The sequence below is a fragment of the Amia ocellicauda genome, chromosome 2, assembly GCF_036373705.1.
Source record: "Amia ocellicauda isolate fAmiCal2 chromosome 2, fAmiCal2.hap1, whole genome shotgun sequence".
NCBI classification, from domain to species: domain Eukaryota; kingdom Metazoa; phylum Chordata; class Actinopteri; order Amiiformes; family Amiidae; genus Amia; species Amia ocellicauda.
This window is the reverse complement of record NC_089851.1, coordinates 60,534,828-60,679,006: the sequence shown is the minus strand read 5'-3', so window position 1 is coordinate 60,679,006 and position 144,179 is coordinate 60,534,828. Positions and strand designations below refer to the sequence as shown.

General features: G+C 43.1%; 1 long non-coding RNA gene, 14 other non-coding genes and 1 pseudogene across 17 annotated transcripts; 13 read left to right on the top strand and 3 right to left on the bottom strand.

Annotated features, from left to right (window-relative positions):
* Positions 1-22,900: 22,900 nt before the first annotated feature.
* LOC136713274 (ADP-ribosylation factor-like protein 13B pseudogene) lies at positions 22,901-49,686 on the bottom strand (annotated as a pseudogene).
* A 29,849-nt stretch (positions 49,687-79,535) lies between these two features.
* On the bottom strand, positions 79,536-82,705 carry LOC136711593 (uncharacterized). Of its 3 annotated transcripts, XR_010804757.1 has the most exons (4): positions 82,139-82,705; positions 81,646-81,708; positions 80,307-80,401; positions 79,536-79,866 (listed from the first exon to the last, which is right to left on the bottom strand). It is a non-coding gene; the product is annotated as an uncharacterized LOC136711593 (long non-coding RNA). The 3 variants fall into 3 exon arrangements; XR_010804758.1 differs by lacking the exon at positions 81,646-81,708 and having other exon boundaries at positions 82,139-82,701; XR_010804756.1 differs by lacking the exon at positions 82,139-82,705 and having other exon boundaries at positions 81,646-81,864.
* A 5,464-nt stretch (positions 82,706-88,169) lies between these two features.
* Positions 88,170-88,252, top strand: trnal-cag (transfer RNA leucine (anticodon CAG)). Its single transcript has one exon. It is a non-coding gene; the product is annotated as a tRNA-Leu (tRNA).
* A 122-nt stretch (positions 88,253-88,374) lies between these two features.
* Positions 88,375-88,448, top strand: trnat-agu (transfer RNA threonine (anticodon AGU)). Its single transcript has one exon. It is a non-coding gene; the product is annotated as a tRNA-Thr (tRNA).
* Positions 88,449-88,863: 415 nt separating this feature from the next.
* On the top strand, positions 88,864-88,937 carry trnat-ugu (transfer RNA threonine (anticodon UGU)). Its single transcript has one exon. It is a non-coding gene; the product is annotated as a tRNA-Thr (tRNA).
* A 164-nt stretch (positions 88,938-89,101) lies between these two features.
* Positions 89,102-89,175, bottom strand: trnan-guu (transfer RNA asparagine (anticodon GUU)). The gene has a single exon. It is a non-coding gene; the product is annotated as a tRNA-Asn (tRNA).
* A 20,717-nt stretch (positions 89,176-109,892) lies between these two features.
* trnat-agu (transfer RNA threonine (anticodon AGU)) lies at positions 109,893-109,966 on the top strand. Its single transcript has one exon. It is a non-coding gene; the product is annotated as a tRNA-Thr (tRNA).
* Positions 109,967-110,376: 410 nt separating this feature from the next.
* trnat-ugu (transfer RNA threonine (anticodon UGU)) lies at positions 110,377-110,450 on the top strand. The gene has a single exon. It is a non-coding gene; the product is annotated as a tRNA-Thr (tRNA).
* Positions 110,451-112,096: 1,646 nt separating this feature from the next.
* trnat-agu (transfer RNA threonine (anticodon AGU)) lies at positions 112,097-112,170 on the top strand. Its single transcript has one exon. It is a non-coding gene; the product is annotated as a tRNA-Thr (tRNA).
* Positions 112,171-112,630: 460 nt separating this feature from the next.
* trnat-ugu (transfer RNA threonine (anticodon UGU)) lies at positions 112,631-112,704 on the top strand. Its single transcript has one exon. It is a non-coding gene; the product is annotated as a tRNA-Thr (tRNA).
* Positions 112,705-114,351: 1,647 nt separating this feature from the next.
* Positions 114,352-114,425, top strand: trnat-agu (transfer RNA threonine (anticodon AGU)). The gene has a single exon. It is a non-coding gene; the product is annotated as a tRNA-Thr (tRNA).
* A 460-nt stretch (positions 114,426-114,885) lies between these two features.
* On the top strand, positions 114,886-114,959 carry trnat-ugu (transfer RNA threonine (anticodon UGU)). Its single transcript has one exon. It is a non-coding gene; the product is annotated as a tRNA-Thr (tRNA).
* A 3,020-nt stretch (positions 114,960-117,979) lies between these two features.
* On the top strand, positions 117,980-118,053 carry trnat-cgu (transfer RNA threonine (anticodon CGU)). Its single transcript has one exon. It is a non-coding gene; the product is annotated as a tRNA-Thr (tRNA).
* Positions 118,054-118,778: 725 nt separating this feature from the next.
* Positions 118,779-118,852, top strand: trnat-cgu (transfer RNA threonine (anticodon CGU)). Its single transcript has one exon. It is a non-coding gene; the product is annotated as a tRNA-Thr (tRNA).
* A 1,511-nt stretch (positions 118,853-120,363) lies between these two features.
* Positions 120,364-120,437, top strand: trnat-cgu (transfer RNA threonine (anticodon CGU)). Its single transcript has one exon. It is a non-coding gene; the product is annotated as a tRNA-Thr (tRNA).
* A 1,226-nt stretch (positions 120,438-121,663) lies between these two features.
* On the top strand, positions 121,664-121,737 carry trnat-cgu (transfer RNA threonine (anticodon CGU)). The gene has a single exon. It is a non-coding gene; the product is annotated as a tRNA-Thr (tRNA).
* The last annotated feature ends 22,442 nt before the right edge of the window (positions 121,738-144,179 follow it).

Here is a 144,179-nt window from a genome sequence, read left to right as displayed (position 1 = left end):
GGGCTGGACCTGCACAGGGGGAGAGAGGGGAACACCGAGTGACCTGCATAGCCACCGCAGGGGGAGTGGGGGTTGCTAGAGGAAGAGCCGTGGAGTGTGTGTGTGAATGTCTGCAGGACCATCTTCAGAGCTGCCTTTCACACACTGCTGTTTACAACTCGCCCTCGATGCTGTCAGAGTCCTGCTGGTTGGATGGGTTTAGCTCCACCGATCACTTCCTCTCCGCTTCAGTGAGGCGAGACGGACAGCTCCATCAATGTTGCAAATGTATGACTATACATACAGTTGATATTTTAAAATGCTTTTATGTTAAGCCTTTATTAAGAAATAAACCAAATTTACCTATGCTGACAGGTTCCTCTGACAGGTTACCAGGGTACAACATCTCTTCTTGGCTCTAGTAAAAACTGCACTTTAAATTCAATGCAGAGTTTCAAATGGACCAGATGCACGGAGGTCCCTGTATACTTCTGCATACTTTCATGGGTATGTTACTTGAAACAACCTTGTAGAGGCAGAGGACCCCTAATGCAATTTAAGACACACATTTGTGGCATAGGGGACAACAATTTGGGTGAGAAGCAGTCGTTTCACAAATAGTTCCCCCGGTTAACACTATTTTACTTTAGAAGGGGACCCCTTTCTGCTATCAATTGGACCTAAAATGGTTCTGGGGACTTTATTTTAAAAAGCAACCCTTGGAAAGCTAACAACTTAATCTAAGACACAAACTCCCACAGACAGTGCCCCAGTATAACACTACTGTAGGTTGAAAGGGGACCCTTAATTCTATCAATTGAACCAGAAAATATTTTGGGCCCATTCTCTTAAATGAGAGAAAGCCAGCCTCGGAACGCTCACAATGCACTTCAAAATATGACATTGTGGGATGGAGGTCACCAGTTTGGGTGTCTATTCCCAGTTCCAGAAATAGTATTAAATAGTATTAAAGTTCATTATTAATATTATTTACACTATGTAATACAATATTTTCCATTAAAACACATGTTTCTGAAAGCCCAGAATAAGTATTTTTGTTTTGGACATCTTTGTAAATGTTTCCACTGTCCCAGCGTTCCAGGTTTTACCCAGTCCCCCGATTGTACTTCAGGAAACCCTGTCCTAGCTGTGAAAATGTATTAAGGTAATTGATGTACAACATATAATAATGTAGACAATGCAAATTAAATACATATTAAGTGGTCATCATCATCATCATCATGCTTGCTGTGCTTCCAGTTTTCGATGAAATTTTATTTTTATAAGCCAGACAAATCAATTGGTTCTCTTTTTTCATATATATATACTTTTTGTTTTAAATCAAAATAATCTCAAACTCTTTTTCATTTAGGTGCTAGTTGCAATTTGTCTGTTGCTTGTGCTGCTGCAGGCGGTGAGGATTCTGCAAACCTGAGGAAATCTGCACAACACGAACATGTGACGAACGCTGTGACTCTCCTTCAGGCTGTTCCTCCATGCTGTATTATGCAAAGCTGGTCAGGGGCATGACCTACATATCTCTTTCTTTGTTTACATTTGAAATATCAAAAGGTCAATTCAAATCTCACCAGATATAAAATACAATCCCACATTTGTAGGAAAAGTTCCCTAGTTTTTTTTTTTTTTTTTACAGAAACATACCATAAACTATCATTGTAATTTAATATAATTTACATTAGGGCTGTCCAAGACTGGTGGCTTTTACAGAACATACAAATCAATGTGTTTGTGTGAAGGGGTAAATTTCATACCACTACACCACCTAGTGTTTTAATTGAGCACTAGCACTCAAACCTCCAATACTTATACAAAGATGAATCACAGGTTCTTTTACCTGTGGTCCACAGCATAAGTTTACAACACGGAGACTGACATGGGGGCACAATTATTTTATTTAAAGAGTTCCTATTGGCTAAAAACTCTAAAACAAATTTTAAAACAAATATTAAGAACTTATTTAAGAAAAGTTAAGAACATAGGAACATATGAAGAAGAACATAAGAAAGTTTACAAATGAGAGGAGGCCATTTGACCCATCGTGCTCATTTGATTTCGTTTGAGTGAGCCAAGGATCCTATCCAGTCTATTTATCAATGTTCCCAAACTTTCAGCTTCTACCACATCACTGGGGAGTTTGTTCCAGATTGTGACAACTCTTTGTGAAGATGTGATTTTGATGACTTGGATCAAGTCCCCACATAGTCTCCTCTGTTCCAGGGTGAAAAGGTTCAGGTCCCTCAGTCTCTCAGTAGGACATTCCCTTCAGACCTGGAATAAGTCTGGTTGCTTTCCTCTGAACTGCCTCTAGAGCAGCGATATCTATCTTGAAGTGTGGATCCCAGAACTGTCCACAGTATCCAGATCCAGCTCTAACTAGTGCGTTGTACAGTCTGAAAATTACTGCCCTTGTACACTTTTGACAATATACCCTAACATTCTGTTTGCCTTTTTTATTGCTTCCCCACATTGTTTGGATGGAGAAAGTGAAGAGTCCACATAGACTCCTAGGTCTTTCTCATGCGTTACTTCATCTAGTTCTATTCCTCCCATAGTGTAATTATAGTGGAACTTTTTGTTACCTGCATGTATTACCTTGCACTTTTCCACATTGAATTTCATTTGCCAGGTGTCAGCCCACAACTGAATATTATCTAAGTCTCTTTGAATAGCCTGTGCTGCCGAGATTGTATCTGCTGAGCCACCTATTTTAGTATCATCTGCAAATTTGACAAGTTTGCTAACTATCCCAGAGTCCAGATCATTAATATAGATTAGAAAAAGCACAGACCCTAGTACTGATCCTTGTGGAACTCCACTAACAACCTCACTCCAGTTAGAAGCAACTCCTCTAATCGACACCCTCCGTTTCCTATACATCAACCAGCTCATAATCCATCTATTTACATTACCCTGAATGCCTACAGCTTCCAATTTGAGGTGGTCTTTGGTGTGGAAACTTATCAAAAGCTTTCAGAAAATTGAAGTATATCATATATGCTTTCACATGATCTACAGCTGCAGTTGCGTGTTCAAAAAATTTGAATAAATTAGTAAGACACGATCTGCCTCCATAGAATATGGTTTTTACAAAAATGTATAAGTGATGCAGGTGAGACTGATTGATCTGTAATTTCCTGGCTCAAAAAGCCAAGGCAATTAAAAAAAAGTTAAAATCCACAACCTTGTCAGAAAGAAACTTAGTCTCTGCAGCAAAACATAAAAGCTTGTCCAATCCACTGCTAGAGCGATGTCTGTAGAGTTGACTGGTATCCAGGTATAGATGCAGTCTTTAAAACTAGTAGTCCAAAAGTGCATCCAGTGTTCATGGAGAGCTTAAAAAGTTCTTAAAAGAGAACAAAGTTCAAATCCAGTTTATAATAAATACAGCAGCAGCCGGGAGATATAAAAAACACACACAAAAGATACAAATTAAAGTACACAAATGTGCGTTCTTGCAGGGATAAAGTCCCTTTATATGTCTTATTTTCAGTTTCTCTTTCTTTCTTTCATTCATTCTTCCTTTCTCTCATCTCTTCCCCTCTCATTTCTCTGTTTTTCCCTTTCCTGCTCTCTGCTACTCACTCTTTCAGTTCTGATCCCCGTCCTCTCGTTTCAGTTATACAAGCCTTATTTTTTTGTCAGTAATTACAATCTATCATTAAAGACATGAGAATGCTTGGAATGGAATGCGGTGTGTAGCGTTATGTTGGGTGTATTTGGATAAGAGCATTTGGGCTCTGAGCTGAAGCACTGATCTAAAGAAGACCTCTCCCCCCCAAAGTTATCAGATTTCCTTAGCTCATCAGCTTGGAACTGGTTTGCATCAAAGTGACAGTTTTGGGCAGGATGGCACCGAGAATGGGCCGAATGGTTTAGAGTCCTGCTGTGAAATGTCTGGAGAAAGGGGCCTGTAGGTGATAAAAACTCTTTGAAGTGGATGAGAGTCGAAATCCCGACATAGAGCTACGAACCCAGGCCAACCGGCATTTCCAAAAGATGGCATGGATTGACATCAGTCATAAATCAAGCCCCCCTCCAATAGGACACTGGGGGGCTGAAACCGAAATCCAATCTCAAGAACTCAGGGACCAATCACCTATTGATCTGACAGACTATAAGGAACAGCAGACAGTCTCTCTCTCTCTCTCTCTCTCTCTCTCTCTCCTGCACCAGTAACTCGCTGCCACAGTTCAACCTGTAGCTCTGTTGCCAGAACCGGAACCAGAAACCAACCAAGTCTTTGCCGGCAACAGAAGAGTTAAACTGGGAGAAGGAGATTGAGCCGTACGAAGAATTCTTTTAAAGGACTTTATTAAATAAAGAACTTTACAGACTGCGCTGCCCGCCTGTGCCCACCTGATCAGTGGAGTTTTACAGCTGGACAATTGACTAAGTCGACTGTATACGAAAGTGTCAGTCGTTTAAATAGCTATTTGAGTCTTAAGAAACTTGATCCTTGGAACGAACAGGGCCCTGCTTTCCTCAAAGACTTTGTCTTCAAATAAGTACGGTGAGAGACCCTGCTTGCCAAGAAGATTTTGTACACAACCTTGGAGCCTTCAAACCAGTGGAAAATCTGTTTGGAAACTACTCTACTTTCGCGACACCCCAACTTCCAGGTGCATCGACTGAGTGGAAGTTCTTGGACAAAGCCGAACCGGACTGCCTTTGTTCCAAACCACACGGACCTCGTGCCATGTGCTGTTATCTGAGCCCGAAGACAGAGAGGCCTCTGTGCGACGAAGTTCAGATAAGTTTAACAGTTTGGAGTTCATGATTCATGACATTTGAGAAATCAATTAGAAATGTTAATCTGTGATTCATAACTCTAGAATGTGTAATATCATTTAGTTTTCTTAAATATAAATGTGTGTTGCATTAAACTGTTTTGTTGATAATTTTAGAAATAAAATCTGCCAACGCCGAGAAATATCTTCTCATTTCTATTTAACTGTTTAGTCTGAAATTGACACAAGTTAATAGACATTAGATTATTGGTGGCCCTGCCTATCCTTAATCATTGAATAATAATCAGTTAAGGGAAATTGTGGTAACAAGCAATGATAGGATCTTTCTCGGCACCTAAACGTAAATGAGACTGATATATATATAACGAGAAGTTACCTGACATAAATACTAACCTGCGTAGTTATTTAATGTCTGACTAATAATACTAATGAGAGACTCCCCTTCGTCTTACTAACCGGTATTGTAGTCAATGTGTTTATAACCTTTTTTTTGTTTAACGATTTGTGTTATCATATGCGATCCCATGGTCTTTGATTTGGTCACGGAAGTGATTTGTCTTTGATTTATTGATCTAGAGTTGAATTTTAATTAGTTTTTCCCTTTTGTATAATTAGTGTAGTGCTACATTTAGTCTTTGTTTTGAATACATTTGACAATTTATATATTTGGAATTGGTGTCTGCGTCCAATTATTACAGAAATTGAGTTCTACAAGATTCCAGGATTCGTGATAAGGTGATACTATAAATTCACTTCTTTAATTGAATTTTATAAGTGTACCTTACGCTACAGGTGCTCAATGCTCATTAGCTAGATAATCAGTTGTAAAAAAAAAACCAATACATTTGAGCAAAACCCAAAAATCATAAGTGTATAAATCACAAAATCAAGTGTCAAAAATAAATAAATCAAACAAGCAAGTGTATGTATTTAAATGTATATATGTATATTAACAAATATGTGTAATAAATATAAACCCAATAAAAAAGGCAAATTAAGTATCAATGTCCCATGGGTGGCAGCCAAATAAATTGTCATATCCAACAATATCACTTTTACTCACGAAACCTCAAACGGGGTATTCCTCTATTCTCTCGAGTTGAGCGCCTCAAACCATCCTCTTGATCAAGTTCGGGAACTAGGGCTAGCTGTGGGGCTAGAGCGGGTTCAGGGGCTGGTTCTAGGGCAAGAGTGGGGTTAGGTGCTGGCTGTGGGGCCAGTACGGGTCTCCACACAAGGGATCGCCAAATCTCAGTTTCAGCAACTCTCTCTGGAGGGGCTTCCACCTGTACAGATTGAGGGAGAGAAAACCTACATACTTTCAGGTTATTTCGGTGTATGGTCCGAATAGGACCATCTTTCCCTTTTGGCCTGATCTTGTAAACAGGGTGATTGGGCAAAGGGGCAGTAGGGGGGCAACTTTGTTGCTTCTCTGAAAGTTATGGACAAGGTCTCGTGCACCTGGTAATAAGGGGGCCTCTTTACTCTGATGGTCATACAGTCACTTTCCTTTTTCTTGACTGTCTAGAAGCCTTCTCAACTTATTCGTAGGCCCAAGCTAATCTCTTATAGTGAGTATGTACCCAATTCTGCACTCCCCAACCACCAGCACCATTCTGCGAAGCAGGAACGGTCGCCATCATCATGTCTACTGGGAGGCGTGAACGTCTACCAAACTTGACAAAAAATGGAGCATAACCAGTACTACTATGGCCAACATTATTGTAGGCATGTACTACTTCTGATAAGTGTTCCTCCCACTTATGCTGCTTTTCTTCCTCCAAAGTGTTTTATAAAGCGTTCACACATCCCATTCCCTTGGGGGTGATAGCCAGTAGTACAGCTTTAAGTACAGCCGTAGAGCCCACACAGATTCTTTACCAAGGCAGACTCAAACCCAGCGCCAGTCAATATCCTCTCTGGACAAAGGGCAGGATGAGAGTATGCCACAAAACTCTGGCTGTGGTGAGCGCTGTCTGATCTCGTGTGGGAACAGCACATGTGAATCTAGAAAATAAATCAGGCATCACTAGCACACAAGGCTTAGAATCATTCGGGCAAGCTTAGAAAAAATAATCTAGTGCCACCACTTCCATAGTGGAAGAGCATCTAATGGTCTTACAAAGGCTACAGCGAGGGCACTCTCGAGTATTGCGTACCTCGGCACAGTGGTCCAAGTAGTGGTCTGGACCTCGGCACAGTGGTCCGCGGAGTGGTCCAGATCACGTAGCGCAAACTGGGATGTTTTTTTCTTTTCTTTTCTTTTCTTTGGACATATCGTCTAAAACCCGTTTACTGTAAAATACGTGGTCGACATATGTGGAAACTACAAACATAATAATACAAATCATAAACATATAATATTATAGTTATCAACCCTACTGTATAATAATAATAATAATAATAATAATAATAATAATAATAATAATAATAATAATAATGTTTACTGTTATTATCCCGTGCAATAACGGGGAAGGCATTAAGTATGTTAACCACTAAGTAGCCGATATAGTTATGCCTTTTAAAAACAAAAACACAAATCAGAAACAAAATGAGAAAGTGGTCACATGCGCACAGTGTCCGGTCCGGAGCGCCGAGAGCTCTAGTGCTGCAGCCCCGACACTGTCACTGCGCTGCCATTGCTTTAGTTTTCTAAACTCCTAAAAACTATCCAGACTACAGTGATAATAATCACACACGTTCATATTGTCCTGTCATCACACCGGTACACATGCTTTCTGTTCTTAGACTTCCGCACAATACACGAGTGGGATTATGTCTGTTAACCACAGAGTACAGCTGTGCTGCTTGAAAATTGATATGTTATGCCTTCGTCTGCGTACAATTTCCGAGGTCCGCACTGCACTGCACTGCTCTGCTCTGCGGCCTGGTCCGGACCACTGCACCTCGGACCACAAAATGCTACAACCCCTACTGCGATTGTGCAGTTTTTGCTTGAACATCTTTTTTGTATTTAATGTATGTAATTTAATTGATGTTTCAGTTAATTTTACGGCTGACACATTCTCTCCAAAGTTTCGTCTGCTCCTTACAAAGCAGGCTTTTTCGACTAAAAACAAATGTTGTTTGCTTCTCGGTGTAGGATACAAAACTTCGGGAATAATCTGGAGTACTGGAAGGAGATTTATAATAATAGTCTGTGTTAAACTCATGTCTGCACAGCGAAATACAAGACACGTCCGTTTCCCAGCGGGAATTTTCGTACTTTTGTGTGAGAAGAACTCTTCCGCAATCTTTAATCCTGTGTTCCTTAATACCATATCAAGCCATTCTGTACATTTACAGCGGCTCCCTGATGATGCATTTCATTTATAAGAATAAAGAGTCAATACTCAAATACTCTGTACAACGCTGTACTATTCTATGCAGTGATATGTGGACTTTATATCAGATACAGAAATTACAAAAATCGATCATATATTTATTTGTACATAACAACAAGGATTACGTTGCATAATACAGCATCAGAATTTATAGAAATGTGGCCAATGTAAAACATCCTTTATTAAATTAACGATAGTGATACATTTAAATCGAGAAAATAATTTAGATTCACTTTATTAATCAAAAGGAAGGCAGGGTGGGGTGCGTTATTTTCAGCCATTATTATGGCTACTGACAGGCATGTGGAAAGTATGGGTAGATTCTGTAATGTATTCATATTAAAGATCACATTGTATGCGTACATTAATATTTGCATTGACTAAACCTTAACAAATATCACTCTTTTACACCTCATATACACATCACATATAATTTTAATTTGAAGCTGTTTGAATTGAACCGTTGAGAATTCTGCCTGCTGAACACATCGTTTAAATACACGTCTGGGCTATTATTGGTGCCTGTATTTTCTATGCATTGCGAGCAGCGGCGTTTCCTTTGAACCCGCACAGTTTGAGTCTGGGTCTTGAGTGCCGTCACGGCGATCACATTGACAGACAGGCCGCCCTCGACCGCCTTGAAAAACATGTGTAAGTTTTCGATCGGTCACATATGTGTTAAGGCGGCTTTGGGCCACATGTGTCCTGTGCATGTGGAGGTCATGTGATCATGTGAAGAAACGCGAGCAGTCCAACGGACATTTAAGTTGCAGGCATTGCCATTGCAGCACTGTGACGTCACCTGGCTCCCGAGTTCTATGCCAACCTTCTTATGCCAGGCTCATTATTGAGCACACCTGGAAGACACTACACATTCGTTCAATCTCTCAGCTGCGAGGTTTGACACTGTGGTAAGGACTATACCCATTGAGAGAGAGAGATACAGAGAAGATGCAACTGAAGTCGTTTTTGAGTAGGAGCTTGCGGAAAGCCTACGTGTTTCCTACAGTGATGGCGCTGATGAGCTTGTATTGGTGCAAGTCTCAGAAGAAAAATGCCAACCGTGGCACGGGGGATGGTGCCGGAGTGGAGCCGAATGACTCCGGACCTCCAGACAAGCTCATTGTCCCGCAGCCGAATGACCCTGAATGTCCAGAGGAGGGCAATGTCCCGCAGACACCTCCAAGGTACTTTTGAAGTGTTTTAACTCCATTCTGACACTTTCTAATATCACAAGAATGTCAGGATATTATATATTAATATCTTAATATATATGTTAATATTAATATCTTGTATGTTAAAATGAATTAGCACTTCAATCTCTTCAGCTTTACTTAAAATAGTGAATGGAGTGCAGCACACCTCATGGGTTTGGCAAGAGCTCCTCGAGGAAAGACATTCTAATAGTCCAAATACATTCCAGATGTTCCTGTGATTTTAAAGCAAATTCTGAATGTCAAAACACAAGGTCAGGAGTAACAACATAGAAACCCTTGGGATTATTCAAGTGAATTGTCATGTACTTGAGCAAAGGTTGAATTTAACATTCTTGATTAACTGATTTTGTGCCTCGCTCTCTCTCCTGCAGGGCGCAGCGTCACTTTCCTGAAGGCCTCAATGACTTTGAACGTGTGGCTGTCCTTGGCCGAGGTGGGTTTGGAAAGGTATATCCCAGTTATATGAGTCGCTTCTCCACAATCGAGTAGTCGGTATATGGTTCTGGTGGGGGGGCAGCTCCAATCGATCAGTCATTCAGCCGAGGATGTGGTGATGAGATATTTGCTCAATACCACTTTTCCTAAAACAGATTTGTGAATACTTGAAATGACTTCCGTTTTTTTAAACTTGAACACAAACATTGTCTGCAACTTATTTAGATGTAGCAATAGTGAGGACATATGACTAAATGCTCATGATGTGAAAGAAGACCCTGGGGTTGAGAGTGGAGTTGGCTCATTTTGAATCTGTCTTGCTTTGACAGGTGCTGCTTGCCGAGGATAAGAACAGCAAGGAAAAGGTCGCCATCAAGGCCTTGAAAAAAGGAGAAATCATAGACCGTGGTGGGATTGACAGGTATGTTTTAGTTTCTGTTCTAGTCAGGCTTCTAGGTTTGAAGGCAGAGCAAAGACACATAAACCTACTCAAGCTGTCTCTAAACGTACATTCACACGCTGTCTGCCTCTTGTCTCACCTCAGTGTCATTTGTGAAAAGAGGATCCTGGAGGCGGTGAACAGCCAGCCCTTTCTGGTGAACGGCTTTGGCTATTTCCAGACCAAAGACCACATCTGTTTTGTCATGGAGTTCGCTGCAGGGGGGGAGCTCACAATGGACAGCGATGGAGTTGCCTTTCCGGAGTCCCGGGCCGTGTGAGTGAAATACTGAGTTGCATGACGGGAGCTTAAAAACCTTAAACAGGACACATATTTTAACTGTGCTTTTTAATTCTTGGTCTCTATTCTTGAACAGATTTTCTGCAGCCTGCGTGGTGCTCGGCTTGGAGTACCTTCAAAGTCGAAGCATTGCACACAGGTATCACTCGACAGCCGTTCTTACAACATACAAAGAAGGACAAATCTACAGTCTCACCGAGATCAAACCCCACCTCAACTATTCACCCGTTTCATGTCATTTCTTAGATTGTTTCATTTCAAGTGCGTGAAGCCCTGTCCTAAAATCAGTGTAGACATACTATATTCTCTGTATTCTGCAGTCCAAGTGATTCTTCTTTATTTTTATTTCAGGGATTTAAAGCTGCAGAACCTTCTGCTAGATAGAGAAGGCTTCGTGAAAATCGCAGACTTTGGTCTGTGTAAAGAAGGTACATTTAAAAAAAATAGAATTGATTTCTTTATGTATAATTTGCATTTTGACTACAATGCGTTTTTTCCCCAACTGTCCTTAATTGCTCTTGCTAGGCATGGGTGCAAATGATCGGACCACAACGTTTTGCGGGACTCCAGCATTCATGGCTCCTGAAATCCTGACCAAGACTCCATACACCAGGGCCGTGGATTGGTGGGCATTGGGGGTGCTGCTCTTCCAGATGCTGGTTGGCCAGGTGGGTGTTCTCAACACAACTTCTACAATATTTGTGTCTGTGTGGCTTTTGCATTCCTGGGCTCCTGGTGAATAATTCAGAGGTTCGGTCCGGAGTGACCCTTTAATGCTCTCTCCTCTCTTTCTCATTGTTGCCATAGCATCCTTTCTCCGGAGAAAGCCTGGAGAGGCTGTACCACAGCATCATCCACGACAGGATGCCAGTCCCCCGCTTCCTGTCAATAGAGGCCATCTGCATCGTGACAGAGGTTTGTTTGCCGGGTTGTTTTAAAAAGTTTGTCCCTTGCTATCCTGCCGGCCAACCCAAATGAAATAATGTCACTGTGATTTAAATGTTACGGAACTGGAGAAAGACCCTGTGACAGTGTGGCAGAGCAGTGAGGGTCACAGGAACAACACATCTCTAGCATCCTGTTTCAACTTTAAGTCCATTGATGGAGAATAACGTGCGTCTCCCTCTTGTTCCGAGTCACCTGCAGCTTCTGGAGAAAGACCCGGAGTACCGCCTGGGCAGCGGTGCACAAGGCGTGGTGGAGGTGAAGGAGAAGTCTTTCTTCAGGTTACGTGGGGCACACAACCGTTTCAAGGCCGCTCTTTCCCATGGAGGCGGGACCACCTCATGTTGACCGTCCTTCTTCTCTCCTCTCTCGTTTCAGGGCGTGGATTGGCCTGGGCTGCTAGAGAAGAATGTGAGGCCTCCCTTCATTCCCGCCATCGAAGAGCATGAGGAGCTCCATACCGCAGCAGCCACAGCCCTCACCCTGCCTCGCCAGCCCAGGGTCCTCAGCCCGGAGGAGCAGGACCTCTTCAAACACTTTGATTTCATCACGGACGGGTGTTAGGGTTGGCCGTCATGGACGTTTGGAAAAGAGATCCTGCAGAGCTGTATTTTAACGAGCAGAAAACAGAAAGCCCCACAGCTCTTCAAGCACTAAATTAAAAAAACTTTATTTAACTTTATATATCTTTAAGATTTAATTTTGAGCCTTACAATGCTCCATACATTATGCCCTGATGAAGGCTTCCTATCCAAATCATTGGTGGATTTCTTTTTCTCTTTGCCCAATAAAATGTTTTGCTTTAATTTAGTGTGATTGTGATTGTGTAGCAGGGCTTTTGTGCTGGTGAGGAGGGACAATTCGTTTTGAGAATATTTCACAGAGTCTGTTTTGACCTGTGACAGCTACTTTAAAGTCTCATAAGTGCTGCATTATTAATGTACAAAAAACATATGCAATAGAGTTCTGTAACCCCCCCCCCCCACACACACACACACACCTTTGTCTCAATGTATACATTTATTTTAAAATAATTCCAATACTTCAGTCATATAGATCAGGGGTTCCCAGCCCTGCTTCTGGGGGAGCTCTCAATTACTTAATTGAACCCTTAATTCAACTAATAATTTCCTTTTAAATAATTTAAACATTAGGGCTTTTCAGTTTACAATTGTATAAGGAACTTATTTTCCTAAGGAACCAGCTTTTTATCTGTTACACAATTTAGAAAGTCAATTAGTTCAATTAAGGGTTCAATTAACCAGCAGGGTTGGAGCTCCTGCAGGACCGGGGCTGGGAACCCCTGATATAGATGACACCTAATCAGGACAGTTGGCTGCGTTAGTAGGCCACTTAAAACCACTTCACATTTCATGCGTATGTGCTGGTTTAGTGGTTTAGTGCTTCCACACAGGAAGGAAGATTGACAAGCATCAAAAAAGTCTGTTTCTCAAATAAAATGGAATGATCACGTGGCAAAATGAATTAAATATGTAATAGTAATAATGAATTAAGGAATTAATAATAAACCTCATTCATTTTGGACCTTTAGTTTGTGTTATGCCCGATTTGTATTTTTGCTCTTTTGATTCACTCCCCCGGATAAGGGTGTCTGTTAAGAAGTAAATAATTACAATAATAATAATAAGAAGAAGAACGATGCATTTTATTCAATCTCATCTCTCTCATGTTTTATGAAGAATACTAGTATTGACCCTGCCTTGCCCTCAGGAAATAGACACAGAAACAGGGAGTCTGTGGTGAAATCAGTGCAGGTTGATTTATAGTGCCAAACAAATGAGAGAAAACCCAAAACAGAAGCCCAGCTCCTCTCTGAGCCGATCCACACTGTGAAAACAGGTCTCTGCCTTCATGATCAGTGGGACGTTTCTGCCGCACAACCGGACCTCTGCGCGGACGACCACACGTCTGTTTGAGCGCTGGATGAGCCAGTCGGTCACGGAGGAGATCAGCAGAGGTGTGAGGGCTGTGGGTCGGTTGAAGTCAGAAGGGAGACTTTCCACAAGCGGAAGGAGACAAACATCGCTAGTGATGAAATGTGATCCATTTATTCCAGTTTCATGAGATACTTCAAATATATGAGCTCTGCGTATATTGGATATAGGTGTCTGCTAATAAAATGTGAAAAAGGTCTGCAATAATAAACTGCGTGATTCACCATTTAAAAATAACACTTTTATAATTCAATCGTTTGATCACAATCAACACACATCGATATGACCAGTGATTCACGCCTGATGATGGCAGGATTTGAGATGTAATTCAACCTGAATCACAAACAAAAGGTATTAATAACAATTTAAAATAAAACAAAACAATAATAATGACATTACAAAGTGACAAGGGGAACTCATGCAATCCTTCAAACAACAGCTTTGGAATGACAAGGAAAACAGCCGTCAAACAAGGCAGACAGGGGAACCAATCACCTGTCCGTGTCTAGAGCTCGGAGGTGGGACTACAATGCTGCCCCGAGGGTTTAGTTGAGGGCAATAATTAAAGAAGAACCCCCTGCCCACTCTCATGTGCACGGCGTGGATGTGGCATTTTTTGTAGACCCACACCAGATCAAACATAAAACAATCTATAAGCTTTCAAACCCAATTGCAGCACTTCTGGAACCAACATATGTACCACACAGTGGGGTATCTTTGTCCAAATCTGCCCCAGAGGGATTACACAGCAGATTGACTCTCATGCTACTGGGATCTCCCCCCAGTTGCACTGCAAGGCCCATTACAGGACGATAAGAGAAGCAGAGTTTACGGACCTCAATGCAGAACCATATTTGAAGTCCTTAGCACCTGTAGCTCAGGGGTCGGGAACCTCGTTACCTAGAAGAGTCAAACAAACCAAACACAGTATAACTATTAACTGCAGCAAGATCTTTCAAATCAAAACTTAGGTGGAAGGGGCTTCCACTCTTGTTCTGCTGACTTACAGCCCAGTGGTTCTGACCCTGAGCTGATATTTCTATTAGAAGAGCGATTTAATGCACAACCGTTTATGTGGAAGTGCTTTCTGTTAAAAACACAGGGATGACCAGGTCACTGAGAGGTCACACAGAATCACTACAACGCTGCAGTAAGAGACAGAGACGCTGGGTGTGAAGGAGACACAACCAAATGAAGATAAACTGAAGAGCTCCACTTGTTTCAAAGACTGCGTTGATCAGTCGAGACCCAGGTTTAAGTCTTGTAAGATGAGTGAGAAACTCATTACATTTTGTAAACACGTTTCTCCAAATCCCACAATGCGTAGTTGCCACCCAAGGCCGACGCCGACTCCCAGAGTCTGGAGGAAATTATCCGACTCCTCTGCCTTCCCAGTGACTCAGCCACCCAGACCAGCTGGGCTCACAGAGAGTAGAGTGGTAATGTGATCATACGCACACACACTGCAAAGTGCTACAGATTACACAGCAAGTACCGTTGGGCTGAATTACTGGACAAGCCGCCCTGGTTTGTCACCTCCAGCGCTCTGTGGAACCGGGTGGAGCTCAAGACCAGTAACGTGGAAACAACACAATCTCTCCTGCAAGCTTTTAACTCTCAGTCAGATCAAACACGACTCGACCAGGAGGCTGTTTCTGACCAGAGCACTGCGTAAACACAGACGCTGCCTCTGACTTCTGGGCAGGACTCATTGTTTCATTGCATTAAAGCCCATCAAATACTCCCAGAACGGGGCATTTTACAAAAGCAGTGGTCCTAACATAGGGAGCTAACATACTGTCTTCCTAATTAAGGAGGGAATTAAACTTCCTTGAATTAACGGTGATATTTAAACACTGGGTGGATAAATGTGCCTTTGGCTGAATCGTGCTTTCCGGCGTCTCGTTTACTTCCAGGACAGTCAGTCTGTGTGTTTGTGTTGCTGTGAAGTTCAGATGCTCTGGCCTCTCAGGCCTCCGACACTGTCCCCCCACTCTCTCCATGCACTTCATAGTTATGCAGCTGATCCCACACCTGTTCTACAGATATTGTACAAATCTAAAAACCGCTGTCAATGTTCAATATTTGCATTAAAACGTTTTTCCGCTGCTCTTTTTCTCTGTACTGCTCAACACGACCTGTCTGCACTATCAGTGTTTACCTTTACTTCTGAATATCAGCCAGATGTGCAACATAATCATCATCATTATTTAATTGGGCCCCCCCTTCACCCTCTCGTTATTACTGTCAGGGCACAAGGGGTTAACAGCTGTGCAGAAAGTCGTTCACTTACAGGTGGAGGAGTCAGCGAAGAAAACACGCAGATTCACCTATCTAACAACATCATCCACACACTCTCTCACCAGGAATATAAAAATCTAGTCACTCTGACGTTAAGTGATCAGTGCTGTAATTCCACAGCAGTCCGCAGATCACCATGTCTTTGCGGTGAACAGTTTGTCCTCGAGCCCAGCAGAAACCACCAGCAGCACGGGCTCCGGCAGGTCCACACAGCCGCTGTTACCGGACATGGGACAGGGACGGAGATGGGCTACGGGCACGAGGCACACACCATGCGACTGCCTGCTCTCACCTTCCCCAGCGGAGTCCTCAGGGAGAGAGGGGGCAACACGCTCTCCGTAGGGGCCCGAGCCAAAGACAGAGCCCCGGCCCCATCTACAGCCCCAGCCAGAGTCATAGCCACAGACACACTCAGCCCTACCTGAGGCCGGGCGGCTGCAACAGAGACACTGGGAAGCTGTCCTCAATTATTCATGGGAAACTGATCACTGGGCATCCCTTTCGACTCACACAGCAGGGATCCTCATTAGAGCCGCTTCCAATTCAGCAGGAGACACAGGGAAGGAAGGGAGCCATTTTTTTGCAGAATGAGGATGAGGTGGAGGTGTGTTTGCCCATGGGTTCAAATCCCGGGTGGGGCAGTGCTGTTGTACCCTTGAGCAAGATACTTAACTTAGATTGCTCCAGTAAAATGCCCAGCTGTATAAATGGGTACAAATGTAAGTTGCCCTGGATAAGAGTGTCAGCTAAATGATAATAATAATAATAATTTATGTAGTTTAATATCTCAATATACTCTGAAATTGCAGCAGAGAATGATAAGTTGGGAATCTTTGTAGGATCCTGATCAAAAACGTCACTATCGAATTTGCCATTGGCCCCTGCGTGCGTCACTCAGAACAGGTCCCTTCCCACTTCCTGTTCTATTGAGCGTGACGTCTGTCGCAGGTTCATCCTTGCAACCCTTGGGCAGTGCTTCCTTTTTCAGAAAACCGGGGTTGCATTTGCAACCGTTTGTTATCTTTAACGTCAGAAGCACTGCCCAAGGGGGAGGGGTTACTGTCAAACAAAACCGTTGCAAGGGAGGAGGCAGTGAGCTGATAAGGGAGCCTGCCCCGAGGTGAACCGCTAGGGGACCTTGACAACACAACTCCAGACAGTAATCCCAGGGGCCGCGCAAGGCCACACCTAGGCTGCCCAAGAGCAAGGACGGCAGTCACGCTCTTACCGGGAACTGTATGCAATCAGCAGAGCTCAACTCTTACACCCTCTGCTTAGAATAGCAAGGCCGGCTGCTCTACTAGTGCAGCTAGGAGCAAGTGTGGTATGCTGAATAATTCTCCTTACATTGGATAATTCTCAATATAATTATAACAGTTTCTTATTCCTTGATAGATTTTATTCCTTTATATTTTTCTCCCCATGATATGTTGCATGATTATTAGCACTGTCACAGTTTTCGTATTTCTGTGTTTTCATGTGTGATTGGTTATACGTGCATGTGCACGTCGTTGTGTACATTTGTAGAGGGAGTTCTCGCCATACGCTTAATTCATGATAAAGCATCGGTGAAGAAGCATCACTTTAACGTGTATTCATTTAATATCATCCTTAACAGGTATAAAATGTACAAAATGCACACCATCATTGTTCTAATCGCTTTATAAGAAAGACTGTTTTCTATATTGATTGTTTTACGAGATGTGTATGAGTGTTATGTCTGTAACCTCTGTTTAATGTTAACGATCAGTGCTGAACACATGGTTAGCAGATGTGCCACAATTAGCGTGCATGCTGGTGAATGAGATGACTGAATTACAGACGGTATATATGTAGTGTCATTGTATATGTTTCATGTTTTCCTTCATTCATTAATTCTGTGTTGTGAGTTTATTTCGTGCTGATTCACTGATAGTGTGAGTATGTATATGGCGTAGGCTATGTAGTCTAGTGAACTTATTTACATACATGGCATGAATGAAATTGTGAAAGTGTTAACATTAACAGCATGTAATTCAAAGTTGTGTTGAGACTATGCACATGTGTTAATGTACATAATTTGTATTCATTTATGTTGAGATTAGCAACATCATCCCCTTATTAGTGATCCAGAGGAGCAGAAGTGTGAGACATTCAGGGCAAGTAGTGGGAAAGACTGAGTGAGCAGTGCCTGTGCTGGAGGTTCAGTTTGTTACCAGCGGCAGCAAGGTCAAGTCAGTAAGGTAAACGCCACTCTCAACGGTGTGTCTACATGGCAGCTAAAAATGGATGAGCTTAAACCGCTTCAGGATGAAATTGGTGAGAAATTATGCACACTATTATGCAAAAAGCTGGCAGAACTCAGTGTCTTTCTTCACCTAACACGAGAGGATGAGACACATGTGACTCATTTGTCTCTGTTGAGCCACCTTAGTAACCATCTTCTGAGAAATGAGCTAGATGAGTTAGAAGATGGCGGCATGGCTGAACTCTTAATGATTAATGATAAACTGAGTCAGCTCATGGGAATCACAATTAATACATCTGAACCAGGGACAGAAAGAGAGTAAAATAAACCTGGAGATGTTAACACAGTCCAGAGAACGATGTCAGAGAGTAAAAGAAATGCAGCTGAACTGTTTTCTGCCATGCACATTAGTCCAGCCGCACCACAGCATGCAGGAAACGGACAGACATATGTAGACCATGGCCCAGTTTATTCTCCACCCATATTAAAGAGACCAGTTACCTCAGCATGCTAGAAAGAATTTCTGGTCTAATAGGAGACTGAGGACAAAAGGATCGGCTCTCATTCTCCAGTCTGGCATGGCAGATAGAAAGTGGACTCCATAAGGGCTATCTAAAACAGGAATTAATAGATTCTGTCATCAGAGCTATCACACCAGTGCTTCAGCTGCGGAGCTATCTTGAGGGAAAGGCAGGGCTGACACTCCCAATGCTGAGATGGATACTTTGCTCTCATTATCAGGAGAAAAATGCTACTGAACTATATAAGCAGCTCACCACAGAAGCTCAGCGCCCTAGAGAAACTCCACAAAGCTTCCTACGAGCCCTTAATCTTAGACAGAAAATTCAGGAGGATGACTCAGGGTTAAAATATGATCATGCTCTGGTCCACAAAATGTTCTTGCACACAGTTTTGACCGGATTGCAAAACGACCACATCCAAAGTGACCTTTAACCATACCTGTCAGATCCCACCGTGTTGCTGGAAAAACTCGTGGCTTGTTCCAATGAATCTGAAACACAGAACAAACGAAAATATGATAAGAGTGGTAGTGTTCATGCTGTGCAGCTAAACAAGCCTGCCCCTGAACAACAATTCCAGGCCAAACAGTCTCGATTTAAAATTTAAAAAGTTCGATTTAATGTCACAACTGAAAAGCCTGAGTGATGATATCATGCAGATTAAAAAGACAATCCAACAACCCTTATCTGTTCCTCAGCAGTGTTTCGCAGTCTATAACAAAGAACCAGCAGCAGCAGTGTCCCCACAGCATCAGATCTCATCTCTGGGTTCCCGACAGACATCAAGATGGACCCAAGCCCAAGAGCATCAGACCTGGAAACCAGATACAGCTACATATCAACAGCAGGCAGGTCCGTACATGTCTCCACACCAGTTCTCACAAAGCCAACAACAGGTGAAGGACCAGAAAATACCTCTTCCACCAGCAAACCTAGTTCAGTTGTCAACTGTTCCACAAGAACATTCTACTCACCATGGACGGCCGTTTGTATATCCTTCCCCTCAGCAGCATCCCATGTCCATCAATTATGCAACTCAGCCTTCAAGTTTTGCAGCACCACAGTATTATCCCCAGCAGTATATGGTGCCACCACAACAGCACCTTTATCAGTTTCGCCAACCCCGTCCTTGGCGAGCCAGACAATGTTTCCATTGCCAGCAGCGTAAAGCAGAGGAACCTTGCACCCATTGTTACCACTGTGGTAGCAGTGAACACTTCTCAGCTGGCTGTAGGAGTAAAGGCCCCAGGCCTCAGCCAGGAGCTGCGTTAAACCGGAGCGGGTTGCCCCCAAGGGACAGGGCGTGACCCGACCAGTAGAGAAGGCCTAAAAACATGATAGCATGAGCAATCAGAAACAGCTTGAGTTCCAGTCACTTAATAGTATTTTAACTGCCACTTGTCAAGTTAACCAGCATTCTGCCATCACGTCTTTAGTGGGTAAACAATGCAAAAGACAGAAGCATTATGGGACACAGGCTCCCAAGTATGCAGTATTGATGAGCAGTGGAAAGCCAAATACGCACCTGAGGTGACACTGAGAAACATTTCAGAGGCAACAGAAGCACCAGACAGTGTGCGTCTGTTGGCAGCCAATGGAACAAACATGCCATACACAGGATGGTTGGAGATGACCTTCAAGCTGGCATCCCCTGTAACCAATGAGAAAGAGTTAATCATTCCTGTGCTCATTAACAGAAACAATTTCTGCCTATCTTGAGAAACGATTAAGTCATAAACAAATTCTCAGCAGACATCTGTAGGCTATTTCAGCACTGTGTAATCTTTCATTACTGACAGGAGTTTCTAACAAATCGACCTTGTTGACCCTTTACTTGTCCTGCTAAATCTAATCTGCTCAGTCTGTATACAAAACTATTTCTAATGCTAGTATTAATATAAAACATTATATAATTATCACAAAACACTTTCTTCAACATCCTATACAGAGTCTTCAAGTCCCTAAACCGTTATACCAGGAAATTAAGGACTATTTACATGACCTGATTGCTCAAGGATGGGTGGCCAAGTCTCATTCCCCTTACTTTTCCCCAATTGTCTGAGTCTGTAAAAAGGATGGCAGTCTCAGGCTGTGCATAGGGGCCTGAACAGCAAAACAATCCCCGATCGCCAGCCAATACCCAGGGTGCAGGATATTCTCAATGGCCTGGGGGGCAATGTGTGGCTCTCTCTGCTGGACCAGAGAAAGGCATACCACCAAGGCTTCATGTCCCCAGACTGCATTCACAACACCGTGGGGCCTCTACGAATGGATTCGTATCCCTTTCAGCCTTATGAATGCTTGTGCCGCGTTCCATCGGTTTATGGAGGAATGCCTAGAAGGATTGAGGGATAAAATTTGCATACCCTATTTAAATGACATCCTGGTCTTCACGGAGTCCTTAAACGAACAGGTGGATGCAGTAAGGCGAGTGCTGCAAAGATTGCAATCCCATGGAGTCAAGTTAAAACCAAGAAAATGTGAGCTCTTTAAGAGGGAGGTGCGCTATCTGGGCAGAATTGTCTCAGCTGAAGGCAGTCGTGTTGATCCCGTGGACACAGCCGCTGTAACGGCGCTTAAGGAACAGACACCAAGCACGGTGGGAGAGCTACACAAGATTCTGGGCCTGCTCAGCTATTATCGGCAATATATCAAAGACTTCTCCCGTATTACCAGTCCCCTCTACGATCTGCTAAAATGTAACACTGGCGGTGATGAGCCACAGAGAAAAGAAAACCACAAAGTAAGAAACAACAAACGGAATCAAGTGGTGCCATCAAGTAAATCAATTGAGTGGACAGAACACCATCAGCAGATACTTGAGAAGTTGATTAACTGCTTGGTTCAGCCTCCAATCTTAGGATTTCCAGACTTCTCCCAACCGTTCATCCTCCATACAGATGCATCCAACCAAGGGTTGGGAGCCATTCTATACCAGAATCAGAATGGCAAGCTGAGAGTAATTACCTATGGTTCCCGAACTTTGACAAAGGCAGAGAAAAATTACCACCTGCACAGTGGGAAGTTGGAATTTTTAGCTTTGAAATGGGCTGTAACTGAAAAATTCAGAGACTATCTCTATTACGCACCAACCTTTACAGTGTTCAGCGACAATAACCCATTGACCTATGTTCTGACCTCTGCAAAGTTGAACACCACCTGGTGTACACGGGTGTCAGAGCTCGCAGACTTCCACTTTACCATCCGCTACTGTCCAGGTAAAGAAAACATAGATGCAGACTCACTCTCCAGGATGCCAGCGGATCTGGAAATGACAATGAGAGAATGTACTGAGGAGTTCTCATCTGACTGTGTGGGAGCTGTAGTGCAAGCATTGGAGATCCAGAATAATCCAGATGTGTCCCTGGCTGTAGCCTGTCCGAGTGTATCAGCATGTGTGGAGGAAAATGAGGGACTCCTCAAACCCCTGTCAAAAGAAGAAATTAGACAAGCACAAAAGAATGACAAGGGCATTAGAGTAATCGTTGAGCACTTACAAACAGGATCTAGGCCCCCTCAGCAGTGGCGCTCTGTCAACTCTCTATCCAAAGTTCTTCTGAGAGAATGAGATCAGCTGAAACTGGATGAACATGGCATTCTGTTACACCACACATCTCAAAGGACACAGCTGCTATTACCAACTCAATTCAAAAGAACTGTTCTAAGGGAACTGCATAATGAGATGGGTCATGAGGGCCTCGACCGCACCACGAGCCTCCTTAGGGATCGGTTCTTCTGGCCCTACATGCAGAAAGACATTGAAAACTATGCCCTGAGAACCTGCTCCTGCATCAAACAAAAAAAAACATGCCGTGACACAAGAGCGCCCTTTAAAAGCATCAAAACGACCCACCCATTCAAATTAGTGTACATTGACTTTCTTCATCTGGACAAATGCAAGGGGGACTACGAGTACATTTTGGTAATCGTTGACCACTTCACCCGGTTTGCACAGGCCTATGCCACAACCTCAAAATCAGCAAAAACAGTGGCTGACCGGTTATTCAATGATTTCGCCCTCAAGTTTGGGTTTCCATCCAGAATTCACCACGACCAAGGGGGAGACTTGAAAAGTACAGTGGCGTCAAGGACCACCCCCTACCACCCCCAAGGGAATGGGCAGGTGGAAAGATTTAACCGGACATTACTGCAGATGCTGAAAACCCTGACTGAAAGACAAAAATCTGATTGGAAGAATGCACTCAACAAATTAATATTTGCATACAACTGTACTAGATGTGACGTGACTGGCTTTTCACCTTTCCATCTGCTGTTCAGCCGCTCACCAAAGCTGCCCATCGATGCTCTCTTTGGGCTAAACTCAGAAAACAACTCTCAGAGTTATAGTGAGTACATGGAACGATGGACGAAAGGGATGCAAGAAGCTTGTGAGATAGCGAGAGAACAGGCAACCAAGTCTGCTGAATGGAACAAAAGGAATTACGACCAAAAAGTGAGGTGCACTGACCTATTCCTGGGAAGCAGGGTCCTCGTGAAAAATCTGACTCCAAGAGGTGGGCCCGGGAAACTGCAGAATTACTGGGAGGATGAAGTTCACGTTGTCACACGCCAGGTGGCAGATGATGGACCAATCTACGAAGTAAAACCTGAGCAGAGTAAAGAGTTTTACATCGCAATCTTCTCCATCCATGTGACCATTTACCTCTTAACACCACATCAACTCAAAGTACCAAACCAAAGCAAGAACATCAACCAAGAAACAGCAGAACTCGGCCCAACAGGGGGAGAGAATGTGAGCCAGAGTGTGATAGTGCAAGCGAAGAGGATGAGCACTACTTTCAAGTGGAGCCTTATCAGAGAAGATCACTAGAAAGCAGTGATCTCCTAGGAAAAAGGGATATGTTACCACCACAGTTAGTACCTTGTGGGCCTCGATGTAGCTCGACAGTGTCGGAACCAAGGCCACAGTCACCTTCAGCCGAGTCAGAGATGGATCTTCTAGAACCTGCCCATACAACGGCCATAAGACAAGAACTTCATGAAAATGAACCAACTACTGACCCAATGGAACGATACTTGCCTGTTAATGAAACAACTGAAGCACTTGGGTCCAGGAACAGGACCTCAGAGGAGGAAAACGGGTACCAGTTCATCAGGAGGAAGCGACGGCCACCAAATAAGTTTACATATGACAATCTTGGGACCCCATCATGGTACAATGTGCAGATGGTGGGTGATAACCACTACCCACACTTTGCATCTAAAGTTGTACAAGGAAAATGTTGATGACAGTGCTGTAATATCAGATGTTGTAGACAACAACTGCTGGGTAAAGTTCAAAGACTTGAAATACTGTAAAGTGAGTATTACTGTTACTGACTAAGCAATTTGATGTTGGGACGACATCTTATTTTGAGGGGGAGAGTGTGGTATGCTGAATAATTCTCCTTACACTGGATAATTCTCATTATAATTATAAGTTTCTTATTGCTTGATAGATTTTATTCCTTTATATTTTTCTCTCCGTGATATGTTGCATGATTATTAGCACTGTCACAGTTTTATTATGTATTTCTGTGTTTTAATGTGTTTCTGCTTAAGCCGGCTTGGCTTCTTCCCATAGTGCATCCTGGTGCCATGTGTTCTCCAGGTAAGCGACGCACACGCACCTGGCCATCCACATGATGTAAAAAAAAACGTGATTCATCAGACTAGGCCACCTTCTTCCATTGCTCCGTGGTCCAGTTCTGATGCTCACGTGCCCATTGTAGGTGCTTTTTGGCAGTGAACAGGGGTCAGCATGGGCACCCTGACTGGTCTGCGGCTATGTGGCTATGTTTGAGCTACAGTAGCTCGTCTCTTGGATTGGAGCACACGAGCCAGCCTTCACTCCCCATGTGCATCAATGAGCCATGGCCGCCCATGACCCTGTCGCCGGTTCACCGTTTTTCCTTCCTTGGACCACTTTTGTTAGGTACTGACCATTGCAGACTGGGATCACCCCACAAGGGCTGCATTTTTGGAGATGCTCTGACCCAGTTGTCTAGCCATCACAATTTGGCCCTTGTCAAAGTCGCTCAGATCATTACACTTGCCCATTTTTCCTACTTCTAACACATCAACTTTGAGGACAAAATGTTCACTTGCTGCGTAATATATCCCACCCACTGACAGGTGCCATGATAACAAGATTATCAGTTTTATTAATTCACCTGTCAGTGGTCATAGTGTTATGGCTGATCGGTGTATACTGCAGTGATGTTAGAAGCTTGCACTGCTGGTCTGAAGAAAGATGGTGAGCTGAGGTGGAATGCAATCATTTTCTGGTGTCTCGTTGCTAGGGTCTTTAATATGTTCTTAACATTTTGAGAATTTCAAGAACAACTTTTTTGAAAAATGTATGTTTTCCTTCAAAGCGCATTGTCCTAGTAGTAGTGAGGGTAGTGTTCAATATAGTGGTGCTTTGGACGTAATCTAAAGTCAGGAAAGACTTATTTCAGCAGTTGTTTGTGATCAGAGATTTTGCATTCCAAGTACTGGATAGTTTCATCCGTGAACCTAGGCGATGATGCAAGTTCAACTATCTCTTTTAGATCCATTAGAATTTCCCAAGATTTATCAACTTCTGGAACTTCTCCTCCAATAATTAACGGAAGTAGTCTTAGCAAGGAACAATTCTCATGACCATTTCCTCCTATTGTTCCTTTGGATGCAAACATCTTGGAAATCAGTTGTGGGTGGTTATCTTTGTCTGAATGTTTGTATGGGAATGAAGCAATTCCCTTGTTACAAGACTGTAATGAAAACTATTTACTGGATATCATGTATTTTAAGCAAAGTGCAACTTCAATAGGCAGCTTCTAACATTGGTTGTCACATGGTTTCTGGGCACATGACACTCACATTTAAGCTGTAGGCCTAACAATTACAAAGGTTTAATGTTACAGTACTGTTTAATTTGTAATTTTATTCACATAAAGGGATAGAGTTACTTTTGAAAAAGTGAAAGTTACATTCAATTGCAAAACATTTGTAACCTTGTGTCGTTGGACACCCAATGATCCTCAGTCTGCTGGGGGTTGCTTATTGTATGTCGTACTGGTTCTTATTACTGCACTTTGTACTTTGTGAAATGTTTGTGTAAACTGTAGGTCACTCTGGATGATGGTGTCTGCTGATACATTAATAAATATTAGAGAAAATCGGGGGCGGGCGAGATTGTTTGCCCACATGTTGACTGTCGACTCCACTGTAAGCACTTCTAATTAGTTTGCCATCACATATAAACTGGCTATTCCTTTCCCCCGATTCTAGAACTCCACCGGTTATGGAAATAGCTAAAGGGGCGTTGGCAGTGACGCACACGCAGAACATCTGGAATGACATCATGTTCATTGGAAATCAGCAGTTTCTCGGGACTTTGTCAGGGAACCAATCAGGAAGAGTGCATGCATTGACTTGATCTTTTCAAATGACCAAGATAGAGTCAGAGGGACACTAGTTAGAGAACCAATGGCAAACTGTGATCACAATATGGTTAGCTTTGAGGCATTCTTTCAAAAATCAAGGACCAAGTCTAAAACAATGGTCTACAATATTAGAAAAGCAAATCTTGAAGGCATGAGGCAGCACTTAGAACAGTTAGACTGGAGCACACTGGATACAGATTCAGTTGAAAATTGATGGGTATATTTTAAGATTATACTACTTGAGGCTCAGGAGAAATGTGTACCAAAACATAGCAAATTGAGGACCAACAAACATTGCCCAAAATGGTTTAATAGAAGAATGCAAAAAATATCAAGAGAATGAAAATGTTGTATAGCGCATACAAAAGGGATGGAGACAAAACAAAATACATAGAATATGTTGAGCTGCAAAGAGACCTTAAGAAAGAGATCAGGAAAGCAAAGAGGGAAATAGAAAGAAACATAGCTCTTTTAGGAGCTAAAACTAATGCAAAGAGCTTTTTTCAATATTACAACAGCAAGAGGACAATAAAGGAGGAAGTGAAACAGATAAAGGGCACAAATGGAAGTATCATGGAAAACGAACAAGATGTGTCAAAAGTTCTAAATGAGTATTTCACAGAGGTTTTCACAAAAGAAAAAATTGATAACATGCCACAGGTTAACAATCAGTCCAGTGAAACCTGGATAAATGAGGAGGAGGTACTAAAGGGACTAGCAGAATTAAAAACAAACAAATCACCTGGGCCAGATGGGATATTTCCAATGGTACTTAAAGAAATTAGGGAAATAATTTATAGGCCGCTAACTCAAATATTCCAAATGACACTTAGAACAGGGGATGTGCCAACTGACTGGAAGACAGCAAATCTCATACCAATCCACAAGAAAGGGGACAAAACTGAGCCAAGAAATTACAGACCAATCAGTCTCACCTGCATCACCTGTAAAATGTTGGAAAAAAATATTAGACAGAAAAAAGAGGAGCATCTTGATGAAAACCATATTATTGGAGATAGTCAACATGGGTTTAGACGAGGCAGATCATGTCTTACTAATTTATTAGAATTATTTGAACATGCAACTGCAGCTGTAGATCATGTGAAAGCATATGATATGATATACTTAGATTTTCAGGAAGCTTTAATAAGGTTCCACACCAAAGACTGATCCTCAAATTGGAAGCTGTAGGCATTCAGGGTAATGTAAGTAGATGGATTATGAACTGGTTGATGTATAGGAAACAGAGGGTGTCGATTAGAGGAGTTGCTTCTAACTGGAGTTAGGTTGTTAGTGGAGTTCCACAGGGATCAGTACTAGGGCCTTTGCTTTTTTAATCTATATTAATGATCTGGACTCTGGGATAGTTAGCAAACTTGTCAAATTTGCAGATGATGCTAAAATAGGTGGCTCAGCAGATATAATCTCGGCAGCACAGGCTATTCAAAGGGATTTAGATAATATTCAGTTGTGGGCTGACACCTGGCAGATGAAATTCAATGTGGACAAATACACTATGGGAGGAATAGAACTAGATGAAGTATCGCATGAGAAAGACCTAGGAGTCTATGTGGACTCCTCACTTTCTCCATCCAAACAATGTGGGGAAGCAATAAAAAAGGCAAACAGAGTGTTAGGGTATATTGTCAAAAGTGTAGAATAGAGAACAAGGGCAGTAATGTTCAGACTGTGCAATGCACTAGTTAGAGCTCATCTGGATACTGTGGACAGTTCTGGGGTCCACACTTCAAGAAAGATATCGCTGCTCTAGAGGCAGTTCAGAGGAGAGCAACCAGACTTATTCCAGGTCTGAAGGGAATGTCCTACTGAGAGACTGAGGAACTGAACCTTTTCACCCTGGAACAGATGAGACTATATGGGGACTTGATTCAAGTCTTCAAAATCATGAAAGGCATCGACCACATCAAACCAGAGGAGCTTTTCCAGATTAGCAGGGACACACGGACCCGGGGACACAAATGGAAATTGGGCTTCAAGGCATTAAAGATGGAAAACAGGAGACATTTCTTCACACAGAGAGTTGTCACAATCTGGAACAAACTCCCCAGCGATGTGGTAGAAGCTGAAAATTTGGGAACATTTAAAAATAGACTGGATAGTTTCCTTGGATCACTCAGGTATTAATGGACACTAAACCAGCACGATGGGTCGAATGGCCTCCTCTCGTTTGTTAACTTTCTTATGTTCTAACTGACATCAATATAGTTGCTTAGCAACCAAATGAGTAATCTTCTATATTATATTAATTAGAAAAACTTTAGACGAGGTTTCCTGACTGGCCATCTCTGGAGCAATTTATTATAGTTGAATAAACTATAAGCTTTATTATTTTTCTAATTAAATTGGGCCCTGAGTGTTCCTTGACTATCTGTTGAGGGAGTCGATTTCTCCCTTTCAACTGTGCCGTAATCCAACAGTGATGTTCTTTCGAAAAGACGTCAATTGGAACAACGTGCATGGAGGACCAACTGTCTATATTTATTATTATACCAGTTCATCAAAAAATAATTAAGCCAGTTGCTTTGTTTAGAAAGTCATCTGAATAGAAAAAAATCTATGTTTCGCTGCTGCTCACACCTTCGTCAGGACTTCTTTATAGCTGGAAGTTGGAAGTTGGAAGGGTAAAATAAACCGCAAATGTCCACACAGAACACATTGGCATTGATTGTAACTATTATCTTGCTGGTGTGTAAACGATAGAAGAGTATCTTAACTTAATTCAACTTAAATTACATTTCTGTCATAATTTCAAAATTCAAAAAGATTCTAGAAACTGCCAATTCAAAAACAAATAAATCATAATAATAATAATGAATTCCCCCTTCAGCATATTTAAAGTGATTTTTCTGAAAGAAAGAACATCATCCTATTTCAAGCCCACCTCTTTCTGGTTACCTGCCACTCCTGAAATTCCTGAAAATTGAAATCTAAATAGCACTGCACAATATACACACTGGAGTCAAACTGACACCCCTCCTACTAAAACAACTGTGTCCCTCTGCTGCTGTGCACAGGGTGGAGTCTTGTTTCAAATGGGAAGCCTTTTGTAAAAGTGCTGACACACGGACTCAAAAAAAACACTGCAACTTAATTCAAGACCAATTTAAGAGACTGATCATTGTATATCTCTTAATAAGGAGTACAATTTTTGTATACTTAATATGTTACTCACTTTTTATGTGGTGCTGTTTTTAAATTGTGCAGCACCCTGAGACGTATATGGGGCACTACAATACACTGAAATTGATTGATTGATTGATTGTAGAGTAGACCTAGAAGTAGAAGTGTATGGTTCTACTCCTTGCCACAATAATGAAACTACCATTAAAGCTTTCCCTGCAAAAAATATATACAAAAAATGTAAAAAGCTAATACAGTTTTCACATTTTGTTCTGTATGTATGTACTTCTACTTTATGAATCTATCCCATGGATAATAATCATTGGGTAATCCATTTTCTGGGAACCACACAGATGTATGTTTTTATTCTTCCTTTGCTCATTTTTTACATTTTGAATATTACATGCACTGCTTGTGTCAGCATTCATCACATCACATTTGTTTTAACTGGCTCCCTTAAGGCAAAGAGTTGAAGTTTTAACTAAGCCCAGATAGAATAATATTATTTATATTTATTAATATGCGAAGGGAAGTAAGCATGATGTGTCTTTCATCTACTGCAGTAAGTTTTCTTGGCTGACTACTGCATCTACAGTCCTCAACGTTGCCCAATTCTTTTTGCTTCTTCATCTGAAAACCCCCATCTGCCTTGAAGTTTCTGCCGGGAGAGACCTTGCAGATGCAGTATAACTACCTTGTGTCTTGCTGCTGTGCTCAGCCTTGCCATGGTGTATGACTTATCTTCAGCAACCTCACCTTGTTAGCTGAGTTTGGCTGTTCCTCACCCAGTTTTATTCCTCCTACACAGCTGTTACTGTTTCAGTTAATGATTGTGTTTCAATCTACATATTGAATTGATGATCATTAGCACCTCCATCCATTTTCAAAACCGCTTATCCTGGTAAGGGTCACAGGGACACCAGAGCCAATCCCGGCAGGCATAGGGCACAAGGCAGGAATACACCCAGGACGGGATACCAGGCCATCGCTGGGCAACACACATACCTACTGGGGAATTTAGAGTGGCCAATTAACCTAACCTGCATATCTTTGGACAGTGGGAGGAAACCCACACAGACACAGGGAGAACATGCAAACTCCACACAGACAGGCACCCTGAGCCAAGACTCAAACCCAGGACCCCTAGAGCTGTGAGGGAGCAGCGCTAACCACCACACCACCATGCTGCCCATCATTAACACCTGTTTGGTATAATTGTTTAATCATACACCTGACTATATACCTACAAAATCCCTGACTTTTGTGAAAGTGTATTTAAAAGAATTTATGTTGTTTTGAAGGCAAAGTGTAGTCACAGCAAGTATGGATTTGATTTAGATTTTTCTCCTGTTCACTCACTTCGCATTTAGTTAATTGATAAAAATAATCTACAGACATGCTCAAATTTGTTGGTACCCCTTGAGCCAGTATTAATGTTTTATATTAATGTTTGAAAAAACAATATATCAACAGAGCCAGTTGCTATGATGACCACAGGACCGGACCTCTCCCAGTATATCCAAGAGAGACTCCGCTCATGTGGAGAGCTTCCATGTCAGGGCCTTTCAGGCCAGGCATGTTAAATAAATACTTTATCCTCTGTACATCAAGAGTGGGTTCTTCACCCCTCCACAATCAAACAAAGAATGCACAATTTCCTCTGAAATAACTTGAAACTGACAAAAGTAATTGGCATCCACCAGTGTTTATTCCATATTTAATAGAAATCAGACTGCTTTTGATTTAGTTTTTCAACATAATATTGTAAATAAAACAAATGAAAATGGCATGGACAAAAATGATGGGACCCTCAACCTAATATTTTGTTGCACAACCTTTAGAGGCAAATCACTGCAATCAAACATTTTCTGTAGCTCTCAATGAGACTTCTGCACCTGTTAACAGGTAGTTTGGCCCAATCTTCCTGAGCAAACTGCTCCAGCTCTCAGGTTTGATGGGTGCCATTTGCACTATCCTTCTGTTCAATCTGGGGTCGATGTTCCTCTTGCGGCCGTGCCCTGGGAGGTTGGCTCAGTTCCATGGACCTTGAACTTCTGAATAATATTTGCAACTGTTGTCACAGGAATATGAAGCTGCTTGGAGATGGTCTTGTAGCCTGTACCTTTACCATGCTTGTCTGTTATTTTCTTTCTGATCTCCTCAGACAACTCTCTCCTTTGCTTTCTCTAGTCCATATTCAGTGTGGTGCACACAATGATACCAAACGGCACAGTGACTACTTTCCTCCATTTAACTAGACTGAATGACTGATTACAAGATTGGAGACATGTGTGATACTAATTAAAAAAATGAATTAGTTTGGAATATCACTATAATCCAATTATTTATGATCTTTTCTAAGGGGTACCAACAAATGTGTCCAGGCCATTTTAGAATATCTTTGTAGAATGAGCAATAATTTATCTCTTTTCACAGCTTCTTTGCTTTATTCTATGACATACCAAAGACATGCAAGCATACATAATGCAATAGCTTTTAATTTCATCACTTTTCAGGAGGAATTATTAGCATTATTTCAATGAGCTGTAAGGGTACCAACAAATTTGAGCACGTCTGTATTAACATGTCTTTTTTTGAAAGCATTCTTACTTTACAGCATTTTTTCAGAGCTGCCTAAAACTTTTGCACAGTACTGCATGTGTGCAATATATATGACAAATAGTTGCAAATTATGTGGGGGGGGCTGTAATGACATTCTGTAGCCAATGCATTGGGTCACATTCTAGCTTATATCTAGGTGTAACTTGAATGTGTTTATCATAAATCTTTGTATGTTGATTGAGATGTTATCATAGGAAGTATACAATTGTGTATATACATAACATACTGAATTATAAAACACAAAAAAGGTTTCAGTTTCATAGTGTTAAGTGTGTACCCACCTCTCCTCTCTTTGCTCTTGGTCTTCCTTAGTAGACCCTAGTTCGAGGATATGAAAAGTTGCTGTTACTAAGACGCTTTGGAGGTGGAATGTGTTTGTACTACCTTCTGTGTAAGCTGTATTTAGTTTTTTTAACCTAAGAAGTGGAGCTTACCTTTACTACTTTATATCTGTGTACAGTTGACTGTTGGACTTTTGTCAGCTTGGCCATTTACATGTGTTTTGTTTATTGTATTTATCTTGCATTCTTCGAATTTTCTGTTTGTTTCATGAGCAATTTTTATTGCTGAGAAAGTTTTCATTTGAGAGGATTATTATTTTTTATTACAGTAATTAAAGTAATTGTTGCATTGTTTGGAGCTGTCACATTATAGTATAGTAATACAGGGATGTAACTGATCTGGATAATAACAGCATAAAAACTGTTTTCTAATAATTGAGAGGTATTTTCTAATATCACAGAATGTAATGCTTTGCTGAATTAATAATAAGATTGATTTAACTGGATTGAAAGTTTATGAATTGAACTACAGTTCAAAGGAGCAGTGAAATGCATGGGTCTTACATATAACATATCCTAGAGCTGTCAATGTTGACCCAGAGCATACAATTATGTATTTATACTCCAACAACAACATCAGCATTTGCCTTTATAAAATACAAGTCTAATCCTACCTAGAGATGCACAGAGAAGAAGTCATATTGATCTTTTTGCTTTGTGTTTGCTCAAGAGTGTTGATCATCCATGACCACTGCCCTTCGCTGGGTCTCAGTTATTTGCAGATTGAAGTTTAATGTGTGATTCATCTCATCTCCATTTTCCTTGGGTTTTTATACTGCATTTATTTCCATTACATACAGTGAGGGAAAAAAGTATTTGATGCCCTGCTGATTTTGTACGTTTGCCCACTGACAAAGAAATGATCAGTCTATAATTTTAATGGTAGGTGTATTTTAACAGTGAGAGACAGAATAACAACAAAAAAATCCAGAAAAACGCATTTCAAATAAGTTATAAATTGACTTGCATGTTAATGAGGGAAATAAGTATTTGATCCCCTATCAATCAGCAAGAATTCTGGCTCCCAGGTGTCTTTTATACAGGTAACGAGCTGAGATTAGGAGCACACTCTTAAAGGGAGTGCTCCTAATCTCAGCTCGTTACCTGTATAAAAGACACCTGTCCACAGAAGCAATCAATCAATCAAATTCCAAACTCTCCATCATGGCCAAGACCAAAGAGCTGTCCAAGGATGTCAGGGACAAGATTGTAGACCTACACAAGGCTGGAATGGGCTACAAGACCATCGCCAAGCAGCTTGGTGAGAAGGTGACAACAGTTGGTGCGATTATTCGCAAATGGAAGAAACACAAAATAACTGTCAGTCTCCCTCGGTCTGGGGCTCCATGCAAGATCTCACCTCGTGGAGTTTCAATGATCATGAGAACGGTGAGGAATCAGCCCAGAAGTACACGGGAGGATCTTGTTAATGATCTCAAGGCAGCTGGGACCATAGTCCCCAAGAAAACAATTGGTAACACACTACGCCGTGAAGGACTGAAATCCTGCAGTGCTCGCAAGGTCCCCCTGCTCAAGAAAGCACATGTACAGGCCTGTCTGAAGTTTGCCAATGAACATCTGAATGTTGTGGTCAGATGAGACCAAAATCGAGCTCTTTGGCATCAACTCAACTCGCCGTGTTTGGAGGAGGAGGAATGACCCCAAGAACACCATCCCCACCGTCAAACATGGAGGTGGAAACATTATGCTTTGGGGGTGTTTTTCTGCTAAGGGGACAGGACAACTGCACCGCATCAAAGGGACGATGGACGGGGCCATGTACCGTCAAATCGTGGGTGAGAAGCTCCTTCCCTCAGCCAGGGCATTGAAAATGGGTCGTGGATGGGTATTCCAGCATGACAATGACCCAAAATACACAGCCAAGGCAACAAAGGAGTGGCTCAAGAAGAAGCACATTAAGGTCCTGGAGTGGCCTAGCCAGTCTCCAGACCTTAATCCCATAGAAAATCTGTGGAGGGAGCTGAAGGTTCGAGTTGCCAAACGTCAGCCTCGAAACCTTAATGACTTGGAGAGGATCTGCAAAGAGGAGTGGGACAAAATCCCTCCTGAGATGTGTGCAAATCTGGTGGCCAACTACAAGAAACATTTGACCTCTGTGATTGCCAACAAGGGTTTTGCCACCAAGTACAAGTACAAGTCGAAGGGGTCAAATACTTATTTCCCTCATTAACATGCAAATCAATTTATAACTTTTTTGAAATGCGTTTTTCTGGATTTTTTTGTTGTTATTCTGTCTCTCACTGTTAAAATACACCTACCATTAAAATTATAGACTGATCATTTCTTTGTCAGTGGGCAAACGTACAAAATCAGCAGGGGATCAAATACTTTTTTCCCCCACTGTAGCCTGTTCAATCTCTGCTGTATGTGTCCCTGATCAATATGTATCTCTTGTTATTTTTAACTTGGTTACTAATGGCATTGGAAGCAAGTTATTACAGTCCAGTGTCACGACGCCCATTAGTATGCACTACATTACTCTCTTTCTTATCATTAAGGTTTTGCGAGATACTTTTCAGGGGCACGTTTGACTTGGGAGAAATGTCACTTAAAATAGCCTTAAAATAAACTACCAGAGAGGTTCACATGGAGAACAACGAAATACACACAATGCAACATATGTTTTCTCCTGAAAAATGTAATGGGGGATTTTTTTGTTTTGTTTTTCATGGTCCATTATTTACTGTTACCACCAAAGGGAAAGCCTGTGGAAGGGGGGTGCAGGGCTGCTGAAATTCACAGCTCTATGCCTTGGTATTACACAACAGGGTTTTTCAGATTTCCGTGACTTATTCAAGAGGAAATGTCTCTGGTAAAGGAGTCGCTTCTGCATGTTTGTTCCCACTGCATTGCTTGGAGGGCCTTGAAACAGACCTAAATATTGCAACTGGAAATGCTGATGTGGGCTGGCTAGCTGCAGCTGATCTCAGTGTTGGCAGTGTGCTAAAACACATCTCTCCCTAATCAGAGAACACAGGGACAGGGAAAGCACAAACGACACACAACTACCAACACCAACTATCCTGAAAGAAGGGTTCCTTCTGAAATGCACAATTGTCCCTCTTACATGACCACCAAGGACACAGCAGAAGTGACACTAGGCATTTTACAAGTCATTATTAATTCAAACTTACTACAATGCTTGACTGTTGTTCTCTAGACAGATTCTTGTACGTATTCCTGAACATTGCAACACAAAACACACCTTTGTGCAAGGGCAAAATGAGGTATAATAAGGGAGACTTATGGGTAATTTAATAAAACCATTCTGCGTGATTCATGCCCATCAAATATGATCAACATGGAAAATGGATTAGGAACACACTGGCCTATATGTGTGAGTATTCATGAAAGTGTACATGTAATACTCAACTTACAAATTGAGTGTCTTGTACACAAGAAGAAATTATTGTCCTGATTTTCTTCCACCCTGAAGGATCAACTGATATAATTTACTGTATGTTTTCCCTCAAATTCACATAGAATATACCAGAATTCCAACACAAACTTTAATACAGGATACTATAACATTCAATAATATGTATTGTTACAGTTATTTAAGGAACATGACAGCGTTTGTGACCTATTTCCTGCCAATTCCATTCTACTAAGTGTTTTCCAAATACAGTACAAACATTTCTGTGGACCACCCAGGTCCCCACCCCTGGAGACAAAATGTATTTGTTTATTTCTAAATAGCTGTAATACAAAATACAAATCATACCAGAACATAAAAACAGTTTTGTTATTTTAAATGCAGGTATATGCTATAAGGGCATTTCGATATTATCCCATAATTTAACATTTAACCCTAAAACTGCCACTGTAACTCATTCTTTCCCATTAGCCATCCCAATGGGATGAGTGGTGCTGCCCTGCAACAGGTGATATCTAACAGCCAGTAAAAAATTAAATATTGTTTTTTAATATAATCAGGGTACATTGCCTAACTAATTGCCTAAGTGGAATATTAATTCATATTAATATTAAAACAAAAGGTATTAGCAATGTCATAATTTTGGGATCAACCATACCTGACATCAGAGCTGTAAAAGCTTTAAAGTAAAATTCAGTAACTACAGAATTTTTTATTCATTTCAATGATACAGCCTCATCAGATCCATGAGTCCCTTTCAGGGTCTGTTGAGCATATTTGCATTTTACATTAGACACATCACTTATGTGTTTTATTAGGGTCTAATTCATAATTATCTACATATCAGTTTTGACTGAGGGGCCAGATTGATATCTTCAAGTCTTGTACTGAGAGCCAAGTAATTTGTATGTACATGAACTTCTGTGTGTAGAGCCACACATGACTGTAGGTCTTAGAAAGGAATCTGTCCAACTGAGGGGAAAGACTGAAAGGAAACAAACACGTTGTAAATGTTCAGAACAGTTCTTTTTTAGTTCTTGTTCTGTCTGTATCTCGGTATTTGTTATTGTGTATCATTTATTTGTTTGTCTTAGGCAGTGTTCTAGCTGCATTTATATTTAGAAACACCGGTTGGTCTTTTCTGATGGGTTTGGGGGAATTCAGGCTGACACTCGGCCACCCGGGCAGCTGGTTCAATGAGCAGTGGCGCTCTGGAGGCCACATGGTGTCCCGACTGACCAGCTGGAAGGAGGAGAACGACTGAGACCCAGCTTCCTATTGCACATCCAGAGAAGCCTGGGATAACACAGGGCTCTTTCATACTATTGTCCTGGGTTCACCCTGTGTGATTACCTCACTACAACTTGCCTACCATATAGGTGTTTTTAATTGCCCTGAATGAAAAACATATTGGGTATTTATGTGGGAGAGGACTTGTCCTGTCAGCATCAATATGGGAACTTAACTTCAAAGCATTACTTTTCCAGAAATGTGAACAAACAGATACACAACAATTATTAATCAAACACAATTTGGAGTAGGATGGCAAAGATTGGCCATGCTGGTAGTAGCCTCAGCCATGCCAGATCCTATTGGGTAGTAACAATACTGTTTCCTGTCCGTTATAATGAGGCATTCTGATACTCTCCAACTAGGTTTTTGTAGGAAACAGCTGGCTTTTGGTCTTTACACAATACTGGATAAGGGCATCGGCCAAGAAATAAATAAGACAAAATAAATAATAATACTAGGCCTGAGCAATATCTGCCCCAACACACATTACAATGATGAAATAAAAGTATTACATTGAAAACAGTAGGAGATAAATAAGGCCTTTAACACATTTTCAGCTCCAAACGTGTTATGGCTTTGTTTCAGAATAAGATTACTTAATAATATAAGTGACAGACAAGAAGGTAGGACTTTATAATAAGTGGCTGTGTGTGTTAAATTACCATTGAATAAATAAATAGATATAATGCGCATCCTAAGAAAAAGGAAATTATCATGTGGAAATTGCTGGTTGAACAGGATTTTGCATTGACAATGGGGACATCAGCATCAGTGCCAGAGCAGCCTGCGCTATTTTTCTCTCCGCTCTTCATGGGAAGACCAGTAATCGTGATATGATGGGGATTTGTTTAATGCCCATGAGGATTTGAATGGCCATGAAAACCTTAATCTCTTCATCAGAAACAGGGTGGAAAGGTTTTCAATTTAAAACAATATATACAGCTAACAGAATTAAGATTAAAAAAAGAAAGTGGTGCAGCTCCCCAATAAAATTGTACGCTTGGTTACCTGCAATATATATGACCAAATGGATAAATGTGTACTACTTATTATTATTTAAAATGTCTAAGACATGCTTTCATTAACTCCATCTTCTCGTCATGCTGCCTTTGCAACACTGCCAGCAGCCATTCAAATTTCTCATCCTCCTTCCTTTGCCTTTCCTCTTCCCTCTGTCTGCTCTCTTCACTATACAGCTGGAGCAGCATGACCACATCTGCAAGCTCCCACGACTCAGCTGTAACCTCTGTGCCGGAGGTCGCTGTCGTTCCACTGCCACGAGATTGTGCAGTAGACTGAGCCCGAGATGCTTGAGCAGAGATTCGGCAATCTGCTGATGGGGAGGCGGAGGAGGGGCTGCCTGGGGCCACTGATATAATGGTGCTCTATCCGGGGATTGTATGTCCAGATTGGCTACCTACTTTTCACAGAACAAAAACAAAACACACAATGTACAGAAGTTAGATGTATTGGTCGGTGGTAGAAAGACTAGACTGTATGCAGCAATTAACCCGGGCATGTCAAAAACAATCTAAATAAAATCTACTCTGCTCTACATTCCCCTCTGTTTGGACATAGTAACGTAGGTATCTCTTAACAGTGATATAAAAATTGTGAAATCGATACAATGCATTCTGTGTTTAAATCTGGATCTGACAACACTTGAAGGGATTGTTCCAAGCCTAAAACACTTCAGTACTGACAACACACTATGCTTATTTACACTATGTAATATATATATATATATATATATATATATATATATATATTATACACACACACATTAACTTGCATATATGATACACATACACATATGCACGATTTGTTGCATATTATATGTATATTGGCATACAAAAGGGAAGCGATGGATGTGCACTTTAGTTATACTCTTTGTAAATCTGAATATTATTAAATCCAATAACACTAAATCCATATTACACTTAAAACTATGTTTAATGATGTTTTTTCAGGACTTGATTGCAGTTTTATTTTCCAGGGGGTCATGTAGGGCAGCCTGGCAATCATAATTGGACTAGTGTTCGGATGGGCTCCTGATGGATAACTAAATGAAGCACTGTGGGAAGTGTTATTTAATTGATGCTGATATATATATCGGAGCGCCTGGCGGGTGAAAGGGCGGGCGGCGGAGCTAGAGAGACATGCAAGGTTTTGTTGGCGGGAAGTGGCAGCGAGAGCAGGAAGTGAGGGGGAAGATGGAGAGCGAAACGGAAACGTCGTGGGGAAACGCGCATGAACTGGCGCTATACTTTACACACGGATTCAGAAGCGCTGTGAACAGGATCCGTGTGGCTCCCAAAACAACAGCAGGAGCGTTTTTGTTCCCGGCGATAAAGCACCCAAATAGACATCGCCTGCGTGAGTAAGACGCCGGCTGTGTGAAAACCGGGTTTGTTTCTCAAGTTTGTGCAGAACCGGAGCTCCAGACTTTCTTTATGTTGATGTGTAATAATAGCATGCTATGACGTTCCTGAATGTACAGCCACAGGGTCTGGTTTAGGTGCGTGTTGCTGTAGTCTACTCTCAGTCGCTGTGAAGTTACTGTACACAGCGCTGTCGGCCTCCCGGGGGCTGCTCTCCTCCGCCTCGCCCGTCATCATTGGGCATGTCCTGCGCCAGCCCCAGCACCAGGGGAACCGCCTCGGCTTCCTCTCCCTCTCCTCCTCTCTCCTCCGCTTGTCCTCCTTCTCACGGCTCCCCTCCTCTGCCCCCGTCGTCTGCCGGCCCGGGAGCCAGGTGAACTGCCGTCGCCTGCACCGTTTCCTCTCCTTGGCCTCCGTCCTTTGCTTGGCCTCGTTGTCAGTGATGACATCAGCGATGGGCTGGAAAGGATTGGACATGATGCCGTCCTCGTCCTCCGCCTGCTCCTCCGGCGCGGCCCTCCCCTCTCGCTCGGCCTCCTCCCTCTCTCTCCGCTCCCGCTCCTCTCGGACCCGGCGCACTCGCTCCGCTCTGTCGCGCTTGTCCTGCTCCTCCAGGGCCCTCTGCTCGGCCGTGTCCTTCCGTTCAAGGCCGCGTATTCGCAGTGGATGATGCGGAGCAGCCAGCCCAGCCCCCTCTTGACGGGGTGCTCCCGATTCATGCTGTTGTCCATCACAGCGCAGCACGTCTCGATTGTACAGTGACACTTGTCCACTAGCTTCTCCAGGGAGAGAGACTGGACGAGTTCTCCCTCGTACAAGGCCCCGTCGCGGTCCTGCTTGTTGCCCAGGACAAGCACGGGCTTCCCGGCGATGCGCGGGTGTCTCAGGACCTCGGCCAGGGTGTCCCTGCTCTCACTCATGCGTTCCACATCGCTGGAGTCCACCAGGAACACCACGCCGTGCGACTCGGTGTAGTAATTTTGCCAGATGCCCCGGATCGACTTGCCCCCACCCAAGTCAAAAATGGTCACCTCGGAGTCCCCCTGCTTCAGGTCGATTTTGGAGAAGCCCACGGTGGGGGCCACGTCTTCTGGATTTTCTCCCAAAATTCCTTTCAGAGTCACTGTTTTCCCAGCTTTGTCCAGACCCAGCATCACTAAGGTCACTTTCCTTGCCGGCTGGCACAACCGTTTCACCCATTTGCCACAGTTCACCATCATACTGAATGAAAATGTCACTGACTACTCTTCACTGACTGCTAGCTACTCCATTCGCTCCTCTACACACTGAGATGGGTGATACAAATGAAAACAACTGGAAGGATGATGCAAATCCTGAGCTCGGTGTATCCACTGGTGCTGTTGCACTTGCAAGTGTGTCCTGACCCTGTAGCATGTGGGGATGTGACGCGTCTGCCGCTTATGATGTCATAACTGGGACCGGAGGCAGCACTCAAGCTGTTAATCATCCACTGATTAAAGCTGCTGCTAATGTTTTAATTGAAGGAAAAGGCAGGGCATCAGGCCTTAGATGGTCATAATTGAATCACGTGTCCAGAAGCTCAGTTCTAGAGCAGGGATGGCGAACCTTTGTTAGGCTGGAGTGCCCATAGTCTGGTTTGTTCAATTCACTAAGTGCCAAGGGTGCCAATGATTAATTCAGGATTAAACAGCAATTTCTTTAAACAATATTTATATTTATTTTTTGTGGTAATTAAGCAAACATGCCAACAAAACAAATCACAATCTACAATACAGAATAATCCAAAACACTATGGACAGATGGAACCCCTGCATCCACCCTCCTGCCACCTGCATGCACTGCTAACCTCCCCCCACTTTGAACCCCCCATGTCCCTCTGTGGTTTGCAGACCTAATGTAGCCCAAAGTACATCCACTTCCACCCCCCAAAAAATAAATTAAGAATAAAGTAGTATATGTATGACAACTGTTTATTTTGTATCAGTGTTACTTCTTTAATAGATTGTTGATATGAATTTATTGCATGATATTGCTATTTTATTTTTTAAATGTAGCATTTGTGGCTTGTAATTGTGGTAAAGGGGTCTTGTTGCACAGGCAGTTATTTGACACCTGGACTTGCGGCCCATTGCTTAATTTAGGTTACCCACCACTGCCATGATCAAATCAATGATAAGTGTTTTTTTTCTTTCATATATGACTTCATTGTGTATTGGATTAATTCTTGAACAAAACATGTTTACAATAAAGCTTTGCCTGATTTGCAAACATACCATCTAACATGAGACCAATTGGCTGTAAAACATCAGGTAGCAGAATTTCACACAAATTACTCTTGGATTTGCAACCCATTTCCAACATTGTCTGTAGAATTGTAGATAATGGTATAATTCTTCCTTGGATTACTAGTCTCCTGTATTTTGAAAAAAGATGGGAATATTTTCTCCCCTTTTATTTTTTCATATGAGTCAACCAACCCCTCCTGTTACTCAATCCATATGAAACATCATCACAGTCACAGCTGTACCAGTGGTTAGAACTGCTATGTCCAGGCCTGGAGCTTGATGGGACTGTGCTCTTATTGATGGCGAATGTAATCCGCTAATAGAAAACTACTGCTGTACTCAGTTGTGGCTTCATTTTCAATTAGATGCCACTTTCTTCTAATCACAAATGTAACCACTATGATGTACAGGTTTGTAGTTTGTTATTAGCGGGTGGGTCAGAGTTTTGATTTTAATTCGGCCCTTAGTCTTCTGATCTGCCAGTTAACCAGATACCTTTCAGGATAACTTGACAGAAGTCTGGCTTTTTCTGTATCTCAAAGCAAGCTTAAAGTCCAGCTGGGTAAATTAGCAACACATAGCACCTATCCAAGTAAGAGCTCCATCCCTGCGCCAACCATTACACTGCATTAACCCCTTTAAGACCCAAGAACTCGATATTTTCATTTTTATTGAATAATAATAATACATTCCTATTCAGCCATGTTATACTTTGGATTGTTAGTCTTTAAATTGCTTTTTCAAACTCTTTGCCGAGTGAAATGCAAATCTCAGTTGATCCTCAGAACAGTTAAACTAATTACAGCTTGGTTGAAACAAACCTTTTATATTCATATACACTTGTTAGCAGAAATCACAGTTTTTAAATATACATATATATGCAGGGCATGTATATAAATATATATATAAACCTCAGTGCTCACTTTAAAATTAAAAAGTATTATAATGCTTGAAAAATGACATTTAAAAAATCGCTCAATTAATTTCAATGCAGCTTCTTTTTACTGTCATATCGAAACACAAGTGGTTGTAGCAGCTGGATAATTATTCACCAAACAAACTTCTTATAATTCTCTCTTGTCTTTGCCCCAGAAGTAATGTGTTTTTTTTTTCTATTTCGGGAAGAATACAAGTAAATTAAAGAAATGTATAAGGATTGTTTAATGAACAAGATGTGGATTTTTTCTATTTACTTCAGTATCATACACTTTGGATCAATGTAGTGGTGATTAGTGTCTGGCTGTTTGTATCTATTTATTTATTTGAGGGGCAGTATAAAATCTCGATATAAATGTATATAGGAATGCACAGAATGTGTAAGCGAGTTATATTGATTGCACTCTTTTTCTTTACTTTTTAAAAAGGTTTGATTCACCTGAGCAGTTATTGGTTTAACTAATCTGAGGATCCGGTAACTAGAAATGAAAATGGCAATGAACAACAATTGCGCATGTGGAGGCCTTTATTGAAAAAGTGTGCAGAAAAGATGCCTTTATAGAGAACATGATAAGTTATAGATAAAATCTAGCCTGAGGGTTATTTATTGTATTCAAACACTCACATTCTACTCTTTTAACAGTAATGTTTTTATTGTACTTACTCCAGATATCACTTTGCTATGCAACACAACATGCAGGTTAAAAGCATCTTCTGTAAAACAAAACAAACAGCATCTAACATGACACAAATTCAACAAGAATGTATTATTATCAATATTATCCAATAATAAAGAGTAGGCTTAAATAAAGTAGCTGGGTCTATAATACGTTGTGACAGGGATGCTCTTTGTAGGACTGGTGCTGTTACTGTTGGCATGCACTTTTATTATCATCACTGTAATAGGATTCACAGTGATGTCGGTGTGGTCTTTGTTTCGCAGTAATGTCATGTGACCAGGTTGACACGGGTTGAGGATGCTAGTGTGAAATGGACTCTAGATGCTAAACACTGATTGTGCGTATTTGCAGTTCTTGAATGAGCAGAACAGGCTTAGATTTTGCCCGTTATCACAGACAACTAAAGGAGAATAAATTAGGGCTGCCAAACAAGACTTGACAAGAATCCTAATTTACTTGGAGTGAGACATAGATTAATTCCCTAAGTTGAGAGATTTCCTATGGAGAAGTGTTAATTACTGTTGCTTCTTCTATCAGAGGTTCAACAGCTCTAGGAGTGGCTATTGTGGCAGTTCTCCAGCTTTCTTCAGACACACTCCAGCAGTCTGGAGGAGTACCTTACATAAAGCTTGATGTTTTCTCTTCTTGGGCCATTTCATTAGCAGTTCTTCAGATAGAGGGACTGCTACTTTCTTCTGCAGAGTAGCACAGCAAGGAAGCACTTCTTTGGGTACTATAATTGTCCTTTTTCATGAAATTCCCAGTTCACTTCTAGCTGGCTGTGGTGTCGTTGAAGATGAAGAAGGCTATTAAAGCCCTAAAGTTCTCGACTGAAATAAATGTTTGCATGAGAAAGACTTTAAATGGAATCCATGCTCTCATGAAAAACGCAGCCCTACTGAAGTATAGGCATCTCCTGTTAACATTCAGCTTGACAGGAATGTGCAGATCCTTTTCTAACTATGGCAGACTTGGGATAATTGTGAATCTGAAAACTTACTTTTCTACCATTCTAATATAAAACCTGCCACCAGCACCTTAGATGAAAATATAATATACATTAACAAAATATCAAAGAACCGACTCCTAATTGGCTGATGTCTGGTCCTGGAAGGCTGCAGTCCAGCAGGTTTTATAGGTTTCCTTCAATCACCCATAATTTAATAATAAGGAAAGTGGTCAAATTTGTCCAATTAAGCCAATGATCAGTTGAACTAGGCAGTTAGGAGTTGACGTACAATGAATACCTTAAGCCAATACAGCCCTAGAGGACCAGGATCCAGCACCCTGGCTTATGCGGCTAAAATCCACACAAGGAAAGCAGGGTGAATCATATAGCCTGTAACATGTAGTCCTGAGGTCTGAGACCAATTCAATGCTCCCAGTGGGTTTTAACAATTGGTCGGTGTGCCTTTAAAGATGGCATGATAATATGGCATGATAAACTACCGCTAATCTGCCCCAAGTTCATTTTACTCTTATTGGGAGTGAAGTAATATATTACTAGTGGAGTAGTGGTCAGGGCTCCCTCCTGGGTGGAAAGTTGTGGGATCATTCCTAGGTTCGGGACACTGCCATTGTTCCCTTCAGCAAGGTACCTCACCTAGATTGTTCCAGTAAAAAAAGAACATGTTTAAATGGGAAATTGTATGTAAAACATAATGTGATATATTGTCACATTTTTTAAATTGCCCTGCCTAAGAAATACATTGTAATTTAATAGCTCTTGCTCTATTTTTAAAGCTGTATATTTGGTGACTGTAATTCACCTTGGGAAATGGTGTCAACTAATAAATAATAACAATAATAGTCACCAGGCAACTTTGAGACCGGACAGGATTGCAAAGTTCCCCTTAACCGGAAACAAACGTACAAACCGGTACTCATGATTCCTGTCACTGATCAGACAAAGTGTACATCCTTTTTTAGATTCTGGGCATTTCTTTCTAATGAATAGAAGTAGCTGCAGAAGCTTATTTTTTGGGTTGCTTTTATGTACATTTTTCTGTGTCTGAGAATCTGAAATGATTTTGTTGGTTATGTTGAGCAGATTGTATCTGTATCTGCTAGAAAGAACAATGTTGTGTTTGCTGTTTGAAAGACTGACCTTCTATTTAAATATTTAAAATAACTTTTGTGCTACATGCAATACTTACCTTTTCTTTTGTCCTCTCTATATAAAACATTGTTTTTTAGAAATTCAGACTTCACCTGAATCTCCTGAATTTTTGAATCAGGATTATATTATAGTTATTGAGGTATGTTTTTGGAGGACCTCATATGTGAAGTGTTATAAATTGTGCATGGTCAGTCAACAAGGTAAGCAGCTGCACAAAGCAATTCTAATAAAATGGTTTCAGCCTCACAGCCACAATAATGTTACAGTCTGCCCTGTTTGATTATAGCAGTTTTAAATGGAGAATCATTGAAGTCCAGGATTAACTTAAACTATTTATATAGACATTTGTGTAAGAATACCTACTGGGAAGGGAGTGGGAAATGAGCATGCGTGGATATAGTTTATTTATTCATATTTCTAGTTACCTTTGCAGCAATGTTATCCTTCTGCAGTAATCAGTCATCCATTAATCTAGTCCCTGCCACACTTTAAAGAATCTGAACTGTAGAGGGGAGACGAGGATAGCTATTAGATGTCAAATACACAGGAAGATGATAAGGAACTAGTAGTCGCACTGCAATTATGCACCCTCTTCTTAGTGTCCTTGCCCTCCTCTGAAAGAAGGAGCGTTTTAATCTAGCTGACATTCTGCCCATCTTAACTTCCCTGCCCTTGAAGAAACAGTACAGGAAATGGCATTGTTATGGTTCAAGTACAATACTCCTTTAATCTTCACTGGTAGGAATCAATAAATAACTAAAAGGAACATGTCTGACCAGTAAAGCAGTTTTTACTTTGTGTTTGTTATAATATTTATTAAGCAGTACATACAAGCTAACCTAAAAGACAGGACCAAAGCTTACCAAAGCTGTTTTTTAGGATTTTAATTGCATTTTCCATCTGACCGTAACAGTTAAGTTCTACAAACAAGAGAAACCAAAACTAATCATATTTGCATTCCGATTTAAAATAAAATACCATTGAAAAGACGTATGAAGATAAAGTAACTAAATAATAATGACTGCTAAAACTTTACAATGCTTTCGCAATAAATTGTTAAATAAAGAATACAAAGGTTGCAAGTCAAGTTTCCAAATGTGAAAACCTGATGCATTAATTCCAAAGAAAATAATTGACAACTGCACCAATCAGCCAGTTGAGCCTTCCAGATCTCATGGGACATCTTAGAAAAACAGCAAAGATCCCCTTGTGGCTGTAAAATGTCATTTTTGCTCCATAGTTAAGAAACTGGGGGGAATAAAATGTAGAAAATAAATAAATAAATGAGACAGGCTAATGAGTCTCCAGGGAAGCTTCCGTTGTGCATGGTAAATCAGAAAATACTTATCTAATGAGTTTGAGAGGGGATATTATTATTGTGCAATGCAATCCCACCTCACATAAGAATGAGCTACTAAGAGATTATGCAATTCGAGAACTCGGTCTTGCGTTGTTCCAAACCAAAAATGCAAAGAAGTCCCAAGAGCAAAATTATTATTGCAAGATTGTTTGGCCCATTTAATGCATTAATCACTGTCATGCACAATCAATTAAACCCTGCCACACTGTTGAGCCCGACAAGTCCATGTGCTTAAGATACACTTCAGTTTGCAAGGCTGTCCCCTCTCAGGAACTGTTAACAAGAGGCCTCATAATGGGGTGTTAAAACTGCTTGAAATGCTATTTGCAGCTTAAAGCAGGCATGTGGTGCTCATCCTGTCAGAGTAAAGACTAGCACAGGGTCTGTGTACGACAATGAAGGGAATCCCAAAGATGAATGGGCCACAGTCAGTAAGTTAAGAATCCAAAAGAATTATCCAAAAGGCCAGGCTCCTGGTTCGAGGTTGACTGCTCTTTCAAGTCTAAGGTAATACAAGCTCAGTAACAGGTTTCTGTAGCCTACATAATGAGCACTGTTCCACTACCTAAAGTGTTGTCTTTTACCTTCTGCTTGACTTGAATTGTCAGCATCTCTTGCTCAATTTATCTTTTTCTCTCTCGGCACTAGACTGAGAAGAGCCATCAGAATATATCCATGAATGAGGGAACATCTTACAAGATGCCAGAATTCTTCTTCTTTAAATGAGATCAACGGGGATAGGTCTGAAATCTTAAGGAGACAGAAAAAGGCAAGGTCCTTGCTGGCCCACCTGGAAATGGAGCGGGAGCAGGCTGAGGGTAAAAGGTAAATGCACACATGCTGGGTAAAATTGTTGTAGTAGTAGTGGTAGTAGTAGTAGTAGTATAGTAATTATTGAGCACTACAGGCAGTAGTCTGTATAGATAATACTTCAGAAGCTGGATCAAATCACAGCCCAATTGTCTGGGTAGCACAAGTCTGTCCTGTCTCATCACTGGACACACATTCCACTGTGAGCTGTCCACTACCAATCCCTGGAAAGGGATGGGATTCCAGTAAAAGGTATTTTGTGTCAAGAACACATTACAATCTTGAAGTCCAGCATTGCTGATCTCATTTACCCGATGAATAGCTGTTCTGCTGGCGTTTACTAATGGCACTGTAAAATTCTGATTTGATTTTCATCTCAAATACTGTTTATTCGAAAGAGCTGAAAATGGAATGCATTTCATGTATCTTTATAAATGTACTTTGATCTTCAAGGTGTTGTAATGCATGTTCCTTTTTCTGCCTCTGCCACATGTTTACACAGCTGACACTTTCTCTGCATCTATTAATTGAGGATTGTATTCCATTAGGTAAAACTATTAGTTTTCTTGCAATTTCCCTCACAGAATTCATATCTGAATACCGTGATCTAAGCAGAGTTTGTGCTAGCCTTTTTTTTTTTATGGGCAACATGGCCAATAATATTCCTGAATTCCGGTCATATAGAACAATTATCGGACATATGTTTTAAATAGCCATATAATAGCTTACATTTAAACAGCAATAAAACACAAACACTATGATCCAACAAATGTATTTTATTTAGTCAGCAGAATGAACTCTTCACAAGCATATAGGCTACAACAATAAAATAAAAACAATAGCCTTGCTATTGTTAATAAAATAAAGACAATAGCCTACATTAAATGTATGTCTCTTTGCATTCCAAGCCCGTCAAATTAAATAACTTGAAAATAAGCTAAATGAAGACAAAATTAGGTCTAAAAAATAATAGGCTGGTCGGTCCGAATTCTGCGTTTGTCAAGTTCCCGTTTATTTGCGGCGCGACTTCATTGAATAGAAGTGCTCCGCTGCTTGTGCAAAGTTGAAGCCATGCAACCCCTTGTCACAACTTGCAATTCTCATCAACCTTGTCACCTTGTCACGCTCTGCAGGCACACTGGACGCAGGAATTGTGCAGGCAATCTTTCCCAGCATTGCCAGGACAGGATACATTTCCCCGAATTCCCCGATGACCGTTTCACAGGCCGTGTGGTATTTCAACCTGCTGTACCCACGCAGTGCTGTCCTCATCGGCACTGCATCTCGCTCAGTCACATGACCAAACTCTCAGTGATGTCTTACTGTGACAGCGAGCGTAGGCTTGCTGTTGTCTTGGCGCCATGTCTTATAGGTCACACAATATTAGGCTATTTAATATGCTATTAATCTATCTATCTATCGACTATCGTCTGTTGCTGTCTGTCTACCGTGGTGTCTGTCGGGAGTGTGCATGTGTGGCGGGAGTGTGGAGGAGTGCGCAGAGCTTGAGTGAGTGAGTGAGTGAGTGAGTGAGTGAGTGAGTGGGGTTTTTCCCCGTTTTTTCTTCTCTCCTTCTTGCCTTTTCTTTCTTTGTGTTGGTTTGGGTGGTACAAAAGTGTATTACTGTTTGGGTTTGTGCAGGGAAGCAGACTTTTGTCAGCGATCGCCATGGCTACACCCGAGTTGGGGAGACTGGGGTTTAGTAACCTGACTCGCCGTCACGGCATTAAACTTATTGTGGATGCGATCGTCCCAGTAGAAAGATGCGTCATTGAATTGGGGAAAGTGGTGGGGTGTGAGGAATATTAAATCCGCATCTCGGATGAATAAATCTGTTGTTTTTCTTGCTAATGAAGCGTTAGTGCGGAGAGTGGTTCTGGAGGGTTTAGTTGTCGATGCAGTCCTGGTGTCTGTCTTGCCGCTTGCAGTCCCGGCTCGGAAAGTTACTATTTCCAATGTGCCGCCATATATTTCCAATGTCGTTTTGATCACGGAGCTGAGCCGACACGGGCAGATTATGTCGGATATCACTATGATACCGCTGGGTGTAAAAGTCCCAAGCTGAAACATGGTGTATCTTTTCGTAGGCCGCTGTATATGTTGTTTCCTGATACCTACGGGGAGTTGAATGTTGCCTTTCGTTTTCGATTGGATGTCTGTGACCATGTTGTGTTCGCTACGTCTGATCTCATGAAGTGTTTTGTCTGCGGCCGTGAAGGTCATATTGCGAAGAACTGCAGGAGATCGAGGGAAGAAGGGGATGGCAGTGCTGCGGTGGAGGAGGGCACGTAGAGTCTGGGTCAGGGACCGGGGACGGGCAGCGGGCCGGACCGGCGGGTGTGCAGGACGGGCAGCGGGCCGGACCGGCGGGTGTGCAGGACGGGGAGCGGGCTGGATCGTCGGGTGTCGGTGCGAAGGTTGGGATTTGTGGTGTTGGGGTGCTTTGTGGGAACGGGGTGCCGGTACAGGTAGTACATGCTGTACTGGGGTGTGTGGGACATGAGAGTGGGGAGACTGTGGCTCTGGCTGTGGTTGCTACTGTGATGCCTGAGAGTGAGATTGCTCTGCAGGAGGCAGGTTTTTCCCACGACGCTGCTCGTGAGGGGTCTATGGCAGATCCGGCGCTTGAGATTCGGCCAGCAGAGGTGGCAATGGAGGGGGAGGTGACGGCTGAGAAAGGGGAGTTTAAACTTCCTAAACGGAAACGTGAGAAGAAGGGTAGACCCATTGACAGTGATGCGAAATGCAGTTTTGTCGCAGAAAAGCAGGACGTGGAGCGCGGTGTCTGCACTGCGAGCAGGTGGGAGTTGCTGGCTGAGGCCGGGACTGCGGAGGGCAGCGGGGCCGGCGAGAGCGATGAGGAGGGGAGTGACTCTGATCTGTCTGTCTGCCAGTCCGCTGCTCAAAGGGGGCTACAGCACACAGAGTATAAGGGAGTTTTTGGAGTCGGTTAAGGGGAGACGTGGGATCAGCATTGTTGATCACTTTCCCGATTTTAAACTTTTTAAGTTCAGCGGCGTTGGTGCTGCGGGAGTCTAAAGGGCTGGGAATGGAAAAAAAAGTGTGATCGCCTGAAAAACCGGATGGCTAAAGTCCGTATGTCCCTTAAAACAGGCACCAATGTATGAGCTCATTCGTTTGTTTTCCCCTGGCGCTGTGTTGTGGTTTGTCATAGTCTGTGTTTCCACTTTGTTTTCATTTCCTCCCTCAGTGCGTGCGCCGATATTTTGCACACTGAATATAAATGGGGGGCGAGATGTCGTGAAGAGAGCTACAGTGTTTGATTATTTGGTGCAGAAACGTGTCTCTAGCATTTCTGCAAGAGACGCACACTGATGCTTTGAATCAATCGGACTGGTCTACAGAGTGGGAGGGGGAGGCCGGAGTTGCGATTTTATTTGCTCTGGACTTTAAGCCTGAGAGAGTTACAGTGACTGAAATTGTGCCGGGGCGCGTCTTAATGGTTAAAGCGGTGATTGGTAATACGACTTTTAATTTAATTAACATTTATGCACCTAATGACGGCAACGAGAGGATTGCTCTTTTTAAACATCTTCCTGGTGTTTTAGATCAGTGTGAGCCTGCTGACTCTTTTATTGGGTGGTGATTTTAACTGCACTGAAAACTGTAGGCTTGATAATACTGTGGAGCCCAACCCCGGGTCGGTTAGAGAGCTGAAATCAGTGTTGACAGCTTATGATGTGGTGGACGTTTGGCGAATGACACATACAACTGACAGGCAGTATATGTGGGCTAAATGCATTGTAGGAAGGGTCTCCTTGGTCAGGCTGGATAGATTGTATATTTTTAGACACCAACTAAATAGCTTCATTTAACCGAAAATCTCTCCTACTGGGTTTTCTGATCATAGTTTAGTGGCAGTAGAAGTGGTTTTTCCTTCTGCACGGGCTCAGTCCTCTCATTGGCATCTAAACATTCAGTTGTTACATGATACTAAGCTTTTGAAATGCTTTGCCTTTTTTTGGGAAAGGTGGCAGAGGCAAAAACATACCTTTCCTTCCCTGAGGGAGTGGTGGGACATGGGCAAAATTCAGATAAAACTGCTCTGTCAGCAGTACACTGAAAATATTACACGGAGGATAAGCACAGCGATGAGAGAACTGGAGGCTGATATTTCTGAGCTCCACAGAGCCTTGGAGTCTGATTTCAGCACTAGGCTGTTTGAAGACCTGACTTTGAAGAAGCAAGGGTTAGCGGATCTGTTGGGCACGCAGGTACAGGGGGCGCTGGTTCACTCCCGGTTTCTGAGTTTGTCGCAGATGGATGCACCTACGCAGTATTTCTTTGCCTTGGAGAAGAAGACGGCACAGTGTAAGATGATGCACTGTTTACAGACTGCAACTGGCCAGCTGCTGCAGGAGCCTGGGGAGATTCGTGGGCTGGCGGTCCAGTTCTAGAAAGAGCTGTTCACAGCTGAGGCTGTGGACAAGTCGGTGGAGGCTCGCCGTTTTCTCATGGACCTGCCTGTAGTTCCTGAGGTGGAGAGGCAGAAGCTTGAGGGGGAGCTGACACTGCTGGAACTTTCCGAGGCCCTCAGTGGACTGCACACTGGGAAATCACCAGGCATTGACGGCCTACCAGTGGAGTTTTATCGCACTGTATGGCCACAGATAGGAGGAGTTTCTGTGGTGCAGCCGGATCAGATGTACTGTGTGCCCGATAGGTCCATTTTTTATAGCATTTTTTTAGTATGGGATATATTGGCCGCTTCCAGTCTCTTCGGTTTTAATGCTGGTCTTATATCCTTAGATCAGGAGAAGGCCTTTGATAGAGTTGATCATTCCTACCTTTTTAGTGTTTTTAGGGCTTTAGGCTTTGGTCCCAGGTTTGTGGGGAAAATTGAAGTCCTCTATCGTAATGTTTTCAGTGTGTGGTGTGCTTAGCTCTCACTTTCCGATCCAGAGGGGAATCCGTCAAGGCTGTCCCCTGTCTGGAATGCTGTACTCAATGTCTGTAGAGCCCCTCATTCACAGACTCCGCTCTTACTGACTGGCCTCTCTATTCCTGATGTGCCCATGAATCCTGTGAGAGTGGTGGCCTATGCTGATGACATCTCGGTGCTTATCACTAATGATGCTGATGTCAGGGTGCTAGGTGACTGCCAGGAGTGTTTTGAGAGAGTGACCTCTGCCAAAATTAACTGGCTTAAGTGCAATGCCTTTCTGATGGGGGACTGGGGAGGTGGAAGCCCCCCAGCTTTACCGGCAGGGCTGCAGTGAAACAAGCGGGCTTTCAGTTTTTTAGGGGTGTGGCTGGGGCAGGGCGGAGGGGCTACAGAAAATTGGGATGGGTTGCTGGAACGTGTACAGGGCAGGCTGCAGAGCTGGCGCTGGCTGGTGACTAAATTGTCCTTAAGGGTAGAGTGCTGGTAATTAATAATTTGGTCACATCTTCGGCACAGACTTCGGTGTGTGGATCCCCCAGGTTTACTTCTGAAGGCCATTCAGAAGATTTTGCTGCAGTTTTTTTGGGATGGCATGCACTGGATCAAGCAGAGTGTGCTGTTTTTGCCTGTGCAGGAAGGGGGGCAAGGGTTGATGGATGTCTGTAGTAAGGTGGTGGCTTTCAGACTCCAGTCTCTCCAGAGGCTACTTTTTTGCTCTGAGCCTCACCCTTGGAGGGATCTGGCATTTGCGTTTTTGCATAGAGTAGGGGGTTTGCACTGCGATAGGCAACTGTTTTTATTGGAGACTGAAAAGCTTAATCTCTCGGTTTTACCTGTGTTTTACCAGCGACTTGTTACTGCATTACAGATGTTTCAGGTACGCTCTGATTTTGGGTCTTTGGGGTTGAGGGGTCTTTTGGAACAGCCCCTGGTTTGTAATCGGTCCCTGAAGTGTTCACTTTTAAAGTCCGAGAGTTTTACTTCTCTGTTGGTGGCTAAGGGGTGTTTTAAAGTCGCTCACTTTATTGATATGGACCAGCGCAGGTGGAAGACCCCTGATGTCCTAGCTGCTGTGTTAGGGGTGTGGTCTCAACGAGTTATTGGTGTGTTTTTAGAACAGCTGCACTCAGCTTTTTCCAGAGAGGCTTTGTTGCTGCTGAGGGATTTTTTCTCGGGGCAGTGGACCTGCAGCCTGAGCCCCCAGTGGTGTCTTTTCTGATCACACCAGCAGTGGTGCAGTGTCTGGATACACCATGGAAGCTGCTGCAGTTTAAGGAAAACTATGACATCCAATTTCAGGGATTAGACAAAAAAGCACTTTATTTTTTATGCATCAAAATTCGGCACTACCCTGACCTTCGGGACCTGCCTGACACTCACTGGCGTGCACAGTTAGGTGTAGTGCCTTCTATCACTCCTGCTTGGTGTGGTCTCTATAGACCACCGATGCAGAAGAGAGTGGGGGACCTGCAGTGGAGAGTTCTGCACAGCATTGTTGTTACTAACGCTTTTTTATGTGTCATTTTGCCAGGCGTGTCTGACCTGTGTGTATACTGCCAGCATAGGGAAACAGTGTTCAACTGCTTTTTACATTGCTCTTGGCTGCGGCCTCTGTTTGTCGTCCTGAAGGGGTAGTTTGCTGGGCTGGGTGTCCTGTTCTCTGACAGTGTTTATTTTCAGGGTACAGCATTGCAAGAACAGGACTCGCACAGTACAACTGGCGAACTTCCTTTTGGGCCAGGCCAAGCTGGCCATCCTCAAAAGTAGGAAGAATAGGGAGAGAGGGGTTCTCACTGGGGATGCAGGGCTGCTGTTTAGAGTGCAGGTGACATCCAGGGTGAGACTGGAGTTCACCTATTATAATCTGGTCCACCGACTGGACATGTTCCTGTTGGTGTGGGGGGTGGGGGGAGTGTTGTGTGAGGTTGTGAACGGTGTCCTGCAGATGACTTTGTAAGTTGGAGGAATGTGGGGGGAGTGGGGGATGGGAGGGTTTGTTTTCTTTTTTGCTAGGTTTTGTGAATGGTGATTCGGGAGTATACTGTTATTTATTTATTTATTTATTTCCTGGATTCCTGGCATGTTGTTTTTCATTTTTATGCAACAACCAAATGAGTGCCAAATTTGACATGGAATGAACTGCTTGTTAGTTTTGTTTCTTTTGTTGAATTGTCTATAGCATAGGGGGGAGTATGTTATTTACTGTTATTGGGTTTCAATGTTTTTCATAATTTCTTGTGTGTTTCCTTTAGAACCTTTTTGTTTCTATCTATTTGTAACTATCCTTGTTTGTCGGTACCAATCTGTTGTTTTCTGTCTGTCAGTTTCTTGTCCGTTTGTGTTAGTTTTTGTATCTTTCTATCTGTCTTTTGTGGGTTGGGGAGCTTGCAGGTTTTGTGGTTTGGTGGACAGGAGTATACTGTGTATTTGTATCCTGTATTTTATGGAATAAAGTTCACTTTAAAACCCATCTATCCATCCATCCATCCATCCATCCCTCCCTCCCTCCGGACATATTGGCCGTTGATATTTTCATCTGCCGGACAACTACATGTGATGCCGAAAAGTCGGCATTTGCCGTGTTATCTAGAGCCATAAATTAATGGTTTAAGTAATATTTCTACTTAAAAGGATTTAAATTCGATTTTCAGGAGCCTCAATATTTTGACCATCTTATATACTGACAAATACATATGAGATGTACTCAATATTCTACCATAGACAGAGAAAATACACTGTTAATGCATAGCACTACAACAGCTAAGCCCCCGGGTTTGAGTGGTAACAGACTGTAAAGTATGTTCTCTGTTTCTCTTGTTTTTTCTCTCGAAGCAGTGTGGGACTTTGTATTTCTTTGTAGCCTAGGGGAAATACAATATTCTACATTAACATTATGCTTCTATGGATATTCACCCAGTATTTAGGTGGAATATTTGGATGCAAGGACCTGCCTTCTTGGTGGCATTCAGCATTCCTTAGATTCTATTGCATTTAAAATCGTTCAGCAATGATGTTCTAGTGCTTGTTTCTCAATTTAATCATCTCTAGAATCAGGCTTTCATGATGCATGCATTGATGTCCCTATATGTGCTTTACAAGGTCATAGATTTGTTGTAATCTACAGTTTTCGTCCTTGAAATTGATGTATAACTATTATGTATTTTTTTTCTTGACCTGCTTAATAATTGATACAAATGAGAACATTATTTTATTTGACCATGTAAGGGGTTTTCTCTGTATACTTCTTGCGTGCTTGATCTTCAAACCCCACTTATCTTTCAAATCGAGGATTCTGCCCAATGGGGAAGGGGCCTATGTCATTACCATGGTACCACTGTGAATGTACACGACCATTCAAAAGTTTGGGGTCACTTAGAAATGTCATTGTTTTCCATGAAAACTTTGCTTTCATCAAATAATCCTCCATTTGCAGCAATTACAGCCTTGCAGACCTTTGTCATTCTACTTGTCAATTTGTTGAGGTAATCTGAAGAGATTTCACCCCATGCTTCCTGAAGCACCTCCCACAAGTTGGATTGACGTACCATACGGTCAAGCTGCTCCCACAACCGCTCAGTAGGGTTGCGATCCAGTGACTGTGCTGGCCACTCCATTATAGACAGAATACCAGCTGACTGCTTCTTCCCTAAATAGTTCTTGCATAGTTTGGAGCTGTACTTTTGGGTCATTGTCCTGTTGCAGGAGGAAACTGGAACAGGGTATGGCATTGTGTTGCAAAATAGAGTGATGGCCTTCCTTCTTCAAGATACCTTTACCCTAGGGATGCACCAATTAATCGGCCAGCAATCGGTATTGACAGGTTACAGGCCAAAAATGTAATAATCGGTATCGGCAGACTACTTCAAAATGGCGATTACTTGTACCACCAATGCTTGTACCCCATTCATACAAATCCGAGGTAAAATAGACTACCTCTGATGCAGGAAAGAAATGTATCGGCTTTGAAGACGGGCTCCCTTTGCGTACCTTTCATTTCTAAAAAATACACCATATGTCAAATTGGTGGCCTTTTATCCTATGTCTGAATGGGGTATAAGTCTTTTCTTATTCAAATATATGGAAGAATAACTTGTATAATTAAAATGAGCTGAAATTAGAAGCCTTATCAGAAACAACATTTTTATTTAATTTATGACAGGGTAGAAAGTTACAGAAATGTCATAACATCGGTATCGGCATCGGCCGATTATGTTATATGAACATCGGCTATCGGTATCGGCCAATAATTTTCTTATCGGTGCATCCCTACTTTACCCTGTGAAAATCTCCCACTTTACCACCACCAAAGCACCCCCAGAGCATCACATTGCCTCCACCATGCTTGACAGATGGCATCAAGCACTCCTCCAGCATCTTTTCATTTGCTCTGCATCTCACGAGTGTTCTTCTTTGTGATCCGAACACCTCAAACTTAGATTCATCTGCCAATAACACTTTTTTCCAATCTGCCTCTGTCCAGTGTCTGTGTTCTTAAATTTTTATTTTTATTCTCCAGTCTAAGACCAGCACCCCAGAGTCACCTCTTCACTGTTGACGGTGAGACTGGTGTTTTGCGGGTACTATTTAATGAAGCTGCCAGTTGGGGAACTGTGAGGCGTCCATTTAGCAAACTAGACACTCTAATGTATTTGTCCTATTGCTCAGTTGTGCACCAGGGCCTCCCACTCCTCTTTCTATTCTGGTTAGAGCCAGTTTGCACTGTTCTGTGAAGGGAGTAGTACACAGCATTGTACGAAGTTGTACTTCAGTATCTTGGCAATTTCTCTGATGGAATAGCCTTCATTTCTCAGAACAAGAATAGACTGACGAGTTTCAGAAGAAAGTTCTCTGTTTCTGGCCATTTTGAGCCTGTAATTGAACCCACAATTGCTTATGCTCCAGATACTCAACTAGTCTAAAGAAGGCCAGTTTAATTGCTTATTTAATCAGCACAACAGTTTTCAGCCGTGCTAACAATTGCAAAAGGGTTTTCTAATGATCAGTTAGCCTTTTAAAATGATAAACTTGATTAGCAAACACAACGTGCCATTGGAACACAGGACTGATTAGGGGATAAAATAAACCTTTTTTTGGCCACTAACCACGGTGTCTGGTAGAAGGAAAAAACTTACCAGCCACTTGGTATTTTTACCAGCCAAAGGCAAACATCACCAGAAATACATGAGGGTGCGTAAATGTGTGGTGAACATGTTAAAACGTGGCATTTATTCGGGTAATTAATCAATCACCATAACAAAAGCTAATTGCACACCTGTATAGACTAGACAGGTGTGTATGAGGGAAAAGGATCTGGATAGAAAAAACATGCTCCCACACAGTTTCTACTTGCAAGTGTTATAAGATCTTTGATCAAAACATTGCAGTCTATTGAATTATAACACTTCCTAGTAGAGACAGTGTGCGGGAGCATCTTCTTCAAATTAATCAATCACATATGCAATAACATGGCAGCTGATGGGGATCTGTATAAACACTAACACATGAGAAGGGGTGTTATAAGGTGACGCATTGCTCTTCATACTCGTCTTCCTCTTCACTGCTACTCCCTTCTCTGGGTTTCTGCACATCATTAAAAGTATTTAATTGGATTGGCTAGATATTCATAGAGCCATGGTCTGTGGTTGGGTAAAAAAATATCTCTAGGGATGATGACAGACAGTAACGTCCTTTCCATTGGTTATAGGCTACTATACTGTCACTCAGGCAAGCCCTCCCCTGCTTGCTTTATCTACTGTGGAAGGAAAGTTAGAAATTATTTCTCTAATACCTGTTAATCTCTCTTGTATACTTAAGAAAGATATGGTCAAGCTAGAAGGTCAGGCCAGAAGGTAGCTTGATTTCTGTTTGTTATTTATGATGAGAATCTTGCAGACAATGTCGAACAGTATGATTTAAGTTCCTGCTCCCTAATCCATGTGTTGATCTATGAACTCTGTCCTATAATGATATATGTTCTGCTTAGCTAACTTTTAAGATAACATAGTAATGACTTTCTGATTATAACCAGCTCTTTGATTTTTGTGTATAAAAGCTCTGACTGTTAAAATGAAGGCAGAGCAACTTTGGGATCTTCTTGATTCACTGTTCCTCTCCACGCTGCGTGTATTAAAGGCATTGCAACTAACGTTCCAACCTGATTTGAAGATGATTGTTCTTCCACATTATCTGGCGACGAGGATCGGGATCGCTAACCCTGACGGAGAGGACCGGAGTTGCCAGACCAGTGACCAGCAAAGCCGCACCAGCAGAATAATAAGGTAAGGGAGCCTTTTAAAATCCCTACTGCGGTGCTTTGTTTTCACTTGTCTGCTCGCCTGGCCCCCTGACGATCAGGTAACGCGATCTATATTTTAATTAAACAATGTTGCTTGCCTTACATCAAGTACTTGAGGCAGGAAATGTTTTCTTGCTTGTAAAGAAACAAAGGTTTCTTAGGGTTACCATAGACTTGACTGTGTCTTCTTGTTTATGAAGAAACAGGACTGTTTTTTCCTGCTTGGGTTCCCGCAGACTGGGGGTGCCCCAGAAAATTGACCCCCACCGCAGATTCATAGGCATAAATATGTGGTGAGGTCTCCGTCTTGATGCATCATCCGCACCTCCCGAGTGAAGTGAAGTGAAGACCTCTGCTACTGAAGAACTACAATGGCCGGAAACGGCATCACAGACTTCGGCTTGAACGAATTTTTCGGTAAGTCTTCAGATTCCATTCATTGTTACGGGATGTGTTATACACATGTTTTGTAATTAAGGCTATAACCTCTGTTTTAAGAACTGTAACTTTATTTTACAGACAGTCAACAATCTTTAATACCCAACGCGGAGGCCATAATTTGGAATGCCTCTGTGATTAACGAAGGTAAGCTTTAATTGTTTATATAGGAACTATGTTGTGTGTGTGTGTGTGTGTGTGTGTGTGTGCGTTGCTGTGTTTGTGCTTTAAGTTAGCTGTTATATAATGTTTGTTAATGTTTTGAATTAATTACACAGAGGTTGCCGAAAGGATCAATGTTATCGAGATACTGAGAGAAGCTACCGTACCTATACGAGAGATCTACAGACTACGTAAGAACTAAATTATCTTTCATCACATTATCGATACGGTAGGGTTAGACCTCGAGATGTTGTCCTGTTAGAACTGAGGGGTGATGATTTGTTTAGCAACCTGTCTGTAATGCCTTGTTACAGAGTAACGCATCCATCTTAGCCGATGAAAGTTTGACCCTGGTTCTAAATGTGGTGCGTGACCGTGAGGGAGGGGCTTGTAGAAGACAGTTGTCAAAATGTTTGAAGAATGACATAATCCGGATTAAGATCAGACAGTTAGTGGTGAGCTCCGATGGGGACAACAAAATCTGTTGCCTTTTCAGACATCTTCAAGTTTGAGGAGAAATTGTGTTTAAAAATTGTGGTGTGTGTGATAAATGACGTGTTTGTGAAATTTCAGATGCATTCTGACCCCCACGAACAGACGCTGTTTCTCTTCCTTAATGATAGTCATTACATTGGAATAAAGAGTTTGACGGCTTTTTTGGGTTGTTCGTACGTTTGCCCCTTCTGTTATGCGGCATTCAACGATAAGCTTAAACACCGATGCGCCGGTTACTGCAATGTTTGTTTCAGCCCCCAGTGTCGTAAGGGGTTGTCCCCCACCATCCGCTGTAAAGATTGTTTATGGATCTGTCTCTCAGCGTTCTGTTTTTCTGAGCATAAGGTGCCGAGGGTTAACAGCGAGGGTGTTGAACTGAGCGCCTGTGATCAAACAAAATATTGCCCCAAATGTCGTTTCCAATACCGGTTTCATAAGGGCAAGACCCACAAATGTTCGAAACAGCGGTGTCGGCTGTGTAAGGCCGACCTGACCCTAGAGGCCGAACACCAATGTTTTATTCAGTCTGTTAAAAAGGAGCCACTGCATAAACTGTATGTCTTTTTTGATTTTGAATGTTGCCAGGAAAAAGGGATCCATGTGGCTAATTATATACACTGTATAGACATGATGGATCGCGAGTGGTCGGCCAGCGGTGAGGATTGTGTCAGTGCTTTCTTTATAAAATACCGTAGTCTGAAATACCTCAATTACACGTTTATTGCACACAATGCTAAGGGTTATGATTCTTACCTTTTGATGAAGTATCTGGTGGAGAACGTGGTGACCCCTAAAATTATTGCTCAGGGGAGCAAGATAATGTGTTTCACCGATGAAACTTTCAACCAAAGGTACATAGATTCGCTGAATTTCCTACCCATGAAATTGAGTGCTTTGCCTAAAGCTCTGGGTTTCGCGTCTCAGAAGAAAGGTTGGTTCTGTCACAGTGGTTGGAATACCTGACTACCCGGGATGACATCATGATCAGTCACGCTTTAAACCGCGGGGAAGTCAAAATGGGTCCCTACCACTACCCCAGGTGGCTGGGGTGCGTACCGCTTACGAGTTTGCCGGTTGTATTTTCCACGGGTGTCCGCAATGTTTTGATCCAAACACCTTTAATCCTGTAACTCAAAAACTCTGTGGTGATGTGCACTATAATTTTCAGCAACGAATTGAAACATTAAAAAAACACCTATGGTTTGAACGTGGTGGTGATTTGGGAACACTAGTGGACCACCCTGAAGCAGCAGGATGAGGGGGTGCGGGTCTTCTTGGAAACCTTTGACTTTCCAGAACGTCTCCAACCCCGGGAGGCATTATTTGGGGGTTGGACCAATGCCATCTGTTTACATTATGAGGTAAAGTCAGGGGAGAGAGTAGATTACTATGACTTCACTAGCTTGTACCCATTTGTCAACAAAACCAAAAAGTATCCCTTGGGACATCCAAACATTATTTATCGCGACTTTATCGACATCAGTCATTACTTTGGCTTGATCAAATTCACCGTATACCCGCCCCGAGGTCTATTCTTGCCCGTGTTGCCTTACAGGTGCTCGGGAAAATTGATGTTACCTCTGTGTAGAACATGTGTGGAAACAATCGACTAAATACAACCTTGATTAAAAACCCCGAACAGTTTATAGAATTCATGTTTTCCAAAGAACACGATGTATCCCACTTTCTAATTCATAAATGACCGAGTGGCCCAGGTGCAATGGCGGACCCCGAAAGATTTCCCCACCCGCCAGGGTAACGTTAATGTGTTTATTGCAATTTTTTCCACGGCTTACGCCCAGCTTGAACTGTACAACTTAATGGACCAACTACAGGAGCGCACGCTCTATCACGATACTGACTCTGTGATCTTTGTCACCAGGCCGGGGGATTGGGTCCCGCCCCTCGGGGACTACTTTGGGGAGTTAACGAGCGAGCTAGATCCTCAGGACCACATAGTGGAGTTTGTTTCAGGGTTCCAAAGACTTACGCATACAGAACAGCTGCTGGTAAGACATGTATGAAAGTTAAGGGGATCACTCTGAACCATTGTAACAACAAAATCATTATGATGACCCTGGTCCACAGTTTTGTAACTGAAAAAGACGCGCCTTCTCGTGAGATTATTACTTCCAGAAACTGAATCTATCTGAATTAAAAGGGTTACATGTTGGAAAATAGATCACTAAACAAACGGTTCAGGGTGGTGTACAATAAAAGAGTGTTGATGCCCGACTATAACACTCTACCTTATGAATATTAGCGGTGGTTTTGATAACAGACTTCAACATCCTTTTTCATGTATTATAGCCGGTCCCTCCAACTCGGGTCAGAGCTATCTTATAAAGAATTTCATAGAAAATGTGGAAGCGACCGTGTCCCAAAATCTCGACAACATAGTGTGGTGCTACTCTTGCTGGCAGCCGCTCTACGATGCTTTGGCGGCGAAAATAAAAAATCTGAAATTTGTACAGGGAGTCCCCGACTCGCTGTGTGATGATGAGTTGTCAAAAAGTCTAACTAATCTAGTGGTCCTTGATGACCTGATGGAACTGGCCAGTGACAATAGCGAGGTGGAAAATGCCTTCACAAAGTACACTCATCATCGGAATTTAAGCATTATTTATTTAGTTCAAAATTTATTTTTGCAAGGTTAAAAAAGTCGCACTATTAATTTAAACACTAATTATATAATTATTTTTTTAAATCCCAGAGATAAACTACAGGTTACCGTCTTGGCTCGTCAAATGTACCCCAAACAGACAAAGTTCTTTTTGGAGGCTTTTGAGGACGCTACCAAAAAACCCTACGGGTACTTGCTCGCCGATTTTAAAGCACAAACCCCGGAAGACTTTCGTCTCGGAACAGGTTTGTGCCCTCCAGATTGGCCGGCCGTGTATGTGCTAAAGAAAAGGAAATAAATAAGCATGTCTGTTCGGATTAAAAGAAATCTACCACTTTTGCAGATGTTATTTGAGGGGAACCCGTGCCAGAGGAAAGCTGTGCTGGCCGCGGCCCCTTCGGATTTGATAGAGTCCCTGTGCGAAATAGCTTTAAACATCTTGCGTGGAAACATCCCCCTAACCCCTTCTCAACATTCTAAACTCAAAAAACAAAAAGCTGTTATCAAGATCATCGCTAATAAGAAGTATTCTATTAAAAGAAAAAGAAAGAAGATTAATCAAACCGGGGGTTTTATTGAACCACTCTTGAGCATAGCTGTGCCTTTCCTTGCCAGTCTTCTGGCTTCGAGCTCGGTTTAGTAATTGAACATGCTCGGAAAATGTTTTTGGTCCCTCAGGATCAGCTTGAAAAACTGAAAAAAAATGTTGCCGGTCCAGAAACCCTCCAACAAACTGTCGAAAATAACTTGGACTCTGAAATGAAAGCTATATTAGCCAGGGTTGATTTAAATCAGCATTCCAAACCCCAATTGTATAGTGCCACAATACAACAATATACAGTATCTGGTTCGGCAGGGGGAAAAAGATTACAACACTTTAACTTTAAACATGGCCTCTCGAGAAAACGGGATTGCGGATGAGGGGACTGTGGCTGATAAGGGTTTTGATGCTCAGCCCTCTGTGATAGCGGATACCGAGCCTGTTGAGGGTTTTTCCTCCTCGCCAGAGGTCGATGTTGTAACTGATGTTTTGAGAAACATGCCTTCCAGAAGCAAAACAAATGCTGAATATATCCTGCACAAAATGGTTCAGAAACCACGTGTAACGGCTTGGAATGAACAGGGTGAATTTGTTTTTAAAGGACAATTGATCAAAGGATCACATATGTTTGATCTGTTGAAGAGTGTCACTAGCACTAATAAGATCCCTGCTAGCTGCAGACCTGTAGGCTGGAATTCTTTCCTACATGCGATGGCCTGTCTGAACATCCCACAATCAACAGTGCCTAACCAGGAGACACGCCAAAAAATACACATGTGTAAAGAGGGGGGAGGCTGAATGGGAAGCTAAAACCCCAACTGCTCATTACTTACCCAGTGTTAAGCGAAGGATCTCAGGATCTAGTACACGTTGGTTTGCTTATTAATAGCCTGTTATTATTGTTTGTAAAACAGTGAATGAAGACCGACAACCGATTGTAATTATTTATTTTATGTTTTATTTTTCGAATGTTGTACAGATGTGTTCTTTATAACATGCCCCGTGTCTTCTATAATAAGTGTGTTAAATAAATGATTTGCTTCAAAGACTGATTCCTGTTTTTCTCCTTAACATACGTGACATCTTTTAAAATCCTCACAAGAGCAGCCAGTCTGTATACAAGGGTTGTTAGCACCATACGTTACAGGTATATAAGGGTCCGTATACATTGTCCTGACATACTGTCACTTTTTCATCATTCTGTTCTAAATCATCGCTGTACAGAGTCATAATGTCTGGATATGTTCGACCTTTAGCTCTATGATATAAGAAAAATTCACAATGTTGGCACAAGTGGTGGTCTGTAGACTCTGTACTTGACGCCCGTTTTAAAGGGTTTCTTGACAGTTGTTGAGCAAAAAGTTATGGATACTCCGGGGGAAAGGTCTGAAATCTGGGGGGTGACCGTAGGAATCAAAAAAATTCACCACGTTGATCCTCCCTTAGATAAATAGTGAACCAGTGTTCTCCAGGCATATTTTTAGGGTGAGTATTGATTATGTACATCGCTGGTAAATTCTTGATCTTAAATTTAGGCAGCTGGTCACAGGCATAGACCCCTTGAAACCGTTTGCGGGTACATGAGGTAGCCGTCATGATGGTGTTGAGCTCTATGGTATTCATTTTAATAATAATCATACAGAATGTTTCTTCTCTGATTCACCTCAATAATGTTGTGAAACACAGCGTACACGATCATATTTACAGTGCGGGGTAGAGGCTATTTAAAACGCATCTCCAGACGCATGTTACCCGTTTTCACCAGTGAAAAATGTTGTCCACACTCTTCGTCGGGGGTCAGGTTGAATCTGTACAGCGTGTTGCCGCTGCAGTATTCCTGGCGATTGATCATCAGAGGTTGATCCTTGAGATGACGACCCGTAGCCAATACTAGACTGTAATATTCCCGAACAGCATTGCTGTTTTCAAAGTCCGGTTGAAAAGGCTTGGACGGCACCTGCACTCCGTCAACGTACAATGCTATAAATTCTGCGTTTAATGTTTAAAGTTAAAGGGGTTCTTGTTGTATACCCTGGTAAAGGCATCATTATCCACTAGACCTATAATAACCTGTTTTGGGAGCTGCCCTAGAAAAAGATTTTCTTGGTTCATCACACGTGTCCCCGCGGGGATACTGTGGACTTTCATATAGACTCTTTCTTTCGGGTACTTGGCGTTTGCCGTCATTAATGCCTGGGCGTGTCCTAGTTTAACCGCTGGGGATACGGACACTTTTCACAAACAATGAGGTCGATAATATATTCAGTTTATATTTTTCAGTATCAGGAGTCATCAGACAGAAAGCATTTTTGCTCGGGATCATTTTAATTTTAATGTCTACCCTGTTGAGCATGAGTTTTTATTGAAAAAATATGTCCACATGAATATGCCCTATTAGCTCAAAGGTCCGGCCTTCGTCTGAAAAGGCTGCTCTTTTTTGCAAGCCCTCATTGAGTCCATCTGTATCCCTGTCGTCCATAGCTTCTGGGGTGTCTTTGAAGAACAGGCCAGGACTGAACTGCTTGCTTAGAGTCTCCTCACTATAATTAAGGATACACTCCATCATGGCTCTATAGGGGTAGGTATTGCTGCTTTGACTAATGAGTCGATCACCCAGGGTCACATCCACTTGCGAAAACATGGTGGCCATAGGGTAATTGATGACACCAACGTTGGCTGCCTTCACTGTTGCATCCCCATCCTCCTCATCCACTCTGCAGTTGATTAAAATGACAGTGTTGTTCAAATCAATATAATCTTCCCCATTTCCCGCTATGAAAAACTCCAGAGGGGCCGTTTCTGAAATTGCGGAAAGAGGTAGTATCTCTACATAGATGCTTTTATCTATACTCGTTTGGGTGTACGGGACTGTAAACAGGTCCAGTTCTGATTTAATGCATTCTTCCGATAGGCTATGGAAAAAAGACATGTTTAAAAGATGTAACCTGAAGATCTATTGGGCTTTCTTTGAGACTTTCTTTTTGCAGGTTTTCTCTTCTGTTGCTTCCTTCTCCGAGGGATTCTGTGGTGTGTTGGAGAATGAGCGAGTCTTCGTTTTTTTGTTAGCTGGGGGTCTTCGCTGCCCTGGTGGGTGTCTGCTGCTTCTTCTTTTACCCCCGCCCCTCGACATCACCATGAGTCCCGAACCCTCCTGATGCTCATGGCTAGCTGAGCGGTTCATAACATTGGCGAACACATCACTAACAATGTTTTTAGCCGCTGATTTCAAGTCGGGTCTGGCTATAGCAAAGCCTCTCTTGAGCAGGGGTACGGCCATTCTAAAAAGACCACGAAAGAGTCCACCTAGCCCGGCCCCATACATAGTGGAGGATCCTACAAACCCGGGCAAGCCATTCCCGGCTTGCATTTTGTAATAATCAACATAGGCCAGAGGATCGACATAACCCCTCGAAAATGTAGTTTAACTATAATTTTACCGAAACGGAATGGTACGTTGATATTCTGATCTGATTTTACTTCGATCATGATGTTGTCAAAGTGTGTCTTTGAGACTGGTATGTAGTGCGGCTTGTCATAAGTAATTGTGATCATGTCATTGCTTTTACCTTTAATAAGTACATTTCTCAAAAGAGGCACATAACTATCACCAACCCTCTGGTGGGCAATGATGTCCGTATAGATGTAAAGAGTGTAAAAACCACCTCTGATATCGGCCGGGAAGGGGGCCACCACGTCTGAGAATGAGTTCTCCGTGTCAGTATAGAAGCCTATTATACGTCCCAGGGCCCCGCTGGTTTGAATACTAAGGCCAGGTTTTGACACAATGTACACTCGGTTTTTAATAGGATTGTAATATAACTTGAGGCAGGGGTTCCCGTCTGAGAACTGCTTATTCATCTCATCTAATATTTTATCCACGCTGTCGTAATAACCCCCTTCGATCGTGAATGACCATTGACTCTTTTTAACATGATCAAAAACTGAGAAGTTGGCATCTTTATCTTGTAAAATAGACCAAGTGTAAGGATACTGTATTTCCGCCAAACCCACTTCCCACGAACCCCTTAGATCTATAGATTTTCCAAATTGCACTGTGTAACTGGATATTTCATTTTTAGGATATATATCGAGAGAGGAGTTACTGGGTAGAGTCACGTAGAAGCCACCTAATTCCATCTTGAGAAACTAAAGTAATGCCCCCCACCACACCCGCGGACATCTTGTTATAAGCCTTGAATAACACAAACCTGTTGCTCCGGGACTCAACTATTGAACTTTTCAGGCCAACCTCTCCATTGCACTAACACATATTTTTTCCGGTTTTGGTTTTTTTCCGCTATAATCTTTTCAACTCTGAATACTCTATCTTTACCCACAATAATTTTTTGTAACTTGGCAGCTTAAAACGTCCCTTCTATTTCCTCCCCGTCATAGTCTTTTAACCGGTACACGGGGGGGTCTCTAGCCAACTGTTCGGTAACTGTAAAATATTCATCAGTAAATGTTTGTTTATAACCTTTGGCAAAAGGGTTGCGCAGCTTTGAAACTCTCACCACATCCCCGACATTGAACTTATAAGTAGTTTTTTCTGTCTTAAAAAAGGGACCGTATACATTTTTATATACCTTAAAAGAATTACTCTTGTTAACATCTATAGGCTTCATTTTAATACTGGTGTGATATCCTCGGTTGTAAACTTCGATAAAATCCTGAACTTTATCAACATACTTGAACGTGTTGACAGCTGTAAAATATCTCCACATTATTGTCTTTATGGTGCGGTTAAACCTCTCCACAACCGATGCCTTAAGCTCATTACCGGTGGTGAAATGATGTATATTGTGTCTCTTCAACAGATTCTGAAATTCTCTTTTGAGAAACTCTTTTCCTTTATCAGTCTGCAGTTTTTTAGGACACCGACCCTGGGACAATATATCCTCAAAGGCCCTTGTCACCACACTACCTGTTTTATTGTGCAGAATTCGGATCCATGCGTATTTCGATAACACATCGATGCACATCAACATAAATTTGTGACCATTGTTATCTTTTGATAAATTTGACATATCGACTAGATCCATCTGCCATTGTGAGTCTATGTCAGTCACATAGACGTGATTTCTTTTAAAGTTAATTCTGAGCGGTTTATGTAGGGTATAGGCGTCTTGTGCCCTTAGCCATTCTGAAACAACCTCATCCTTAGCCTTAACCCCGGCTTCAGTTAGTCCTCTTTGAAAACCTTTCTTACCAGCCAAACCACCGGCCTTGGCCGGGTTGTAGTACAGATCCTTCATCTGGGGAGCTTGCAGAGTCATTCTGTCAGATCACACGACACAATGAGCAAAGTTTTTTATACATGTTTTTTTTATTCCATTTCAGGCGAACAAACACCTCTTTTTAGACAATTGAGAAAAGTATAACATACACAACAATTTTTTCTACGGTCCAAACAAAAAGAAATCAGATGATTGGTTACTTGTTCTATATCGACAACGACATGTTTTTTTATCACACACATCGATTACATACACAAATAAAACAACAATATGGGCTATTTTAAAAGTAAACAAAGGTTTGTTAAACATGATCAGTAAAAATTCATACAGATGATGATGAAAAGGACTAACATCCTTCTGGGCGCCCTCGACCATCTCACTCCAGTTTTCGTATCCCCCAGTCTCTGTTACGGCGGCCATGAAATTTTCCAGGTTTGAAAGTTGGTCATTATCTACGGTTAAATCTGTAGAGAAAAGGCTCGCATTGGCTACTTTTTTGTCAAGCACATGGTGTAATAGAGCTCTCAGGCTATCCACCGAGCGTTGATGGCAGATCCAGTTGCAGAAGCAGTCCAGAACATTTCCCATCTTCCAGGTCCCTCAGTTCTTTATGGAAGAAATACTCTTTTAGCTTCCTGGCGGTTTTTCTACTCGGCTCATCCAGGTCATTGAACAGCTCAGTTTCTCATTTATATACTTCTCATTTTTCAACTCCAGCAAAATCTCATCTATGATTTTCTGGACTTGCCCGGAAGAGGCCCGCAGGTGGGAGTAAGATATCGCCTTGATTAGCGCCAGCTTCAGCCATGGTTTGTTCAGTCTTCTGTAAATCACATCGAAATAGTATCGGAAATAATAGGCATCTGGGTCAAACAGACAGCTGTGCCTCAACTGGCTGGGGTGATTCACTTCACAACCCTGACAGACTGATTTCAGGGTTTGGTCGATGAGAACCGGCAGAATATATACCAGGGTGCTTTTAACAATTCTGCTTACATCGACCCGCACACCGGGCATAAAGCCATCGTCTTCATCATGCCCCTGAGGCGGTTCGCTGCTCATTGGGTCGCTTGGTTTGGCTGTGGGTTGTTTCTACAGCCGCTGGAATGCCCCCTTCCTGAGACGAGTCCGCGATAGACAGTGCAGCAAACGCAGAACCGTTCAGGACCTCCTGAGCCTGTACATCCCAGAGACTAGCTTCGATGTCTATCGCAAAGCGTCCTGTTTTGTCTTGCGGAATCGGGTGTTGAGGTCCCGGAGGTTGGCCGCAGTCAGAGGTTTCAGGCATGTATACAAAATCGGGTGAATAGAACCAAGGTAGATCCCGGGATTGGAGAGGGGTGTAGAGCCTGTCGACATCCATAGCTTTCGGGTAAGACATTGTCTTTAAACATTGATCGGGGGGTGATGTATACTGTCTCTTCACTACGTCACGATAACCCGCCCTCTTAGAAGAGAGTGGCCCCTGCGGCTCCGTACCCACCACCAAAACCCTGAGCATTCATTTTAATCTCAGACTTCACGTTATGCGTTTCGTGAGAGAGAGGGAGAGCGAGAGAGAGCTAAAATAAATTTTAAAAAACTTTCCCCCTAAGCACTTTACTTAGAAGGCTAGAGTAATTTAAGGCGTTCTAAAGATTAAGAATGTAAGAAAATAATGTGGTATATCGTAACATTTGTAAGCCAGGATAAGGGACTGTTAAGAAATTGAACAATATCTTAAGTTTAAATCTTATGAACTTTTAAGACAGTTAGAAGGCCTTTACTAGAAGGTGTTTAACTAAAAAAAGAATGAATTCACTACAAGATAAAGAGAGAGAGATAGATAGATAGATAACTATTACTGAAACAAAGGAGCTATTCTAACTTAATGGGGGGGGGGGGTCACAAACCCCCAAGACCTGAAACATTCACACTCTGAACATTCACACTCTCCGGCAAGAACAAAGGCCAGCAGAACTAAGCAGTGTGGGTGGAGGGAGGGGGGCTAGGGGCGAGAGAAGGACAGTTGGATAAGGGAGGTCATCGGGGTCATCAGGGTCATCGTGGGTGGTTAGGGCGCTATGGGTGTACACTTCCGTCCGGATATGACGTAGGTATAATAAACAAGTGACGTAACATGCCATAAAATATCTGGAAATGCCTATGGCGCCCCCCATTCTACTGATGTGGAATGATTAATGTACATTAAGAAATGAGAAACCAAAGCTAGCTATCTTAAAACATTTGTTAGAGAAAAGAAAGAAAAGACAAAAGCCATAATTCAATCTAACCTAAGCCGAATGCCCCGAAGAGAATTAAAAACAACAAAACATATTTTTTTCAGTATAAATGACAGTCCTCAAGATACTGAAGGAAAATTACTAGATAAGTAATAAATAAGGGTAGTTTGAGACACTGCAGGTCAATATAACATGCCAACCAAAACCATGGTATCTGAATTTACTTTGGATATAAATTAATATATATCTCTTTGTATGTTTGTACGTTTACAGTTTGCGCAAGGTAAATGTCCGTATGTCATGTCATTTTCATTTACTGTATAGTCCAGAATATGACTGAGAGTCATAAGTCACAAATAGTTACAGAATGATAGCTAAAAAACACCAGTTAAATATGTTGTAATAACAGACCTACAAGAAAAGTAAGCATTTAACTGTACACAGAATGCTATTGCAAACAGAAATAATAATACAAAATTAATTTATTTAAATAGGTCTTACGAATACAGAAGTTTAAACTAACATGTTAGAAATGGAATTAGAGCCAAATTTAGAAAAGGGAATCCGAGGCAACCGCAAACATTCGGTGAAGGTTTCTTAGATATTGATAAATAGATAACCAGATACTCCAGGAAATTAAAGACGTGGTAATTTGGTAGCTATGAGTTCCACAATGAAGAGTTTTTAAATCCCTAGAAATAGATCCCAAATACAATGTGTAGGTAAGAAATTAACTATTGATCAGTTCAATCTGGTTCGGGAACAGTTCTTCTGAACCTGTACCGGTGTAGACTGGACTTCAATAGGAGAAAGCTGACACAATAAAGACATGAGCCGCGCAGGCGGACAGTCTTAGTGCCCACGCAGGTTCTTAGTTGGGGAAATAATTGACTGGACACATTTTTTGAAAATGTGTTTTCCTGAAGTACCTGGACATCATTATTGAGATCAATGAAAAGGCTTATTTTCCAAAGATTAAAAGATGTAACATAACTAATTTAATGAAACATAGTCATGGCAAGTTATAAAACTGTTTGGAAATAGTCCTTTCACAAACAGAAATACCCTATCAATTAGGAAGAGGGGGGCAGGGGGCAAGTGCCATGACACTGCTCCCCCTGTTCGCCTGAGCAGACAAGCAGCCTGAGATGACTGTGAGAGAGAGAGAGAGAGAGAGAGAGAGAAGGCAGAGACTGTAAGTACGTGTAAGGGTTCATAACTTACTACAAACAGAGGAAGAGTGTAATGACTGGTAATTTACACTGCTTGTATTAATAATGATAATAATATTGATGTTGATACAGACGAATACGTCACATACTAGATGACAACCGCATAAAACGAATAATAATGAAAATAGGAATAATAGGAGTTGTTCCTAATTAAACTATGTACATAATTTTAAATTATGGTTTATTGGGAAAAAGGTATTGAGAAACAAAGAGTAATAACTGCCATCATTTACACAACTACTATTAACTATGGTGTTGAAGGAACTGCTGTAATAATTATTGTAATGGTCTCAGGTATTTAAGTTAGATAAAAGGACAAAAATAAGCACATTGTTTTGACAACTCCACACAAAAGAGTATCTACACTAGGAAGTAAAGCTGATTCAGTAAACACAGGAGATATGATGCTGCTGACGACAGCTGAGTGCTGTACGTAAATAATTTGATAAATGAGATCAATTGGAATCAAGATTATTATTATTTTGAATTGTCCCTTTACTAGAAACCTTACAGATTGTGCGAATGTCAACTAATGTGATAGAGATGCCTTTTATAAGGAGGATCTCTGATGTTGTGTGACCCACACATTGTGTCTTCAGATGACTGATTTATTCCACATGGCAGATTATGAATCGTGTCCTGAAGGAACCGATGTTTGACCCATAGTGGCAGAGGTGCATATGGAGAAGACGCTGGTTTTCTCATTGAGACACAGTAGGCCGAGGGCCCGGCTTTAAAGACAGCCTTACGGCATCTTGAACAGACCGATGTTGAGGTCCACAACGCTGAAGTGATGGTTGACTGAAATAAGTTCAAATACTGAAATTAAAGGTTTTCCAGATTATAGGAATCTACAATATATTGTGAAACAGCTCAGATGATGTCCGCAGTAGCATATATTCTTGTATTGATATTTTAATTTATAATGTACTATTAGTGGAGATGTCACATTATTCAAATAAATAGAATGAAAGCCATGAAGTCAGAATCAGTCCATTGCCTCTCTTAAGATTTGTACAATGTACAATGTTTATAAATCAAAACGCAACAAATATATGTACAATACAGTTTTCAAACTGAATTTGTAAAAAATAATGTTTTGCTGACTTTTGTATTCTCTTAGTAGGAACAAAATGTATGTGTTACGTAGGTAGTAACTAGGGTTTGACTTTTATGACCTTGGGCTGGATGAAATATAATTTGAGATGCACTGTAAAAGCTCCAGGAAATTGCAACTGGCCACTGCACCTTCCATAAGAGAGCTCAAACGTTTACTAATTCATTGGTTGCCTCACAGGCACTCTTTCCCTGGTTTGCCCATCTGGCGCATGGTGTTGGCCACACAGGCAAAGGGGGGATGTGTGCATCAGTCTTTTAAATTGGTTTGCCCCAGGTTTTATAGTAACAGCTTAGCAATATTGTAGAACTTGCCACATTTATCAAGCTCATAATCCTGCAATATGCAAATAGATTGTGTTCAAAAGCTTAAATGTTGTGGATATGAATATATACTTGTAATAATGTATAGGTGTTCTAAATGGGTTGAAGCCTATCCCATAGGAAGGCTGAAGTAGTAACAGTAGCAAAAATACTGTTAAGGGATGTTATATGTAGATTTCGCATTCCAGGGAAATTTCCAGCGATAGGAACACTCACTTCACTGGGACGATAGTGCAGGAACTATGCAAAGCCCTGCGAGGTAAACAACATTTTCACTGCCCCATCAGGCTCAGTCAGCTGGAGCAGTGGAGAAACAAAATGGAATGTTAAAGAATAAGCTGGTTAAAATATGCAAACAAACAGGACTCAAATGTCCAGATGCCCTTCCTATAGTCCTAATGACAATGAGATCGTCAGCAAATTGAAAAAAACAGGGCCTTTCTCCGTGTGAGATTATTATGGGATGACTTATGAGACTCTCCATCACTCCTCCATTGTCTGTAAGGGAAATGGACATTCACTTGATGGATGATGCTATGTTGTCTTTTTGTATGGGACTAACACGTGCATTCGAAGCTGTCCATTCACAGGTGAAAGCCGCCCAGACTGAACCATCCCAGCAGGATTGCAAGGTGCAAGGTGCAAGGTGACTATGTGTATATTAAAGCACAAAAGAGAAAGTCCTCCCAACAGCCCAGGTGGACAGGGCCCTACCAGGTGCTCCTGACCACCCACACAGCTGTGAAGTGCCAAGGAAAGACGACATGGATCCACTCCTCCCACTGCAAACTTGCCAATCGAGGTGATCAGCACAACCCTGGTGGAGAACAGAGGGATAATGCCTTCGCCTGGATCCTCTTCCTCATCGCCTGCGGGACCATCATCTGCGCCATAGCAGCCTTGGAAAAGGGCGCCTTCACCTCCAAGTTGACAGGATCATCACTGACTGAGGAAACCCGTCCAGAAGAAGCTGACATCAGCATCACCCTCCAGCTAACGGCACATGGCCAGAGCAGTGGCCCAAAAGGAGCGGCAGGACGCATGAGTCCACAAATACCAGGTGATGTGCTAGTAACCTCTCCCCTTTTGCATATCGACACCACAAACAATAACATATACACTGATAAAATACAACTGAGGATTTGACAGCGACGAGACAGCTACCTGACCAGAGGAAACGCCTACCTCCAACTGTCTTATCAGTTTACAAAAGACTTGAATCTGTCAAGGTGCTGGGTGTGTTCACATGTGCCCCATAACACTGAGGGAGGCATTCCCATGATCCCAGTTCCCTTGACTGTGGAAGATAACTGTGCTATATGGAAACATTATAGAATAGATATGAGTATTTACAATACTGTTAATGCATCTGCCTTTACTAAGTTTACTGAACACATTCATGATCTTACGGATCACATTTGTAAAGATGTAACTAAAATCCACCAGACCTCGGAGTGGTCTCTTGGGAGCTGGATAAGTGGCTCCCTCGGAAGTATTGGTGCTATCATAGCCCAAAGTCTGCTTTTTATCCTTGGCATACTCATTCTTCTCTATATTTGTTTTGGACTGATCAAGTGTTGCTGTGCTTGCACTGCTAGAGAAATGCAGAAAAGCCATACTCCTGTTGAAATAAAGGAGTCTGCTAAAATAATGTATGTGGAAATGCTGCAAGAACACAGTGATATAATGGATCTTATGAATATAACCTTATTACACTGAATGATGTCCACTATTCCCCCTGAGGTTAAGGTTTACAACTCCAGGGTCTCATCATAGGACAAAATGGGGGGAGTGTGGAAGGAAAGTTAGAAATTCTTTCTCTAATACCTGTTTATCTCTCTTGTATACTTAAGAAAGATAAGGTCAAGCTAGAAGGTCAGGCCAGAAGGTAGCTTGATTTCTGTTTGTTATTTACAGTGAGAATCTTGGAGACAATGTCAAACAGTATGATTTAAGTGCCTGCTCCCTAATCCATGTGTTGACCTATGAACTCTGTCCTATAATGATATATATTCTGCTTAGCTAACTTTTTAACCAGCTCTTTGATGTTTGTGTATAAAAGCTCTGACTGTTAAAATGAAGGCAGAGCGACTTTGGGATCTTCTTGATTCACTGTTCCTCTCCACGCTGCGTGTATTAAAGGCATTGCAACTAACGTTCCAACCTGATTGAAGATGATTGTTCTTCCACACTACTGTGACATACAGTAACTCAATCTCTGTTTTGCAAATCACAATTGTGGATACTCCTCTCCAGATCTGTGAGCTATAAAGCACACATCATGCACATCCTGAGGACCCTGCCTCCTGGCATATTTGCGCCCACCTTGTGACCCACACCCTCCTGGACCATCTCACAACAGACCTTGTGGTCGAGCTCCCGTGCTTCGGCTCATTGGTGGCCATGGTGGTGGCGTAAAGTGAACTCTGGCTGTCCCAGGCCAACAGGGTGCCCAACATGGACATTTTACTGTTGTGCCAGTTTAACCCAGATTCACTTTTGGGCCAACCGTCAACTCTCTGCGGGCCAGAGAGCCCTTGGGCGTGCGTACCTCCTCTAAATACTGGTCACAAATTGACATCAATTCTTAGAGCATACCACAGGAACTATACTTCATTTTTTCTTTTACTTCCAATGAATATGGAAGATATTCTATTCAACATATGTTGTTGATCAGATAAAAGATGACCACTAAGAGCCCCAAATTAATATGAATCCAGAATAGCTTATTGTTCATAAATCAACTGAATAGCCCATATAATATATAAGTATTAATGAGTGTCTCTTCAGTCTTGCTGGCATAAGATTGAGGAATTGAGATCTTCTCTTCCCTGAAAGTATGTTTAACTCTTCAGATGTTTGTTTTCTGTAGAAACGGAAATATAACACATACATATGTACTTACACAGATCTGTATTTATGCATCTGTACGTGTGTGTCTGTTATGTGCTTCAAATCCTATCTATACAGATACTGCTCTTCTTAAATCGAAGGTTGCGATCCTGCCCTATAGAATGGGAAGAAATACATTTTCCTGGACTGGAGGTGTTTACGTAATAGTTTAAGGTGGATTTAAGTTCTTGAATATCCATTCAATATATATTGTCTTTGTTTATTGCTGGGAGGAATACTGAAGGATTGAAGTGATGCGTGTCATTATCAGTCTGTCGAGGTGCCTTATAGTTATGTGCATATGTTTAAGAGCTACAAACAAAATCAATACTATAGGCTACATACCAGCACAAGTCTGAAAAGTAATTTTGCTTTGTTTTTCTCACTATAGAAAAGCTATAACTTGAGTGCCTGTTGGGGAGGGACATCTGTCTATCTGCCCCTGGTGACAACTAAATGATATTCTAGCGTTCTCCATCAGGATTTATCTCCAGACACTCTGCCGTTGGTTAAGCCAGGTCTTCAGCGAGCGAGTGAGTGAGTGATTGGTCAGAGGGAAACAGAAAGACAGGCCTCAGACAACTTAATCCAGTGATATTTTATTGGAGATTACCAAATGACATTAGTGGGCTATTGCTCAAACATTTTGGAACCTAACTGATTTACAAAAGAATCACTTGGAACATTGCCCCTGCTAACCTGTATGTAATATGAAAACGCACACCCTCATGATAGTTTATTAATCAATAAAGTCTTTTAAAACTTGGATTAAGGATTCGGGTGACTGAATTTCCCTCAAGATTCAGATCAAGACTCCACAGAGGATTGTGGTACCAAAGTGGCTATTTTACAGGACATTTTAAGACCAAAGAGCTGAAAACACTCTGTATCTTGTACCTATTCGACATGCACAACTACAACGCAGCCACAAGTCTGGGTTCCCCAGAGAACCCACCATTAGGCAAACATTACAAGCAAAACACATCCAGTTGAATCTATGTGTGATAGGACCATAAGTTTGTGATAATTAGATTTCATATCCTTACCATATTCCACACATACATAACAGGACAAACTGTCAGGAGAGTCAGCCTGGTAGTTTTTAAATCTTTAACTGTGTAACACCTAGAATCACTGTCAAAATATTACCTGTTTAGAACTTATTAATTCAGGCTTAAAAATACTGGTACTCACTATCCACCATGCAATCTAATTACAGGGGAACACTAATTTTGCAAGTGCGAAACAGTATGGTGTACTTATTTAACTCCGCACTTGTGTCTGCATGCGAGTGGAAACATTCCCAACATACGAAGCGAGGACTGCCACGCGAGGATCACAAACTACCGTTATCCTACGAGGAATGGATGTTTCTGATTTGGGTTGAATGACATGCATGCACTCTGAGGAAGAATGAAGGGTATTTGAATGACCTGTCTGGTTATAGGTCTTTGATTATACATCCCATTTAGGAAAATGGTAGCTGGCATCTTAATAAGAAAAAAAGTGTGTATATACACTCACCTAAAGGATTATTAGGAACACCATACTAATACTGTGTTTGACCCCCTTTCGCCTTCAGAACTGCCTTAATTCTATGTGGCATTGATTCAACAAGGTGCTGAAAGCATTCTTTAGAAATGTTGGCCCATATTGATAGGATAGCATCTTGCAGTTGATGCAGATTTGTGGGATGCACATCCAGGGCACGAAGCTCCTGTTCCACCACATCCCAAAGATGCTCTATTGGGTTGAGATCTGGTGACTGTGGGGGCCAGTTTAGTACAGTGAACTCATTGTCATGTTCAAGAAACCAATTTGAAATGATTCGACCTTTGTGACATGGTGCATTATCCTGCTGGAAGTAGCCATCAGAGGATGGGTACATGGTGGTCATAAAGGGATGGACATGGTCAGAAACAATGCTCAGGTAGGCCGTGGCATTTAAACGATGCCCAATTGGCACTAAGGGGCCTAAAGTGTGCCAAGAAAACATCCCCCACACCATTACACCACCACCACCAGCCTGCACAGTGGTAACAAGGCATGATGGATCCATGTTCTCATTCTGTTTACGCCAAATTCTGACTCTACCATCTGAATGTCTCAACAGAAATCGAGACTCATCAGACCAGGCAACATTTTTCCAGTCTTCAACTGTCCAATTTTGGTGAGCTTGTGCAAATTGTAGCCTCTTTCTCCTATTTGTAGTGGAGATGAGTGGTACCCGGTGGGATCTTCTGCTGTTGTAGCCCATCCGCCTCAAGGTTGTACGTGTTGTGGCTTCACAGATGCTTTGCTGCATACCTCGGTTGTAACGAGTGGTTATTTCAGTCAAAGTTGCTCTTCTATCAGCTTGAATCAGTCGGCCCATTCTCCTCTGACCTCTAGCATCAACAAGGCACTTTCGCCCACAGGACTGCCGCATACTGGATGTTTTTCCCTTTTCACACCATTCTTTGTAAACCCTAGAAATGGTTGTACGTGAAAATCCCAGTAACTGAGCAGATTGTGAAATACTCAGACCAGCCTGTCTGGCACCAACAACCATGCCACGCTCAAAATTGCTTAAATCACCTTTCTTTCCCATTCAGACATTCAGTTTGGAGTTCAGGAGATTGTCTTGACCAGGACCACACCCCTAAATGCATTGAAGCAACTGCCATGTGATTGGTTGGTTAGATAATTGCATTAATGAGAAATTGAACAGGTGTTCCTAATAATCCTTTACGTGAGTGTATATATATTAAGCAGTAAGAGTAAATATTACAGGCCATTCCTTGTGTTTAGAAAGTGGTAGATCTCTCTGGGAAAGGGGAGAGTGAACAGTCATTCTCCTTTAGGAAGGGTTATTGATCTGTCTTAAAAGTATAAATATACCATATGTGCATTTCCATACTGTTACTGATCTTTGGAGTTAAAAAAAAAAAAACTAAGAACACTACGGAAGCTCTGCAAGTCGATCGCTCTTTTACAGCAATGCCACCTAGTGTCGGGAAAACAAAGCTGCCTTCATATCCCCAGTAAATATGACATCTGTGCTATTCATACTGCTGCACTACATAACTCTCAGCTTGTGAGGATGCAACTTGTAAAACAGTAATTGTTTTATGTCAAGAGTTACTGGCAATGATAGATACTGCAGGCAGTCCTATGAACAGCTGGCATATTTACACTGTGAATGGTCCCAGTCTCTTAAAGTAACAGCTATTTAGTTATTGCCTGTAACTATTGAAATGATAGACAGATCTAATAGTCATTAAGTTGAACACAGTGCCAAGACATTTGTTAAACAATCTGCATATAGTACTGGACTGAAATGTAACAGGGAGTTTAGGAATTATTCTGGTTAGCTTACACAATAGCAGTCTAATAGAAAATGCTCTGCAAGTAAGTCTTGATAAGATGTTAATAGACTGGACTTTGTTTGGGACAAGAGCACTTGACTTACCTAGAATCTATAAAGAAAAAATAATAAAAAAAAACTATTGGCATACAACTTGCAGGATAAATTTTCATGTCATGCATTCAAGTTGTAACTGAAGTCAAAGGTAGGTAGACAAACATTTTTGAGAAATGCATCATTTCTAACTTGTGTCATGCCCACTGAAGAACACTTCCTGAAAGCACCAGGAGTGGAAAGTTAATACAATAATAATAATAATAATAATAATAATAATAATAATAATATTATTATTATTATTAATAATAAATGCCATGAATGAGTGTTATTTATTTTAAATCCATTTAAAAAGTGGTCTTCTTTCTTTGGAATCTCATATGCAGAAACATAACAGGGACAGAAATTCGACAGTTAAAAAAAAAAATCTGATGTGAAATGTGTTCTAGTTTTAATGAATGTTTTATTCGGTGAGAGGCTGTAGAGGACAGTCAGGGATGAGGCAGGTGGAGCGAGCCCGTGTGTGCTCTGTGGATGCGAAGAGCCGACCCACTGCCGGCACTGCTGTCCTCCACTGTTCTAACATCAACTCGGTGCCGTTTCAGTGGTGTGCGCTGGTGTGATGACCCGCCCGTCACACGTCTGTCATCTCATCCTCCAGGTCGTCGCCCTCCGTCTCGCCCTCCCCTTTGCCTTCCTCCTCCTCTTCCTCAGAGGTCACATCCAGCCTGGGAGAGACACTTGGGACAGGAGCAGGCAATCAGGTAGTTCTCCCTGACAACAAAAGAGAACAGTGGGTTAGAGAGAAATCCTTAACACTTCACTGTGTTAGACTTTACTGTGCTTCCAAAAACAAAGTCCAACTGTGCCTCGACACTAATGCCTTTCAGTGAAGTAGCAGCAGACACTGTAAATGGGGCTTCAGTCTCGGTCTCTGGGCTCTCTATGTACCTGAGAATCTTGTGGCGGCTGTGCCTACTCCAGTCTCTTTGACAGCAATCTAGGTAGCTGATGGAGATTTCCTGAAAACCCCCAATTATTACACTTTGAACTTATTTTTCTATACTAGGAGAAATTATAGAACAGCACATCAATCTAGCTGTGCCTGCAGGTCCTTACAAAAGCATTGACACACACAGACATATACTTGTTTATATACAGACTATGAACTGCCCCACATACACGCGCACACACAATTATTCTGATGGATTTACCTCCCCAGGGGCGATATCAGAGAGGGCAGTCATGTGCAACAGGTAGTTGTTGTCAGGGAATGAGGCCTCGGCATTGGGCAGGCAGCTGTGGTTGGCTAGACAAGAGAATTCACAAAAAAACATGAGGTGGGAGCAAAAGCCAAAAGGCTGAGCAGCCTTTGAGATGACTCCATGGGGGAAGAAACGAGCAGACCTCTGTTCAAGCCATTGGCTGTCGATGCAGTGTGTAGATTCTTAGCTGAAATGTGCACAACAAGGCAGGGTAAACAAAGACTATATATTTGAGGGACAACCTAAACAGGCTACAGACTTACAAGCAATGTTGTTGGCACTTGGAAAAAACTTTGGTGAGGTTCTTGGATTCACATGTTCTTCAAATCATGCAGGGTTCTTGTATAAATCTCTTGTATAGACTTTCTTACACCTATCGTACAGACTAGAAGTAATACATTGGTCAGGTCAAACCATAATGTAGTTGTGACCGGTCTGAAATGTATAGTATAGTTTTATAAACAAAAGGCCTTGGCTAAACATGACACTCCCAGAAGAACCATTTTGGACAGCACACAGCTCCAACCACCATCCTATTCTGTCTACTTTGAACAAGGCTAGGAGACAAAATTCTGTGCCTTGAAGAAGAGGTGTTGATAAGCTTTGGTAACAACCCAGTTATATAAGAGCATGTTCAAAGCAGGGACAGAGAACTTGAACTTCAAAGCAATCAGAGTTTCAGGTTTCCTACTGCCAGTTAAAATGAAGCTCCACAGAGAGGGCGAACAACCACTATGGGCCACAGGCTCCAGTGATTTAAGAACAAGCTAAAAAATAAGCAAGCAAAGTGTATTTTGAGATCTTAGAGATTTTTAAACCATATTGTGAGGATAGTATGTAATTGTAGCTTTAAAAACATGGCTATTCCTCTGTCATAGTTAGCTGAGGAACAGGGGAGTATTCTAGCTTTGTTCTGAAGAAGCCGAAGCATAAGTTTGCTAATAAGGCATAGCAAGGAAATAAATGTATATAAAGAAATGCAGTTGACAATGTGAGATGTTATAAATGCCTCCTTATCAAGAGAGTGTTGGAGTATGTCAGTTCCTGTCAAATGATAAAATGCTCTCATTAAAGAATTACGATTAAAGTAACAACAACAAGAAAAGATATTTACAAAGCTGACAAGGCTGGATTCTGCAAGTTTTGAGTTGCAAGACCATTAACAGCAACAGTGAATGCGATTATTAGACACTTTCAATTCCCAGACATGCTTGCCAAGAACTGGGCTCTTCTATGTCTGGAATGCAACCCCCAGCGATATTAAATGGCATTTCCAGGACACACTCACCTTGCTCAGACACTCGTCGTAAAGTGCTGTAGTGAACTGGTTCCACAACAATGTCAGTTGCCCCTAAAACCCGACACAGAGAAATATAGGTGACACCCGACCTACATTAACCACAGCCATTGTCTTAAGCTCCTGAGACTCAACATCTTAGCCTTAAACTGATCCCAGAGGAAGCAAGCATGAAGGCAGGCACAGGACAGAAATTGAATAGAATCTTGCATGTAATATCATTTTACAAATGAAAACAGGTCAGACAGGTCTGTCATGGTCTGATTTTGACCTGCAAGCAAAATGCATGACCTGATTTTGCTCTGTGGCCATTACTCCCGAAACAACATTACAGAGATGGTTAAGGTTAGAATTAGGGTTAGGTCCAGGTTATATTATTCCAGGGACCACAGCTACACAGTACATTCAGTTTGTGCCTGTGCTGAAACCACACAAGGAACACAGGCTCACTTTGTAACCCTGCAAGTCATTGAAGGATGCCTACCACTTTTGTGCAGATGTTTGTTCTTGTTTTTGTCTGGGAAAATTTTGATTGCAGGGTGATATCTGGTCAACCCAAAGCCAAACTTAATATCAGCAAGCCTGTGACGTCCTCTAGGACCAAAGGAAAGGATCCAAGTGCAGGCTTTTAGAGTTGAAGCAGATAATCCAATAAGGGCAAAACGAGAGAGCATAAACTGGGACAGTCCAGGTCAAACGATCAAGCGAACAGGCTAGTAGGGAGATCCGACAGGGGTAAACGAGAGAAGGAAGCAAAATGTCAAAAAAATACACAGGAAGGCACTCAAGAAACAAGGCTTAGAAATGATCCAGGAGAGAATGCAAGACTTCACGATTAATCTAGGAAACAGAGGGGTTTAAGTACTGTGAAGGAGAGAGGGATTGAACAAGGTGAATGAAGGATTGACCAATGATAGGAGAGGAGGACAGAACAGGTGCACCTGGTAGGGAAGAATGTGGAAAGACTGGTTTGACTGGATAAAGGAAAGGAGAAGCACTAAACTAGTATTCGGGAGAGGGAGACCTCTGGTGGTGAACTAAGGTAGAAACAGGGGAGACCGTGACAAAGCCGACATAAAAAAGCAGCAATTCACAACCAGCCGTCCACACCTTCTGCACATCACCGTTAGACTCCTCAGGCAGTGCTGTTTTATTCAGAGTACTTGAAGATGAGTGGCAGTTTGTGAAAAGTAGTGTTTCCTGTGGGTTATGTTCCCATTGGAAAGGCAAAGGAATTGATACTAGAAACAGGATTATTACAAAAGAAGTCGCTCTTTGAAGTTCTTATTACGCTACGAGCATCCAGATCAGAAGATGCCTTTCAATTCCATTAGTCCAGGATACAGGCATCTATAACTACACTGAGTACCTTCTGCATCCTGGAGGAAATTTGGTGTGGTGCGACTTCTTAAGAATCTCTGAAGCCCTGAACACAGACCCTGACCTGAAACTTCTCTCCCAGGAGCTTGTGAGCGATTTCGTCCTCTTCATTAGCCGTCCTGCTGCAGAACTGAGAGAAGAGGCTCTGCCAGTGCTCTGCCTTTGTCCCAAGCCTGAGGAACAAAAGGAAACACTTTAGTACAGATCAGCTTGAATCATGGCTCTCCCCGATTCTTAGACAGTGTCTTCTTTTTGAGGGTTTTGATGCCTTGGTAATCTCATTTTCACAAGTGGATTGCAGGCAGTCTTTAAATTCTCCTTCTAGTCCAGCCTGGTTTGAATGGGAAAGGCAAAACACAGAAGTGTGCAGTACTGCCCTGATGATTGCAGAATGATTGTGTACTGAACAATCTAAATTTTTGTTTCGTTATACAAAATAAAATAAATAAATCTCACAAGATAACATTTAACAGAAACCACTACTTAACTTGATGTAGCGTAAGGTACACTTATAAATTTCAATTAAAGAAGTGAATGTATAGTATCACCTTATCACGGATCCTGGAATCTTGTAGAACTCAATTTCTGTAACAATTGGACGCAGACACCAATTTCAAAGATATAAATTGTCAAATTTATTAAAAACAAAGACTAAATGTAGCACTACACTAATTATACAAAAAGGGAAAAACTAATAAAAATTCAACTCTAGATCAACAAATCAAAGACAAATCACTTCCTTGACCAAATCAAAGACCATGGAATGGCATATGATAACACACAAATCGTTAAACAAAAAAGGTTATAAATACATTGACTACAATACCGGTTAGTAAGACGAAGGTGAGTCTCATTAGTATTGTTAGTCGAACATCAAATAACTATGCAGGTTAGTATTTAAGTCAAATAACTTCTCGTTATATATATATATCAGTCTCATTTATATTTGGGTGCCGAGAAAGATTCTATCATTTCTTGTTACCACAATTCTCCCTAATTGATTACTGTTCAATGATTAAGGATAGGCAGGTCCACCTATAATCTAGTGTCTATTAACTTGTGTCAATTTCAGACTAAACAATTAAACAGGAATGAGAATATATTTCTCGGCGTTGACAGATTCTTATTTCTAAAATTGTCAAACAAAACAGTTTAATACAGCACTCATTTATATTTAAGAAAATACTAGTTTATGACTCACAGAATAACATATCTAATTGATTTCTCAAATGTCATGAATAATAAACTCCAAACTGTTAAACTTATCTGAACTTCGTCGCAGAGAGGCCTCTCTGCCTTCGGGCTCAGATAACAGCACACGGCACGAGGTCCGTGTGGTTTGGAACAAAGGCAGTCCGGTTCGGCTTTGTCCAAGAACTTCCACTCAGTCGATGCACCTGGAAGTTGGGGTTTCGCGATAGTAGAGTCTTTTCCAAACTGATTTTCCACTGGTTTGAAGGCTCCAAGAATGTGCACAGGATCTTCTTTGCAAGGAGGGTTTCCACCATAGTTACTTGAAGACAAAGTCTTTGTGGAAAGCAAGGCCCTGTTTGTTTCCAAGGGTCAAGTTTCTTAAGACTCAATAGCTATTTAAATGACTGAACACTTTCGTATTGCAGTCGACTTAGTCAATTGTCCAGCTGTATTCACTCCACTGATCAGATGGGTACAGGCGGGCAGGCGCAGTTTCTAAAGTTCTTTAACTGAATAAAGATCTTTACAGATTTCTTCGTACAGCTCAATCTCCTTCTCCCAGTTTAACTCTTCTGTTCCCGGCAAAGACTTGGTTGGTTTCTGGTACAGGTTGAGCTGTGGCAGCGAGTTACTGGTTCAGGTGAGAGAGAGAGATGCCGTGCGCTACCCTTTACACTCACCTAAAGGATTATTAGGAACACCATACTAATACTGTGTTTGACCCCCTTTTGCCTTCAGAACTGCCTTAATTCTATGTGGCATTGATTCAACAAGGTGCTGAAAGCATTCTTCAGAAATGTTGGCCCATATTGATAGGATAGCATATTGCAGTTGATGGAGATTTGTGGGATGCACATCCAGGGCACGAAGCTCCCGTTCCACCACATCCCAAAGATGCTCTATTGGGTTGAGATCTGGTGACTGTGGGGGCCAGTTTAGTACAGTGAACTCATTGTCAGGTTCAAGAAACCAATTTGAAATGTTTCGACCTTTGTGACATGGTGCATTATCCTGCTGGAAGTAGCCATCAGAGGATGGGTACATGGTGGTCATAAAGGCATGGACATGGTCAGAAACAATGCTCAGGTAGGCCGTGGCATTTAAACGATGCCCAATTGGCACTAAGGGGCCTAAAGTGTGCCAAGAAAACATCCCCCACACCATTACACCACCACCACCAGCCTGCACAGTGGTAACAAGGCATGATGGATCCATGTTCTCATTCTGTTTACGCCAAATTCTGACTCTACCATCTGAATGTCTCAACAGAAATCGAGACTCATCAGACCAGGCAAAATTTTTCCAGTCTTCAACTGTCCAATTTTGGTGAGCTTGTGCAAATTGTAGCCTCTTTTTCCTATTTGTAGTGGAGATGAGTGGTACCCGGTGGGGTCTTTTGCTGTTGTAGCCCATCCGCCTCAAGGTTGTATGTGTTGTGGCTTCACAAATGCTTTGCTGCATACCTCGGTTGTAGTGAGTGGTTATTTCAGTCAAAGTTGCTCTTCTATCAGCTTGAATCAGTCGGCCCATTCTCCTCTGACCTCTAGCATCAACAAGGCATTTTCGCCCACAGGACTGCCGCATACTGGATGTTTTTCCCTTTTCACACCATTCTTTGTAAACCCTAGAAATAATTGTGCGTGAAAATCCCAGTAACTGAGCAGATTGTGAAATACTCAGACCGGCCCGTCTGGCACCAACAACCATGCCACGCTCAAAATGGCATAAATCACCTTTCTTTCCCATTCAGACATTCAGTTTGGAGTTCAGGAGATTGTCTTGACCAGGACCACACCCCTAAATGCATTGAAGCAACTGCCATGTGATTGGTTGGTTAGATAATTGCATTAATGAGAAATTGAACAGGTGTTCCTAATAATCCTTTAGGTGAGTGTATACGCCTGTCAGATCAATAGATGATTGGTTCTTGAGTTTGTGAGATTGAATTTCGGTTTCAGCCCCCAGTGTTCTATTGGATGGAGGGCTTGATTTATGACTGATGTCAATCTATGTCATCTTTTGGAAATGCTGGTTGGCCTGTGTTCCTAGCTCTGTGTCGGGATTTTGGCTCTCGTCCACTTCAAAGCTTTTTTATTTCCTCCATGCCATATTCCCCAGACATTTCACAGCAGGGATTCCAAGCTATTTGGCCCATTCTCGGTGCCATCCTCCCAAGACTGCCACTTTGATGTAAACCAGTTCACACGCTGATGAGCTTAGGAAATCTGATAACTTTGGGGGAGAGGTCTTCTTCAGCTCAGAGCTAAAATGCTCTTATCAAAATATACCCCCCCACTTAATGCTACATTGATAACAGATTTTCTGTGAAATAGTTCCCAAAGGACAAAAAATATATAAACATCAGCAGTTGGTTCAAGTGTACAATTTAACACGGGATAACACATTCTTGAAAGTTAAAGGCTTTGAAATAAGAACACAGTGGAACACACATCTGAAGAATTTAAAGAATTGCAGTCATTTATGTGAAATAATTAAGTAATTAATTCAAAACACTGTAGACAAAGCTAGAATTCTCTACCTTATGTAATTCAGAATCCATCCTCAACTTAAGGCTTAAGATTGTTCCCCTGCATGTTGATTTAATGTAATACAGTCAATAAATAAATGCATTTTAATGTCTTTAATTAAGGGAAGTCAAACATAAAACTGTAAGGGAAAATGTTAGAATTGAAAACACTACCTGCTTAACTGTCGCAACCATCCTTGCCATTAACGTAATGCTGGAGGTCTCTGGTGGGTAATGCATGTTTCTGGGAAATGGGGAGACAGACTTGGGTGGAGAGCACACTGTGCAGTGTTGCTGAAAATCACTTGCAAATCTATCACAATCTATTGAAATGCTAGAAGAAGATGTGAAAAGGGGAAATGTTCCTTAGCATGTCAGGAAATTGCTGAAATACTTTAATTTCTGGATGGCTGCTTTCTAGCCAAACAAACACCTGATGTGTCATCGCTGTTGGAGGCTGTGTGTTAAAAGCCTCACTATGCAAACTAAATCCAACAGCGGTGCAAATACACAATAGCTTCTCCTGCAGGTCTGAAGGTCATGTGCAGAAATAACACAATCCCAGAGAAATGTCATTGTCTGTTTAAATGAATACAAGTTGCCTTTGCACATGTTTTGTATTCACACACTTCCTCTGGTATTGACATCATGCAATTAACAACATACAACAAAAAAAGGGTCTCAAAGACCAACCGCGCCACCGGGGTGCCTGACGCGTGGTAGTCGTGGCCGAGTTGTTAAGATGATGGACTAGCAATCCTTTGGGGTCTCCCTGCGCAGGTTCGAATCCTGCCGGCTATGATGCTGAAGAGCAGCGCCGACCCCTCTCTGCCTTGCAGGCCCCCCTTCTTGAGCTGTGCTTCTGTCACAGACCCTTTTGCAATCTCTCTCTATCTATCTATCTGTCTGTCTGTCTGTCTGTCTGTGACTTAAAAAAATATAGATCAACATATAGAGATCTGTATATAAGGACAGAAAGATGTCCATACGAACACGCAGAGGCGCGTCGGAACCCTGGTATAATTCCTTGCTCTTGCTGGGGTGACATCAGTTCACACACCTCTTTCTTTCATTCTGTTCCCAAGTCCTTTGTGCAGCCTTCCCACCCTAGGCGGGGGCAGCAAAACCACACAAGGAACCTCCCCGTCGGGGAATCGAACCCCAGTCTCCGCGTGACAGGCGGGGATACTCACCACTATACTAACGAGGAGCCGGGCTTGCCGCATCCCACCTTCTCCGCCCCCACATCTTTCGCCACGCCCCTTTCCGATTCTGAATGTCTCAGGGCAAGGCGAGGGCAGCATCGCTGCCTCCCCTGCCTGCTTTATTCCACCTTGTTAGTGTCCTTCGGTCAGCTCAGGCTCCGGAAAGCAGTCCTGGACCGCGACCTGCTGCGCTAGGGCCCCGCCAGGCAGTCAGGATGGCCGAGCGGTCTAAGGCGCTGCGTTCAGGTCGCAGTCTCCCCTGGAGGCGTGGGTTCGAATCCCACTTCTGACAACAGCGAGTGCTCCTTTTTGCCCTGTTTGAAACGGGTCAAGGATAGCGCCCTCCCTGGTCCTTTCAGCACGTGAGCCAAAAAAAGGGTCTCAAAGACCATCAGCAGCATCAGCTGCAGATTTGGCGCCGTGGCTCAGTTGGTTAAAGCGCCTGTCTAGTAAACAGGAGGTCCTGGGTTCAAATCCCAGCGGTGCCTTAGGCGGGCTTTGTGTGCTCCTTGCGAAGCTTGTGATTCCGCTTTGTCGACCATCAGTTTTAGCAAGATAGGCTTATCGTAAAGCCATCAGAGGACGTAATGAACCGGAAAGCCAACTGGACAGACGCCGGTTTGTAAAGAAGAACCAGAACCCAAAGGACACGCGCTACGCGCACCTAACGGCCAACGTCCAATTCCCATTGCCGCCCCTGGACAGTCGCAACAGGGAGCTTGTTACTCCCGTCAACCTTACGTTTTCACCTCTGTGTGCTTCCTTTGTTGCAGCCTGCATCCAGATTTTGTTTTGTTTTGTTTTGTTTTGTTTTGTTTTGTTTTGTTTTGTTTTGTTTTGTTTTGTTTTGTTTTGTTTTGTGCCTTACGCCTGAGTGTAGGCACTGGGGAATGGGAGAGTCCTGGCACCGTGGCTTAGTTGGTCAAAGCGCCTGTCTTGTAAACAGGAAACCCTGGGTTTGACTCCCAGCAGTGCCATGGTTTATGTTGGCCTAGGCAATGGAAAGGAAGTTTCTAAACGCTCAATACATTTTTGCAAGATGGCCGCCCGCAGCAAGCAGCTTAAGGTTACTGTAGCCGCAGTCTGGCAAGCTGACCGCCAGAAGTAGAAACAATAACAAGGGGCGGGGGGAAAAATGGGCCGTCCCTGGGTGGATTCGAACCACCATCCTTTCAGTTAACAGCCAAACGCACTGACCGATTGTGCCACAGAGACAGACAGAGGTGTTGTGGTTGCTGCAGTCATGCAGTTCCTTCACAGTTGCCAGAAATCATTTCCAGCACACAATTTTCTTTGTCGTTGAATGCAACATACGTGACCATTGGGGGAGCGATAGCAAGCAAGAGAGTTAGATATCGAGAGTCATAGATAGATAGATAGATGGATGGATGGATGGATGGATGGACTGCAAGGCAAGCATCTGATTGACAGTGGTCCGTGATCTGCTGTTATGCTACTATGCTACTGACCATTGGGGGAGCGATAGCAAGCAAGAGATTTAGATATCAAGAGTCATAGATAGATATATAGATGGATGGACGGCAAGGCAAGCATCTGAATGACAGTGGTCCGTGAACTGCTGTTATGCTACTATGCTACTGGCATTGGGGGAGCGATAGCAAGCAAGAGAGTTAGATATCAAGTCATAGATAGATAGATTGATAGATGGATGGATGGACGGCAAGGCAAGCATCTGATTGACTTTGGTCCATGATCTGCTGTTATGCTACTATGCTACTGAACATTGGGGGAGCGATAGCAAGCAAGAGAGTTAGATATCGAGAGTCATAGATAGATAAATAGATAGATAGATAGACGGCAAGGCAAGCATCTGAATGACAGTGGTCCGTGATCTGCTGTTATGCTACTATGCTACTGAACATTGGGGGAGCGATAGCAAGTAAGAGAGTTAGATATTGAGAGTCATAGATAGATAGATAGATAGATGGATGGATGGACGACAAGGCAAGCATCTGATTGACAGTGGTCCCTGATCTTTTGTTATGCTACTATGCTACTGACCATTGGGGGAGCGATAGGAAGCAAGAGAGTTAGATATCGAGAGTCATAGATAGATAGATAGATAGATGGATGGATGGATGGCAAGGCAAGCATCTGATTGACAGTGGTCCGTGATCTGCAGTTATGCTACTATGCTATTGAACATTGGGGGAGCGATAGCAAGCAAGAGAGTTAGATATTGAGAGTCATAGATAGATAGATAGATAGATGGATGGATGGATAGACTGCAAGGCAAGCATCTGATTGACAGTGGTCCGTGATCTGCTGTTATGCTACTATGCTACTGACCATTGGGGGAGCGATAGCAAGCAAGAGAGTTAGATATCGAGAGTCATAGATAGATAGATAGATAGATATATAGATGGATGGACGGCAAGGCAAGCATCTGAATGACAGTGGTCCGTGATCTGCTGTTATGCTACTATGCTACTGACCATTGGGGGAGCGATAGCAAGTAAGAGAGTTAGATATCGAGAGTCATAGATAGATAGATTGATAGATGGATGGATGGACGACAAGGCAAGCATCTGATTGACTTTGGTCCATGATCTGCTGTTTTGCTACTATGCTACTGACCATTGGGGGAGCGATAGCAAGCAAGAGAGTTAGATATCGAGAGTCATAGATAGATATATAGATAGATGGATGGATGGATGGCAAGGCAAGCATCTGATTGACAGTGGTCCGTGATCTGCTGTTATGCTACTATGCTACTGAACAATTGGGGGAGCGATAGCAAACAAGAGAGTTAGATTTTGAGAGTCATAGATAGATAGATAGATAGATGGATGGATGGACGGCAAGGCAAGCATCTGATTGACAGTGGTCCGTGATCTGCTGTTATGCTACTATGCTACTGACCATTGGGGGAGCGATAGCAAGCAAGAGAGTTAGATATCGAGAGTCATAGATAGATAGATAGATAGATGGATGGATGGATGGACGGCAAGGCAAGCATCTGATTGACAGTGGTCCGTGATCTGCTGTTATGCTACTATGCTACTGACCATTGGGGGAGCGATAGCAAGCAAGAGAGTTAGATATCGAGAGAAATACATAGATAGATAGATGGATGGATGGATGGACGGCAAGGCAAGCATCTGATTGACAGTGGTCCGTGATCTGCAGTTATGCTACTATGCTACTGGCATTGGGGGAGCGATAGCAAGCAAGAGAGTTAGATATCGAGAGTCATAGATAGCTAGATAGATAGATGGATGAATGGACGGCAAGGCAAGCATCTGATTGACAGTGGTCCGTGATCTGCTGTTATGCTACTATGCTACTGACCATTGGGGGAGCGATAGCAAGCAAGAGAGTTAGATATCGAGAGTCATTGATAAACAGATAGATAGATGGATGGATGGATGGACGGCAAGGCAAGCATCTGATTGACAGTGGTCCGTGATCTGCTGTTATGCTACTATGCTACTGACCATTGGGGGAGTGATAGCAAGCAAGAGAGTTAGATATCGAGAGTCATTGATAGATAGATAGATAGATGGATGGATGGATGGACGGCAAGGCAAGCATCTGATTAACAGTGGTCCGTGATCTGCTGTTATGCTACTATGCTACTGGCATTGGGGGAGCGATAGCAAGCAATAGAGTTAGATATCAAGAGTCATAGATAGATAGACAGATAGATGGATGGATGGACGGCAAGGCAAGCATCTGATTGACAGTGGTCCATGATCTGCAGTTATGCTACTATGCTACTGACCATTGGGGGAGCGATACCAAGCAAGAGAGTTAGATAACAAGAGTCATCGATAGATAGATAGATAGATGGATGGATGGACGGCAAGGCAAACATCTGATTGACAGTGGTCCGTGATCTGCTGTTATGCTACTATGCTACTGACCATTGGGGGAGTGATAGCAAGCAAGAGAGTTAGATATCGAGAGTCATTGATAGATAGATAGATAGATGGATGGATGGATGGACGGCAAGGCAAGCATCTGATTAACAGTGGTCCGTGATCTGCTGTTATGCTACTATGCTACTGGCATTGGGGGAGCGATAGCAAGCAATAGAGTTAGATATCAAGAGTCATAGATAGATAGACAGATAGATGGATGGATGGACGGCAAGGCAAGCATCTGATTGACAGTGGTCCATGATCTGCTGTTATGCTACTATGCTACTGACCATTGGGGGAGCGATACCAAGCAAGAGAGTTAGATAACAAGAGTCATCGATAGATAGATAGATAGATGGATGGATGGACGGCAAGGCAAACATCTGATTGACAGTGGTCCGTGATCTGCTGTTATGCTACTATGCTACTGACCATTGGGGGAGCGATAGCATGCAAGAGAGTTAGATATCGAGAGTCATTGATAGATAGATAGATAGATAGATAGATGGATGGATGGATGGACGGCAAGGCAAGCATCTGATTGACAGTGGTCCGTGATCTGCTGTTATGCTACTATGCTACTGACCATTGGGGGAGCGATAGCAAGCAAGAGAGTTAGATATCGAGAGTCATAGATAGATAGATAGATAGATAGATGGATGGATGGACGGCAAGGCAAGCATCTGATTGACAGTGGTCCGTGATCTGCTGTTATGCTACTATGCTACTGACCATTTGGAGAGCGATAGCAAGCAAGAGAGTTAGATATCGAGAGTCATTGATAGATAGATAGATAGATGGATGCATGGATGGACGGCAAGGCAAGCATCTGATTGACAGTGGTCCGTGATCTGCTGTTATGCTACTATGCTACTGACCATTGGGGGAGCGATAGCAAGCAAGAGAGTTAGATATCGAGAGTCATAGATAGATAGATAGATAGATGGATGGATGGACGGCAAGGCAAGCATCTGATTGACAGTGGTCCGTGATCTGCTGTTATGCTACAATGCGACTGACCATTGGGGGAGCGATAGCAAGCAAGAGAGTTAGATATCAAGAGTCATAGATAGATAGATAGATAGATGGATGGACGGCAAGGCAAGCATCTGATTGACAGTGGTCCGTGATCTGCTGTTATGCTACTATGCTACTGACCATTGGGGGAGCGATAGCAAGCAAGAGAGTTAGATATCGATAGTCATTGATAGATAGATAGATAGATGGATGGATGGACGGCAAGGCAAGCATCTGATTGACAGTGGTCCATGATCTGCTGTTATGCTACTATGCTACTGACCATTGGGGAACGATAGCAAGCAAGAGAGTGAGATATCAAGAGTCATAGATAGATAGATAGATAGATGGATGGATGGACGGCAAGGCAAGTATCTTATTGACAGTGGTCCGTGATCTGCTGTTATGCTTCTATGCTACTGACCTTTGGGGGAGCGATAGCAAGCGAGTTAGATATCGAGAGTCATAGATAGATAGATAGATAGATAGATAGATGGATGGATGGATGGGCGGCAAGGCAAGCATCTGATTGACATTGGTCCGTGATCTGATGTTATGCTACTATGCTACTGACCATTGGGGGAGCGATAGCAAGCAAGAGAGTTAGATATTGAGAGTCATAGATCGATAGCTAGCTATATAGCAAGATAGATAGCTATATAGATAGATAGATAGATGGATGGATGGACGACAAGGCAAGCATCTGATTGACAGTGGTCCCTGATCTATTGTTATGCTACTATACTACTGACCATTGGGGGAGCGATAGGAAGCAAGAGAGTTAGATATCGAGAGTCATAGATAGATAGATAGATAGATAGATGGATGGATGGATGGCAAGGCAAGCATCTGATTGACAGTGGTCCGTGATCTGCAGTTATGCTACTATGCTATTGAACATGGGGGGAGCGATAGCAAGTAAGAGAGTTAGATATCGAGAGTCATAGATAGATAGATTGATAGATGGATGGATGGACGGCAAGGCAAGCATCTGATTGACTTTGGTCCATGATCTGCTGTTATGCTACTATGCTACTGACCATTGGGGGAGCGATAGCAAGCAAGAGAGTTAGATATCGAGAGTCATAGATAGATAGATAGATAGATATATAGATGGATGGACGGCAAGGCAAGCATCTGATTGACAGTGGTCCGTGATCTGCTGTTATGCTACTATGCTACTGACCATTGGGGGAGCGATAGCAAGCAAGAGAGTTAGATATCGAGAGTCATAGATAGATAGATAGATAGATGGATGGATGGACGGCAAGGCAAGCATCTGATTGACAGTGGTCCGTGATCTGCTGTTATGCTACAATGCGACTGACAATTGGGGGAGCGATAGCAAGCAAGACAGTTAGATATCAAGAGTCATAGATAGATAGATAGATAGATGGATGGACGGCAAGGCAAGCATCTGATTGACAGTATTCCGTGATCTGCTGTTATGCTACTATGCTACTGACCATTGGGGGAGCGATAGCAAGCAAGAGAGTGAGATATCAAGAGTCATAGATAGATAGATAGATAGATGGATGGATGGACGGCAAGGCAAGCATCTGATTGACAGTGGTCCGTGATCTGCTGTTATGCTTCTATGCTACTGACCTTTGGGGGAGCGATAGCAAGCGAGTTAGATATCGAGAGTCATAGATAGATAGATAGATAGATAGATAGATAGATAGATAGATAGATAGATGGATGGATGGATGGACGGCAAGGCAAGCATCTGATTGACATTGGTCCGTGATCTGATGTTATGCTACTATGCTACTGACCATTGGGGGAACGATAGCAAGCAAGAGAGTTAGATATTGAGAGTCATAGATAGATAGATAGATAGATAGATAGATGGATGGATGGACGACAAGGCAAGCATCTGATTGACAGTGGTCCCTGATCCTTTGTTATGCTACTATGCTACTGACCATTGGGGGAGTGATAGCAAGCAAGAGAGTTAGATATCGAGAGTCATAGATAGATAGATAGATAGATGGATGGATGGATGGATGGACGGCAAGGCAAGAATCTGATTTACAGTGGTCCGTGATCAGCTGTTATGCTACTATGCTACTGACCATTGGGGGAGCGATAGCAAGCAAGAGAGTTAGATATCGAGAGTCATAGATAGATAGATAGATAGATACATGGATGGATGGACGACAAGGCAAGCATCTGATTGACAGTGGTCCCTGATCTTTTGTTATGCTACTATGCTACTGACCATTGGGGGAGCGATAGGAACCATAGAGTTAGATATCGAGAGTCATAGATAGATAGATAGATAGATGGATGGATGGATGGCAAGGCAAGCATCTGATTGACAGTGGTCCGTGATCTGCAGTTATGCTACTATGCAATTGAACATTGGGGGAGCGATAGCAAGCAAGAGAGTTAGATATTGAGAGTCATAGATAGATAGATAGATAGATGGATGGATGGATGGACTGCAAGGCAAGCATCTGATTGACAGTGGTCCGTGATCTGCTGTTATGCTACTATACTACTGACCATTGGGGGAGCGATAGCAAGCAAGAGAGTTAGATATCGAGAGTCATAGATAGATAGATAGATAGATATATAGATGGATGGACGGCAAGGCAAGCATCTGATTGACAGTGGTCCGTGATCTGCTGTTATGCTACTATGCTACTGACCATTGGGGGAGCGATAGCAAGCAAGAGAGTTAGATATCGAGAGTCATAGATAGATAGATAGATAGATGGATGGATGGACGGCAAGGCAAGCATCTGATTGACAGTGGTCCGTGATCTGCTGTTATGCTACAATGCGACTGACCATTGGGGGAGCGATAGCAAGCAAGACAGTTAGATATCAAGAGTCATAGATATATAGATAGATAGATGGATGGACGGCAAGGCAAGCATCTGATTGACAGTGGTCCGTGATCTGCTGTTATGCTACTATGCTACTGACCATTGAGGGAGCGATAGCAAGCAAGAGAGTTAGATATCGATAGTCATTGATAGATAGATAGATAGATGGATGGATGGACGGCAAGGCAAGCATCTGATTGACAGTGGTCCGTGATCTGCTGTTATGCTACTATGCTACTGACCATTGGGGGAGCGATAGCAAGCAAGAGAGTGAGATATCAAGAGTCATAGATAGATAGATAGATAGATGGATGGATGGACGGCAAGGCAAGCATCTGATTGACAGTGGTCCGTAATCTGCTGTTATGCTTCTATGCTAATGACCTTTGGGGGAGCGATAGCAAGCGAGTTAGATATCGAGAGTCATAGATAGATAGATAGATAGATAGATAGATAGATAGATAGATAGATAGATAGATGGATGGATGGATGTACGGCAAGGCAAGCATCTGATTGACATTGGTCCGTGATCTGATGTTATGCTACTATGCTACTGACCATTGGGGGAACGATAGCAAGCAAGAGAGTTAGATATTGAGAGTCATAGATCGATAGCTAGCTATATAGCTAGATAGATAGCTAAATAGATAGATAGATAGATGGATGGATGGACGACAAGGCAAGCATCTGTTTGACAGTGGTCCCTGATCTTTTGTTATGCTACTATGCTACTGACCATTGGGGGAGCGATAGGAAGCAAGAGAGTTTGATATCGAGAGTCATAGATAGATAGATAGATAGATGGATGGATGGATGGCAAGGCAAGCATCTGATTGACAGTGGTCCGTGATCTGCAGTTATGCTACTATGCTATTGAACATTGGGGGAGCGATAGTAAGCAAGAGAGTTAGATATTGAGAGTCATAGATAGATAGATAGATAGATAGATGGATGGATGGATGGACTGCAATGCAAGCATCTGATTGACAGTGGTCCGTGATCTGCTGTTATGCTACTATGCTACTGACCATTGGGGGAGCGATAGGAAGCAAGAGAGTTAGATATCGAGAGTCATAGATAGATAGATAGATAGATATATAGATGGATGGACGGCAAGGCAAGCATCTGAATGACAGTGGTCCGTGATCTGCTGTTATGCTACTATGCTACTGACCATTGGGGGAGCGATAGCAAGTAGGAGAGTTAGATATCGAGAGTCATAGATAGAGAGATTGATAGATGGATGGATGGACGGCAAGGCAAGCATCTGATTGACTTTGGTCCATGATCTGCTGTTTTGCTACTATGCTACTGACCATTGGGGGAGCGATAGCAAGCAAGAGAGTTAAATATCGAGAGTCATAGATAGATAGATAGATAGATGGATGGATGGATGGCAAGGCAAGCATCTGATTGACAGTGGTCCGTGATCTGCTGTTATGCTACTATGCTACTGAACATTGGGGGAGCGATAGCAAGCAAGAGACTTAGATATTGAGAGTCATAGATAGATAGATAGATAGATAGATAGATGGATGGATGGACGACAAGGCAAGCATCTGATTGACAGTGGTCCCAGATCTTTTGTTATGCTACTATGCTACTGACCATTGGGGGAGCGATAGCAAGCAAGAGAGTTAGATATCGAGAGTCATAGATAGATAGATAGATAGATGGATGGATGGACGACAAGGCAAGCATCTGATTGACAGTGGTCCCAGATCTTTTGTTATGCTACTATGCTACTGACCATTGGGGGAGCGATAGCAAGCAAGAGAGTTAGATATCGAGAGTCATAGATAGATAGATAGATAGATATATAGATGGATGGACGGCAAGGCAAGCATCTGATTGACAGTGGTCCGTGATCTGCTGTTATGCTACTATGCTACTGACCATTGGGGGAGCGATAGCAAGCAAGAGAGTTAGATATCGAGAGTCATAGATAGATAGATAGATAGATGGATGGATGGACGGCAAGGCAAGCATCTGATTGACAGTGGTCCGTGATCTGCTGTTATGCTACAATGCGACTGACAATTGGGGGAGCGATAGCAAGCAAGACAGTTAGATATCAAGAGTCATAGATAGATAGATAGATAGATGGATGGACGGCAAGGCAAGCATCTGATTGACAGTATTCCGTGATCTGCTGTTATGCTACTATGCTACTGACCATTGGGGGAGCGATAGCAAGCAAGAGAGTGAGATATCAAGAGTCATAGATAGATAGATAGATAGATGGATGGATGGACGGCAAGGCAAGCATCTGATTGACAGTGGTCCGTGATCTGCTGTTATGCTTCTATGCTACTGACCTTTGGGGGAGCGATAGCAAGCGAGTTAGATATCGAGAGTCATAGATAGATAGATAGATAGATAGATAGATAGATAGATAGATAGATAGATAGATGGATGGATGGATGGACGGCAAGGCAAGCATCTGATTGACATTGGTCCGTGATCTGATGTTATGCTACTATGCTACTGACCATTGGGGGAACGATAGCAAGCAAGAGAGTTAGATATTGAGAGTCATAGATAGATAGATAGATAGATAGATAGATGGATGGATGGACGACAAGGCAAGCATCTGATTGACAGTGGTCCCTGATCCTTTGTTATGCTACTATGCTACTGACCATTGGGGGAGTGATAGCAAGCAAGAGAGTTAGATATCGAGAGTCATAGATAGATAGATAGATAGATGGATGGATGGATGGATGGACGGCAAGGCAAGAATCTGATTTACAGTGGTCCGTGATCAGCTGTTATGCTACTATGCTACTGACCATTGGGGGAGCGATAGCAAGCAAGAGAGTTAGATATCGAGAGTCATAGATAGATAGATAGATAGATACATGGATGGATGGACGACAAGGCAAGCATCTGATTGACAGTGGTCCCTGATCTTTTGTTATGCTACTATGCTACTGACCATTGGGGGAGCGATAGGAAGCAAGAGAGTTAGATATCGAGAGTCATAGATAGATAGATAGATAGATGGATGGATGGATGGCAAGGCAAGCATCTGATTGACAGTGGTCCGTGATCTGCAGTTATGCTACTATGCTATTGAACATTGGGGGAGCGATAGCAAGCAAGAGAGTTAGATATTGAGAGTCATAGATAGATAGATAGATAGATGGATGGATGGATGGACTGCAAGGCAAGCATCTGATTGACAGTGGTCCGTGATCTGCTGTTATGCTACTATACTACTGACCATTGGGGGAGCGATAGCAAGCAAGAGAGTTAAATATCGAGAGTCATAGATAGATAGATAGATAGATATATAGATGGATGGACGGCAAGGCAAGCATCTGATTGACAGTGGTCCGTGATCTGCTGTTATGCTACTATGCTACTGACCATTGGGGGAGCGATAGCAAGCAAGAGAGTTAGATATCGAGAGTCATAGATAGATAGATAGATAGATGGATGGATGGACGGCAAGGCAAGCATCTGATTGACAGTGGTCCGTGATCTGCTGTTATGCTACAATGCGACTGACCATTGGGGGAGCGATAGCAAGCAAGACAGTTAGATATCAAGAGTCAAAGATATATAGATAGATAGATGGATGGACGGCAAGGCAAGCATCTGATTGACAGTGGTCCGTGATCTGCTGTTATGCTACTATGCTACTGACCATTGAGGGAGCGATAGCAAGCAAGAGAGTTAGATATCGATAGTCATTGATAGATAGATAGATAGATGGATGGATGGACGGCAAGGCAAGCATCTGATTGACAGTGGTCCGTGATCTGCTGTTATGCTACTATGCTACTGACCATTGGGGGAGCGATAGCAAGCAAGAGAGTGAGATATCAAGAGTCATAGATAGATAGATAGATAGATGGATGGATGGACGGCAAGGCAAGCATCTGATTGACAGTGGTCCGTAATCTGCTGTTATGCTTCTATGCTAATGACCTTTGGGGGAGCGATAGCAAGCGAGTTAGATATCGAGAGTCATAGATAGATAGATAGATAGATAGATAGATAGATAGATAGATAGATGGATGGATGGATGTACGGCAAGGCAAGCATCTGATTGACATTGGTCCGTGATCTGATGTTATGCTACTATGCTACTGACCATTGGGGGAACGATAGCAAGCAAGAGAGTTAGATATTGAGAGTCATAGATCGATAGCTAGCTATATAGCTAGATAGATAGCTATATAGATAGATAGATAGATGGATGGATGGACGACAAGGCAAGCATCTGTTTGACAGTGGTCCCTGATCTTTTGTTATGCTACTATGCTACTGACCATTGGGGGAGCGATAGCAAGCAAGAGAGTTAGATATCGAGAGTCATAGATAGATAGATAGATAGATATATAGATGGATGGACGGCAAGGCAAGCATCTGATTGACAGTGGTCCGTGATCTGCTGTTATGCTACAATGCGACTGACCATTGGGGGAGCGATAGCAAGCAAGACAGTTAGATATCAAGAGTCATAGATATATAGATAGATAGATGGATGGACGGCAAGGCAAGCATCTGATTGACAGTGGTCCGTGATCTGCTGTTATGCTACTATGCTACTGACCATTGAGGGAGCGATAGCAAGCAAGAGAGTTAGATATCGATAGTCATTGATAGATAGATAGATAGATGGATGGATGGACGGCAAGGCAAGCATCTGATTGACAGTGGTCCGTGATCTGCTGTTATGCTACTATGCTACTGACCATTGGGGGAGCGATAGCAAGCAAGAGAGTGAGATATCAAGAGTCATAGATAGATAGATAGATAGATGGATGGATGGACGGCAAGGCAAGCATCTGATTGACAGTGGTCCGTAATCTGCTGTTATGCTTCTATGCTAATGACCTTTGGGGGAGCGATAGCAAGCGAGTTAGATATCGAGAGTCATAGATAGATAGATAGATAGATAGATAGATAGATGGATGGATGGATGTACGGCAAGGCAAGCATCTGATTGACATTGGTCCGTGATCTGATGTTATGCTACTATGCTACTGACCATTGGGGGAACGATAGCAAGCAAGAGAGTTAGATATTGAGAGTCATAGATCGATAGCTAGCTATATAGCTAGATAGATAGCTATATAGATAGATAGATAGATGGATGGATGGACGACAAGGCAAGCATCAGTTTGACAGTGGTCCCCGATCTTTTGTTATGCTACTATGCTACTGACCATTGGGGGAGCGATAGGAAGCAAGAGAGTTAGATATCGAGAGTCATAGATAGATAGATAGATAGATGGATGGATGGATGGCAAGGCAAGCATCTGATTGACAGTGGTCCGTGATCTGCAGTTATGCTACTATGCTATTGAACATTGGGGGAGCGATAGCAAGCAAGAGAGTTAGATATTGAGAGTCATAGATAGATATATAGATAGATAGATGGATGGATGGATGGACTGCAATGCAAGCATCTGATTGACAGTGGTCCGTGATCTGCTGTTATGCTACTATGCTACTGACCATTGGGGGAGCGATAGGAAGCAAGAGAGTTAGATATCGACAGTCATAGATAGATAGATAGATAGATATATAGATGGATGGACGGCAAGGCAAGCATCTGAATGACAGTGGTCCGTGATCTGCTGTTATGCTACTATGCTACTGACCATTGGGGGAGCGATAGCAAGTAGGAGAGTTAGATATCGAGAGTCATAGATAGAGAGATTGATAGATGGATGGATGGACGGCAAGGCAAGCATCTGATTGACTTTGGTCCATGATCTGCTGTTTTGCTACTATGCTACTGACCATTGGGGGAGCGATAGCAAGCAAGAGAGTTAAATATCGAGAGTCATAGATAGATAGATAGATAGATGGATGGATGGATGGCAAGGCAAGCATCTGATTGACAGTGGTCCGTGATCTGCTGTTATGCTACTATGCTACTGAACATTGGGGGAGCGATAGCATGCAAGAGACTTAGATATTGAGAGTCATAGATAGATAGATAGATAGATAGATAGATGGATGGATGGACGACAAGGCAAGCATCTGATTGACAGTGGTCCCAGATCTTTTGTTATGCTACTATGCTACTGACCATTGGGGGAGCGATAGCAAGCAAGAGAGTTAGATATCGAGAGTCATAGATAGATAGATAGATAGATGGATGGATGGATGGACGGCAAGGCAAGAATCTGATTTACAGTGGTCCGTGATCAGCTGTTATGCTACTATGCTACTGACCATTGGGGGAGCGATAGCAAGCAAGAGAGTTAGATATCGAGAGTCATAGATAGATAGATAGATAGATATATAGATGGATGGACGGCAAGGCAAGCATCTGATTGACAGTGGTCCCTGATCTTTTGTTATGCTACTATGCTACTGACCATTGGGGGAGCGATAGGAAGCAAGAGAGTTAGATATCGAGAGTCATAGATAGATAGATAGATAGATGGATGGATGGACGACAAGGCAAGCATCTGATTGACAGTGGTCCCTGATCTTTTGTTATGCTACTATGCTACTGACCATTGGGGGAGCGATAGCAAGCAAGAGAGTTAGATATTGAGAGTCATAGATAGATAGATAGATAGATGGATGGATGGATGGACTGCAAGGCAAGCATCTGATTGACAGTGGTCCGTGATCTGCTGTTATGCTACTATGCTACTGACCATTGGGGGAGCGATAGCAAGCAACAGAGTTAGATATCGAGAGTCATAGATAGATAGATAGATAGATATATAGATGGATGGACGGCAAGGCAAGCATCTGATTGACAGTGGACCGTGATCTGCTGTTATGCTACTATGCTACTGACCATTGGGGGAGCGATAGCAAGCAAGAGAGTTAGATATCGAGAGTCATAGATAGATAGATAGATAGATGGATGGATGGACGGCAAGGCAAGCATCTGATTGACATTGGTCCGTGATCTGATGTTATGCTACTATGCTACTGACCATTGGGGGAACGATAGCAAGCAAGAGAGTTAGATATTGAGAGTCATAGATCGATAGCTAGCTATATAGCTAGATAGATAGCTATATAGATAGATAGATAGATGGATGGATGGACGACAAGGCAAGCATCTGATTGACAGTGGTCCCTGATCTTTTGTTATGCTACTATGCTACTGACCATTGGGGGAGCGATAGGAAGCAAGAGAGTTAGATATCGAGAGTCATAGATAGATAGATAGATAGATGGATGGATGGATGGCAAGGCAAGCATCTGATTGACAGTGGTCCGTGATCTGCAGTTATGCTACTATGCTATTGAACATTGGGGAGCGATAGCAAGCAAGAGAGTTAGATATTGAGAGTCATAGATAGATAGATAGATAGATGGATGGATGGATGGACTGCAAGGCAAGCATCTGATTGACAGTGGTCCGTGATCTGCTGTTATGCTACTATGCTACTGACCATTGGGGGAGCGATAGCAAGCAAGAGAGTTAGATATCGAGAGTCATAGATAGATAGATAGATAGATATATAGATGGATGGACGGCAAGGCAAGCATCTGAATGACAGTGGTCCGTGATCTGCTGTTATGCTACTATGCTACTGACCATTGGGGGAGCGATAGCAAGTAAGAGAGTTAGATATCGAGAGTCATAGATAGAGAGATTGATAGATGGATGGATGGACGGCAAGGCAAGCATCTGATTGACTTTGGTCCATGATCTGCTGTTTTGCTACTATGCTACTGACCATTGGGGGAGCGATAGCAAGCAAGAGAGTTAGATATCGAGAGTCATAGATAGATAGATAGATAGATGGATGGATGGATGGCAAGGCAAGCATCTGATTGACAGTGGTCCGTGATCTGCTGTTATGCTACTATGCTACTGAACATTGGGGGAGCGATAGCAAGCAAGAGAGTTAGATATTGAGAGTCATAGATAGATAGATAGATAGATGGATGGATGGACGACAAGGCAAGCATCTGATTGACAGTGGTCCCAGATCTTTTGTTATGCTACTATGCTACTGACCATTGGGGGAGCGATAGCAAGCAAGAGAGTTAGATATCGAGAGTCATAGATAGATAGATAGATAGATATATAGATGGATGGACGGCAAGGCAAGCATCTGATTGACAGTGGTCCCTGATCTTTTGTTATGCTACTATGCTACTGACCATTGGGGGAGCGATAGGAAGCAAGAGAGTTAGATATCGAGAGTCATAGATAGATAGATAGATAGATGGATGGATGGACGACAAGGCAAGCATCTGATTGACAGTGGTCCCTGATCTTTTGTTACGCTACTATGCTACTGACCATTGGGGGAGCGATAGCAAGCAAGAGAGTTAGATATTGAGAGTCATAGATAGATAGATAGATAGTTGGATGGATGGATGGACTGCAAGGCAAGCATCTGATTGACAGTGGTCCGTGATCTGCTGTTATGCTACTATGCTACTGACCATTGGGGGAGCGATAGCAAGCAACAGAGTTAGATATCGAGAGTCATAGATAGATAGATAGATAGATAGATGGATGGATGGACGGCAAGGCAAGCATCTGATTGACAGTGGTCCGTGATCTGCTGTTATGCTACAATGCGACTGACCATTGGGGGAGCGATAGCAAGCAAGACAGTTAGATATCAAGAGTCATAGATAGATAGATAGATAGATGGATGGACGGCAAGGCAAGCATCTGATTGACAGTGGTCCGTGATCTGCTGTTATGCTACTATGCTACTGACCATTGGGGGAGCGATAGCAAGCAAGAGAGTTAGATATCGATAGTCATTGATAGATAGATAGATAGATGGATGGATGGACGGCAAGGCAAGCATCTGATTGACAGTGGTCCGTGATCTGCTGTTATGCTACTATGCTACTGACCATTGGGGGAGCGATAGCAAGCAAGAGAGTGAGATATCAAGAGTCATAGATTGATAGATAGATAGATGGATGGATGGACAGCAAGGCAAGCATCTGATTGACAGTGGTCCGTGACCTGCTGTTATGCTTCTATGCTACTGACCTTTGGGGGAGCGATAGCAAGCGAGTTAGATATCGAGAGTCATAGATAGATAGATAGATAGATAGATAGATAGATAGATAGATGGATGGATGGACGGCAAGGCAAGCATCTGATTGACAGTGGTCCGTGATCTGCTGTTATGCTACTATGCTACTGACCATTGGGGGAGCGATAGCAAGCAAGAGAGTGAGATATCAAGAGTCATAGATTGATAGATAGATAGATGGATGGATGGACAGCAAGGCAAGCATCTGATTGACAGTGGTCCGTGACCTGCTGTTATGCTTCTATGCTACTGACCTTTGGGGGAGCGATAGCAAGCGAGTTAGATATCGAGAGTCATAGATAGATAGATAGATAGATAGATAGATAGATAGATAGATGGATGGATGGACGGCAAGGCAAGCATCTGATTGACAGTGGTCCGTGATCTGCTGTTATGCTACTATGCTACTGACCATTGGGGGAGCGATAGCAAGCAAGAGAGTTAGATATCGAGAGTCATAGATAGATAGATAGATAGATGGACGGATGGACTGCAAGGCAAGCATCTGATTGACAGTGGTCCGTGATCTGCTGTTATGCTACTATGCTACTGACCATTGGGGGAGCGATAGCAAGCAAGAGAGTTAGATATCAAGAGTCATAGATAGATAGATAGATAGATGGATGGACGGCAAGGCAAGCATCTGATTGACAGTGGTCCGTGATCTGCTGTTATGCTACTATGCTACTGACCATTGGGGGAGCGATAGCAAGCAAGAGAGTTAGATATCGATAGTCATTGATAGATAGATAGATAGATAGATAGATAGATTGATAGATAGATAGATAGATGGATGGATGGATGGACGGCAAGGCAAGCATCTGATTGACATTGGTCCGTGATCTGATGTTATGCTACTATGCTACTGACCATTGGGGGAGCGATAGCAAGCAAGAGAGTTAGATATTGAGAGTCATAGATCGATAGCTAGCTATATAGCTAGATAGATAGCTATATAGATATATAGATAGATGGATGGATGGACGGCAAGGCAAGCATCTGATTGACAGTGGTCCGTGATCTGCTGTTATGCTACTATGCTACTGACCATTGGGGGAGCGATAGCAAGCAAGATAGTAAGATATCGAGAGTCATAGACAGATAGATAGATAGATGGATGGATGGATGGACGGCAAGGCAAGCATCTGATTGACAGTGGTCCGTGATCTGATGTTATGCTACAATGCTACTGACCATTGGGGGAGCGATAGCAAGCAAGAGAGTTAGATATCGAGAGTCATAGATAGATAGATAGATAGATGGATGGATGGACGACAAGGCAAGCATCTGATTGACAGTGGTCCGTGATCTGCTGTTATGCTACTATGCTACTGACCATTGGGGGAGCGATAGCAAGCAAGAGAGTTAGATATCGAGAGTCATAGATAGATAGATAGATAGATGGATGGATGGATGGACGGCAATGCAAGCATCTGATTGACAGTGGTCCGTGATCTGCTGTTATGCTACTATGCTACTGAACATTGGGGAAGCGATTGCAAGCAAGAGAGTTAGATATCGAGAGTCATAGACAGATAGATAGATAGATAGATAGATGGATGGATGGACGGCAAGGCAAGCATCTGATTGACAGTGGTCCGTGATCTGCTGTTATGCTACTATGCTACTGACCATTGGGGGAGCGATAGCAAGCTAGAGAGTTAGATATCGAGAGTCATAGATAGATAGATAGATAGATAGATAGATGGATGGATGGACGGCAAGGCAAGCATCTGATTGACAGTGGTCCGTGATCTGCTGTTTTGCTACTATGCTACTGACCATTGGGGGAGCGATAGCAAGCAAGAGAGTTAGATATCGAGAGTCATAGATAGATAGATAGATAGATAGATGGATGGATGGACTGCAAGGCAAGCATCTGATTGACAGTGGTCCGTGATCTGCTGTTATGCTACAATGCTACTGACCATTGGGGGAGCGATAGCAAGCAAGAGAGTTAGATATCAAGAGTCATAGATAGATAGATAGATAGATGGATGGACGGCAAGGCAAGCATCTGATTGACAGTGGTCCGTGATCTGCTGTTATGCTACAATGCTACTGACCATTGGGGGAGCGATAGCAAGCAAGAGAGTTAGATATCAAGAGTCATAGATAGATAGATAGATAGATGGATGGACGGCAAGGCAAGCATCTGATTGACAGTGGTCCGTGATCTGCTGTTATGCTACTATGCTACTGACCATTGGGAGAGCGATAGCAAGCAAGAGACTTAGATATTGAGAGTCATAGATAGATAGATAGATAGATAGATAGATGGATGGATGGACGACAAGGCAAGCATCTGATTGACAGTGGTCCCAGATCTTTTGTTATGCTACTATGCTACTGACCATTGGGGGAGCGATAGCAAGCAAGAGAGTTAGATATCGAGAGTCATAGATAGATAGATAGATAGATGGATGGATGGATGGACGGCAAGGCAAGAATCTGATTTACAGTGGTCCGTGATCAGCTGTTATGCTACTATGCTACTGACCATTGGGGGAGCGATAGCAAGCAAGAGAGTTAGATATCGAGAGTCATAGATAGATAGATAGATAGATAGATATATAGATGGATGGACGGCAAGGCAAGCATCTGATTGACAGTGGACCCTGATCTTTTGTTATGCTACTATGCTACTGACCATTGGGGGAGCGACAGGAAGCAAGAGAGTTAGATATCGAGAGTCATAGATAGATAGATAGATAGATGGATGGATGGACGGCAAGGCAAGCATCTGATAGACAGTGGTCCGTGATCTGCTGTTATGCTTCTATGCTACTGACCTTTGGGGGAGCGATAGCAAGCGAGTTAGATATCGAGAGTCATAGATAGATAGATAGATAGATAGATAGATAGATAGATGGATGGATGGATGGATGGACGGCAAGGCAAGCATCTGATTGACATTGGTCCGTGATCTGATGTTATGCTACTATGCTACTGACCATTGGGGGAACGATAGCAAGCAAGAGAGTTAGATATTGAGAGTCATAGATCGATAGCTAGCTATATAGCTAGATAGATAGCTATATAGATAGATAGAGAGATGGATGGATGGACGACAAGGCAAGCATCTGATTGACAGTGGTCCCTGATCTTTTGTTATGCTACTATGCTACTGACCATTGGGGGAGCGATAGGAAGCAAGAGAGTTAGATATCGAGAGTCATAGATAGATAGATAGATAGATGGATGGATGGATGGCAAGGCAAGCATCTGATTGACAGTGGTCCGTGATCTGCTGTTATGCTACTATGCTACTGACCATTGGGGGAGCGATAGCAAGCAAGAGAGTTAGATATCGAGAGTCATAGATAGATAGATAGATAGATATATAGATGGATGGACGGCAAGGCAAGCATCTGAATGACAGTGGTCCGTGATCTGCTGTTATGCTACTATGCTACTGACCATTGGAGGAGCGATAGCAAGTAAGAGAGTTAGATATCGAGAGTCATAGATAGAGAGATTGATAGATGGATGGATGGACGGCAAGGCAAGCATCTGATTGACTTTGGTCCATGATCTGCTGTTTTGCTACTATGCTACTGACCATTGGGGGAGCGATAGCAAGCAAGAGAGTTAGATATCGAGAGTCATAGATAGATAGATAGATAGATGGATGGATGGACGGCAAGGCAAGCATCTGATTGACATTGGTCCGTGATCTGATGTTATGCTACTATGCTACTGACCATTGGGGGAGCGATAGCAAGCAAGAGAGTTAGATATTGAGAGTCATAGATCGATAGCTAGCTATATAGCTAGATAGATAGCTATATAGATATATAGATAGATGGATGGATGGACGGCAAGGCAAGCATCTGATTGACAGTGGTCCGTGATCTGCTGTTATGCTACTATGCTACTGACCATTGGGGGAGCGATAGCAAGCAAGATAGTAAGATATCGAGAGTCATAGACAGATAGATAGATAGATGGATGGATGGATGGACGGCAAGGCAAGCATCTGATTGACAGTGGTCCGTGATCTGATGTTATGCTACAATGCTACTGACCATTGGGGGAGCGATAGCAAGCAAGAGAGTTAGATATCGAGAGTCATAGATAGATAGATAGATAGATGGATGGATGGACGACAAGGCAAGCATCTGATTGACAGTGGTCCGTGATCTGCTGTTATGCTACTATGCTACTGACCATTGGGGGAGCGATAGCAAGCAAGAGAGTTAGATATCGAGAGTCATAGATAGATAGATAGATAGATGGATGGATGGATGGACGGCAATGCAAGCATCTGATTGACAGTGGTCCGTGATCTGCTGTTATGCTACTATGCTACTGAACATTGGGGAAGCGATTGCAAGCAAGAGAGTTAGATATCGAGAGTCATAGACAGATAGATAGATAGATAGATGGATGGATGGACGGCAAGGCAAGCATCTGATTGACAGTGGTCCGTGATCTGCTGTTATGCTACTATGCTACTGACCATTGGGGGAGCGATAGCAAGCTAGAGAGTTAGATATCGAGAGTCATAGATAGATAGATAGATAGATAGATAGATGGATGGATGGACGGCAAGGCAAGCATCTGATTGACAGTGGTCCGTGATCTGCTGTTTTGCTACTATGCTACTGACCATTGGGGGAGCGATAGCAAGCAAGAGAGTTAGATATCGAGAGTCATAGATAGATAGATAGATAGATAGATGGATGGATGGACGGCAAGGCAAGCATCTGATTGACAGTGGTCCGTGATCTGCTGTTATGCTACAATGCTACTGACCATTGGGGGAGCGATAGCAAGCAAGAGAGTTAGATATCAAGAGTCATAGATAGATAGATAGATAGATGGATGGACGGCAAGGCAAGCATCTGATTGACAGTGGTCCGTGATCTGCTGTTATGCTACAATGCTACTGACCATTGGGGGAGCGATAGCAAGCAAGAGAGTTAGATATCAAGAGTCATAGATAGATAGATAGATAGATGGATGGACGGCAAGGCAAGCATCTGATTGACAGTGGTCCGTGATCTGCTGTTATGCTACTATGCTACTGACCATTGGGAGAGCGATAGCAAGCAAGAGAGTTAGATATCGAGAGTCATAGATAGATAGATAGATGGATGGATGGATGGACGGCAAGGCAAGCACCTGATTGACAGTGGTCCGTGATCTGCTGTTATGCTACTATCAGCAGCAGCAGCGGCAGATTTGGCGCCGTGGCTTAGTTGGTTAAAGCGCCTGTCTAGTAAACAGGAGGTCCTGGGTTCAAATCCCAGCGGTGCCTTAGGCGGGCTTTGTGTGCTCCTTGCGAAGCTTGTGCTTCCGCTTTGTCGACCATCAGTTTTAGCAAGATAGGCTTATCGTAAAGCCATCAGAGGACGTAATGAACCGGAAAGCCAACTGGACAGACGCCGGTTTGTAAAGAAGAACCAGAACCCAAAGGACTCGCGCTACGCGCACCTAACGGCCAACGTCCAATTCCCATTGCCGCCCCTGGACAGTCGCAACAGGGAGCTTGTTGCTCCCGTCAACCTTACGTTTTCACCTCTGTGTGCTTCCTTTGTTGCAGCCTGCATCCAGATTTAGTTTTGTTTTGTTTTGTTTTGTTTTGTTTTGTTTTGGTTTGTTTTGGTTTGTTTTGTTTTGTTTTGTGCCTTACGCCTGAGTGTAGGCACTGGGGAATGGGAGAGTCCTGGCACCGTGGCTTAGTTGGTCAAAGCGCCTGTCTTGTAAACAGGAAACCCTGGGTTCGAGTCCCAGCAGTGCCTTGGTTTATGTTGGCCTAGGCAATGGAAAGGAAGTTTCTAAACGCTCAATACATTTTTGCAAGATGGCCGTCCGCAGCAAGCAGCTAAGGTTACTGTAGCCGCAGTCTGGCAAGCTGACCGCCAGTAGTAGAAACAATAACAAGGGGCGGGGGGAAAACTGGGTCGTCCCTGGGTGGATTTGAAGCAACATCCTTTCGGTTAACAGCCAAACGCGCTGACCAATTGCGCCACAGAGATGTTGTGGTTGCTGCAGTCGTGCAGTTCCTTCACAGTTGCCAGAAATCATTTCCAGCACACGATTTTCTTTGTCGTTGAATGCAACATACGTAACCATTGGGGGAGCGATAGCAAGCAAGAGAGTTAGATATCGAGAGTCATAGATAGATAGCTAGCTAGATAGACAGATAGATGGATGGATGGATGGCAAGGCAAGCATCTGATTGACAGTGGTCCGTGATCTGCTGTTATGCTACTATGCTACTGACCATTGGGGGAGCGATAGCAAGCTAGAGAGTTAGATATCGAGAGTCATAGATAGATAGATAGATAGATGGATGGATGGACGGCAAGGCAAGCATCTGATTGACAGTGGTCCGTGATCTGCTGTTATGCTACTATGCTACTGACCATTGGGGGAGCGATAGCAAGCAAGAGAGTTAGATATCGAGAGTCATAGATAGATAGATAGATAGATGGATGGATGGATGGACGGCAATGCAAGCATCTGATTGACAGTGGTCCGTGATCTGCTGTTATGCTACTATGCTACTGAACATTGGGGAAGCGATTGCAAGCAAAAGAGTTAGATATCGAGAGTCATAGACAGATAGATAGATAGATAGATGGATGGATGGACGGCAAGGCAAGCATCTGATTGACAGTGGTCCGTGATCTGCTGTTATGCTACTATGCTACTGACCATTGGGGGAGCGATAGCAAGCTAGAGAGTTAGATATCGAGAGTCATAGATAGATAGATAGATAGATAGATGGATGGATGGATGGACGGCAAGGCAAGCATCTGATTGACAGTGGTCCGTGATCTGCTGTTTTGCTACTATGCTACTGACCATTGGGGGAGCGATAGCAAGCAAGAGAGTTAGATATCGAGAGTCATAGATAGATAGATAGATAGATAGATGGATGGATGGACGGCAAGGCAAGCATCTGATTGACAGTGGTCCGTGATCTGCTGTTATGCTACAATGCTACTGACCATTGGGGGAGCGATAGCAAGCAAGAGAGTTAGATATCAAGAGTCATAGATAGATAGATAGATAGATGGATGGACGGCAAGGCAAGCATCTGATTGACAGTGGTCCGTGATCTGCTGTTATGCTACAATGCTACTGACCATTGGGGGAGCGATAGCAAGCAAGAGAGTTAGATATCAAGAGTCATAGATAGATAGATAGATAGATGGATGGACGGCAAGGCAAGCATCTGATTGACAGTGGTCCGTGATCTGCTGTTATGCTACTATGCTACTGACCATTGGGAGAGCGATAGCAAGCAAGAGAGTTAGATATCGAGAGTCATAGATAGATAGATAGATGGATGGATGGATGGACGGCAAGGCAAGCACCTGATTGACAGTGGTCCGTGATCTGCTGTTATGCTACTATCAGCAGCAGCAGCGGCAGATTTGGCGCCGTGGCTTAGTTGGTTAAAGCGCCTGTCTAGTAAACAGGAGGTCCTGGGTTCAAATCCCAGCGGTGCCTTAGGCGGGCTTTGTGTGCTCCTTGAGAAGCTTGTGCTTCCGCTTTGTCGACCATCAGTTTTAGCAAGATAGGCTTATCGTAAAGCCATCAGAGGACGTAATGAACCGGAAAGCCAACTGGACAGATGCCGGTTTGTAAAGAAGAACCAGAACCCAAAGGACACGCGCTACGCGCACCTAACGGCCAACGTCCAATTCCCATTGCCGCCCCTGGACAGTCGCAACAGGGAGCTTGTTGCTCCCGTCAACCTTACGTTTTCACCTCTGTGTGCTTCCTTTGTTGCAGCCTGCATCCAGATTTAGTTTTGTTTTGTTTTGTTTTGTTTTGTTTTGTTTTGTTTTGTTTTGTTTTGTTTTGTTTTGTTTTGTTTTGTTTTGTTTTGTTTTGTTTTGTTTTGTTTTGTTTTGTTTTGTTTTGTGCCTTACGCCTGAGTGTAGGCACTGGGGAATGGGAGAGTCCTGGCACCGTGGCTTAGTTGGTCAAAGCGCCTGTCTTGTAAACAGGAAACCCTGGGTTCGAGTCCCAGCAGTGCCTTGGTTTATGTTGGCCTAGGCAATGGAAAGGAAGTTTCTAAACGCTCAATACATTTTTGCAAGATGGCCGTCCGCAGCAAGCAGCTTAAGGTTACTGTAGCCGCAGTCTGGCAAGCTGACCGCCAGTAGTAGAAACAATAACAAGGGGCGGGGGGAAAACTGGGTCGTCCCTGGGTGGATTTGAAGCAACATCCTTTCGGTTAACAGCCAAACGCGCTGACCAATTGCGCCACAGAGATGTTGTGGTTGCTGCAGTCGTGCAGTTCCTTCACAGTTGCCAGAAATCATTTCCAGCACACGATTTTCTTTGTCGTTGAATGCAACATACGTAACCATTGGGGGAGCGATAGCAAGCAAGAGAGTTAGATATCGAGAGTCATAGATAGATAGCTAGCTAGATAGATAGATAGATGGATGGATGGATGGCAAGGCAAGCATCTGATTGACAGTGGTCCGTGATCTGCTGTTATGCTACTATGCTACTGACCATTGGGGGAGCGATAGCAAGCTAGAGAGTTAGATATCGAGAGTCATAGATAGATAGATAGATAGATGGATGGATGGACGGCAAGGCAAGCATCTGATTGACAGTGGTCCGTGATCTGCTGTTATGCTACTATGCTACTGACCATTGGGGGAGCGATAGCAAGCAAGAGAGTTAGATATCGAGAGTCATAGATAGATAGATAGATAGATGGATGGATGGATGGACGGCAATGCAAGCATCTGATTGACAGTGGTCCGTGATCTGCTGTTATGCTACTATGCTACTGAACATTGGGGAAGCGATTGCAAGCAAAAGAGTTAGATATCGAGAGTCATAGACAGATAGATAGATAGATAGATGGATGGATGGACGGCAAGGCAAGCATCTGATTGACAGTGGTCCGTGATCTGCTGTTATGCTACTATGCTACTGACCATTGGGGGAGCGATAGCAAGCTAGAGAGTTAGATATCGAGAGTCATAGATAGATAGATAGATAGATAGATAGATGGATGGATGGACGGCAAGGCAAGCATCTGATTGACAGTGGTCCGTGATCTGCTGTTTTGCTACTATGCTACTGACCATTGGGGGAGCGATAGCAAGCAAGAGAGTTAGATATCGAGAGTCATAGATAGATAGATAGATAGATAGATGGATGGATGGACGGCAAGGCAAGCATCTGATTGACAGTGGTCCGTGATCTGCTGTTATGCTACAATGCTACTGACCATTGGGGGAGCGATAGCAAGCAAGAGAGTTAGATATCAAGAGTCATAGATAGATAGATAGATAGATGGATGGACGGCAAGGCAAGCATCTGATTGACAGTGGTCCGTGATCTGCTGTTATGCTACAATGCTACTGACCATTGGGGGAGCGATAGCAAGCAAGAGAGTTAGATATCAAGAGTCATAGATAGATAGATAGATAGATGGATGGACGGCAAGGCAAGCATCTGATTGACAGTGGTCCGTGATCTGCTGTTATGCTACTATGCTACTGACCATTGGGAGAGCGATAGCAAGCAAGAGAGTTAGATATCGAGAGTCATAGATAGATAGATAGATGGATGGATGGATGGACGGCAAGGCAAGCATCTGATTGACAGTGGTCCGTGATCTGCTGTTATGCTACTATCAGCAGCAGCAGCTGTAGATTTGGCGCCGTGGCTTAGTTGGTTAAAGCGCCTGTCTAGTAAACAGGAGGTCCTGGATTCAAATCCCAGTGGTGCCTTAGGCGGGCTTTGTGTGCTCCTTGCGAAGCTTGTGCTTCCGCTTTGTCGACCATCAGTTTTAGCAAAATAGGCTTATCGTAAAGCCATCAGAGGACGTAATGAACCGGAAAGCCAACTGGACAGACGCCGGTTTGTAAAGAAGAACCAGAACCCAAAGGACTCGCGCTACGCGCACCTAACGGCCAACGTCCAATTCCCATTGCCGCCCCTGGACAGTCGCAACAGGGAGCTTGTTGCTCCCGTCAACCTTACGTTTTCACCTCTGTGTGCTTCCTTTGTTGCAGCCTGCATCCAGATTTTGTTTTGTTTTGTTTTGTTTTGTTTTGTTTTGTTTTGTTTTGTTTTGTTTTGTTTTGTTTTGTTTTGTTTTGTTTTGTTTTGTTTTGTTTTGTTTTGTTTTGTTTTGTTTTGTTTTGTGCCTTACGCCTGAGTGTAGGAACTGGGGAATGGGAGAGTCCTGGCACCGTGGCTTAGTTGGTCAAAGCGCCTGTCTTGTAAACAGGAAACCCTGGGTTCGAGTCCCAGCAGTGCCTTGGTTTATGTTGGCCTAGGCAATGGAAAGGAAGTTTCTAAACGCTCAATACATTTTTGCAAGATGGCCGTCCGCAGCAAGCAGCTTAAGGTTACTGTAGCCGCAGTCTGGCAAGGTGACCGCCAGAAGTAGAAACAATAACAAGGGGCGGGGGGAAAAGTGGGCCGTCCCTGGGTGGATTCAAACCACCATCCTTTCGGTTAACAGCCGAACACACTGACCGATTGCGCCACAGACACAGACGGAGGTGTTGTGCTTGCTGCAGTCGTGCAGCTCCTTCACAGTTGCCAGAAAACATTTCCAGCACACGATTTTCTTTGTCGTTGAATGCAACATACGTGACCATTGGGGGAGCGATAGCAAGCAAGAGAGTTAGATATTGAGAGTCATAGATTGATAGCTAGCTAAATAGCTAGATAGATAGATAGATAGATGGATGGATGGACGGCAAGGCAAGCATCTGATTGACAGTGGTCCATGATCTGCTGATATGCTACTATTCTACTGACCATTGTGGTAGCGATAGCAAGCAAGAGAGTTAGATATCAAGAGTCATAGATAGATAGATAGATAGATGGATGGATGGATGGACGGCAAGGCAAGCATCTGATTGACAGTGGTCCGTGATCTGCTGTTATGCTACTATGCTACTGACCATTGGGGGAGCGATAGCAAGCAAGAGAGTTAGATATCGAGAGTCATAGATAGATAGATAGATAGATGGATGGATGGACGGCAAGGCAAGCATCTGATTGACAGTGGTCCGTGATCTGCTGTTATGCTACTATGCTACTGACCATTGGGGGAGCGATAGCAAGCAAGAGAGTTAGATATTGAGAGTCATAGATAGATAGATAGATAGATAGATGGATGGATGGACGGCAAGGCAAGCATCTGATTGTACAGTGATCCGTGATCTGCTGTTATGCTACAATGCGACTGATAATTGGGGGAGCGATAGCAAGCAAGACAGTTAGATATCAAGAGTCATAGATAGATAGATAGATAGATGGATGGACGGCAAGGCAAGCATCTGATTGACAGTATTCCGTGATCTGCTGTTATGCTACTATGCTACTGACCATTGGGGGAGCGATAGCAAGCAAGAGAGTGAGATATCAAGAGTCATAGATAGATAGATAGATAGATAGATGGATGGATGGACGGCAAGGCAAGCATCTGATTGACAGTGGTCCGTGATCTGCTGTTATGCTTCTATGCTACTGACCTTTAGGGGAGCGATAGCAAGCAAGAGAGTTAGATATTGAGAGTCATAGATAGATAGATAGATAGATGGATGGATGGACGGCAAGGCAAGCATCTGATTGCAAGATAGGCTTATCGTAAAGCCATCAGAGGACGTAATGAACCGGAAAGCCAACTGGACAGATGCCGGTTTGTAAAGAAGAACCAGAACCCAAAGGACACGCGCTACGCGCACCTAACGGCCAACGTCCAATTCCCATTGCCGCCCCTGGACAGTCGCAACAGGGAGCTTGTTGCTCCCGTCAACCTTACGTTTTCACCTCTGTGTGCTTCCTTTGTTGCAGCCTGCATCCAGATTTTGTTTTGTTTTGTTTTGTTTTGTTTTGTTTTGTTTTGTTTTGTTTTGTTTTGTTTTGTTTTGTTTTGTTTTGTTTTGTTTTGTTTTGTTTTGTTTTGTTTTGTTTTGTTTTGTTTTGTTTCTTACGCCTGAGTGTAGGCACTGGGGAATGGGAGAGTCCTGGCACCGTGGCTTAGTTGGTCAAAGCGCTTGTCTCGTAAACAGGAAACCGTGGGTTCGACTCCTAGCAGTGCCTTGGTTTATGTTGGCCTAGGCAATGGAAAGGAAGTTTCTAAACGCTCAATACATTTTTCCAAGATGGCCGTCCGCAGCAAGCAGCTTAAGGTTACTGTAGCCGCAGTCTGGCAAGGTGACCGCCAGAAGTAGAAACAATAACAAGGGGCGGGGGGAAAAGTGGGCCGTCCCTGGGTGGATTCAAACCACCATCCTTTCGGTTAACAGCCGAACACGCTGACCGATTGCGCCACAGACACAGACGGAGTTGTTGTGCTTGCTGCAGTCGTGCAGTTCCTTCACAGTTGCCAGAAATCATTTCCAGCACACGATTTTCTTTGTCGTTGAATGCAACATACGTGACCATTGGGGGAGCGATAGCAAGCAAGAGAGTTAGATATTGAGAGTCATAGATTGATAGCTAGCTAAATAGCTAGATAGATAGATGGATGGATGGACGGCAAGGCAAGCATCTGATTGACTGTGGTCCATGATCTGCTGATATGCTACTATTCTACTGACCATTGGGGTAGCGATAGCAAGCAAGAGAGTTAGATATCAAGAGTCATAGATAGATAGATAGATAGATGGATGGATGGACGGCAAGGCAAGCATCTGATTGACAGTGGTCCGTGATCTGCTGTTATGCTACTATGCTACTGACCATTGGGGGAGCGATAGCAAGCAAGAGAGTTAGATATCGAGAGTCATAGATAGATAGATAGATAGATGGATGGATGGATGGACGGCAAGGCAAGCATCTGATTGACAGTGGTCCGTGATCTGCTGTTATGCTACTATGCTACTGACCATTGGGGGAGCGATAGCATGCAAGAGAGTTAGATATCGAGAGTCATAGATAGATAGATAGATAGATGGATGGATGGACGGCAAGGCAAGCATCTGATTGACAGTGGTCCATGATCTGTTGTTTTGCTACTATGCTACTTACCTAACGTCCAATTCCCATTGCCGCCCCTGGACAGTCGCAACAGGGAGCTTGTTGCTCCCGTCATCCTTATGTTTTCACCTCTGTGTGCTTCCTTTGTTGCAGCCTGCATCCAGATTTTGTTTTGTTTTGTTTTGTTTTGTTTTGTTTTGTTTTGTTTTGTTTTGTTTTGTTTTGTTTTGTTTTGTTTTGTTTTGTTTTGTTTTGTTTTGTTTTGTTTTGTTTTGTTTTGTTTTGTTTTGTTTTGTTTTGTTTCTTACGCCTGAGTGTAGGCACTGGGGAATGGGAGAGTCCTGGCACCGTGGCTTAGTTGGTCAAAGCGCCTGTCTCGTAAACAGGAAACCCTGGGTTCGACTCCTAGCAGTGCCTTGGTTTATGTTGGCCTAGGCAATGGAAAGGAAGTTTCTAAACGCTCAATACATTTTTCCAAGATGGCCGTCCGCAGCAAGCAGCTTAAGGTTACTGTAGCCGCAGTCTGGCAAGGTGACCGCCAGAACTAGAAACAATAACAAGGGGCGGGGGGAAAAGTGGGCCGTCCCTGGGTGGATTCAAACCACCATCCTTTCGGTTAACAGCCGAACACGCTGACCGATTGCGCCACAGACACAGACGGAGGTGTTGTGCTTGCTGCAGTCGTGCAATTCCTTCACAGTTGCCAGAAAACATTTCCAGCACACGATTTTCTTTGTCGTTGAATGCAACATACGTGACCATTGGGGGAGCGATAGCAAGCAAGAGAGTTAGATATCGAGAGTCATAGATAGATAGATAGATAGATGGATGGATGGATGGACGGCAAGGCAAGCATCTGATTGACAGTGGTCCGTGATCTGCTGTTATGCTACTATGCTACTTACCTAACGTCCAATTCCCATTGCCGCCCCTGGACAGTCGCAACAGGGAGCTTGTTGCTCCCGTCAACCTTACGTTTTCACCTCTGTGTGCTTCCTTTGTTGCAGCCTGCATCCAGATATTGTTTTGTTTTGTTTTGTTTTGTTTTGTTTTGTTTTGTTTTGTTTTGTTTTGTTTTGTTTTGTTTTGTTTTGTTTTGTGCCTTACGCCTGAGTGTAGGCACTGGGGAATGGGAGAGTCCTGGCACCGTGGCTTAGTTGGTCAAAGCGCCTGTCTCGTAAACAGGAAACCCTGGGTTCGACTCCTAGCAGTGCCTTGGTTTATGTTGGCCTAGGCAATGGAAAGGAAGTTTCTAAACGCTCAATACATTTTTCCAAGATGGCCGTCCGCAGCAAGCAGCTTAAGGTTACTGTAGCCGCAGTCTGGCAAGGTGACCGCCAGAAGTAGAAACAATAACAAGGGGCGGGGGGAAAAGTGGGCCGTCCCTGGGTGGATTCAAAACACCATCCTTTCGGTTAACAGCCGAACACGCTGACCGATTGCGCCACAGACACAGACGGAGGTGTTGTGCTTGCTGCAGTCGTGCAGTTCCTTCACAGTTGCCAGAAATCATTTCCAGCACACGATTTTCTTTGTCGTTGAATGCAACATACGTGACCATTGGGGGAGCGATAGCAAGCAAGAGAGTTAGATATTGAGAGTCATAGATTGATAGCTAGCTAAATAGCTAGATAGATAGCTAGATAGATAGATAGATAGATATATGGATGGATGGACGGCAAGGCAAGCATCTGATTGACAGTGGTCCGTGATCTGCTGTTATGCTACTATGCTACTGACCATTGGGGGAGCGATAGCAAGCAAGAGAGTTAGATATCGAGAGTCATAGATAGATAGATAGATAGATGGATGGATGGACGGCAAGGCAAGCATCTGATTGACAGTGGTCCGTGATCTGCTGTTATGCTACTATGCTACTGACCATTGGGGGAGCGATAGCAAGCAAGAGAGTAAGATATCGAGAGTCATAGATAGATAGATAGATAGATGGATGGATGGACGGCAAGGCAAGCATCTGATTGACAGTGGTCCGTGATCTGCTGTTATGCTACTATGCTACTGACCATTGGGGGAGCGATAGCAAGCAAGAGAGTTAGATATCGAGAGTCATAGATAGATAGATAGATAGATGGATGGATGGACGGCAAGGCAAGCATCTGATTGACAGTGGTCCGTGAACTGCTGTCATGCTACAATGCTACTGACCATTGGGGGAGCGATAGCAAGCAAGAGAGTTAGATATCGAGAGTCATAGATAGATAGATAGATGGATGGATGGATGGACGGCAAGGCAAGCATCTGATTGACAGTGGTCCGTGATCTGCTGTTATGCTACTATGCTACTGACCATTGGGGGAGCGATAGCAAACAAGAGAGTTTGATATTGAGAGTCATAGATAGATAGATAGATAGATGGATGGATGGACGGAAAGGCAAGCATCTGATTGACAGTGGTCCGTGATCTGCTGTTATGCTACTATGCTACTTACCTAACGTCCAATTCCCATTGCCGCCCCTGGACAGTCGCAACAGGGAGCTTGTTGCTCCCGTCAACCTTACGTTTTCACCTCTGTGTGCTTCCTTTGTTGCAGCCTGCATCCAGATTTTGTTTTGTTTTGTTTTGTTTTGTTTTGTTTTGTTTTGTTTTGTTTTGTTTTGTTTTGTTTTGTTTTGTTTTGTTTTGTTTTGTTTTGTTTTGTTTTGTTTTGTTTTGTTTTGTTTTGTTTCTTACGCCTGAGTGTAGGCACTGGGGAATGGGAGAGTCCTGGCACCGTGGCTTAGTTGGTCAAAGCGCCTGTCTCGTAAACAGGAAACCCTGGGTTTGACTCCTAGCAGTGCCTTGGTTTATGTTGGCCTAGGCAATGGAAAGGAAGTTTCTAAACGCTCAATACATTTTTCCAAGATGGCCGTCCGCAGCAAGCAGCTTAAGGTTACTGTAGCCGCAGTCTGGCAAGGTGACCGCCAGAAGTAGAAACAATAACAAGGGGCGGGGGGAAAAGTGGGCCGTCCCTGGGTGGATTCAAAACACCATCCTTTAGGTTAACAGCCGAACACGCTGACCGATTGCGCCACAGACACAGACGGAGGTGTTGTGCTTGCTGCAGTCGTGCAGTTCCTTCACAGTTGCCAGAAATCATTTCCAGCACACGATTTTCTTTGTCGTTGAATGCAACATACGTGACCATTGGGGGAGCGATAGCAAGCAAGAGAGTTAGATATTGAGAGTCATAGATTGATAGCTAGCTAAATAGCTAGATAGATAGCTAGATAGATAGATAGATAGATATATGGATGGATGGACGGCAAGGCAAGCATCTGATTGACAGTGGTCCGTGATCTGCTGTTATGCTACTATGCTACTGACCATTGGGGGAGCGATAGCAAGCAAGAGAGTTAGATATCGAGAGTCATAGATAGATAGATAGATAGATGGATGGATGGACGGCAAGGCAAGCATCTGATTGACAGTGGTCCGTGATCTGCTGTCATGCTACAATGCTACTGACCATTGGGGGAGCGATAGCAAGCAAGAGAGTTAGATATCGAGAGTCATAGATAGATAGATAGATGGATGGATGGATGGACGGCAAGGCAAGCATCTGATTGACAGTGGTCCGTGATCTGCTGTTATGCTACTATGCTACTGACCATTGGGGGAGCGATAGCAAACAAGAGAGTTTGATATTGAGAGTCATAGATAGATAGATAGATAGATAGATGGATGGATGGACGGAAAGGCAAGCATCTGATTGACAGTGGTCCGTGATCTGCTGTTATGCTACTATGCTACTTACCTAACGTCCAATTCCCATTGCCGCCCCTGGACAGTCGCAACAGGGAGCTTGTTGCTCCCGTCAACCTTACGTTTTCACCTCTGTGTGCTTCCTTTGTTGCAGCCTGCATCCAGATTTTGTTTTGTTTTGTTTTGTTTTGTTTTGTTTTGTTTTGTTTTGTTTTGTTTTGTTTTGTTTTGTTTTGTTTTGTTTTGTTTTGTTTTGTTTTGTTTTGTTTTGTTTTGTTTTGTGCCTTACGCCTGAGTGTAGGCACTGGGGAATGGGAGAGTCCTGGCACCGTGGCTTAGTTGGTCAAAGCGCCTGTCTCGTAAACAGGAAACCCTGGGTTCGACTCCTAGCAGTGCCTTGGTTTATGTTGGCCTAGGCAATGGAAAGGAAGTTTCTAAACGCTCAATACATTTTTCCAAGATGGCCGTCCGCAGCAAGCAGCTTAAGGTTACTGTAGCCGCAGTCTGGCAAGGTGACCGCCAGAAGTAGAAACAATAACAAGGGGCGGGGGGAAAAGTGGGCCGTCCCTGGGTGGATTCAAACCACCATCCTTTCGGTTAACAGCCGAACACGCTGACCGATTGCGCCACAGACACAGACGGAGGTGTTGTGCTTGCTGCAGTCGTGCAATTCCTTCACAGTTGCCAGAAAACATTTCAAGCACACGATTTTCTTTGTCGTTGAATGCAACATACGTGACCATTGGGGGAGCGATAGCAAGCAAGAGAGTTAGATATCGAGAGTCATAGATAGATAGATAGATAGATAGATGGATGGATGGCAAGGCAAGCATCTGATTGACAGTGGTCCGTGATCTGCTGTTATGCTACTATGCTACTGACCATTGGGGGAGCGATAGCAAGCAAGAGAGTTAGATATCGAGAGTCAAAGATAGATAGATAGATGGATGGATGGATGGACGGCAAGGCAAGCATCTGATTGACAGTGGTCCATGATCTGTTGTTTTGCTACTATGCTACTGACCATTGGGGGAGCGATAGCAAGCAAGAGAGTTAGATATCGAGAGTCAAAGATAGATAGATAGATGGATGGATGGATGGACGGCAAGGCAAGCATCTGATTGACAGTGGTCCGTGATCTGCTGTTATGCTACTATGCTACTGACCATTGGGGGAGCGATAACAAGCAAGAGAGTTAGATATCGAGAGTCATAGATAGATAGATAGATAGATGGATGGATGGATGGACGGCAAGGCAAGCATCTGATTGACAGTGGTCCGTGATCTGCTGTTATGCTACCATGCTACTGACCATTGGGGGAGCGATAGCAGGCAAGAGAGTTAGATATCGAGAGTCATAGATAGATAGATAGATAGATGGATGGATGGACGGAAAGGCAAGCATCTGATTGACAGTGGTCCGTGATCTGCTGTTATGCTACTATACTACTGACCATTGGGGAAGCAATAGCATGCAAAAAAGTTAGATATCAAGAGTCATAGATAGATAGATGGACGGCAAGGCAAGCATCTGATTGACAGTGGTCCGTGATCTGCTGTTATGCTACTATGCTACTGACCATTTGGGAAGCGATAGCAAGCAAGAGAGTTAGATATCGAGAGACATAGATACATAGAAAGATAGATGGATGGATGGATGGACGGCAAGGCAAGCATCTGATTGACAGTGGTCTGTGATCTGCTGTTATTCAACTATGCTACTGACCATTGGGGGAGCGATAGCAAGCAAGAGAGTTAGATATCGAGAGTCATAGATAGATAGATAGATAGATGGATGGATGGATGGACGGCAAGGCAAGCACCTGATTGACAGTGGTCCGTGATTTGCTACTATGCTACTGACCATTGGGGGAGCGATAGCAAGCAAGAGAGTTAGATATCAAGAGTCATAGATAGATAAATAGATGGATGGATGGACGGCAAGGCAAGCATCTGATTGACAGTGGTCCGTGATCTGCTGTTATGCTACTATGCTACTGACCATTGGGGGAGCGATAGCAAGCAAGAGAGTTAGATATCAAGAGTCATAGATAGATAGATAGATAGATGGATGGACGGCAAGGCAAGCATCTGATTGACAGTGGTCCGTGATCTGCTGTTATGCTACTATGCTACTGACCATTGGGGGAGCGTTAGCAAGCAAGAGAGTTAGATATCGAGAGACATAGATACATAGAAAGATAGATGGATGGATGGATGGACGGCAAGGCAAGCATCTGATTGACAGTGGTCTGTGATCTGCTGTTATGCAACTATGCTACTGACCATTGGGGGAGCGATAGCAAGCAAGAGAGTTAGATATCGAGAGTCATAGATAGATGGATGGATGGATGGACGGCAAGGCAAGCATCTGATTGACAGTGGTTCTTGATCTGCTGTTATGCTACTATGCTACTGACCATTGGGGGAGCGATAGCAAGCAAGAGAGTTAGATATCGAGAGTCATAGATAGATAGATAGATGGATGGATGGATGGACGGCAAGGCAAGCATCTGATTGACAGTGGTCCGTGATCTGCTGTTATGCTACAATGCTACTGACCATTGGGGGAGCGATAGCAAGCAAGAGAGTTAGATATCGAGAGTCATAGATAGATAGATAGATAGATGGATGGATGGACGGCAAGGCAAGCATCTGATTGACAGTGGTCCGTGATCTTCTGTTATGCTACTATGCTACTGACCATTGGGGGAGCGATAGCAAGCAAGAGAGTTAGATATCGAGAGTCATAGATAGATAGATAGATAGATGGATGGATGGACGGCAAGGCAAGCATCTGATTGACAGTGGTCCGTGATCTGCTGTTATGCTACTATGCTACTGACCATTGGGGAAGCAATAGCAAGCAAGAGAGTTAGATATCGAGAGACATAGATACATAGAAAGATAGATGGATGGATGGATGGTGGCAAGGCAAGCATCTGATTGACAGTGGTCTGTGATCTGCTGTTATGCAACTATGCTACTGACCATTGGGGGAGCGATATCAAGCAAGAGAGTTAGATATCGAGAGTCATAGATAGATGGATGGATGGATGGACGGCAAGGCAAGCATCTGATTGACAGTGGTTCTTGATCTGCTGTTATGCTACTATTCTACTGACCATTGGGGGAGCGATAGCAAGCAAGAGAGTTAGATATCGAGAGTCATAGATAGATAGATAGATGGATGGATGGATGGACGGCAAGGCAAGCATCTGATTGACAGTGGTCCGTGATCTGCTGTTATGCTACAATGCTACTGACCTTTGGGGGAGCGATAGCAAGCAAGAGAGTTAGATATCGAGAGTCATAGATAGATAGATAGATAGATGGATGGATGGACGGCAAGGCAAGCATCTGATTGACAGTGGTCCGTGATCTGATGTTCTGCTACTATGCTACTGACCATTGGGGGAGCGATAGCAAGCAAGAGAGTTAGATATCGAGAGTCATAGATAGATAAATTGATAGATAGATAGATGGATGGATGGATGGACGGCAAGGCAAGCATCTGATTGATAGTGGTCCATGATCTGCTGTTATGCTACTATGCTACTGACCATTGGGGGAGCGATAGCAAGCAAGAGAGTTAGATATCGAGAGTCATAGATAGATAGATAGATAGATAGATAGATGGATGGATGGATGGACGGCAAGGCAAGGCAAGCATCTGATTGACAGTGGTCCGTGATCTGCTGTTGTGCTACTATGCTACTGACCATTGGGAGAGCGATAGCAAGCAAGAGAGTTAGATATCGAGAGTCATAGATAGATAGATTGATAGATAGATAGATGGATGGATGGATGGACAGCAAGGCAAGCATCTGATTGATAGTGGTCCGTGATCTGCTGTTATGCTACTATGCTACTGACCATTGGGGGAGCGATAGCAAGCAAGAGAGTTAGATATCGAGAGTCATAGATAGATAGATAGATAGATGGATGGATGGACGGCAAGGCAAGCATCTGATTGACAGTGGTCCGTGATCTGCTGTTGTGCTACTATGCTACTGACCATTGGGGGAGCGATAGCAAGCAAGAGAGTTAGATATCGAGAGTCATAGATAGATAGATTGATAGATAGATAGATGGATGGATGGATGGACGGCAAGGCAAGCATCTGATTGACAGTGGTCCGTGATCTGCTGTTATGCTACTATGCTACTGACCATTTGGGGAGCGATAGCAAGCAAGAGAGTTAGATATCGAGAGTCATAGATAGATAGATAGATAGATAGATGGATGGATGGACGGCAAGGCAAGCATCTGATTGACAGTGGTCCGTGATCTGCTGTTATGCTACAATGCTACTGACCATTGGGGGAGCGATAGCAAGCAAGAGAGTTAGTAATCAAGAGTCATAGATAGATAGATAGATAGATGGATGGATGGACGGCAAGGCAAGCATCTGATTGACAGTGGTCCGTGATCTGCTGTTATGCTACTATGCTACTGACCATTGGGGGAGCGATAGCAAGTAAGAGAGTTAGATATCAAGAGTCATAGATAGATAGATAGATAGATAGATGGATGGACGGCAAGGCAAGCATCTGATTGACAGTGGTCCGTGATCTGCTGTTATGCTACTATGCTACTGACCATTGGGGGAGCGATAGCAAGGAAGAGAGTTAGATATCGAGAGTCATTGATAGATAGATGGATAGATGGATGGATGGATGGACGGCAAGGCAAGCATCTGATTGACAGTGGTCCGTGATCTGCTGTTATGCTACTATGCTACTGACCATTGGGGGAGCGATAGCAAGCAAGAGAGTTAGATATCGAGAGTCATAGATAGATAGATAGATAGATAGATGGATGGATGGACGGCAAGGCAAGCATCTGATTGACAGTGGTCCGTGATCTGCTGTTATGCTACAATGCTACTGACCATTGGGGGAGCGATAGCAAGCAAGAGAGTTAGATATCAAGAGTCATAGATAGATAGATAGATAGATGGATGGATGGACAGCAAGGCAAGCATCTGATTGACAGTGGTCCGTGATCTGCTGTTATGCTACAATGCTACTGACCATTGGGGGAGCGATAGCAAGCAAGAGAGTTAGATATCAAGAGTCATAGATAGATAGATAGATAGATGGATGGACAGCAAGGCAAGCATCTGATTGACAGTGGTCCGTGATCTGCTGTTATGCTACAATGCTACTGACCATTGGGGGAGCGATAGCAAGCAAGAGAGTTAGATATCAAGAGTCATAGATAGATAGATAGATAGATGGATGGATGGACGGCAAGGCAAGCATCTGTTTGACAGTGGTCCGTGATATGCTGTTATGCTACTATGCTACTGACCATTGGGGGAGCGATAGCAAGCAAGAGAGTTAGATATCAAGAGTCATAGATAGATAGATAGATAGATGGATGGACGGCAAGGCAAGCATCTGATTGACAGTGGTCCGTGATCTGCTGTTATGCTACTATGCTACTGACCATTGGGGGAGCGATAGCAAGTAAGAGAGTTAGATATCAAGAGTCATAGATAGATAGATAGATAGATGGATGGACGGCAAGGCAAGCATCTGATTGACAGTGGTCCGTGATCTGCTGTTATGCTACTATGCTACTGACCATTGGGGGAGCGATAGCAAGCAAGAGAGTTAGAAATCAAGAGTCATAGATAGATAGATAGATAGATGGATGGATGGACGGCAAGGCAAGCATCTGATTGACAGTGGTCCGTGATCTGCTGTTATGCTACTATGTTACTGACCATTGGGGGAGCGATAGCAAGCAAGAGAGTTAGATATCGAGAGTCATTGATAGTTAGATAGATAGATGGATGGATGGATGGACGGCAAGGCAAGCATCTGATTGACAGTGGTCCGTGATCTGCTGTTATGCTACTATGCTACTGACCATTGGGGGAGCGATAGCAAGCAAGAGAGTTAGATATCGAGAGTCATAGATAGTTACATAGATGGATGGATGGACGGCAAGGCAAGCATCTGATTGACAGTGGTCCGTGATCTGCTGTTATGCTACAATGCTACTGACCATTGGGGGAGCGATGGCAAGCAAGAGAGTTAGATATCAAGAGTCATAGATAGATAGATAGATAGATGGATGGATGGACGGCAAGGCAAGCATCTGATTGACAGTGGTCCGTGATCTGCTGTTATGCTACTATGCTACTGACCATTGGGGGAGCGATAGCAAGCAAGAGAGTTAGATATCAAGAGTCATAGATAGATAGATAGATAGATGGATGGATGGACGGCAAGGCAAGCATCTGATTGACAGTGGTCCGTGATCTGCTGTTATGCTACTATGCTACTGACCATTGGGGGAGCGATAGCAAGCAAGAGAGTTAGATATCGAGAGTCATAGATAGATAGATAGATAGATAGATGGATGGATGGACGGCAAGGCAAGCATCTGATTGACAGTGGTCCGTGATCTGCTGTTATGCTACAATGCTACTGACCATTGGGGGAGCGATAGCAAGCAAGAGAGTTAGATATCAAGAGTCATAGATAGATAGATAGATAGATGGATGGATGGATGGACGGCAAGGCAAGCATCTGATTGACAGTGGTCCGTGATCTGCTGTTATGCTACTATGCTACTGACCATTGGGGAAACAATAGCAAGCAAGAGAGTTAGATATGGAGAGTCATAGATAGATAGATAGATAGATGGATGGACGGCAAGGCAAGCATCTGTTTGACAGTGGTCCGTGATCTGCTGTTATGCTACTATGCTACTGACCATTGGGGGAGCGATAGCAAGCAAGAGAGTTAGATATCGAGAGTCATAGATAGATAGATAGATAGATAGATGGATGGATGGACGGCAAGGCAAGCATCTGATTGACAGTGGTCCGTGATCTGCTGTTATGCTACTATGCTACTGACCATTGGGGGAGCGATAGCAAGCAAGAGAGTTAGATATCAAGAGTCATAGATAGATAGATAGATAGATGGATGGATGGATGGCAAGGCAAGCATCTGATTGACAGTGGTCCGTGATCTGCTGTTATGCTACTATGCTACTGACCATTGGGGGAGCGATAGCAAGCAAGAGAGTTAGATATCAAGAGTCATAGATAGATAGATAGATAGATGGATGGATGGATGGCAAGGCAAGCATCTGTTTGACAGTGGTCCGTGATCTGCTGTTATGCTACTATGCTACTGACCATTGGGGGAGCGATAGCAAGCAAGAGAGTTAGATATCAAGAGTCATAGATAGATAGATAGATAGATGGATGGATGGCAAGGCAAGCATCTGATTGACAGTGGTCCGTGATCTGCTGTTATTCTACTATGCTACTGACCATTGGGGGAGCGATAGTAAGCAAGAGAGTTAGATATCGAGAGTCATAGATAGATAGATAGATAGATGGATGGATGGACGGCAAGGCAAGCATCTGATTGACAGTGGTCCGTGATCTCCTGTTATGCTACAATGCTACTGACCATTGGGGGAGCGATAGCAAGCAAGAGAGTTAGATATCAAGAGTCATAGATAGATAGATAGATAGATGGATGGATGGACGGCAAGGCAAGCATCTGATTGACAGTGGTCCGTGATCTGCTGTTATGCTACTATGCTACTGACCATTGGGGGAGCGATAGCAAGCAAAAGAGATAGATATCAAGAGTCATAGATAGATAGATAGATAGATGGATGGACGGCAAGGCAAGCATCTGATTGACAGTGGTCCGTGATCTGCTGTTATTCTACTATGCTACTGACCATTGGGGGTGCGATAGTAAGCAAGAGAGTTAGATATCGAGAGTCATAGATAGATAGATAGATAGATGGATGGATGGACGGCAAGGCAAGCATCTGATTGACAGTGGTCCGTGATCTGCTGTTATGCTACTATGTTACTGACCATTGGGGGAGCGATAGCAAGTAAGAGAGTTAGATATCAAGAGTCATAGATAGATAGATAGATAGATGGATGGACGGCAAGGCAAGCATCTGATTGACAGTGGTCCGTGATCTGCTGTTATGCTACTATGCTACTGACCATTGGGGGAGCGATAGCAAGCAAGAGAGTTAGATATCGAGATTCATAGATAGATAGATAGATAGATGGATGGATGGACGGCAAGGCAAGCATCTGATAGACAGTGGTCCGTGATCTGCTGTTATTCTACTATGCTACAGACCATTGGGGGAGCGATAGTAAGCAAGAGAGTTAGATATCGAGAGTCATAGATAGATAGATAGATAGATAGATGGATGGATGGACGGCAAGGCAAGGATCTGATTGACAGTGGTCCGTGATCTGCTGTTATGCTACTATGTTACTGACCATTGGGGGAGCGATAGCAAGTAAGAGAGTTAGATATCAAGAGTCATAGATAGATAGATAGATAGATAGATGGATGGACGGCAAGGCAAGCATCTGTTTGACAGTGGTCCGTGATCTGCTGTTATGCTACTATGCTACTGACTATTGGGGGAGCGATAGCAAGCAAGAGAGTTAGATATCGAGAGTCATAGATAGATAGATAGATAGATAGATGGATGGATGGACGGCAAGGCAAGCATCTGATTGACAGTGGTCCGTGATCTGCTGTTATGCTACTATGCTACTGACCATTGGGGGAGCGATAGCAAGCAAGAGAGTTAGATATCAAGAGTCATAGATAGATAGATAGATAGATGGATGGATGGATGGCAAGGCAAGCATCTGATTGACAGTGGTCCGTGATCTGCTGTTATGCTACTATGCTACTGACCATTGGGGGAGCGATAGCAAGCAAGAGAGTTAGATATCAAGAGTCATAGATAGATAGATAGATAGATGGATGGATGGCAAGGCAAGCATCTGATTGACAGTGGTCCGTGATCTGCTGTTATTCTACTATGCTACTGACCATTGGGGGAGCGATAGTAAGCAAGAGAGTTAGATATCGAGAGTCATAGATAGATAGATAGATAGATGGATGGATGGACGGCAAGGCAAGCATCTGATTGACAGTGGTCCGTGATCTGCTGTTATGCTACAATGCTACTGACCATTGGGGGAGCGATAGCAAGCAAGAGAGTTAGATATCAAGTGTCATAGATAGATAGATAGATAGATGGATGGATGGACGGCAAGGCAAGCATCTGATTGACAGTGGTCCGTGATCTGCTGTTATGCTACTATGCTACTGAACATTGGGGGAGCGATAGCAAGCAAGAGAGTTAGATATCGAGAGTCATAGATAGATAGATAGATAGATAGATGGATGGATGGACGGCAAGGCAAGCATCTGATTGACAGTGGTCCGTGATCTGCTGTTATGCTACTATGTTACTGACCATTGGGGGAGCGATAGCAAGCAAGAGAGTTAGATATCGAGAGTCATAGATAGATAGATAGATAGATAGATAGAAGGATGGATGGACGGCAAGGCAAGCATCTGATTGACAGTGGTCCGTGATCTGCTGTTATGCTACTATGCTACTGACCATTGGGGGAGCGATAGCAAGCAAGAGAGTTAGATATCAAGAGTCATAGATAGATAGATAGATAGATAGATAGATGGATGGATGGATGGCAAGGCAAGCATCTGATTGACAGTGGTCCGTGATCTGCTGTTATGCTACTATGCTACTGACCATTGGGGGAGCGATAGCAAGCAAGAGAGTTAGATATCAAGAGTCATAGATAGATAGATAGATAGATGGATGGATGGCAAGGCAAGCATCTGATTGACAGTGTTCCGTGATCTGCTGTTATTCTACTATGCTACTGACCATTGGGGAAGCGATAGTAATCAAGAGAGTTAGATATCGAGAGTCATAGATAGATAGATAGATAGATGGATGGATGGACGGCAAGGCAAGCATCTGATTGACAGTGGTCCGTGATCTGCTGTTATGCTACAATGCTACTGACCATTGGGGGAGCGATAGCAAGCAAGAGAGTTAGATATCAAGAGTCATAGATAGATAGATAGATAGATGGATGGATGGACGGCAAGGCAAGCATCTGATTGACAGTGGTCCGTGATCTGCTGTTATTCTACTATGCTACTGACCATTGGGGGTGCGATAGTAAGCAAGAGAGTTAGATATCGAGAGTCATAGATAGATAGATAGATAGATGGATGGATGGACGGCAAGGCAAGCATCTGATTGACAGTGGTCCGTGATCTGCTGTTATGCTACTATGTTACTGACCATTGGGGGAGCGATAGCAAGTAAGAGAGTTAGATATCAAGAGTCATAGATAGATAGATAGATAGATGGATGGACGGCAAGGCAAGCATCTGTTTGACAGTGGTCCGTGATCTGCTGTTATGCTACTATGCTACTGACCATTGGGGGAGCGATAGCAAGCAAGAGAGTTAGATATCGAGAGTCATGGATAGATAGATAGATAGATAGATGGATGGATGGACGGCAAGGCAAGCATCTGATTGACAGTGGTCCGTGATCTGCTGTTATGCTACTATGCTACTGACCATTGGGGGAGTGATAGCAAGCAAGAGAGTTAGATATCAAGAGTCATAGATAGATAGATAGATAGATGGATGGATGGACGGCAAGGCAAGCATCTGATTGACAGTGGTCCGTGATCTGCTGTTATTCTACTATGCTACTGACCATTGGGGGTGCGATAGTAAGCAAGAGAGTTAGATATCGAGAGTCATAGATAGATAGATAGATAGATGGATGGATGGACGGCAAGGCAAGCATCTGATTGACAGTGGTCCGTGATCTGCTGTTATGCTACTATGTTACTGACCATTGGGGGAGCGATAGCAAGTAAGAGAGTTAGATTAAAGAGTCATAGATAGATAGATAGATAGATGGATGGACGGCAAGGCAAGCATCTGTTTGACAGTGGTCCGTGATCTGCTGTTATGCTACTATGCTACTGACCATTGGGGGAGCGATAGCAAGCAAGAGAGTTAGATATCGAGAGTCATAGAAAGATAGATAGATAGATAGATGGATGGATGGACGGCAAGGCAAGCATCTGATTGACAGTGGTCCGTGATCTGCTGTTATGCTACTATGCTATTGACCATTGGGGGAGTGATAGCAAGCAAGAGAGTTAGATATCAAGAGTCATAGATAGATAGATAGATAGATGGATGGATGGATGGCAAGGCAAGCATCTGACTGACAGTGGTCCGTGATCTGCTGTTATGCTACTATGCTACTGACCATTGGGGGAGCGATAGCAAGGAAGAGAGTTAGATATCAAGAGTCATAGATAGATAGATAGATAGATGGATGGATGGCAAGGCAAGCATCTGATTGACAGTGGTCCGTGATCTGCTGTTATTCTACTATGCTACTGACCATTGGGGGAGCGATAGCAAGCAAGAGAGTTAGATATCAAGAGTCATAGATAGATAGATAGATAGATAGATGGATGGATGGACGGCAAGGCAAGCATCTGATTGACAGTGGTCCGTGATCTGCTGTTATGCTACTATGTTACTGACCATTGGGGGAGCGATAGCAAGCAAGAGAGTTAGATATCGAGAGTCATAGATAGATAGATAGATAGATAGATGGATGGATGGACGGCAAGGCAAGCATCTGATTGACAGTGGTCCGTGACCTGCTGTTATGCTACTATGTTACTGACCATTGGGGGAGCGATAGCAAGTAAGAGAGTTAGATATCAAGAGTCATAGAGAGATAGATAGATAGATGGATGGACGGCAAGGCAAGCATCTGTTTGACAGTGGTCCGTGATCTGCTGTTATGCTACTATGCTACTGACCATTGGGGGAGCGATAGCAAGCAAGAGAGTTAGATATCGAGAGTCATAGATAGATAGATAGATAGATAGATAGAAGGATGGATGGACGGCAAGGCAAGAATCTGATTGACAGTGGTCCGTGATCTGCTGTTATGCTACTATGCTACTGACCATTAGGGGAGCGATAGCAAGCAAGAGAGTTAGATATCAAGAGTCATAGATAGATAGATAGATAGATAGATGGATGGATGGATGGCAAGGCAAGCATCTGATTGACAGTGGTCCGTGATCTGCTGTTATGCTACTATGCTACTGACCATTGGGGGAGCGATAGCAAGCAAGAGAGTTAGATATCAAGAGTCATAGATAGATAGATAGATAGATGGATGGATGGCAAGGCAAGCATCTGATTGACAGTGGTCCGTGATCTGCTGTTATTCTACTATGCTACAGACCATTGGGGGAGCGATAGTAAGCAAGAGAGTTAGATATCGAGAGTCATAGATAGATAGATAGATAGATAGATGGATGGATGGACGGCAAGGCAAGCATCTGATTGACAGTGGTCCGTGATCTGCTGTTATGCTACTATGCTACTGACCATTGGGGGAGTGATAGCAAGCAAGAGAGTTAGATATCAAGAGTCATAGATAGATAGATAGATAGATGGATGGATGGACGGCAAGGCAAGCATCTGATTGACAGTGGTCCGTGATCTGCTGTTATTCTACTATGCTACTGACCATTGGGGGTGCGATAGTAAGCAAGAGAGTTAGATATCGAGAGTCATAGATAGATAGATAGATAGATGGATGGATGGACGGCAAGGCAAGCATCTGATTGACAGTGGTCCGTGATCTGCTGTTATGCTACTATGTTACTGACCATTGGGGGAGCGATAGCAAGTAAGAGAGTTAGATTAAAGAGTCATAGATAGATAGATAGATAGATGGATGGACGGCAAGGCAAGCATCTGTTTGACAGTGGTCCGTGATCTGCTGTTATGCTACTATGCTACTGACCATTGGGGGAGCGATAGCAAGCAAGAGAGTTAGATATCGAGAGTCATAGATAGATAGATAGATAGATAGATGGATGGATGGACGGCAAGGCAAGCATCTGATTGACAGTGGTCCGTGATCTGCTGTTATGCTACTATGCTATTGACCATTGGGGGAGTGATAGCAAGCAAGAGAGTTAGATATCAAGAGTCATAGATAGATAGATAGATAGATGGATGGATGGATGGCAAGGCAAGCATCTGACTGACAGTGGTCCGTGATCTGCTGTTATGCTACTATGCTACTGACCATTGGGGGAGCGATAGCAAGGAAGAGAGTTAGATATCAAGAGTCATAGATAGATAGATAGATAGATGGATGGATGGCAAGGCAAGCATCTGATTGACAGTGGTCCGTGATCTGCTGTTATTCTACTATGCTACTGACCATTGGGGGAGCGATAGCAAGCAAGAGAGTTAGATATCAAGAGTCATAGATAGATAGATATATAGATGGATGGATGGACGGCAAGGCAAGCATCTGATTGACAGTGGTCCGTGATCTGCTGTTATGCTACTATGCTACTGACCATTGGGGGAGCGATAGCAAGCAAGAGAGTTAGATATCGAGAGTCATAGATAGATAGATAGATAGATGGATGGATGGACGGCAAGGCAAGCATCTGATAGACAGTGGTCCGTGATCTGCTGTTATTCTACTATGCTACTGACCATTGGGGGAGCGATAGTAAGCAAGAGAGTTAGATATCGAGAGTCATAGATAGATAGATAGATAGATAGATAGATGGATGGATGGACGGCAAGGCAAGCATCTGATTGACAGTGGTCCGTGATCTGCTGTTATGCTACTATGCTACTGACCATTGGGGGAGCGATAGCAAGTAAGAGAGTTAGATATCAAGAGTCATAGATAGATAGATAGATAGATAGATAGATGGATGGACGGCAAGGCAAGCATCTGTTTGACAGTGGTCCGTGATCTGCTGTTATGCTACTATGCTACTGACCATTGGGGGAGCGATAGCAAGCAAGAGAGTTAGATATCGAGAGTCATAGATAGATAGATAGATAGATAGATGGATGGATGGACGGCAAGGCAAGCATCTGATTGACAGTGGTCCGTGATCTGCTGTTATTCTACTATGCTACTGACCATTGGGGGAGCGATAGTAAGCAAGAGAGTTAGATATCGAGAGTCATAGATAGATAGATAGATAGATGGATGGATGGACGGCAAGGCAAGCATCTGATTGACAGTGGTCCGTGATCTGCTGTTATTCTACTATGCTACTGACCATTGGGGGAGCGATAGTAAGCAAGAGAGTTAGATATCGAGAGTCATAGATAGATAGATAGATAGATGGATGGATGGACGGCAAGGCAAGCATCTGATTGACAGTGGTCCGTGATCTGCTGTTATGCTACAATACTACTGACCATTGGGGGAGCGATAGCAAGCAAGAGAGTTAGATATCAAGAGTCATAGATAGATAGATAGATAGATGGATGGATGGACGGCAAGGCAAGCATCTGATTGACAGTGGTCCGTGATCTGCTGTTATGCTACTATGCTACTGATCATTGGGGGAGCGATAGCAAGCAAGAGAGATAGATATCAAGAGTCATAGATAGATAGATAGATAGATGGATGGACGGCAAGGCAAGCATCTGATTGACAGTGGTCCGTGATCTGCTGTTATGCTACTATGCTACTGACCATTGGGGGAGCGATAGCAAGCAAGAGAGTTAGATATCGAGAGTCATAGATAGATAGATAGATAGATAGATAGATGGATGGATGGACGGCAAGGCAAGCATCTGATTGACAGTGGTCCGTGATCTGCTGTTATGCTACTATGTTACTGACCATTGGGGGAGCGATAGCAAGTAAGAGAGTTATATATCAAGAGTCATAGATAGATAGATAGATAGATGGATGGACGGCAAGGCAAGCATCTGTTTGACAGTGGTCCGTGATCTGCTGTTATGCTACTATGCTACTGACCATTGGGGGAGCGATAGCAAGCAAGAGAGTTAGATATCGAGAGTCATAGATAGATAGATAGATAGATAGATGGATGGATGGACGGCAAGGCAAGCATCTGATTGACAGTGGTCCGTGATCTGCTGTTATGCTACTATGCTACTGACCATTGGGGGAGCGATAGCAAGCAAGAGAGTTAGATATCAAGAGTCATAGATAGATAGATAGATAGATGGATGGATGGATGGCAAGGCAAGCATCTGATTGACAGTGTTCCGTGATCTGCTGTTATGCTACAATGCTACTGACCATTGGGGGAGCGATAGCAAGCAAGAGAGTTAGATATCAAGAGTCATAGATAGATAGATGGACAGATGGATGGATGGACGGCAAGGCAAGCATCTGATTGACAGTGGTCCGTGATCTGCTGTTATGCTACAATGCTACTGACCATTGGGGGAGCGATAGCAAGCAAGAGAGTTAGATATCAAGAGTCATAGATAGATAGATAGATAGATGGATGGACGGCAAGGCAAGCATCTGATTGACAGTGGTCCGTGATCTGCTGTTATGCTACAATGCTACTGACCATTGGGGGAGCGATAGCAAGCAAAAGAGTTAGATATCAAGAGTCATAGATAGATAGATAGATAGATGGATGGATGGACGGCAAGGCAAGCATCTGATTGACAGTGGTCCGTGATCTGCTGTTATGCTACTATGCTACTGACCATTGGGGGAGCGATAGCAAGCAAGAGAGTTAGATATCAAGAGTCATAGATAGATAGATAGATAGATGGATGGACGGCAAGGCAAGCATCTGATTGACAGTGGTCCGTGATCTGCTGTTATGCTACTATGCTACTGACCATTGGGGGAGCGATAGCAAGCAAGAGAGTTAGATATCAAGAGTCATAGATAGATAGATAGATAGATGGATGGATGGCAAGGCAAGCATCTGATTGACAGTGGTCCGTGATCTGCTGTTATTCTACTATGCTACTGACCAATGGGGGAGCGATAGTAAGCAAGAGAGTTAGATATCGAGAGTCATAGATAGATAGATAGATAGATGGATGGATGGACGGCAAGGCAAGCATCTGATTGACAGTGGTCCGTGATCTGCTGTTATGCTACAATGCTACTGACCATTGGGGGAGCGATAGCAAGCAAGAGAGTTAGATATCAAGAGTCATAGATAGATAGATGGACAGATGGATGGATGGACGGCAAGGCAAGCATCTGATTGACAGTGGTCCGTGATCTGCTGTTATGCTACAATGCTACTGACCATTGGGGGAGCGATAGCAAGCAAGAGAGTTAGATATCAAGAGTCATAGATAGATAGATAGATAGATGGATGGACGGCAAGGCAAGCATCTGATTGACAGTGGTCCGTGATCTGCTGTTATGCTACAATGCTACTGACCATTGGGGGAGCGATAGCAAGCAAAAGAGTTAGATATCAAGAGTCATAGATAGATAGATAGATAGATAGATGGATGGATGGACGGCAAGGCAAGCATCTGTTTGACAGTGGTCCGTGATCTGCTGTTATGCTACTATGCTACTGACCATTGGGGGAGCGATAGCAAGCAAGAGAGTTAGATATCAAGAGTCATAGATAGATAGATAGATAGATGGATGGACGGCAGGGCAAGCATCTGATTGACAGTGGTCCGTGATCTGCTGTTATGCTACTATGCTACTGACCATTGGGGGAGCGATAGTAAGCAAGAGAGTTAGATATCGAGAGTCATAGATAGATAGATAGATAGATGGATGGATGGACGGCAAGGCAAGCATCTGATTGACAGTGGTCCGTGATCTGCTGTTATGCTACAATACTACTGACCATTGGGGGAGCGATAGCAAGCAAGAGAGTTAGATATCAAGAGTCATAGATAGATAGATAGATAGATGGATGGATGGACGGCAAGGCAAGCATCTGATTGACAGTGGTCCGTGATCTGCTGTTATGCTACTATGCTACTGACCATTGGGGGAGCGATAGCAAGCAAGAGAGATAGATATCAAGAGTCATAGATAGATAGATAGATAGATGGATGGACGGCAAGGCAAGCATCTGATTGACAGTGGTCCGTGATCTGCTGTTATGCTACTATGCTACTGACCATTGGGGGAGCGATAGCAAGCAAGAGAGTTAGATATCGAGAGTCATAGATAGATAGATAGATAGATAGATGGATGGATGGACGGCAAGGCAAGCATCTGATTGACAGTGGTCCGTGATCTGCTGTTATGCTACTATGTTACTGACCATTGGGGGAGCGATAGCAAGTAAGAGAGTTATATATCAAGAGTCATAGATAGATAGATAGATAGATGGATGGACGGCAAGGCAAGCATCTGTTTGACAGTGGTCCGTGATCTGCTGTTATGCTACTATGCTACTGACCATTGGGGGAGCGATAGCAAGCAAGAGAGTTAGATATCGAGAGTCATAGATAGATAGATAGATAGATAGATGGATGGATGGATGGCAAGGCAAGCATCTGATTGACAGTGGTCCGTGATCTGCTGTTATGCTACTATGCTACTGACCATTGGGGGAGCGATAGCAAGCAAGAGAGTTAGATATCAAGAGTCATAGATAGATAGATAGATAGATGGATGGATGGATGGCAAGGCAAGCATCTGATTGACAGTGGTCCGTGATCTGCTGTTATGCTACTATGCTACTGACCATTGGGGGAGCGATAGCAAGCAAGAGAGTTAGATATCAAGAGTCATAGATAGATAGATAGATAGATGGATGGATGGCAAGGCAAGCATCTGATTGACAGTGGTCCGTGATCTGCTGTTATGCTACAATGCTACTGACCATTGGGGGAGCGATAGCAAGCAAGAGAGTTAGATATCAAGAGTCATAGATAGATAGATAGATAGATGGATGGACGGCAAGGCAAGCATCTGATTGACAGTGGTCCGTGATCTGCTGTTATGCTACAATGCTACTGACCATTGGGGGAGCGATAGCAAGCAAAAGAGTTAGATATCAAGAGTCATAGATAGATAGATAGATAGATGGATGGATGGACGGCAAGGCAAGCATCTGATTGACAGTGGTCCGTGATCTGCTGTTATGCTACTATGCTACTGACCATTGGGGGAGCGATAGCAAGCAAGAGAGTTAGATATCAAGAGTCATAGATAGATAGATAGATAGATGGATGGACGGCAAGGCAAGCATCTGATTGACAGTGGTCCGTGATCTGCTGTTATTCTACTATGCTACTGACCATTGGGGGAGCGATAGTAAGCAAGAGAGTTAGATATCGAGAGTCATAGATAGATAGATAGATAGATAGATGGATGGATGGACGGCAAGGCAAGCATCTGATTGACAGTGGTCCGTGATCTGCTGTTATGCTACTATGCTACTGACCATTGAGGGAGCGATAGCAAGCAAGAGAGTTAGATATCAAGAGTCATAGATAGATAGATAGATAGATGGATGGATGGACGGCAAGGCAAGCATCTGATTGACAGTGGTCCATGATCTGCTGTTATGCTACTATGCTACTGACCATTGGGGGAGCGATAGCAAGTAAGAGAGTTAGATATCAAGAGTCATAGATAGATAGATAGATAGATGGATGGACGGCAGGGCAAGCATCTGATTGACAGTGGTCCGTGATCTGCTGTTATGCTACTATGCTACTGACCATTGGGGGAGCGATAGCAAGTAAGAGAGTTAGATATCAAGAGTCATAGATAGATAGATAGATAGATAGATAGATAGATAGATAGATAGATAGATAGATGGATGGACGGCAAGGCAAGCATCTGTTTGACAGTGGTCCGTGATCTGCTGTTATGCTACTATGCTACTGACCATTGGGGGAGCGATAGGAAGCAAGAGAGTTAGATATCGAGAGTCATAGATAGATAGATAGATAGATAGATGGATGGATGGACGGCAAGGCAAGCATCTGATTGACAGTGGTCCGTGATCTGCTGTTATGCTACTATGCTACTGACCATTGGGGGAGCGATAGTAAGCAAGAGAGTTAGATATCGAGAGTCATAGATAGATAGATAGATAGATGGATGGATGGACGGCAAGGCAAGCATCTGATTGACAGTGGTCCGTGATCTGCTGTTATGCTACTATGCTACTGATCATTGGGGGAGCGATAGCAAGGAAGAGAGATAGATATCAAGAGTCATAGATAGATAGATAGATAGATGGATGGACGGCAAGGCAAGCATCTGATTGACAGTGGTCCGTGATCTGCTGTTATGCTACTATGCTACTGACCATTGGGGGAGCGATAGCAAGCAAGAGAGTTAGATATCGAGAGTCATAGATAGATAGATAGATAGATAGATAGATGGATGGATGGACGGCAAGGCAAGCATCTGATTGACAGTGGTCCGTGATCTGCTGTTATGCTACTATGTTACTGACCATTGGGGGAGCGATAGCAAGTAAGAGAGTTATATATCAAGAGTCATAGATAGATAGATAGATAGATGGATGGACGGCAAGGCAAGCATCTGTTTGACAGTGGTCCGTGATCTGCTGTTATGCTACTATGCTACTGACCATTGGGGGAGCGATAGCAAGCAAGAGAGTTAGATATCGAGAGTCATAGATAGATAGATAGATAGATAGATAGATGGATGGATGGACGGCAAGGCAAGCATCTGATTGACAGTGGTCCGTGATCTGCTGTTATGCTACTATGCTACTGACCATTGGGGGAGCGATAGCAAGCAAGAGAGTTAGATATCAAGAGTCATAGATAGATAGATAGATAGATGGATGGATGGATGGCAAGGCAAGCATCTGATTGACAGTGTTCCGTGATCTGCTGTTATGCTACAATGCTACTGACCATTGGGGGAGCGATAGCAAGCAAGAGAGTTAGATATCAAGAGTCATAGATAGATAGATGGACAGATGGATGGATGGACGGCAAGGCAAGCATCTGATTGACAGTGGTCCGTGATCTGCTGTTATGCTACAATGCTACTGACCATTGGGGGAGCGATAGCAAGCAAGAGAGTTAGATATCAAGAGTCATAGATAGATAGATAGATAGATGGATGGACGGCAAGGCAAGCATCTGATTGACAGTGGTCCGTGATCTGCTGTTATGCTACAATGCTACTGACCATTGGGGGAGCGATAGCAAGCAAAAGAGTTAGATATCAAGAGTCATAGATAGATAGATAGATAGATGGATGGATGGACGGCAAGGCAAGCATCTGATTGACAGTGGTCCGTGATCTGCTGTTATGCTACTATGCTACTGACCATTGGGGGAGCGATAGCAAGCAAGAGAGTTAGATATCAAGAGTCATAGATAGATAGATAGATAGATGGATGGACGGCAAGGCAAGCATCTGATTGACAGTGGTCCGTGATCTGCTGTTATGCTACTATGCTACTGACCATTGGGGGAGCGATAGCAAGCAAGAGAGTTAGATATCAAGAGTCATAGATAGATAGATAGATAGATGGATGGATGGCAAGGCAAGCATCTGATTGACAGTGGTCCGTGATCTGCTGTTATTCTACTATGCTACTGACCATTGGGGGAGCGATAGTAAGCAAGAGAGTTAGATATCGAGAGTCATAGATAGATAGATAGATAGATGGATGGATGGACGGCAAGGCAAGCATCTGATTGACAGTGGTCCGTGATCTGCTGTTATGCTACAATGCTACTGACCATTGGGGGAGCGATAGCAAGCAAGAGAGTTAGATATCAAGAGTCATAGATAGATAGATGGACAGATGGATGGATGGACGGCAAGGCAAGCATCTGATTGACAGTGGTCCGTGATCTGCTGTTATGCTACAATGCTACTGACCATTGGGGGAGCGATAGCAAGCAAGAGAGTTAGATATCAAGAGTCATAGATAGATAGATAGATAGATGGATGGACGGCAAGGCAAGCATCTGATTGACAGTGGTCCGTGATCTGCTGTTATGCTACAATGCTACTGACCATTGGGGGAGCGATAGCAAGCAAAAGAGTTAGATATCAAGAGTCATAGATAGATAGATAGATAGATGGATGGATGGACGGCAAGGCAAGCATCTGATTGACAGTGGTCCGTGATCTGCTGTTATGCTACTATGCTACTGACCATTGGGGGAGCGATAGCAAGCAAGAGAGATAGATATCAAGAGTCATAGATAGATAGATAGATAGATGGATGGACGGCAAGGCAAGCATCTGATTGACAGTGGTCCGTGATCTGCTGTTATGCTACTATGCTACTGACCATTGGGGGAGCGATAGCAAGCAAGAGAGTTAGATATCGAGAGTCATAGATAGATAGATAGATAGATAGATGGATGGATGGACGGCAAGGCAAGCATCTGATTGACAGTGGTCCGTGATCTGCTGTTATGCTACTATGTTACTGACCATTGGGGGAGCGATAGCAAGTAAGATAGTTATATATCAAGAGTCATAGATAGATAGATAGATAGATGGATGGACGGCAAGGCAAGCATCTGTTTGACAGTGGTCCGTGATCTGCTGTTATGCTACTATGCTACTGACCATTGGGGGAGCGATAGCAAGCAAGAGAGTTAGATATCGAGAGTCATAGATAGATAGATAGATAGATAGATGGATGGATGGACGGCAAGGCAAGCATCTGATTGACAGTGGTCCGTGATCTGCTGTTATGCTACTATGCTACTGACCATTGGGGGAGCGATAGCAAGCAAGAGAGTTAGATATCAAGAGTCATAGATAGATAGATAGATAGATGGATGGATGGATGGCAAGGCAAGCATCTGATTGACAGTGGTCCGTGATCTGCTGTTATGCTACTATGCTACTGACCATTGGGGGAGCGATAGCAAGCAAGAGAGTTAGATATCAAGAGTCATAGATAGATAGATAGATAGATGGATGGATGGCAAGGCAAGCATCTGATTGACAGTGGTCCGTGATCTGCTGTTATGCTACAATGCTACTGACCATTGGGGGAGCGATAGCAAGCAAGAGAGTTAGATATCAAGAGTCATAGATAGATAGATAGATAGATGGATGGACGGCAAGGCAAGCATCTGATTGACAGTGGTCCGTGATCTGCTGTTATGCTACAATGCTACTGACCATTGGGGGAGCGATAGCAAGCAAAAGAGTTAGATATCAAGAGTCATAGATAGATAGATAGATAGATGGATGGATGGACGGCAAGGCAAGCATCTGATTGACAGTGGTCCGTGATCTGCTGTTATGCTACTATGCTACTGACCATTGGGGGAGCGATAGCAAGCAAGAGAGTTAGATATCAAGAGTCATAGATAGATAGATAGATAGATGGATGGACGGCAAGGCAAGCATCTGATTGACAGTGGTCCGTGATCTGCTGTTATTCTACTATGCTACTGACCATTGGGGGAGCGATAGTAAGCAAGAGAGTTAGATATCGAGAGTCATAGATAGATAGATAGATAGATAGATGGATGGATGGACGGCAAGGCAAGCATCTGATTGACAGTGGTCCGTGATCTGCTGTTATGCTACTATGCTACTGACCATTGAGGGAGCGATAGCAAGCAAGAGAGTTAGATATCAAGAGTCATAGATAGATAGATAGATAGATGGATGGATGGACGGCAAGGCAAGCATCTGATTGACAGTGGTCCATGATCTGCTGTTATGCTACTATGCTACTGACCATTGGGGGAGCGATAGCAAGTAAGAGAGTTAGATATCAAGAGTCATAGATAGATAGATAGATAGATGGATGGACGGCAGGGCAAGCATCTGATTGACAGTGGTCCGTGATCTGCTGTTATGCTACTATGCTACTGACCATTGGGGGAGCGATAGCAAGTAAGAGAGTTAGATATCAAGAGTCATAGATAGATAGATAGATAGATAGAAAGATAGATAGATAGATGGATGGACGGCAAGGCAAGCATCTGTTTGACAGTGGTCCGTGATCTGCTGTTATGCTACTATGCTACTGACCATTGGGGGAGCGATAGGAAGCAAGAGAGTTAGATATCGAGAGTCATAGATAGATAGATAGATAGATAGATGGATGGATGGACGGCAAGGCAAGCATCTGATTGACAGTGGTCCGTGATCTGCTGTTATGCTACTATGCTACTGACCATTGGGGGAGCGATAGTAA